General features: G+C 37.1%; 3 protein-coding genes across 3 annotated transcripts in view; 2 read left to right on the plus strand and 1 right to left on the minus strand.

Annotated features, from left to right (window-relative positions):
* The first annotated feature begins 3253 nt into the window (after positions 1 to 3253).
* Positions 3254 to 76501, plus strand: LOC131153061 (DNA repair RAD52-like protein 2, chloroplastic). Its single transcript, XM_058105091.1, has 4 exons — positions 3254 to 3832; positions 3950 to 3987; positions 28962 to 29053; positions 76254 to 76501. The coding sequence occupies exons 1-4, from the start codon at positions 3426 to 3428 to the stop codon at positions 76392 to 76394; spliced, it is 678 nt and encodes a 225-aa protein (XP_057961074.1). The 5' UTR covers positions 3254 to 3425; the 3' UTR covers positions 76395 to 76501.
* A 55922-nt stretch (positions 76502 to 132423) lies between these two features.
* LOC131153987 (WAT1-related protein At1g09380-like) lies at positions 132424 to 135521 on the plus strand. The gene is made up of 3 exons (XM_058106433.1): positions 132424 to 132627; positions 134799 to 135047; positions 135279 to 135521. The coding sequence occupies exons 1-3, from the start codon at positions 132424 to 132426 to the stop codon at positions 135519 to 135521; spliced, it is 696 nt and encodes a 231-aa protein (XP_057962416.1).
* A 50-nt stretch (positions 135522 to 135571) lies between these two features.
* The window catches only part of LOC131153988 (uncharacterized), a 23113-nt gene continuing 14505 nt past the window's right edge, over positions 135572 to 144179 (minus strand). Inside the window, exon 3 of the mRNA XM_058106434.1 lies at positions 135572 to 135685. Within this exon, the coding sequence (XP_057962417.1) occupies positions 135572 to 135685 (114 nt within the window). The remainder of the gene's footprint in view (positions 135686 to 144179) is intronic.

Here is a 144179-nt window from a genome sequence, read left to right on the forward strand (position 1 = left end):
AAATACCTTGTCTAAGCGAGTGCTCAGAAACCATTGCGGTTCAGTCGCTCCCTAGAGGTCGGCCTGGTCAAAATGGAATTTCATAAGATAATTAGGATAGACATTGTTGGTACACGTAAATAAGTATATATACATAAAATGGTGTTTTGACAAACATAATTTGTACAAATACATAATAAGATGATAATAATATAGGTATCAAATGTAGGGCCCACAAGACTATGTGGGGCCCACATGAGTCCCGGAGCCATAAGACACTGTTTATATACGTAAATAAGTATATAAAATAATGTTTTGACTGATATAATTTGTAAAAATATATGATAAAATAATAATAATATAGGTATCCTATGTGGGGCCCACATAAGTCCCGAAACCGTATGGAGGTTTACACGAATCTCAAAGCTATGTAGGATGCATAAAATCATATGAGAGTTATTTAAGTTACGTAGGATCCATTTGGGTCTCCAAGTTGTGTGGGGCCCACAAGACCATGTGGGGCCCACATGAGTTTTTAAAATTCAAAATTAATTCTTATTCAAAAAATAAAATAAAGAAATGCTAAAAATAGTTTAAAAGTAATAACAATGATAATAATGATTAAAAATAATAATAAAATAATAAAATAATTAATTAACTAATTGATTAATTAGATAAGTAATTAATTAAAAATTTATTTAATGGGAATGGTGGCAAGCACTCTCACATGACCTTCATCCCCATCCCATACTCAACTCATACCTTACCCATCCCTTACCCATTCTTTAATTTTTAAAAAATTATAATTTCACCCATCTCCCCACACTTTTATAAATTTCATTTCTTCCCCAAAATTTATCTATAAATAAGAAGCTCTCAACCTTCATTTTTCACAATAATTTTTTCAATGAAGAGAAAAATTAGTGAGTGAAATAATTTGTAGTGGAGAGAAAATTTTGAGTAAGTTCTCACTCACTCACTCTTTCCAATCTCATTTCTTAAATATAGTTATTGTGTTCGTAGCACGCGATAAAAGAAGAAGGTAAGTAAATTTTGATTATGTTAATTTTTTTTTATTTAAAATTCATACCCGAGTTTATTTTATAAGTAAATTTCAATTATGTTAATTAGTTCAACAAAATTTCCATGAGTTTATTTTTACGCGTATTTAATTATACCAGTTTTATCTTTAATATAATTGCATCTATTTTTGAGTTAATAAATGTTCTAATCCCCTTGGGTAAATTTTCAGCATTTATTTCTATTCAAAAATAAAATTATATATATTTTTAACACAAAAATTGTGTGGCATGAGTTTATTTTTACGTTACATTTTTTTATGAAAATATGAGTAAAGATGAGATTTTCACGATATTATTTTAAATTGCATAAATTATAATAAGATGATTTTAAAACCCCTTATGGTAACTAAAGTTCAAAGTTACAGATGTTCGGTACCGCAGCTTAAGTTTATACGGATCATAGTGCACCCATACTGTTTACAGAATAGTTATTTATGTTAGTAGATTTCTCCTGAGTGCACACCTGGTTCCAAACCAGGACTTAATAAGGAAAATCTCACTTAAAGTTTACGTACGTTGATTTAGTTTAGTCGGCCAGTCAGTTAAGTCAAGTTTTTGGACTGCACAACCCAGTCATGGGGGTAAACATAACTTACGGCAAATAGGCCTAAGGGTGGTTTTTACAATATATGTTTATACATATTTAATTACGTGTACAAAATTACTGATGATTTGAAAAAAAAAGTATAAGTTTACATGAAAATGATCATTTTAGTGCTTAAATGACGATTTAAAAAAAACGTATAAGGAAAAGTATATGTATATTTATCATTAAATATTAATACAGTTTTAAAGTTAAAAGTTTAATTTAACAGTTATAATATATGATTATAAAATTTTACTGTTATAGTTGATGGTAAAAGTTTTATGTAGAAAATTTTAAATTTATATTTATTTTAGAGATAGTTTTGAAGTTATAATGTTAAATATTGTTTTACGAAATTTTTAAAAAACTCATTTTTGCCACACACTAATAATAATCTTATTTACTTACTGAGCGTCGTTTCACTCCAATCATATTTTCATTTCAGATAACTCTGAAGAGCATGTTGGAAATTAGGCTTAGTAAGCATGCAGGTGGGGATAGAAAAATAAAGATTTTTTATAAATATTAGTATGATACCAGATATTTATGCTTATGCAATTTTTTTTCTTTTGAAATAAATGATTGTAATATGGATAATTAGTGCTCTAATTTAATAATAATTGAGTTTATTTGCTTCCGCTGTAAATTAATGGTAAAAAGTTAATATCTCAGGCCCCTCGGGGTTGGAGTGTTACAGAAATTGTATGTGGGAATAGTGACTAATCTTGGAATTTACAAAGAGGTTATGGGCTACTACAACGTCGTTGGGATTGTGATGATTAAGGCTATTTATAATTCGATTATTTGAACTGAACCTCCAAAAATTAAAATGAACCAATGGTTTCAGTTTGGTGTTTTGTAAACTAAAATCGACCTAAACATTTTGGTTAACCGATGGTCCGATTAACCAACGGTTCGATTTAATTTTTTAAAGAAAAAAAGATAATTTACTTGATTTTTTATTTAGTGTGTGTATTTGCATTTTATTTATATAAAATAATCGCCCAAAAAATATTTATGCATAGTATTTTGAAATTTTAACATATATTATATATTATTAAATAATATAAGTAATACATATTACAAATAAATACATATATCAGTTCGGTTCGAGTAATCATTGGTTCACGAACATAAAAATAAAACCAAATCGATAATCGAAAATCATAAAAAAAAGGAATCGAAATTGAATCAAACAAATAAGTTAATTGAAATTTTATTTCGATTCGAATTAGATTTTTCAAATTTGGAACAACTAACAACTATGTACATTCTGCAGCGGGAGGAGGCTTATAGTAATGCCCGGGGTTGCTACTGTGGTCACCCTTGCCCCCTTTTTTACCAACCAAAAAAAAAAAAAAAAAAAAAACTAAAAAGCTAAACCATTTATCATTCAAAATCATTTATAAAAAAATATTTTTTTTTAAATTATAAGATATTTTGAGATTATTTATTATAATATTTTTTAGATGCATAATTTTTAGAAAAATAAAAATTTTAAAAATATGTCTTCTTTCAAAAATAATTTTAAAAAATATTTTTAAAATAAATATTTATTTAAATATAAATAAAATACTATTTATTAACACAGCGGTTTAATATAAGTACTTTTTTCTTTTTTTTTCTTTCTTGTTAAAAGACGTTCCAGTCCCCGTCGGGCAGCGCTTTTGTGGCTGTCCCCTTATTACACGGCCAAAAAGCCACCTACACGGCCAAAAAGTCACCTAGTTAACAGAGGTCATTTTATCCGGCAGGAGTCTCGGCGGTGGTCTTGATTGATGGCCTTTCAAGACGCCAGTTTTGTGACAAAATTCGTCTCCCCGGTGACGGAGGCTCGATTGAAGACGGCCTCAGCCTCGTCGCGATCGTCGTTCTCTTTCCCTGCCCGAGTTCGACTGACGGGGACGGGATTAGGAGGAGGCGGATGTTTAGTCCTTCGCGTTCTTGCTGTTGTGGACCATAACAACGGCGGCGGCAGCGGCAGCGGCGTTGGCAGCGGCAGCAGCAGTAATGGCAATGGTAAAGATGCGAAGAAAGTGGCTGCAGTGTCCAATTCCAACTACGTGGTGCCACTGGACAAGCCCTCCTCCTGCATTACCCGCCCTCTGGCCGAGATCCTCAGAGACCTTAACAAGAGGATCCCCGATAACATCAGAAGACCTCAACATTCCACCTTTATCCCCTGGTAGTGGTGCTTCCATTCCATCTCACCCTCTTTTCCTTTAATTTATTTGATTAGAAACATATACCCACCAACACATATGCTTCATCTGATGAAAGTTTGGGTCATCTGAATGTCCAGGTACCATGCCAACCGAATGTTGAGCTTCTATGCGCCTGGTTTGATTCTTTCTCCAGTTTTTTTTTTTGTTTTCTTTTGATTTGAAGTTTGCCCCTTTCAAGTTATTTTCGACCTACAACTCATTAAAGCCACCGCAGATATTTTTGATTGAAAAAGAAGAATAAATTTTGTTTTTAAAAGATAACAAAAGAAGAGACTTCATTTATAAGAGCAGAATTTACAGAAAGGAGAAAAAGACTTCTCTCGTCAAAATTCTGCAATAATCCAGGAAAAATAAACTTATAAAACAAAGAACTAGAAAAAGGTTATTTCCAGAGCAGAAGATTCCTTCATTCTTGTTGAACCTCGTAAAGCCGACTCCTTTAAAGCAACCAAAATCAACGCACTGTAAAGAGACCAGGTAATGGAAATGGACCCTCTCCCACACCAGCTGCCAGTTCAATTTTTTCCCTGAAAATATTTGTGCATTATGCTCCGACCATAATCTCCACAACACTTCAAAAATGCCGCATTTTCAAAGTGCAACTTCTCCTTCCTTCTACCAAACCCCTCAAAAGAAATATACAACAATTCCTCCACTCACACCGGGCAAGCCCCACAGCACTGCAAAATTTCTGCATTTCCTAAGTGCAGCCCTCTCCTTCCTTCTACCAAACCCCTCAAAAGAAATAGACTAACAATTCTTCCACTCAGGTCGAGCAGACCCAAGATTCCCCATCATGCCAAATAATTTACTCTAGATTCTCTAAGCATAATCACAGTGTAAACATAGGTGGGGTGCTGTTTTAGAAAGAAGAATAATATTAATAAAGAAAGAATGTACAAGACTGAAGAACAAGAATATTCTTAGAAGCATCAAAAGGACAAAATTAAAAGCCCAAACAAATGAAAAACAGCAACACAATCACCCTGAACATCCTGGGAAGACGATCCAAATCGTAACAGCCAGAAGCAACAGTTGAAGCCAAATAATGAATCTTATGTCAAATCAAAATCAAGAAGTTTTATTTCCTTTGGAAATATGAGTGTTCCTTCTTATCCAAACAACCCACATCTGAAAAAGGCAAATCTTTCTTTACTCCTCTCAACCCTCAAAAAGTAGTGATCATATATATATCCTCCTTCAATCCCGAACAAACCCAACTTTCTCCAAAAGCACAGGAGTCCGTTCCTAATTCTCTAAGAGAAGGAACAATGCGAAAACAAATGAGAGGCATGTTCATAACTATCAAAACAAAGAACACAAACATCCAAGGAAAAAGTCGTAGAAGGCCTCCTACTTTGCAACAAACTATTAGTCTTAATTATATTAAGAACAACCAACCAAATAAAAGCCTTAATTTTAGTGGGAACTTTGGCCTTCCAAGACAACTCAAAGAAAGATTTGCAAGAAGATCTTTGGAAGGCTCGAACCTTCACTTTTGCACATCCTCCCTAGTGGAAGGATGACAACCCTCTCAACAATGATTGCAAGATTAACTGCCTCTTTATCATTCAGAGCTCTATGAAAATGAAAGATCCAAGAAAAAATTTCCCTATTAGAAATTAAAAAAGGAGAAACAACTCCATTGTGTAATGAAGAAAGACGTAAACATGTGGAAATGACACTAAAGGACCCACATGGGTCTTCCTAGGAACGAATGCAAAGAAGTCTTATATATGCATCTCTAAGGACTCTCAAAAGAACTAAACATTGGATGAGTAAATTAAAGGAGATTTGCTACTAAGCTTTTTAGGAGCGTTTGGGACCCAAGGTTCAAAGAGTGAGTAGTTTTTCCTTCTTTAGGGGTTTCAAGAGGTCATTAGTGATTTGGGATACTAGATTTTATCGTTAAAGGATTGTTTATTATGACCCTTTTCCCTGTTGGTCTTGCTAGAAATTAATGGTGTCGAGAAGTAGTCGTTTACTTTTGTGAATGGTTCCCTCTCATTCATCTCAGCGTAATATTTTTTTTAAAGAGTTGGATAGTTTGTATGGACTTTGTAATCCACACTAGGTATTGGGTGGTGATTTCAGTATTAACCATATCTTGATGGAGAGATTAGGGGTTTCTAGGGTGAATGGTAGTATGAGAAGATTCGATTTTTTATTCGCGAATGTTGTCTTGGGGATGTGCCTTTAAATAATGGCTGTTTTGCTTGGGTGGCCTTGGGGGAAAAAGCTTCATCCTATATAGATAGATTCCTCTTTATGAAAGTTTGGGAAGATTTGTTCCTTAACATTGTACAAGAGGTGTTGTTTAGGCCCATCTCCGACCATAGACCAATCCTTTTTGATTCCAATGCTGTCCAATAGGGCCTTATTCCCTTAAGGGGGCATTTGGTTCGTGGTATAAAAAATATTCCCATAGAATGACATTTCTGGGAATCTCATTCCCAGGAATAGAATGCCTACGTCATTGGAATATTTTTGTTTGATTTGTGTTGTAAGATTCTCAAGAATGCACATAAGATTCCCATGTCAATGTTTGGTTGAACATGGGAATCCTAGTAGTCATTTCAAGAAGATGACCATTGTACCCTTGACATGTGTATACCCAATATATGAAGAACACAAAAAATTTCCAGGAATATGTTTTATGCAGGGGCGGCATCAAGTTCTGTAGCCATGGGAGAATTTAGAAGAAATAGAAGAGTGGAAGGAAAGGGAAGGGAGGAGAGAGGAGATACCAAGGGGAACTCACGTTCAATTAACAATTCACATTCATTAATAACTAACTTACAACATAGCTTTCACACACTATTTATAAGAAACCCTAAACATATAAAATTATACACATACCCCTAAAACTACATGAATTACAAGCAAACCCATACTTTACATAAATATTACAAACAACCCTCAAATACACATAATCCTATTCTAATTTAATACTAAAAACACATACTAAACTACTAATTTAACCCCACAATTCCTTAACCCAACTCTTCTTAATTATTTTGCAGCAAGGTACTTCCCAAGGTCTTACTTCTTGTCCTACATCAATGTCTTTTATTAAATCCATGTCATAAAATTTCTCAACAATTATAAAATTTAAAAAATCAACACTTAAATAGTCAAATAAATAAATAATTTGTAGTATGGTGTCTAAAAGAAAAAAGAAAACAAAAAATTCACAAGGTCACAAAATAGAACTAAACGAAATTAACTAAGAAAACTGAATTCTTCAAACTTGCTAATTCCCTTTGGCCCTTCACCTTTAGGCTTTTGCCATCATCTGAATGCACTTCATGACCTCCATTATCACTTAGCTTTAATCCATTTTATCCCAAACAATTTGTGCTTCTAACTCCTTTTGGATCTCCTCCGTTGGCATAGGCAAAAATCCATCCCAACGCTATACCATATTCGTCAACCCATCATTATCAAAAATTGAAACTCTCTCCAAAACTTCCAATAGGGATGGATGAACATAAGATAAAATCCCTATTTCATCATAGGAGTTAGAAACATACCCGTATTGTTCTTAGATCTCATCCAACAATGATCCCCCATGACTATCAAAATCACTATTTTCATCTCTTTTTGAATATGAAAAATCTCCCCATTTCTTTACACCGTTGCCTTTTCCAGTCACATTAGAACCTTCGACATTCTTCTCAACTTGAGGAACTTACACAATACTAAAAATTAATATGAATAATTAAACTATATAATTATAATACAATAATAATATTGCTTTAAATTTATTAGTAAGCACAATAATAATATTACTTTAAATTTGTTAATAATTTATTGTTTTAAATGTAATAATAGTGTAATAATACTAGATTATAGGGGGGCAGGGGCATTGTTGTCTAACTCGCCAAAATAACAAGGGGAATTTGGTCCAAAAAGTAGGATTTCCATGGAAATGAGATTCCCATGAAACTAACCCATGTGAGAGGATGGGAATGAGATGCCCATGTTTTGTGGGAATCTTTCATTCCCAAGAATGTTAAGGTGCCTACTACCAAGGATTCTCATGCCCAAACAAATGTGGGAATGATGCCATGGGCATCACATTCCAAAGAATGTTGAAAGAAGTCATGAAACAAATGCCTCCTTAAGTTTGAAAAAATGTGGCTGACCTACCCTTTTTAAAATTTGGAATTGGTTGAAGGAGGGTCATATTCAAGGGTGGGAAGGCTTTTAGGTGACGAAGAAGCTAAAGTTTGTGTCTAATCTTGAGTGTGAGTCCTATCAATTAGGCAAGCATCATTGTGTTCCCTTTGCTCCCTGGGTCGACAAGCGAGTAGTTAGTCCTTTCATGCTTGTCCATTATGATATTTGGGGTCCTAGTCCTGTGATCTCAAGGTTGGGGTTTCGGTACTTTGTTTGTTGATGACTACTCTAGGATGACTTGGTCATGTTTAATGAAAGATTGTTCCGAGTTGTTTGATGTCTTTTGTGCTTTCTGTTCCCAAATTAAGACTCAATTGGATATGCTAGTTAGGTTACTTCATAGTGATAATGCTAAGGAGTACTTCATTACCCAATTCAATACTCATATGACTAACTCTGGTATGATCCATCAGTCCTTTGTGCCCACACTTCACAACAAAATGGAGTTGCAGAGCGGAAAAACAAACATATTCTTGAAGTCACTCGTACCCAATTGTATCAACTGAATGTCCCCAAAATCTTTTGGAGTGATTATGTGCTTACAACTCGCTCCTTCATTAATAAAATGCCATCCTATATTCTTGGTGATAAAATCCCATATTCAGTTATCTTTCCTAAAGCTCCTTTGTTCTCCTTTCCTCCTCATATATTTGGTTGTGTTTCCTTTGTCCATCAGTTATCTCTTGGAATGGATAAGTTTGATCCTTATGCTATAAATGTATTTTTCTAGGCTATTCCTATAATCAAATTCTTTGCTCAATTGATGTCATCTTTTCTAAGTCTACACCATGCTACTTTTATTCCTTGAGTTCTTTTGACCTTGATGAGTTCCTTCCTCAGCCTTGCCTTCCAGATCCAAACCTAGTATCTGTGCCCAATCTTCCTACATCTTCATCCAGTTTGAGTCCTTCTTGTCGTTTGAATCATCCCAATTTGCAGGTATACACACAACGACTCAAGGGGGAAGTGCCTCCTACAACTTCTACTACTATGCCTCTAGTTCCCTTGTCGGATGATCTTATTTCTCATGATGTTGATCCTCCAATAGCTGTTGGAAAAGGTAAATGCACTTGTACCCAACATCCAATCTCTAATTTGTTTGTTATGATTTCTTGTCACCCTCTTATTATTGTTTGTTAGTCCTTGGTCTTCTGTTGCTCTTCCAAGATCTAAATCTGAAGCCATATCCCATGCTTGGTGGACGACGACAATGGTTGAAGAGATGCGTGCACTACATGATAATGAAACTTGGGATTTGGTACCTCTTCCTTTAGATAAGTTGTGGTTGGTTGTTGCTGGGTTGAAAGTCAATCCTGATGGTTCTGTTGCTTGTCTGAAGGCCGACCTGGTTGCTAAGGGGTATACTTAGGTGTATGGTTTGGATTATTTAGACACATTCTCTAAGAGCATGATTTGATCGATTTAGTGTTGTAGTTTTGAGTTTGGCCTTCATCGGTGTGTAGTAGATCACTTTGTATTTTATCGTCATACTCCATAGAGTAGTATTTTGTGTATTGTATATGTGGATGACATTGTGATCATCGGTGATGATGATTGTGGCATCCAAGACCTAAAACTTTTTCTACAGAGTAAGTTTTAGACCAAAGACTTGGACCATTGAAGTATCTTGTATGGGAACTGTCTTGTCATAGTGGAAGTATGTTCTTGATCTTTTTAGATGAGACGGGATTGTTTGGATCCAAACTTGTTGATACACTCATGGATCCTAATAGTAAGTTAAGGCCAAATATGGATGATTTGTTGCCTAACCCAGGTCGGTATCGGAGACTTGTTGGAAAGTTGAATTATCTTACAGTCACTCGACTAGATATATCTTTCGCAACAAGTGTTGTGAGTCAATTTCTTGATTCCCTAAGAACAAGTCATTGGAATGCAGTAATTTGCATTTTGAGATATCTCAAAGATGCACCAGGGAGAGGTCTGGGTCGGGGTCTCACTCATATAAGGGATATACAAATGCAGATTGGGCTGAATCACCGTCTGGTCGAAGATCCATAACCGGGTATTGCATCTTTGTCGGTGCTAATTTGGTGCCTTAGAAAAGTAAGAAACAAATTGTGGTTTCCAAGTCGAGTGCTAAGTTAGAGTATAGGACTATGGCACACACTACATGTGAACTTGTTTGGCTGAAGAACATGTTGAAAGAACTAGGTTTTCCACATTCCCAGCCTATGGAGTTTATGTGTGATAATCGAGTTGCTATTTATATTGCCTCCAACCCAAGGTTTGAAATTGTGGTCGCGCGTAACGTCGCCTAACGGTTGCAGTGTTGCAGGACGTGGGAGACGCGGGTGTTACGTAATGGGAAGCAGGCATAACGGCATGAATTTGTTTCACGCATGCACAACCATGCCAAAATTGACGAATAAGCATGAAATCCATTAAGATATGATTTTTAATGAATTTTGATTGCTTTTATTCAACCTACAAATGCTTTTTAATAGGCACTATGATTTTTATATTAATTTTAGTGCGCTATTGACAAAAAAAAGTCATTTTTTTAATAGTTTGCACTACTTTAATGGGTAAAAAATGTAGAAATGTAATTAAAATGAAGAATCAATTAATTAGAGACATAGAATTGCTAAAAATGAGTCAATACTTAATATACACATACATGAATTTGAAAAATGATTGGTATCAATAGTCGAATACATGAAAACAATATTACAATATAGCACATGTCACCGCCAAAAAAGAATGATGTGGAGGGTCTTTATAATCTGCATTTCTATCTTGAGATTGAGATTGGGAATTATCTCCCCACCCTTGTGGAAATACATGGCTGAATATACCCATGTTCGTTGTTGCTCTTGAAAATTTACTGGTGGTGAAAATCCAACTGATATAGGAGGTGCATAATCTCCTCCTTGACCATATGCTGAATAATATCCATAAGTTGGGGTTGGCCGTGGGTGGTGTATAGAAGAAGACTCACTAGATCCCGACCCACTAGAATATGGATGAGACGCATAATATGGATCATAGGGTTGAGGTGGTGGATATGCTTGATGAGATCCATATGATTGTGATGATGAATGATCCAAATGAAAGTCTCCAAAACTACGAACCACACCATATGAATCTTCAGCAGAATCTCGATCTCGGTGTTGGTGACTTCTTCTAGTTTGTGCACCATGACTCCCATTAGGGCCACCACTAGTAGCACTCCTCCTCCTGAATTGTGAAGATTGGTACTCTGGAGGAATACCCAAGTCATAATTTTAGGGTATATCATGTAGTCCATAATGTCTAGGAGGATATGTATGAAGTCCTATTGGTAATAATGATCCACATAAAAGAGCTTCGTAGCCCAATATTAACATACTTACATGCATCATTAACCTAGGAGTTTATGTATCTCCTACAAATGGTGTCCCTGTGTCATAATAATCATATTCTGTACCGCTGCCACCGCCACCGCCGCCACCACCACCACCACCACCACCACCACCACCACCACCACCTCCTGCCCTAGTCCTAGCACCACTACCACCACCATCATCACTTGGCGGGCTCAAACTAAGATTATCATCACTTTGTGTACGTTCAGGACTTGAACTTGAGTAATGACAGACTCATACTCTTAACTCTTTATCTAACCAATTTGAGTTGTCCTGACCATCGAGTAATGGTGCCTCTCTCTCCTTTAACCATGGACTCAAAGGATCATCTTCTTCGAAAATATAGTCCAAATTGATAGGGTTGAAACTATCTTCAATGTCCTGTTGACTTCTTCTCATTATATATCTCAACTTTAACCTCATATTGTAATGCATGAAAACAAGTTTTTTTAGTGTCATGTATTTTAGTTTATTTCTTGTTTTCAAATGGATAAGGCTAAAGGTGCTCCAATTATGCTCAAAATGCGAAGCTAATGTGGTATGACTAAGAACTCTGATTTCTATTTTTTGTAGCTCAGAAGCACACATGCCATAATGAATCCACCATTCAACTGTATAAATAATTGACATTTTTCAATATAATGTATTTTTGAAAAGTCAAATTTGAACACAAAAATGACAAAATAGATCCATTCATCCATTATTTAGCTACATTACTAGGAATTGTTTGTTTCACTGCCCTTTGAGCCAATCGAGTTCCAAATGTCTCCTGCCTATCTCGATATAGTAACAACTAAAAAATAAGGATTGTGAAGTATAATTAATTAATTAGATATATATTATAGAAAGTACAACAGATTATTAAAATAATTCATTATTCAATAGAACCGATACTTACTTGATTAATAGTAGCCCGAATTTGAGTGTCTATATCGGGTACCAGCTTGGTTATCACTTTTTTAACCCCATCCATGACTTCTCTAGCAACTTTAGGCCCATCCATGACTTCTTTAGCAACTTTAGGAGAGGGTGGGGCATCATAAAGAAATTGGGGGTTCAAAAAATATCTTAAAATTAAATTTACAAATATATTAATCAATATTAGTGTTTTAATGCAACTATGCATAATTTAAAAGTTGAAATAATAAGAAATTGTATTTTATTTACACTTGCCAGTTGCATGTAATTCTTGGTGCAATTGAAATCTCTACTGGTTATCAATAATTTTCCAATAATCTTTGTAGAACCGACAATTTTTTTGAATGGCCAACTTCGCCCTATCAATTGCCTCCATTGTGAAACCCATGGTTGGTTTTTCATCACCATCAACCAATATAAGAACTTTCACTAAGGGTTCCTATATTTTAATTATATTGGGGGCCTTTTGCCAAAACTCTTTCCCTAAGATAATCTTCTTCGCATCATATGCTAGGCCTGATTTTGCCATCCCAAACATTGAGTTTTTTCAAGCATCAGATGTGAACATTATTTTCAATGCTTGTTTGTGCCTAACAATGGTCTCCAAGACAATAAAGTTGGTGGCAAATCGAGTGATGGTAGGACAAAAAAATTCTCTCTATTATTTGTGAATTTTTTCATGAAATTCACTGTCCATGTGTGGTTGTAAATAAAAGAGGTTATTATTTTTGCATCTTCTAAGACCTTCTTTACATTACTTTTCTTATCAATGTCTTCAAGAATAAGATCTATGCAATGAGCTGCACATGTTGTCTAGTAGAGATTGAGCTTCTTTTGCATTAATAATATCCCTCCCACCTTCATTACGGCTTCATTATTAGTCACTACTTGGGCAACATTTTCCTCTCCAGTTTTTTGAGCCACCTCATCCATTAATTTGAAATGAAATTATAGATTTAACAGTTACTATTACTTAACTTATATACAAGTCATCAAGTGACTCAAGCCAATCAAAATTAGAAAATTATTTGAAATAATATCCAGTTGTTTGGTTCGGCATATCAGAGACATCAATTGACTTGTGGAAAACAGTGCCTTTATCATGTGTTTTCTTGTGGGCTTTGACGAACCAAGGTCTTAAATTTCGATTTCGACTCAAATTTCAAAGCTCCAAAAGTATGGAAATTTCAACGGAAATTTCGATTTCGATGTCAATTTCGATTTCAATTTGAAAAAATAACGAAAATTAGTAGTAAAGCATGAAATTCTTTGTGAAACTTTAGAAATCGTTAAGAAACATAATAATATAAGTTTTTGGACTAATATATTACAAATTAAATACATCTATGTTTTGTATGAGGTGTAAAAGTTGTAAAATAGTATGTGTATCAAACATATTTGTAAGATAATGTACATTTAACATATTCAGTTAATACAAATGAAATTCATAAATCATTTAAATGTTATTTATTATACAAATAATGAAAATTTAGACATGAATGGTTAAATAAAATGTTACTCTATGTTTATTTTTTCATATAATTTCAAAAGCACTTGTAATAATATTTTGTTTCGATAAAATAAATAAAATTAATTAAGATAGAAATTTCACTTACACTCCTAAATTTCTCATTTGAATTTTGACGAAATTTCATCGTATAGTTAAAATTTCGAGATTTCGATAAATTTCGGATGATTTGTTGAGATTTCGACGAAAATTGTGTAAGACGGAAATCGATTGCCATTTCAATTTCTATGTTGACAAAAATAGGAAATTTCGACAATTTTGTGGAAATTTAAGACCATGTGACCAACCATTGCACATAATTGTTACACCTCTCTTTATCCAAATGCTAGCAAAAGAAGATATATAATTTTTCGTTTCCTGATACTCTTGCTCCAAATATATTTTTGAGACTTCATAGGGTGATGGACCTTTCCAACCTCTGCAGCAACATCAAGCATCGGCTGCATAAATGGAGAGTCAACTACATTGGTGGGGATGTGGTTATAAATTAGGAATTTGCCCACTTCTTTTCGTAATTTACTTCTTAAACCCTTCAGAATTTTGGTATTTATTTTTGGTTGATTGACACTCCTAATTCTTTCTAGAGTAGGGTCCATCGCCCTTAATCTAGCTTCAGGGGCATCAGGGTTAATCCATTGTTGTCCATTACCTCCAGCTTCTCGAGCACTTTGTGACCGAGTTCTACCAAAACCACCGGCACTGCCACTACCAGAGCCACCGCCCTTGTTCGTAATAATTATCACTTCCACCTCTTCTTGTCCTAAATCTTTACCTCTTTTCTCATTCTTGTTGTGCTCATATGCTTTCTTGTCGAGAAAATCTCATTCTTTCCTCATCTGAATCTTCTTCATCACTCAAATTTTCAAAATCTCCTCTAATTTGAGCTTCTAGTTCCTTTTGCCCTTTTTGTTTATCTCTCTTCCTCTCTGCATATTGTTGTAGATGTTTCATCAATTCTTTTCTAACCTTCGTGGTTACATTTGGACACAAAGACACCTGACCTTTTTATGTGTCAAGTGTTGTTCAATTGTGTAATTCCTCATTTAATTGTCTTCCTCGATAATTTATATAAGACAACATGTCTACTACCTTCCACTGGAGTAGAAAAATGCCAACCAATGTCTTCACTAGGTAGCTCTTCACTTCCTTTTTTATGATGTGGCATGTTGATGCTTGATTAGATGACTTCTACACTTAACAACAAAAACAACAACAACAACAACAACAACAAAACCAAGCCTTAGTCCCACTAAGTGGGGTCGGCTATATGAATCCTTTTCCGTCAATTTATGCGATCATGGACCATTTCTTTTGATAGATTCAAGGATATTAAATCCTTACTCACTATCTCCTCCCAAGTTATTTTAGGTCTTACCCTACCCCTTCTACTGCCCCCTACAGTAACTAAGTCACTCTTCCTCACAGGTGCACTATGTGGCCTACATTGTAAGTGTCCATTCCATCTGAGTCGTCCCTCCATGATCTTATCTTCTATAGGAGCTACACCTAACTTACCACGAATATGTTTATTTCTTAATTTATCTTTCAATGTTATACCACTCGTCCATCTAAGCATTCTCATCTTGGCAACTTTTACTTTTTGGATATTATGTTTATTCGTCGCCCAACATTTTGATCCATTTAACATAGCTGGTCTTAGAGCTGTCCTATAAAACTTCATTTTTAATTTTAAGGGTATTCTACGATCACATAGCACACTTGAAGCACTTCTCTATTTTATCCAACCTGCTTTAACTCTATGCATTACATCATCTTCAATTTCTCCTTCAGCTTGCATAATAGATCCAAGGTATCGAAATCTACAAGTGCTATTTATATCTTCATCATCAAGTTTAACTTTGTCTCCAATATTCCTCCTATCATTACTGAAATTACATTTCATATATTCTGTTTAATTTCTACTTATCCTAAAGCCTCTAGATTCCAAAGCTTCTCTTGATAATTCTAACTCAGCTTCTACTTCATCCCTAGTTTCGTCAATTAATACAATATCATTTGCAAACAACATACACCATGGAACTTCCTTTGAATACTCTTAGTCAATTGGTCCATCATTAAAGCAAAAAGATAAGGACTCAAAGCAGATCCTTGATGTACACTTATGGTAATTGGAAATTCTCTAGTTTCTCCATCTATAGTCCTTACGCTAGTCATTACTCCATCGTACATATCCTTAATGACATCGGTATACCTACTACATACACCCTTTTTTTCTAAAATTCCCCATTGAACTTCCCTAGGTATCCTATCATATGCTTTCTCAAGGTCAATAAATATCATATGCAAGTCCCTTTTCTTTTCCCTAAACTTTTCCATTAATCTTCTTAAAAGATAAATAGCTTCTGTGGTAGATCTCCCAGGCATAAAACCAAATTGATTTTCTGAGATCTTCATTTCTAGCCTTAATCTTTGTTCATCTACCATTTCCCATAGTTTCATCGTATGACTCATAAGTTTAATTCCACGATAGTTATTACAATTTTGAATATCTCCTTTATTTTTGTATATAGGTATTAAAGTGCTTTTCTTCCATTCATTTAGCATTTTCTTAGTTTTTACAATTTTATGAAATAAATTAGTTAACCATATTCCGTTATCACCCAATCATTTCCAAACTTCAATTGGGATGTTATCTGGTCCCATAGCTTTCCCATTTTTCATTTTTTAGTGCAAACTTAACTTTGTTAACTCTAATTTTGCGAATAAATCTTATATTTTTAGTCTTTTCCTCATTTGAAAAATCTAAGTTTAAGTCTTCTATTTGGTTTTCGTTAAACAACTTACTAAAGTAATTTCGCCATCTTTCTTTAATATCTTCATCCTTAACCAAGACAATATCATCCCCACTTTTTATACATTTTACATTTCCTAAGTCTTTGCTCTTCCTTTCTCTAGCTTTAGCAAGTTTAAATATATCTCTTTCCCCTTCTTTTGTACCTAATCTATCATACAAACTATTAAATGATCTATATTTAGCTTTACTAACGGCGCTTTTCGCATTTTTCTTGCCTCCTTATATTTTTCAAAGTTATCTCTGTTTCTACATTTTTACCACGTTTTATACCAAATTCTTTTTGTCTTTATGATTTTTCGTACATCTTTATCCCATCACCAACTCTCTTTGCTATTTGAGAATCTTCCCCTTGATTCAAGAAATTAAGAATAAAATGGCACATAATTAGCTAATTACTTAATAATATAACATAAATGATGGATTAAATTTGAGAAATATGTAGAATTATAATTTGCGGAAATTTTTATATTAATTAATAATTTTCACTTATATATTAATTCTAATTCTGTACTCTATAGATTCTATACTTTATACTACTTTTTATATTAATTAATAAATTTTACTTATATAATTATTTACAAATTTATATACATAAAATAAAATAAAAGTAATTAAATAATAAGTATAAACTTAAAACTATAAAATAAACTAAATTACTAATTTATTAGTAATTTAGTAGGCTACACTAGCACTGTATTAGGCTGGAGTAGCCTTTGCTGCTTCAAATTAAAAGAAATAATTAAAAAAAAAGAGAAGAATGAAGACTGGAGTCTGGAAGAAGGCACTACCCAAGTTTCGAAGTGGCCAAACCTATCGAATGGAGTGAGTTTGAGCTGCAAGCCTTTAAATGTTCAAATTTCTTCTTGATCTCAAGATTTCCTCGTAGAATCTACCCTAAACTTTGCCAAATAACAGCAATTTTGCCGACAAATTGTGAAATCCCCACAGATTGGAGAGCCGACTCAGCCGACCTGTGGAGCACGTCTTCAAACAACAAATCGAAGCTGATTTTTGTGGTTTCAAAGCTTTAGATTAGTAGATCTAAGCTGGACGAAGGAGATGAAGGGGGAAGAAGCAGCAACACGCGAAGAGAAACACAAAAAATGAAACAGATTCGAGGAGATAAAGTGTCGGGCCTATTGGCAGCTGTAACATAGTGTAAAGGTCATTACAGGCCGTTACGGCTGTGAATTTTCTGCTCACTGCATTAGTGGTCTGTAACAGTATCGGAGGCCTAATTTTTTGTTACGTAATGGCCGTTATTTAATACCATGCTCCAATCTTGTCTTCCATGAGCGGACAAAGCACATTGAAGTTGATTGCCACTTTATTCGAGAGAAACTTATATAGAACCTCATTACGCCCACTCATGTGAAGTCTGAGTTTCAGCTTGCTAATTTATTTCGCTAAAGCCTTGGGAGGTGCTCATGTGAAATTCATTTGTAACAAGTTAGGAGCATATGATATATACGCTCCAGCTTGAGGGGGATTGTTAATGGTTATTTAGTCTTTTAGCATTATTATTACTATATGTTAGAGTTTTGTTTGTAATAAGTGTGAGTTAGTAAGGGTATTATGGTCATTTCTGTGTACTTACATATATTATAAATAGAGGGATAGACCTATCATTAAGTTTATGTCTTCCATTTTACCCAACTACTCAACAAAGACAATCTGAAAATTATTTGTGCTGAATCCAAAAGAAAATTTGCAAGATCACTGTTGATGTCAGGTGGCGTGAGTAGGAGGTTACCTCAACATTGCTGATTGCTTTACTTTATTGCCAATCTTGATTTTAGCTTGAAAAATTCTTGCAATCCCCCATTGCTCTTCACATTCTTCGATTGATTTTGTTATTGACATTAAATTTCTAGCATTAAAGGGTACTTACTGCACATTTCAGTCGGTTGTCATTGCTTTTTATTGGGGCACCAAACTTTTGCCTCGAATTCAACCTTGCCATTTTTAGCTGCCAGTGATATGTTCTTGTTTCCTGATTGTTTTTTTTTGGGTATCTCCTCAATCGTTGGTTATTAGAGTGGATTTTAGGTCTTTGTCTAATAACCAACGATTGAGGAGAAACATGGAAACAGGGTGGGAGTCATTGTAGACAAAGACCTAAAAGATAATGTAGTAGATGTTAAAAGAATAAGGAATGGGATCATTAAAATCAAGATAGCTATAGGCTTAGAAATTGTAAATATCATTAGTGCGTATGCTCCCCAAATAATCTTAGCAGAAAATCTTAAAAGACAAATTTGGAAGATATGGATATTATTTTACAAGGGATACCTACATATGAAAAGACATTCATACGAGCTGATTTGAATGGACACATTGGAAAGGATAATATAGATTATGAGAGGATACATGGAGGACATAGATATGGAGATAAAAATGAGACCGGTGATCAAATTTTAGATTTTTCATGTTTTACGATTTACTACTATTGAATACTTTATCAAAAGAGAAGAACACTTATTAACTTTCAAAAGTGGGCAAAATATAAGTAAGATAGGTTACTTTTTGACTAGGAAGGGGGGAATTTATCTTGTAAGGATTGCAAAGTTATTCTAGGTGAAGGTTTGGCTACACAGCATAAAGTCCTAATATTAGATGTACGTACTGAGGCTTGTTTTGTTGTTGTTTTTGTTGTTAAGAGGACTAGGTAGTGGAGCTTGAAGGGAAAAAATATAGAAAAATTCAAAGATAAAATTATCAAAGAGTGTGATTGGACAATAGGAGGTAAGGTAGATGCGAATATTATTTGGAATAAAATGGCTAACTCTATCATAAAGATAGCAAAAGAGATTTTAGGGGAGTTCAAAGGAGTTTACTCTGGTAGTAAAGAAAGTTGTTGGTGGGATCAAGAAGTTCAAATAGCCGTTAGGACAAAAAGAAAATGGTATAAAATATGGCAAAGTTGTAGAAATATAGAAAACCTTGAAAAGTATAAAGAGGCAAGAAAAAATGCAAAAAAGACCATTAGTGAAATTAAACATAGAGCTTATGAAACTTTATATAATAGACTAGATACAAAAGAAGGAGAAAGAGACATTTATAAACTTGCTAGAGCTAGAGAGAAAAAAAAAATACAAAGTTTTAGATAATTTAAAATGTATAAAGGACGAGAATGATAATATCTTAACTAGAGAAGAAGATGTGAGGAAAAGAAAGTATTTTGATAAGATGTTTAATGAAAACCTAAATGAAAGATTGAACTTGGAAGTGGCAAATAAGGAAAAGTCTAGAAGTTAGGAGATATATTCGCAAAATTGGAGTCATTGAAGTTAAGACGACTTTGAAAAGATGAAAAGTAGGAAATCAATAGGACTAGATAACATGTTAAATGAAGTTTGGAAATATTTAGGGGATAAAGGAAGTATAGAGTTAACTATTCTATTCAACATTATTCTAAGAACCAAGAAAATGCTGGAGGAATGGAGGAAAACACGTTAACACCTTTATACAGCAGCAAAGGTGATATTCAAAATTGCAATAACTATTGCTGAATTAAGACTATGAGTCATATAATGAATCTTTGGGAAAGGGTAATTGAACAAGAATAAGGCTAGAAAAGAAGGTTTTAAAAAATCAATTTAGTTTTATGCTTGGGAGATTGACAATAGAAGCTATTTATCTTTCAAGAAGATTAATGGAAAATTTTAGAGAAAGAGGGACTTGCATATGGTTTTATTGACCTTGAGAAAGCATATGATGGAGTATTTAGGGACATTCTTTGGTGGGTCTTAGAAAAGCAGGGGGTATGCAGTAGATATATCGAGGTCATTAAGGATATGTATGATAGAGTAATTACTAGCATTAGGACTATAAGAAGGCCTGAAGTCTATCTTCATCGAGACAGGTGATCTAGTCGAAGCCTACTACTCAAGTCCGACGAATAGTCGAGATTAGGTATTCTAGACAATTTTCAATCACAATTAGTGTACATCAAATCTTTGGGAAAGGGTAATTGAACAAGAATAAGGCTTGAAAAGAAGGTTTTAAAGAATCGATTTAGTTTTATGCATGGGAGATTGATAATTGAAGCTATTTATCTTTCAAGAAGATTAATGGAAAATTTTAGAGAAAGAGGGGACTTGCATATGGTTTTATTGACCTTGAGAAAGCATATGATGGAGTATTTAGGGACATTCTTTGGTGGGTCTTAGAAAAGCAGGGGGTATGCAGTAGATATACTGAGGTTATTAAGGATATGTATGATAGAGTAATTACTAGCATTAGGACTGTAGGAAGGCCCGAAGTCTATCTTCATCAAGACAGGTGATCTAGTCGAAGCCTACTACTCAAGTCTGATGAATAGTTGAGATCAGGTAATCTAGACAATTTTCAATCACAATTGGTGTACATCAAGGTTTTGTTATGAGTCTTTTTTCTTTCTTTCTTTTAGTGATTGATGAACTCACTAAGAATAGCTAAAATTAGATCCCTTGGTATATGTTGTTTGTAGATGAAATTGTCGTGATTGATGAATGTAAAGTAGAGTGGAATCTAAGTTAGAACTTTGGAGAGTCGCTTTGGAGTCTGAAGGTTTTAGGACAGATTGGAAATAAGACAGAATATATGAAATGTAATTTCAGTAATGTAAGGAGTAGTGGGGAGAAGACTAAAGTTGATAATCAAGAAATTAATAACACTTATAGATTTTGATATCTTAGATCTATTATGCAAGTGAAAGAGGAAATTGAAGAGGATGTAAATACATAGAATTAAAGCAAGTTGAATAAAATAGAGGAGTGCATCAGGCGTGTTGTGTGATCATAGAATACCCTTAAAATTAAAAGAAAAGTTCTATAAGATAACTGTAAGACTAGCTATGCTCTATGGTTCAGAATGTTGGGCAACTAAGAAACATGTGTGGACATCCTATTTTGTTCGGGGTCAATTTAGCCAATATTTGGACTAATTTTAGGAGTTAGAGAGGCAATTAGGGAGTCAATTTGAGTTCAAGAACTGTTAATTAAAGTGCAACTCTCTTTCCTCGCATTTTAGTGTGCAAATATTGCATTAGAGTATTTTAGAGCCTTAATTTCATGTTTTAGGGTCCTTTTAATCAAGATAGGGTCTTATCATTGTTTTAATTTAAAGTTGGACAAGAATAGGGTAAAAAGAAGGCACACCCCTATTGGACATGTAAGGGAGTCTCTTTTGACTTCAAGGGCATTTTTGGGAAAATGCAGCACTAAAATGACAAGCCCTAGCCTTGCTCTATTTAAAGGAGCTTAAGGCTCAATTTAAAGGACACATACGTTCAAGCTAGAGGAAGAGGGAGAGAGAAAGGGAGAAAGAAAGAGAGAGGGATAAAGGAGGACTCTATTGAATCGAAGGACTGACGTTTGATTTGCTTTATGAGTTGACTACACGGGGAATACTCCTTCATGTCATATTATTGGATGCTCGATGCTCCCCCAATCGAAAGCTGCGGCAGTTGGGAGTTTCAAGAAGACCAATGATCACCCATTGATTGGGTTGGGGAGTTTACCTTTGCCTTCTTCTTTCCGATTGATCACCCGATTTCTCAAAGAATCGAAGTGCTAAAAACACAAGGTATGTCTGCCATCTTTGATGTTTATCAAATCCCTACATGTTGTATGCTCGAGATCAGCTTAATGGCTGGAATTGATACCCTAATATGCGCATGGAGGTGAGCTTACTTTGAAATTAAGTTTTTGGTCATGTTATGGATGAAACGTAAAAGTTTTTATCGCTTAAATCTATTGTTTTCTTTGCTGTGAAGTCATGGTTATGCAAGAGAGAGGAGCTTTGAGTGATTTAGAGAGAGAATGAGGGTGGACATTGGTGGTTGGAGGCCACAACCATCCAAAAAAGGAGAGGAAATAAGAAAGTTTTGAAAAATTATATTTTTACCTACGTGGAGTGTCCAAAGGGTAGAGAATGGGTAAAACAAGGCGCCTATGATCAAAGTAGATAAAAAAAAAGGTGGAGGGGCTTTGGAAAGCCCGAAATTTGGCCGTTGCCATTATTGCTGGCAATGGTTAGCCAAGGAGATAACAACCTCTTTTTTGTGCATTTGAGGTCGTGTTTTTGGTTGAAAAAGATTCCTGGGGGGTCAACAGGAGTTAAATGGTAGTGATGACGTTGAATTTGGGACGTCAAAGGAGGCTAGAACAAAATTTTTTAGTTTTATGGTTCTGACGTCTTCACCAGTGAGTCGTCGGAGAAGACAATCAAGAACAGTAACTTCGACAACCCCCCGATCTGCTGCAAGCATGCCGTGTTGAATTGAACTGAACTATTGGACCGGTTGATTGGTTTTGGCCGATTGGTCGACCGATCTATCCTATTTTTATTATTTATTTGTTTTTTTAATTTAATAATTTTTTTAAAGTTTAGAAAATCAATAAAAAGGTTTTTTAATGGCAAAAATTATGAAAGAATAGGCGGCAACCAACTAAAAATTATTTTTTATTTTGAAACCATTCTCTTATTTTATTTTATTTATTTATTTTTTATTATTTAGTATTTTTATTTAACTTGGTTATTTCTAATTGAAAAAAATGATATCTTTGAGGTTTTCACTTCGCTTACTGCTGGGTAATTTTGGGGGATCCATTTCCAATTTTAGGAATTTTTAGGATATTTTTTGTCCTTTTTAAATATTTTTTTTATAAAATTTTCTTCTATTGTCTTACATTTTTAGCCTTTATAAATTGTGAAAAAAATCATAAAAATTGTAGGAAATTCCTAAAAAATGCCAAAAATTTCTTAAGTGATTTCTAATGTGTTTTTTAGGTTTTCAAAGTATTTAGAACTTGTTTTGCATCCTAATTTGAGTGTGAGGGTCAAACATGAGCCTTGACAACACCTGGTATCTTGTTTTGTGTGCATTTATCTATTTGTAGTTGAAGGACACTCTTATGAGGTTTGTTTATAGTAGTTCATGTTAATTTGAATGGCATATATGCCCTGAATGATTGAGACTTGTGAAATGATGCTTGAGTCCTATACGAATTTGGGAATGGTTTGGATGTTCGAGGATGTTCGAAAATCTAAAAACACTAAACACTAATTAATAAATCCGACGATGGATCCTCGGAATACATTTTATTGTTCTTTGTGTCGTTCTTGAGGTGAGGGAAGCCCCACAACTCTTACGGGTTATTCGATGGTTGTAAGGTGGAACAATATTTAAAGGCATCGTAAATGAAGTCCACTAAACACTCTTAACCTTGAAACCGCATTGTATTATGTGAAACATGGATGCGTTTGTGTATGTTGAAGAAGTGAAGCAATTGTATATTTGGTGTAATTGGAGATTTACCATAATATAATACAACAACAACAACAACAATAACAACAACAAAACCAAGCCTTTGTCCCATTAGGTGGGGTCGGCTATATGAATCCTTTTCCGCCAATTTATGCGATCATGGACCATTTCTTTTGATAGATTCAAGGATATTAAATCCTTACTCAGTATCTCCTTCTAAGTTATTTTAGGACTACCCCTATCCCTTCTACTACCCCCCCCACAGTAACTAAGTCACTCTTCCTCACAGGTGCACTATGTGGTCTACGTTGCAAGTGTCCATACCATTTGAATCGTCCCTCCTTTATCTTATCTTCTATAGGAGTTACACCTAACTTACTGCGAATATGTTCATTTCTTAATTTATCTTTCAATGTTATATCACTCATCCATCTAAGCATTCTCATCTCCACAACTTTTGCTTTTTGAATATTATGTTTCTTCGTCGCCCAACATTTTGATCCATATAGCATAACTGGTCTTATAGCTGTCCTATAAAACTTCCCTTTCAATTTTACGGGTATTCTATGATCACAGAGCACACTTGAAACACTTCTCCATTTTATCCAACCTGCTTTAACTCTATGTATTGCATCATCTTCAATTTCTCCTTCAACTTGCATAATAGGTCCAAGGTATCGAAATCTACAAGTGCTATTTATATCTTCATCATCAAGTTTAACTTTGTCTCCAATATTCCTCCTATCATTACTAAAAGTACATTTCATATATTCACTCTTATTTCTACTTATCCTAAAGCCTCTAGATTCCAAAGAGTCTCTCCATAATTCTAGCTCAGCCTCTACTCCGTCCCTAGTTTCGTCAATTAATACAATATCATTTGCAAACAACATAAACCATGGAACCTATTTTTGAATACTTGGTCAATTGGTCCATCACTAAAGAAAAAAGGTAAGGACTCAAAGCAGATCCTTGATGTACACCTATAGTGATTGGAAATTTTCTAGTTTCTCCATCTATAATCCTTACACTTGTCATTACTCTATTGTACATATCCTTAATGACATCGGTATACCTATTACATACATCCTTTTTTTCTAAAACCCACCATAGAACTTCCCTAGGTATTCTATCATATGCTTTCTCTAGGTCAATAAATATTATATGCAAGTCCCTCTTCTTTTCCTTAAACTTTTTCATTAATGTTCTTAAAAGAAAAATAGCTTCTGTGGTAGATCTTCCAGGCATAAAACCAAATTGATTTTTTGAGACCTTCGTTTCTAACCTAAATCTTTGTTCAACTACCCTTTCCCATAGTTTCATCGTATGACTCATAAGTTTAATTCCACGATAGTTATTACAATTTTGAATATCTCCTTTATTAATGTATATAAGTGTTAAAATGCTTTTACTCCATTCATCTGACATTTTCTTAGTTTTTATAATTGTATTAAATAAATTAGTTAACCATATAATTCCGTTATCACCTAAGCATTTCCAAACTTCAATTGGAATGTTATCTGGTCCCATAGCTTTTCCATTTTTTATCTTTGTTAGTGCAAACTTGACTTTGTTAACTCTAATTTTGCGAATAAATCTCATATTTGTACTCTTTTCCTCATTTGACAATTCTAAGTTTAGGCCTTCTATTTGGTTTTCATTAAACAACTTACTAAAGTAACTTCACCATCTTTCTTTAATGTCTTCGTCTTTAAGCAAGGCAATATCATCCTCACTTTTTATACATTTTACATTTCCTAAGTCCTTACTCTTCCTTTCTCTAGCTCTAGCAAGTTTAAATATATCTCTTTCCCCTTCTTTTGTACCTAATCTATCATACAAGCTTTTAAATGATCTATATTTAGCTTCACTAATGACCTTTTATCCATCTTTTCTTGCCTCCTTATACTTTTCAAAGTTATCCATGTTTCTACATTTTTGCCACGTTTTATACAAAATTCTTTCTGTCCTTATGGTTTTTTGTACATCTTTATCTCATCACCTCTTTTGCTATCTTTTTAATAGAGCTAGCTAATTTACTCCAAAGAGTAATTGTATATATCCCATCCTCTATAGTCCAATCCCCATCTTTGATAATTTTATCTTTAAATTTTATTATATTTTCTCCTTTTAGGTTCCATCATCTAGTTCTCTTACACTGGTTTATTTTATCATTTTTCTTCCATTTTTTAATACATATATCTAACACTAAGACTCTATGTTGTGTGGTTAGGCTTTCACCTAGAATAACTTTACGATCCTTGCATGATAAACGATCTACCGTTCTATTTAAAAAAAAATTATTTGACTTCTATTTTGTCCACTTTTAAAGGTTCTTAAGTGTTCTTCTCTCTTCTTAAAGCAAGTATTCATTATACTAAAATCACATGACATTGCGAAGTCTAAGATCATCTCCCCAGACTCATTTTTGTTTCCATATCCTTATTCTCTATGTATTCTCTCATAAATTTTACTATCCCTTCAAACGTGTCCATTCAAATCTCCTTTTATAAATATTTTCTCAGTCCCTGATTGAATCACTTTGACAAAGTCAAAACTTTAATTAATGAATTCGATGATGGATCTTCGAAGTACATGCATTGTTTTTTGTGTGGTTCTTGAGGTGAGGGAAGCCTCACTACTTGGACGGGTTACTCGATGGTGGAACAATATTTAAAGCAGTGGTAACTTAATTTACTAAAGATTCAAAGGTCAATCTTGATTAATGTTTGAACATCCTAAACTTATCATGGTATCATTTGGAAGGAGGGGTGTGTAGGGGGTGCTAGTACCTTTCCCTTACATTACAGAACTGTCGAACACAGGTCTAAAACATAGACCATAAACTATTAGTTCCTTGGACCCTATGTTTAGCTAGAGACCATTTAATTGGTAGTAATTAGGTGAACTTGACCACACCTAGGTAAAAAAAGGTTAGTGGCGACCCCGTGAACCTATGTAGTGCAAGATAGAGGTCAATTAACAGATCTTTTAATAGCCATCCCCATTGATGCATCGGATCTCAGTCCGCATATGTTGACAACGTGCACAAAAAGTAAAAGTTGTGAAATGCAAATGTTAAGGTGGATGAGTGGTATAATAGTAAGAAATGAATTAGGGAACGTGCATATAAGCCATAATCTAGGTATAGCACTGGTCGAAATAAAAGGGGGGGGGGGGCGGTTTAGATGGTTTGGGCATTTGAAACACATGCCTAGTAGCATGCTTGGGAAGAGGAGTGAGTTATTTTTAGTTTCTGGCATGAAAAGGGATTGGGTAGGCCTAAAATAACTTGGAATGAGGTAGTGAGGAAGAATTTAATAGCTCTTAATCTAGTAGAGGAAAATGTTTTTGATCGGGTGAATAGGCTGAAAAGGATTCATGTAGCCGACCCCTCCTAGTGGGACTTCAGGCTTGTTCTTCTTGCTGTTGTTGTATTATTATGAATATAATAAAAGGGCAGCCCAGTGCACAAAGCTCCCGCGTAATATTAATGTATATTTATGGGGGCATTAATGTCTTATCGACCAAAATAGTAGGACAGTTTAGTCCGTTAATCCTTGCCATGGGGGAGCATGAAAATGAGGTGCACATGTTTGAGAATGAGATTCACATGTTTTGTGGGGATCTGAGTCCTCAGGGAATGTGAAATTCCTGCCACTTTAGATTCGGTCCCCTAAACTAATGTGCAAATGGCCATGGGACATCGCATCCCCAAGAATGTCAAAAGATGTCATGAACCAACTGCCCCTTAATGTATCTAAATAAAGGCTAAAGGCCTTCATTATCTTAAAGGAAATGCGTACTTTGAATGTTTAATAAATATTACAGGAGAAGGGGCAATCCAAATCCAAAGGCTGATATTGTTATTTGGTAGGATTCTCACATTGAGCTGGTCTACAATGTCTGGGCTGGTATTGATTTTATTTGATATATGAAGGAATGTTTGAAGAATTTTAATCTTATGTTCTTCTATGTTGGGTGTGTTTGCCTTATCTCCTAAGTGCCATTGCTCTTGAAGCCCTATGTTCAATTGCCTTGGTTTCTTTATCTTCTTCTCTCCTTTCTGTTAGCTCCCAAATGCTTCCTTAAATCCCACTGTCATCCTAACCCATTGTAATCATCCATAGCTGTACCTCTGGCAACTGTAACCCTAAACCTCCAATTATAGTGCTGCTGTAATTCGTCTGTGACACTACCTCAATATATTTACTTTTAAGCATTAATTTTTTTTTTTGTCGTTTATTTATCCTTTTGTGTTCAAATGTTGGATATCCTTAATTGTTTGTTGATCATGTCACTACACATAGAGCAATGATTTTCTCAAAATGCTTTGCAAGTAATTGAAATTGTTGCGATTTACAAGATTCAATTTCAGTCAAGTGTTTCTTTGAGTAACTTAAGAGACAAGTTAACTTGAGGATCCGATATGAATGTGTTCAATTGATGCCTTTCGTTGTCATGGTTTTTCTTGAATAATTAAAATCTTAATATTCATATGCTTAGATGCAGTAACTCTTTATTTTTCGTAGGGAAGGAATACTCAATGGCTTGGGCTGCTTGGCAATGAAATTTAGGATTCACATATTTAATTTGATGCAACCACACCCACCTACACGCACACTAAAATTTCTTTACTTTTGTCAGCTATTTTACTGAATTAGAGGATGCCATTTTTTAACAACCAAAGTTGCTAATGTGGTACAAACACACAGGCGCTAAATTGCTCAGGAAGTGGCTTCATTATATATGAATTCTGGGTGCATGGTTGAGGAAGCTATATAGTTCGTTGCTGAATGGTTTTCTCATGAAATAGCTTCATCATCTATTTTAGTGACTTAAAAGATGCAGTTTTTTAAACCAGGTTCAAATGCTACTGTGAAACTTTTAGTCTTGAACCTCTTTGGCTGCTTGTTACCTGCCCAAACTAAAGAAACTATCATATTTGCGTGGGGTATGCTTGCAGGATTACCTACCCAGTGCTCTATTTTTCAAATTTAGTGGTAGAATTTTAATACTTGTTTTGCAGGTTGGTGCGGGGAAGTACGTGATGTCATATTATCCGACACTGGGAGTGTGACTGTGGTGTATCGTGTTACTATACGAGGATCTGATGGCGAGGTGTGGTTCTTTCTTGCTGTGCATTTTGCTTGCAATTCTGTAATGTCTAACACAGTCACCTGAATGTATTAAGGCAGCTTACTGAGCCGAAAAAAAAAAAAGAGGCATCAACATTTTTAATGAGACATCTTTAACTACTATATATTGGACATGCTCGTGTCACATTAAAACAACGATAAAAATGGCCAAGAGTGGTGTTAAAGTGATTGATATGGGTTAGTGTAAGACAGTGGAGTGTACCTGCTTAGCATGTTTTGCTTTTTTTGCCTTGGAACTTGACTTACCCTTTTGCTTGCCCTTTAGGGGGCAATCCTAAAATACTGTCTTCTTGGGATCTTGTTGTTGAGAGAGTGGGAGGAGATTAGAGGGTTGGAAAAGTTTTTATTTCTCTCAAGAGGGTTAGATCACCCTTAGTAGTTAGTCTTGTTCATTCTCTTTTATTTTCCATGCTTATTAGCTCTTACCCTTTAAATATTTCCATTTATTTTTCGTCGCTTTTTCTAGTTCTTGTTATTGTAACTAAGAGGCCAGAGAGGATGATGAGAGCTTTCTTATGGTTTGGCACGAGTGATAGAGTGATCATCTTGTTAGTTGGGATGTGGTTAGTAGGCCTAACAGGGAGGGGAAGTGACATGGTAAAGTTTAATGACATTTCTCTAGTGGAAAAATGGACAAATATATTTCCTTCAACACTAGGTTATTAAGTGTATGTTATGAAGCAACGTGGAATTGTTGCCATGAGACAATTTGGAAGAGAAATTGAAACAGGTGAGGGGAAGAAGAAGAGAGGAATAAGGATGTTTTCGGTTTTTGAAAGAGAAAAAAAATTTGATTTTGAATGAGATTGATTGCTTGGATGTGTGTGAGAAGTGTGGCTTGGCTAGCAAAGAGGATAGGGCTAGAAGGGGTCAGCTTTATAATGACTTTGATGTTATCCTTTTTCGGAAGGTATAAGTTGGGGACAAAAATCTTGGAAGTAGTGGGTGGAAGAAGAGGATTGCAATACCAAATTGTTCCACAAGGTGGTGGAGATGAATAACCTGACTAAGGAGTTGGAATAGACGTGGAAAGTGTGATGTACAATTGTAAACAATTTTAGGAGGTGATTACGGATTTCCATAGGAACTTGTACACTGAGAGTCGCATGAACAGGCTGATGAATCCTATTGGTGAAGACCTCGTTAGATGGCTAGAAAGACTTTTTGACATTGAGGAGATTTATTTATTTATTTTTGGGTGGGGGGGTGGGGTGGGGTTGATGTAGGAAAAGAAGTCAAACCATGGGTTGACCCTGGTTGGAGATTAATGGGGAAGCATAGGATTGATTTGTTTAATAATTAGTTTTATTGTGTATTTAGTTTTAACTAATATAGGATTATGTGTACTTGGGGGCTTGTTTGTAATATTTTTGTAATGTAGGGGTTTGTATTTCATGCTGTTTTAGGGATATATTTGTAATTTCGTACATAGAGGCTTTCTTATGAATAGTGTGTGAGGAGCCATGTTGTAGGCAGTATAATTTGAATTGAAGTGAATATGAGTTTTCCCTTTGTATCTCCTCTCTCCTCTCTTTTGCTTCTTTCCTTCTCTGATTTCTTTGAATCTCTCCCATGACTGCAGATCCTTGATGCTGCGCCTGCATTTTGTGGGGGGGGGGGGGGTAATGGGAGGCCTGTGTTTGTAATCGAGGGGAGTCTTGCTCAAACTAGACTTTGGAAAAGCCTACAACATGATTAGTTGGAGTTTCATGGATCTAGTGCTAGCTAAGAAAGGGCTTGGTGGGGTTTGGAGGAAGTGGATTAAAGGATGTTTATCCTTAGACTATGTTATTATTGTGAATGGCCAACCTAGGAAGTGGTTTCAGGCCTCATGAGGATCAAGGCAAACAGATCCTATCTCCCCATTTCTTTTTACCGTTGTGGACATGTTGAATAGGATGATTAACGATGCTCAGTCTTAATGCCATTTAGGGATTGAAGGTAGTAGGGAGGATGTTGTAGCTTCCCTCCTCCAATATGCCGATGATGCTCTTATTTTTGTTGAGGATAGTTCCGTTAAATTTCTCTTCTCTAAAGGTAGTACTAGGAAATTTTGTATGACTCTACTTTACTGAAAAGCTTCAAAAATATTTTGGACCTCAAGATCAACGTGTCTAAGAGCTGGGGTAATAGGTATGAATTTAGGTAGGTTTGAGTGAGAAGGCTTGCTGACTTAGCTGGCAGTACCATTTTGGAGTGGCCTCCAACTTATCTGGGTCTCCCTGGGAGGCAACTTAATTACACCTTGTTTTGGACCCAATGGCGGAGAGAATGGGCAGCAGGTTGGGGGTTGGAGGAGGGCTTACTTGTCCTTTGGAGGATGCATTGCTATCATCAATGCCGTTCTTTCTACGTTCCCATTTATTCTCTTTCTCTCAAAATTTCAATAGCTTGGTGCTTAAGAGAAGTAGGTCTATTGAGATATCCAATTATAGACCTATTAGTCTAGTGTCCAACGTTTAAAATAATCACAAAAGTACTAGCCAGAAGGTTGAGTGTGGTTATTGATAAGACTATTAGTAAGGTCCAAAGTCTTTTCGTTTTTTTTGGGGGGGGGGGGGGGTGGGGAGACAAATAGTGGGTGTGATTTTGATTGCAAATGAAGTCGTTGAGGATAGAAGGAGAAGGAAGAAGAAGGGCCTTATTTTTAACTTGGATTTTGAGAAAGCCTATGACAAGGTGAGTCGGTACTTCTTGGGAAGATTTTTATGAAGAAGGGTTTTGGAGAGATGAAAAAGTTGGATGAAAGATTGTATGTCTAATGTGTTTTCGGTGTTAGTGAACAAAGAGCCTAAATCTTGGTTTAGGGCTATGAGGGGATTGTCAACGGAACAGCAAACAGCAAAGCAAAAGATTTCTTTCCTTACTTCAGCCCACATATATTTCCTTATATTTCAATTCATTCTTTTGTAGAGTTAGCATATATTTAGTTTACATGTATAGGGCTTGACAGATTATAGTTTACTTGTATAAGGCTAGAATCATGCTAGACCTTCTTTACTTTCCATGTATAGCATTCTTGTAAAGTCTATATATAATATACAGAACTCAAGGCCCCATTCACAAAATATTTGACATGGTATTAGAGCCAGCCGACTGCTAGGTTTTTTTTTCCTTCGATTTTTTTTGGTCTTCTCAGTTTCGTGGCTGTTGTGGTTTTGTTTTCTCTTCTGCAAATTTTCTCTGTTCTTTAGGTACTTCTGTGGCTGCGTGGCTATCGGCACAGCAGGTTTCTGGGTTGCCATTTATTCCTCCAGTTTATGTTCTTGTGAATCTCGGCAAGCAGGCAACAGTTTTCTAGTGCTGTTTGTGGCTTTCGGCAAGCAGGCATAGCAGGTTTCTGGTTTGCCACTTATTTCTCTGGTTTCTGTTGATGTTTGTGACTCTTGGCAAGCACGCTTGTGACTTTTGGGAAGCAGGCACAACAGGTTTCTGGTTTGCCACTTATTTCTCCAGTTTCTGTTGCTGTTTGTGACCTTTGGCAAGCAGGCAACAGCTTTCTGTTGCTGTTTTTGGCACTCGTCTTCTTGGCACAGCAGGTTTTTGGTTCAAGATCTAATTTTTAGTGCAGTTTTTTGGTTCAAGATTTAATTTCTTAGTGTAGGGAGGTTGTACTTGGTTTTTTCTTTGTACCTGCGTTGTTTATTTTGGGCTTCTAGATTTTCTGGTGGTTTGTTTGTTTCGGCACAGTTTGTTGTTTTTGGGCTTCTCGATTTTCTCCATTATTTAGCATGGACTCCGTTCCTGTGTGTGCCAAGTTTATGAGCAACAATTATTCTAAGTGGGTTTTTCAGTTTGAACTTTTCCTAAAGGGAAAAGATCTTTGGGGTCATATTGATGGCATGGATTGTGCACCCAATCTTGATAAATCCAAGGAGTCCACAACTTGTCCTTCATGGTCTGTGCTTGATGCTCGGATTATGTCTTGGCTTCTTGGCTCGGTTGAGCCACATATTGTCCCCAAATAGCGACCTTATCGCACCGCTCAATCCATGTGGACGTATTTAAAAACAGTATATCATCAAGATAACAGTGCCCCTAGTTTTCAGTTAGAGCATGCGATTGCCATGCTTCAACATGACTATTGTTCCATCCAAGACTATTATTCGGGGTTTCTGACTCTTTGGAATGAATATTCTGATTTGGTTACTGCGGATGTTCCTATGACTTCTCTTCCCATTATTCAACGTCTTCACGAGACTAGTCGTCGTGATCAGTTTCTTATGAAACTCTGCCCCGAGTATGAATTTGTTCGCTCTTCTCTGCTATATCGCTCTCCTCTTCCTTCTCTGGATGTTTGTTTTGGTGAGTTACTTCGTGAAGAACAATGACTTAGTACTCAAGTTACTTTGGCACAATCTCATGGTAGTTCCGAGTTTGTCCTTGACTTATGCTGCTCAACGACGAGGACCACCTGCGCACTCTAGCATTTTGTAGTGTTTTGGCTGCAAAGAATTTGGACATTATGTTGCTAATTGTTCCAAGAAATTTTGCTCTTATTGCAAGAAGAAGAGTTACATTATCAAAGAATGTCGTATCCACCTGCAAAATCGTCGGGCCTAGGCATTCCAGACTTTTGTTAGTGTACCCCCCACAGTGACGTTTGCAGTCCTTAGCCCTTCTTTAGGTGACTTCTCTGTTCATGCCATAGTAGTTAGAGGCACGAGGTGAGCCGAGGCGCAAAGGGTCTTTGAAGCCGAGGCATGAGGCCTGAGGTGAAGGCTTCGTGAGGCGCACCATTATTAAAATGGTGTAAAATGTCTATTTGGGGTAATTGATATATAACATATGAATATCTAGTAATATTAGAATTTAAAATGCCAAAACATTAAATAACAAAATTGGAAATTTAATAAAATTGCCAAGATGAAGCCCAAAAGCATCAACAATTCAACATAGTTCAACATCAAAAGAAAAGAGTACAATAAAAGATTTCAAAGTATAAAATCTAAAAATCCTCCTCAATCATTAGTCATCACTCATCATCAACTAAGTCCGCGAAGATATCATCATCTTCCTCTTCATCATCAGAATTGTTTTTTCCAACAACTTTTTCCTCTTCTATCTCCTTTGCACTATCCACTCCACTTGGATTTCATCCTCATCTACAAGTTCCAACATTGTGGTCCGACCCCTAGCACTGGCTGCATTGCTAGATGAAGCTTTTCCTCTTCCTCTTCCTCTAGTAGATGATGACATATTTGCACTTATTCTTGATCTAGTGTGATGCGGGGGGTTATTTAGTCTAGCTGCTCTAGCAACAGAATCCCAAGTCAAAATATCATCTTTAAACACAATTTCATCATCCTCATCGGAATCGCCATTCATCCTACCAATCACCACTCATTACTATCATCAATGTCCTTTAGGAGGATGGGATCAATGGTGTCACACTTTTCGTATCGACGCCTCAGAGTTCGATTATATTTCACAAATACCAAATCATTCAAGCATTGGTGGGATAGCTTATTTCTCCTTTTGCTATGAAGCTGCAAAAAGTTTAAAGTAATATGGTAAATAATGATTATAAAAAGCAATAGACTGGTAGTTCTTGTTCTTTAATAATTAATCCACGATATGCTAAAAACTTACATGTTGGAATATGCTCCAATTTCTTTCGCAGCTGGTAGCACAACAAACTTTTGCAAGTTTGGAGTTGTTGATCCAAATGACATCCACCATTGCGCTGTTATAAAATAAATTTTAAATGAATACCTACTGGGTAAATAGCAAAAATAATTTTAAAAAGAAAAAGGTAGTAAAAATGCCACTTTACTTGGTGCTTTTATCTTCCTTTGTCTCACTGGCATACTAATTCCAAAGACACCGCTAGCGACATTGTATTTTTCCAACTCATGTGAAAGTTTATCTTGCATTTCAAGATTTGGCAGTAACCTTGCAATACATTTGTACAAACCCGTCATAATTTCTTCATCTTGCTAAATGTTGGGGTTTGAATAGAAAAATTACGGGTTCAATTAGTGTGCAGCTGCATGCAATGGTTGATGGAGTTGGCATCCCCACCTCGTATCAATAATTGCAAATGCTTCCTTGAATTTATCCTCTCTCTCACTGAAAGCCGTAGCTATGACTTCCTTAGCCCTATCCATTGCTTTATAAATTTATCCCATTGTAGGTTTCTTTTCCCCATCAACCAAACGGAGTACACAAACAAGTGGGCCTGCCAACTTAAGAGCATAGACGATGGTACTCCAAAAGGTAGGCATTAAAACAATACTAGCTGCTCTTTTGCCAGCTGCCTCCTTTGCCCATTTAGTAGTATTCCAATCTTCAGAAGTAAACATCTTCCGCAAGTTGTTCTTTTGAAGGTGGATTGAACGAAGGGTGATGAAGGTAGTTTTAAATCTTGTAATTGTAGGCCTTAGTAACTCCTTTCTTCCAGTGAACTGTCTCATCAAGTTCACCACACCAACATGGTTATAGGTATAACCATTCAAAAAAATTGCCCATTTCAAAGTTGCATGAATTGAAGGCATCTTCCCAATATCCTCCAAAATTAAATTGAGGCAATGAGCAGCACACGGTGTCCAATATAAATGTGGCCTCTTTGCTTCCAACAATCTTCCTGTTCAAAAATCAAGGAGTGAAGCCATTAAAATATTAAAATAAACAATGTATACACTATAGAATGTAGTTCTAGAAATAAGTTCTTACCATCGCATCAAGTAATTTGTGCATTCTATTTGCATTCTTGACAAGATTGGAAGCATCAATAGACTTGATGAACATTGATCCCCTTGGAGAGTTCACGAAGAAGTTTATTTTGTCCTTATTAGCAACCAAATCTCTCCAACCATCAAGCATAATTGAGCAGCCATATTTTGCTCATTCCTCCTTATGGACCTTCAACAACTCTTTCATTCGACTAACTTCCCGCTTTAGGAAATGAACTCTCACTTCATGATAGCTAAGTGGCTTTATTACAGGACCATATTGTCCAATTGATTCAAGTGCCACTGCAAAGCTGTTCATACGTACAACATTAAATGGTATTCCAGCATCATACATCCACCTAGCAAAGTCTCCCATTGCCTTTTTTCTTAGTTCTTTCTTGCACGCCTCATTTTTTGATGTTTGCTTCATTTTCCCTTCTTTCCTAGCTTGAACCACTTTCTTTGGATCAGGAGTGAAAAAAAGGTCTGTAGGCCCCTTCTGTATTGGTTTCTTCAAATTGGATTGGTATGATCTTTTACTTCCATCACCATCAGTAAGCACTCTCTTGCCACGAGTGTCAATTTCTTGAACTTCATCTTCTTCATCTTCACCATAATGATCTATATCATCAAAGTCGGTCAATAGCTCATTTTCCTCCTTTTCTATATCTTTCTTCAACATATACTCTTTAGTCTCCTCACGTACATGAGCAGGGCACTTAGAGCATTCTTTTACATTTCGAAATCCTCCGACAATATGTTGTTTTGCCCTAAATATTCCTCCTCTTGTGACTTTGCCACAAAACTTGCATGTCAAATTATTTCTATTTTTTTTATCATCCAAATGTGCATACTTCCATGTAGGATATTTCTTTGCCGAGGCTGAGTTTTCACATCCAAAATCCATTTAAGATTTTAGACTTGGTATCCTAATTGAAAAAACAATGTATCATATATTTCAGGCAAATTAGGCAATAACTTATTTTGTATTAGTAGCTAATAGCCTAATACAGACAATAACCTATTTAAAATTTAAGACTTATATAATGCATTTCCAAACAAATTAACAAATAGTAGCTAAATTTCAGTAAAAAGAATATTATGTATTAGCTTAGTTATAAACTTATAATTTATAAACTTACATTAAACTAAATGTTTAATTAGTAATTACATATAATATTATAACAAACAGGCAGCAGGCAACAGGCAGTGGAAAGAAGAAGAAGAAGACTTACGAAGGTTTGAAGGCTCAAAGACGAGCTCGCTGCTGGTTCGAAATGTTGAAGACGACGTGGCGAACTCACATCTGGTTCAAAGGATGGAAAACAAACTTGCGAGGGCTCCTGTTGGTTCGAAACAAAGTCGCGAAGAGTCGTGCTTCTTCGAAATGTCAAAGACGAACTCATGATCCTGGTTTGAAGCTCGAAGACGAGGTCGCGAAGGCTTCTAGCTGGTTCGAAGGCTTGCAAACAAACTCACGCTGCTGGTTTGAAGGATCGTGAAGGCTCCTGTTGGTTTGAATGTGCGAGACGAACTCGTGAAGGGTCGTGGGGCTTCAAAGGGACGAAAGAGGCTAGGGCTGCTGTTTGTTCGAGTTGAATGAGGGCTACGGCTCTGGTTGTGGCTATCTATCTCATTTAAAAAACTAAAAATTTACAAGAAGCGACTCACTGCGCCCCCTCTTGCCTTGCGTCGCTTCTTGCAGGTCGCCTCACCTCGTATGGTTTGAGGCGCAAGCCTTTTTGCGTCACTGCGCCTTGTGCCTAGGTGCGCTTTTAAATACTATGGTTCCTGCACCTCCAGCGAATTACTGCACACCCGAAATCATGCAATAGATGCTAGTTTCGGCATTATCAGCAATGGGGCTCCAAGGTAACAATTCTACTAATCTCTGGTATGTGGATCGGGTGCCTCTAATCACATGATGAATAATCCCACTACCTTGTGTCATGTTCGGCCCTATGCTGGTCAATCTGCTATTCAGACTACCAGTGATAGTTCTTTGCCAATAGCTACTGTCGGAGATGCCTCTTCTAAGTTCACTAATGTGTTTCTTGCTCCTCAGCTTTCCACGAATCTTATTTTTGTTGGTCAATTAGTTGATAACAATTGTGCGGTTAATTTTTCTGATAATGGTTGTGTTGTGCAAGACTAGGAAACGGGGGAGCCGATTGTGAAGGGATCTAAAGTGGGGCGCTTGTTTCCACTACTTTTGCCTGTTCCAGCACGTTCTCCAGTTTCTTCTATTAAGTCTTTTGCTTGTAATAGTGTTTCAGATCGTTTAGGCCATCCCAATACTCAGATCTTATCTCATGTATTGAACTCTGGTTTACTTGGTAATAAAGAATGTTCTTCTTTATCTCTTGAGTGTGCCTCTTGCAAACTTGGTAAAAGCAAAACTCTTCCCTTCCCTTTGCATGCTAGTAGAGCTTCTCAATGTTTTGAGCTTATCCATAGTGATGTTTAGGGACCTTTCCCGGTTACTTCACCTGAAAAATTTAAATACTATGTGACTTTCATTGATGATCATAATAGATTTACTTGGGTCTACTTTCTTCGCTCTAAATTTGAGGTTTTTCGTACTTTCACTGAGTTTTTAGCGTAGGTTGACAATTAGTTTTCTGCTTCTCTAGCAGTGAATATGCGTCTATTGAGTTTCAGCCATTTTTGGCTTCTAAAGGCATTATTCATCAACATGTCCTACTACTCCCAACCAGAATGGAGTAGTCGAACAGAAAAATTGTCGTCTCCTAGATGTGGTCTGTACTCTCTTGCTGGAATCATCTGTTCCATCCTTGTTTTGGGTTGAGGCTCCAAAAACTGCTGCTTACTTGATTAATCGTTTACCTTCTCAAGTTCTACTCATGGAATTTCCCCATTTCGGTTTATTTGCTAAGCAACCTAGTTACGATAACCTCCGTACCTTTGGTTGTGTATGTTTTGTTCATTTACCTCCTCATGAGCGACATAAATTATCTGCTCAATCTGTTTGATGTGCATTCTTGGGATATAATGTGTGTCAAAAGGGATTTGTTTGCTATGATCCTACATTACATCGTACATGCATTTCTAGGAATGTTATTTTCTTTGAAAATCAACATTTCTTTCCTGTGTCCTCTGTACCCTCCTCTCCTACTGTGATTCTCCCCTCCTTTGAGGAGCAGTTGTCGGATCCTTATCTAGTCAGTTTTCGTTTTAAACCAGGTATTGTGTATACACGATGCCCCCACCCACAGTCTCTTCCGGTAGCTCATCCAATATCTGATCCTACGACGCTCTAGATTCACTCAGTTGCAACACCTCCAGAGCCTTTGGTACGTCGCTCTTCTCGATTGTCTATACCCCTAGACAAGTATGGGTTCCCTCTTCAAGTTTTGGTAACTCTGTTTTAGCTTTTACTGCTGCATTATCCAATTTAGACATTCCCACTTCCTACTTAAATGCTGCCAAGCATGATTGTTGGCGACTAGCTATGCAGGAATAAATTGCCTCTCTAGAAGCCAATCACACTTGGGACATTGAGCCTTGTCCTCCCACCATTGTTCCTCTGGGTTGTAAATGGGTTTATTCAATCAAGGTTCGATCTGATGGAAGTCTGGATCGTTACAAAGCTCGCCTTGTTGCACTTGGGAATAATCAGGAATATGGTGTCAATTATGAAGAGACCTTTGCTCCGGTGGCTAAGATGACTACTATTCGTACGATTCTTGCTATTGCTGCTTCCAGTGAGTGGCCACTACATCAGATGAATGTCAAGAATGCTTTTCTTCATGGGGATCTTAAAGAGTGTATTTATATGAAGCTAACCCCGGGCTTGTTTCCCTCTCCGACTTCACATGTGTGTAAGCTTTGTCGTTCTCTTTATGGTCTCAAACAAGCTCCGAGGGTTTGATTTGATAAATTCCGCACCACTTTATTCCAGTTTTCATTCAAGCAGAGTAAGTATGACACTTCATTGTTTCTTCGGAAATCAGACATGGGTATTGTTGTTCTTTTGGTTTATGTTGATGGTATTGTGATTACCGGTTTCGATTCGGCTTTACTTGCTCAGCTCAAGACTCATCTCTCAGAGTCCTTTCATATGAAAAATCTTGGGTCTCTCACATATTTTCTTGGTCTTGAGGTGAATTGTAGTCCCTCAGGTATTTCACTCAATCAACATATGTATTCTTGTGACTTTGCGGCCAGAGCTGGCCTTCAAAAGGGTACTTCTGTTGATACTCCTTTGGAATTAAATGTCAAGCTTCGCAAAGAGGAGGGTGATTTACTTGTTGATCCCAATTTATACTGGAAATTGGTGGGTAGTCTTGTCTATCTCACCATTACTAGACCAGACATTTCTTTTGTTGTACAGCAAGTCAGCTAGTTTCTTCAGACTCCTCGTCATCTTCATTTGGCTGCTGTCCTTATGATCATATGCTATGTTTAGGGCACTTCTGCCCGTGGTTTATTCTTCCTTGCAGGCAATTCTACTCGCCTTTGCTGCTTATAGCGATGCTGATTGGGCTGGTTATGCGGATACTCGTCGCTCCATCACTGGTTGGTGTGTGTTCTTAGGTGATGCATTGATTTGTTGGAAGAGTAAGAAGCAAGACAGAGTTTCTAAGTCATCGATGGAATCTGAATACCGGGCGATGTTTCTTGCTTGTTCTGAAATTATTTGGCTTCGAGGCTTGCTTGTTGAGCTAGATTTTTCTGAGACCGATCGTGCACCTCTACATGCCGATAATACGAGTTCTATCCAAATCACGAGCAATCCTGTCTATCATGAGCGCACAAAGCATATTGAAGTCGATTGTCACTCTATCCATGAAGCATTTGAAGCTCGTGTTATCACTCTTCCACACATTTCCACTGAATTACAACTTGCGGATATCTTCACCAAGGCTCTCACTCGTCACCGACATTGCTTCCTAAGTAGCAAATTGATGCTTGCGCATCAATTTGAGGGGGTTCGTCAATGGAACAACAAACAACAAAGCAAAAGATTTCTTTCCTTACTTCAGCCCTATTTATTTCCTTATGTTTCAATTCATTCTTTTGTACAGTTAGCATATATTTAGTTTACATGTATAGGGCTTGATAGATTATAGTTTACTTGTATAGGGCTATAATATTGCTAGACCTTATTTACTTTCCATGTATAGCATTCTTGTAACGTCTATATATAATATATAGAACTCAAGGCCAATTCATTCTGCCATTCACAAAATGTTTGACAGGGATTAGGCAAGGAACCCCTCTTTTCCCCTTTTTTGTTCATTTTGGTGGTAGAAGCCTTGAGTAGGATGCTTGATAGAGTTGTGGTTAGAGATTTAGGGAAAGGCCTATGAGTGGGGAGGGAGGATGTAATGGTTTTGCAACTTCAGTTTCTTGATGATACTATCTTCTTCTTAGAGGATCTAGGTCATCTTTTTTGAATATTTTGTGGCTTCTTCATATATTTGAAAAGGTTTTGAGGCTTAAGTTCAATTTGGGGAAGAGCAGTATCACCATTACTGCTTTGTTGGCGGAGCACGTTAGGGAGTTATCCTCGGAGGTAGGGCTTGTTGCTTTGGATTGGCTGTTATCTTATTTAAGAGTTCCTTTGGGGGTTAATCATAGATCTGCTAGTTTTTGGGACTCACTTGTTGAGAGAGTGTCTGAGCATTTAGATGGTTGGAAGGGAGCTTGCTTTTCTTTAGGAGGTAGGATTACTCTCATTCAAACTTGTCTTTGTAGTATCCTGGTGTATTTTATTTCTATTTTCAAAATTCTTGTGGGGGTGGCTAGTAGGATTAAGAGAATCATGAGGAGATTTCATTTGGTCAGGGGTGGGGGGTGTTAAGGATCATTTGGTGAGGTGGGAGGTTGTTTGTAGGTCTAAATGGGAGGGCAGATTGTGTCTTGGTAATTTGTTGTCTAAAAACATGGCTCCTTTGGCCTAATAGCTTTGGCGGTTCCCTTTAGAGGTTTCTTTCCTATGGCATAAAGTTTTAAAAAGCAAATTTGAACTTGGTGGGAGTGGGTGGGATACTAATTTGGTTCTTAGATGTTCTTTGGAAAGTCCATGGAAAGCCATCTCTTAGATTTATTTCCTCTTTATTCCTCATTCTAAATTTCTATTGGGTAGGGGTCCCGATACTCATTTTTGGAAAGACTTGTGGTTGGGGAATGTTGTTTTGTCCACTTCTTTTCCTCACCTATTTCGTTTCAGCTCAGGATAGGATGGATCTATTTTTTCTTTCATTGTGGAGCTAGATGGTCCTATAATTCTTGGGATTTTCACTCTAGGAGATCCTTAATTGATGGGGAGATGGAGGAGTTATCCTCCTTGCTAGTCTTGTTGAATAATTGTCAAGTTGCATTGGAAACTGATAGCCACTCTTGGTCTTTGGATCCCTCGTTGTTTTATTCCTGCAAATCTTTTTGTGAGTTCTTGACTAGCTATAGTTTTTCTTTTCCTCTCTATAATACTATTTAGAAGGCCAATCCCTCCTAAAATCAAAGCCTTTTTTTTTTAAAGTTGGTTGTGGTCAATAGGATCGACACCAATAACTTGTCACAGATTAGAAGACTAGTAAAGGCTCTCTCTCTAGATGTATGTGTGCTTTGTTTTAATTGCTTTGAAACTACATATCTTTTCTTACATTGTGACTTTGCTCAGAGGATTTGGAAAAAAGGCTATTTAATTATTTTGGGGAATGTTGAGTTTGTCCAAAGACGGTGAAGGAGTTTTTTGGCAATTCATTTTTGTAAGTTTTCGCTGGAAAAAGGAAGGTAAAGAGTTATAAAATTGTGCTCTATTTGCTCTATTTTGGGGTTTGTGGATGGAAGCGAAACGTGCGTATTTTTTCAAGGAAGAAGAATTCATTTTAAAGGTTTGGGAGAAGTATCATCATTTGGTGTCTCTTTGGTGTGTGGGTAACAAGAACTTAAGGGGGATGCGCTTTTCGGATATTCAATGTTATTGGCTTCCCTTGTTGAGTTGATAGGGCATGCTGATTTCTTTGGGTTATTTTTAGTTTTTTTTTTTTTTTTGGTTTTTCTTTTTTACGTTTTCTGGGGTAACTTAGAGGTTTTTTTGAAAGGAGATGTCTTATTTTCGCGCTTGTACATTCCTATTCTATCAATGATTTCTTTTGTTATCAAAAAATAAAAAAATTCCAATGGGGTTGTCGTCTTGGTGGAGGCTTTGGAGGGGATTGTTGTTAAAGCTTGATTACGTTGTTGGCCACAACTTAATAAGCTTTTAAATAAAGTGGTAATCTACATTAAATCAGAGCCATGGTTGCCAAGAGGTCCTAAGTTCTAGTCTTGTTGCTCGCATTTAATGTAAGTTTGTTAAAATTATTCTGTCTTGATATGTGTTATTCATTATTTTTTATCTCTTCACGTGTTGTTGGGCTGCATGTGCAGGGTAGTGCTAAGGCTTGAGATACATTGTTGGCTCATAACCTAATAGCTTAAATTTTTAGGTAAAGTGGTAAAATAACATTATGAAGGAAGAGGCTTTAGAGAGTTCTTGATTGGCAGACCCAAAGTTGTGCTGTAACTGTTCATTCTTCTATCTATTATTGCTCCTTTGGACAATCCAAAAAAAAAAAAAAATGCAGGAGAAGAAATGGCTTTTTGCACAGGAATAGTCATATGTAGGAACATCTCTCTATACATACTTTTCAAGTCTTTATTGTAAGTATTCCCTTTTTCTTTTGTATTCAAGTGGTCCTTGCATCCCCACTCTGTTATGCCAGTTGGGTTTCTTCAATCCCAGTAGCTTTATTATGAACTTTTTTGAACCACAACCCAATTTTTACTCCTCCACCTTCCTTAGAGATAGGTGCGTTCTTAACTTCATTGGGCCCTATATTGTTAGGGCCATTATGTTTAAATCTAGATCTTAACTTCCCCGCTTCTTTGACATCTAAATCCCCAACCCTTTTTCAAAATCCCCTCCCTTTACCACCATTATGCTTTACATTTGAAGAAGTTCCCTGATTTTTTACAATTGGGTACCTATGGTTGCAAACTACCTTGTCATGAGCCAAGCTTGTTCAATGCACTATGCTTGCCTTTGATCACTTGTCTTGTGCACATTGGGTCCTATCGCCGTGTAAATACTGCTATAGGGTTATTCATCGAGTAAAGTAATGCCTTAGGGAAAATGGGGATTATGTCTCCTTGATCATATTGATGTTTCCTTGTGTTAGATTAGGAATTGCAGAAAGCCCTTTGGAGGAGGGTGAGTGTCATCAATTTGTAAAACTCACTTACCAATGTAAACATGTTTAACTCCTCTCACTAAACACATTGTGTATGGTATGAATTGCTTTGAACCTCGACAACTCTCAGCAATCGATCCCTAGCTTGCCCAAACGAGCAGGCTAGTTGCGTACCATCTTCCTTGAATGATCATCTAACTCAGTCAAACTATGGCGGCTGAAGTAACACAACCTCTTATCTTCGAGAGAGGAGATGTTCCATCCTTCGTGATGCCGCCATCCTTAGCGACAACAAAAATGGCAAACTACTCTAGACATCCTTCTCCCTTGTTTTCTGGCCTAAATCTTTGTTTCTCGACTATCCCTAACATGGAATGGAATGGAATCAAATTGTAGATTCTAAGCCTTTAGAGAATTCAAAGCTTATAGCCATCAAAGAGACCTATAGTCTTCTCGTATGGCCCTTGCGATGCGTTTGGCAAGTCATCCTTGGCTTTAGGGTTCACGCAATTCCATTCGCTACAGAGAGTGATCGTTCAAATTTATCTTAGTCGATCGTTTATCCAACTAGTTGAGCGTCCTTTTACGAAGATCTATTGAGCCCTGTTTTCCTTTCTTTTTCCTTTTTTTTTTTTTTCAAAAAACCCTTCCAACTCCCTTCAAAACATCCCAAGACTCCCTTCAAGGCAAATTATCCTTGGCTTTTAAGGATTGCCCAGCTGCGAGTCTTAGTCTCAGGTTCGGTGAGGGTGGTTTTTGGCTTCTTCACGACTCAAGTTGATTAGAGGTGGTACTGTAGAATGGGTGGGACCAGTTGCTTGTTAGGTAAGAAGCTATTTGGGTGGGGAGGACATTCTTCAGTTTGGGTTGATTGCAAAATATTATGTGCTAATCGTATTGGGCCTTTAGACTTCAGAATTTGTGAGTTTGCAAGGATAAAGTTTTCTCACATTTTACTAAAGTAGGAATTCATTGAGGGGGTGATTTGAGAAGGAAATTCGAGGAGTTGACGAGCTCTCTCGAGGAGGCTTATACCTACAAGGTGAGGGATTTTGGGTCTCGATTGATTTGCGATCCAATCCCAAAGGAAGATTACTATGAGTTCAAAAGCGGATTGCAGGAGAAAATGAAGCTTTGTTTGTGCCCTTGAGAGTAAGAACAATGAACGCTCGAGGGACTTCTTCAAAGCTCTATTGCAGCTCTCATCTAAACAAGGCAAGGAGATTGTATTTAGATGTTCAGACTATGGTTTCTTGAACATAATTAACCACAAGATATTAATGAAGGAGCATAGTGGGGGTTCAAGGCAGCCGGAGAGACGATCCTTTGCATAAGTTGCCGGCGATGTGCCATTGAGGGGAAGTAGGGATTTGGAAAGGAAAGTTGGAGACTCTCGTGATATCAAGAAAGATTTTCCAAATTTCCTACCTAGAAACAATTTTAAATTTGCTTCTAAATATGAAATATGATGCTGGGCTTGGAAGAGGGAAGTTTGTGCGTGTTACTAGCATGACTTTTATAGTCACTAAATGGGTAATTAAAAGGAAAGAGAATAGTGGGCCAAGCTTTATCCAAAGGGGTGTTCGACCTATCTTAGAAGATTAGAGATTAGAGGTTAGTACCCAAGTCCAAAAGAATGATGGAAAAACTAGCAAGGAAAATAATGAGACCAACAATGTAGAAGAAAATACAAAAATCAACCTAGAGATGAAGGCTTCTAGTTAGCATACTTAGGCTAAGTTTTCCTTAAAAGGATATGACTAATCTTCCCAAAGACCTGGATATGGAATCTGGGGTGGAGAAGGTTGAAGTGGCTAAAGAGGAAGTAGAGATTATTGATGGTGTAACTAGGCAGTAGGTATGTATAAAGGATCTATTACAACAATCATCACAGAAGAAAAAGGGCAGGTTCTCTTATGATACTAACCCAAGTTGTAGCAAAGGGATGCATTCAGTTGTATATGAAGATGCTAAAATTGACGAGTGCAGTGAGGATGAGAAGAGCTTTGAAGCAAATGATGACCTAAACAACTTTTGTGATTCTAAGTCTGACCTTCTAGTCGATCAGTTGAGGAAGGAGTTAGATATGGGAGAAGATAATTGAGAAGAACTTGTTGGAGATTTGGGTTTTGATGAAATAGTGGAAGAGTTATTATTGAGTAAGAAGCAATCTCATATACCTCAACTTGCATAAGAAGAGAGTTCTTTATTGTCCTTTGATATTGGGCATGGATTAAATAGTTCTATTAAGCACAAGTCTTATCAAAAGACAACCTTGATTGACGAGGGGTATTTGTCCTTTGCTCTTGAGCTTATTCCTATCAAGAGGGACGTTGGTGTTAGTCATTCAGGTGTGGGGAGGGCAAAGGATGAGGAGATAGTTGCTCCAGTGGGCGATTCAAATTCTTCGAACCTGGAAAAGGTATTCTTCCTACTCCTATTTAGTCATTTTCTAATGATTCTTTATACCACAATTAGGGAAGTAATGGGGGGAGTGACTTTGGAAATGGCAGAGGGGTTAGTGAGAGGGACTATAGAGACCCGAACAAGCTCTTAAATGTTAAGGGGTTGAAGTTTGTGAGTCGTATAGGAGTTGAAGTTAAATTGGGGGCGAGTCCAAAAGCTTACGAGAGGAAGAAAAAAAGGTGGTTGAGAAATTTAAAAAAAAATTGATTTCTGCCATCAGTTATGGGAGAGGGAAAAGGACAACGGAAAGGGGTAAGCACATTAGACTATGAAGATTATTAGTTGGAATGTTAGGGGTTTGGGGGATATTAGGAAAAGTAGTCTGGTTAGGGAGGTTTTGTTACGGAATTCCCGTGATATTGTCTTAATTCGGGAGACTAAGCTTGAGTTAATAAATGGGGAGGTAGTTAGAGGAATTCGGGAAGAGCGGTAAGGGTTGGGACTTTGTACCTTCTCGAGGCAAGAGTGAAATTTGTGTGTACTAATGTGCAAAGTTGTTATAAAGAAAAAATTAGGATTGAATGTTTTCAAATAAAAAAAAGTTAGAAGGTGCTTGAAAATGTTAAATGACAAGTGGAGGTCTTTTTAGGAAACATTATTAATGTGAGGATAATTGTGTAATATTTGAAAAAAAAAAAATAGGTTACTTGTGGAATAAAATAATTTGTTGAAAAAATAATTTTAAAAAATTTTAAAAAGCGGGTGGCATTCTAGTGTTGTGGGACACTAGGTCTATTACTAGAGTGGCCAGTTTAGTGGGTTTTTTCTCTCTTTCTGTCTTGCTTGATATTAGAGATAGGGGTCAATGGTGGATTTCCTCTGTGTACGGTCCTTCTAGACCTGCTCTTATGGGGAAATTTTTGGGATGAGCTATTTTTTTTTGGCTCATGCTTGCCTTGGTGGTCAGTGGTGGGAGGTGATTTTAACGCAGTTAGGTTCCCTCAGGAAAAAAAGGGATGGTAAGGCTAACGTCTCTTTGCAGAAGTTTGATTTGGTTATGAGGGAGTGTGTTGAGGGATCTTCCTTTGGGCAATGCTAATTTACATGGTTAGTGGGTGGGGATAGGGAGGTCGCCAGCAGAATCGGTAGGTTCTTGTTTTCCATTGACTAGGAGGAGTTTCCTAATCTTTCTCAAGTGGTGCTACCTAGACCCACTTCTTATCATTTTCCTATCTTGTTGGAATCCAAGAAAGTGCCTTGGGGTCCCACCCCGTTTAGGTTTGAGAATATGAGCATGGCTCCTTTTAGACCTTGGTTAGGGACTTGTGGAGTGAGGAAGTGGAAAGGGGCTGGGTGGGGTTTAGATTTATGAAGAAGTTGAAAGAAAATTTGGAAGTGTGGATTAGGGAGGTGTTTGGAGACATTAGAATTAACAATTCTATTATTCTAGGAGACTTGGAAGAGTTAGAAAGGAAGGAGTGATCCTTTCTAGGGAGGAAGAGGTTAAAAAGGTTTCTTAGAAGAACTAATTGGAAGAGCTAATTTTTAAGGATATGAGAAGTTGGAGGCAAAATACAAAGCTTAAAGGGGTTAGAGATGGTGACTATAGTTGTAAATTTTTTCATAGGATAGCCAATTGAAGAATGAGGAAGAATTTTATTAGGGAATTGGAGTTGGAGAGAGGGGTTATAATCTCGGATCCTAATGTAATTGCGCCTATGAGATCATTGATTTCATTGTAATTTGTGTACTGAAGAGGGTGAGAGTAGACCGATGGTGGAAGGATTAGAATGGGATCCTTTGCTTGTTGATAAGACAACTTGGTTAGAGAGACCTTTTGTGGAAGAGGAAGTTAGGGCTACAATTTTTGGGATGGAGAGGGATAAAGCTCCTGGGCTGGATGGTTTTAATTTACCTTTTTATCAAGATTGTTGGGTGGTGGTGAAGAATGGCTTGATGAAGATTTTCAATGAATTCTGTTGGAATGGGGTTTTAAGTAAGGGTATTAATTCTTTGTTTATAACTTGGGTGCCTAAGAAAAGCAAGTCTATGAAGTTCTTTGACTATAGACTGATTAGTCTAGTTTCGAATGTTTATAAAATAATCACCAAAGTGCTAGCTAAGAGGTCAACTTTGGTGCTTGGTAAGATAAATTCTAAGGCCCATAGTGCTTTTGTAGGAGGTAGACAAATTGTGGATGCAATCTTGGTTGCGAATGAAACCGTTGCGGATATAAGGTGGAGGAAGAAGAAAGGACCTGTTTTTAAGTTGGACTTCGAAAAAGCTTATGATAGAGTGAGTTGGAACTTTATGGATAAAATATTTGTGAGGAAGGGATTTGGAGAGAGATGTCATAGATGGATGAAAGGTTGTATGTCTAATGTGAATTTTGCGGTGGTAGTGAATGATGAGCCCAAATCTTGGTTTAGGGCCACAAGGGGGGTTAGACAAGGAGATCCTCTTTCCCCGTTCTTGTTTGTGCTAGTGTCTGATGTTTTGAGTAGAATGGTAGAAAGGGCTGTGGATAGATGTTTAGTGAAAAGCCTTAAAGCCGGTAGGGAGGAGATCACGGTGTCACACCTTTAGTTTGCGGGTGATACAATTTTTTTTTGGAGGATCAGAAGATTTTTGTCATTAATATTTTGGGGCTCTTTAAAGTCTTTGAAAGGGTTTTGAGGCTTAATATTAACTTGGGTAAGAGTGGTATTGCAGATATTAATGTGCCTGCAGAGCATGTTAGGGATTTACCGTGGAAGTTGGATGTGATGAGCTGGGTTGGCCATTGTCCTATCTAAGGGTTCCTTTGGGAGGTAATCCTAGATCATCTAGTTTTTAGGATTCTGTGGTGGAGAGTGTCCAAGCATTTAGATGGGTGGAAGGGAGAGTTTTATTTGGTCAGGGGTAGCAGGTTTTAGGGATCATTTGGTGAGTTGGGAGGTGGTTGGTTGGACTATGAGGGAGGGTGGTTTGAGTCTTGGAAATTTGGTGTCTAGAAACACGACTCTTTTGGCTAAGTGGCTGTGGTAGTTCGTGCTAGAGGTTTCTTCATTGTGGCACAGATTTATCAAAAGTAAATTTGGACTTCATGGGAATGGATGGGATACTAATTTGGGTTTTAGATGCTCTTCAGAAAGTCCGTGGAAAGCTATATCTCAGATGTACCCTCTCGTTATTCCCCATATTAAATTTGTTTTTGGTAAGGGTTGTAATATCCGTTTTTGGAAAAACCTATGGATGGGGAATGTTGTTTTGTCCACCTCCTATCCTTGCCTTTTTCTATTGAGCTCAGGGCAAAATGATCCCATTTCTTTGTTTAATGTCGACTTGGTTAGTCCTTTACCCTTTTGGAATTTCCATTTCAGGAGTGCCTTGAATGATAGGGAAACTATTGAGTTATCTTCTTTATTGATTATGTTGAATAATTATAGGGTATCCTCTGAAAATGACGGCAGATATTGGTTGTTGGATTCATCGGGAGTCTATTCTTATAAATCCTTCTTTGAATTCTTGGTTCAGACAAATTCCTCTTTTCCTCTTTACAAGGTTGTATGGATGGTCAAATTCCCCCTAAAATCAAAGCATTCCTTTGGTTGGTTGTGCTTAATAGGATATATGCTGATGACTTGTCGCAGATGAGAGGAGACCTTTAAAGGCTCTTCCTGATATTTGTATGCTGTGCTTTAATTGTTCAGAGTCTGTTTCACACCTTTTCCTGCACTGCGATTATGCGTGGCAGGTTTGGAACAAGTTATTCATTTACTTTGAAGAAAGCTGTTTTTGTCCTAGAACAGTGGAGGAGTTCTTGGAAATTTATTTTGTGGGGTTTGGGAGGAAGTAGGAAGGAATTGCATTATGGGATTGCGCTATATTTGCATTCTTTTGGCTTGTGGAAGGAACGTAATGCGTGTATGTTTGCAGGGAAGAAGTTACCATATTGGTTGGTGTGGGAAAATATTCTGTTTATGGCTTTTTTTATAGTGTATGGGCTATAGAAATTTCAAGGGAATGTGTGTTTTAGAAGTTACAGCGCAATTGGTAGTCTCTCCTAAGGGCATGTTGAATTTTTTGTCATTGTTTAATTTTGAAATTTTCTTTTTGGTTTTCCTAAGGATTATCAGACTTTGTTAAGGAGATAACCTCTCTCCTGCTTGTAAATTCTATCTTTATCTAATGAATTTCTTTTTCTATAAATAAAAAAGAATGAATTGCTTTGCTTTATGGTTTATTGCTTGTGTGATGTTCACATCGTGTTTGCTTGATGCATCTGTTGAATTTGTATTTGATGCTTGTGAACTTTTTCATGCAGTGAAATTGCAATTTACTTTCAGTTTCAGTTGACTAGTGAAGCTTTTGTGGTACAACTAGTGCTGCATGATCCTTCACATAATGTGAAGTGTTCGGCTTGTGACACACCCCCTCGCCAGACTAATTCCCTTTGCTGGAGCTGATTGAAGAGATTGGTCTTTTCAGTGCCATAAACACTCCTCTTGGTCCTAGATTTATGCACCCATAATCAGCACAACAAAGGACAGTTCCTTCACCTTTAAATTTTTCCCATCTCAACCAATAATAACCTTTGAAGTACGAAAGACTTTCCACTATCTAGCAGCTTTGAACCCTTCTAGGAAATGAACGAGCTGCCTCGACCTCCCTCTTTGTACCTTTCCAAGCACAAAAATCTTCCCCACTTGAGAAATAAACCACCAATATTCTGATGCAACCCACAAATCTGTGACTAAAAAGTCGTATTATGAATGACCCACTAAAATTGTTCATTTCTTAGCACCAAAAAAAAGGACATTTGCCTTCCCACAAAATTGGTTATACGAATCAAGTCATTCTCCAATCTGTCAAAGTTAAAATTTTTTTCTTTTTGCCTTTAAAAAATGGTGAAATCCCATGAGAAACTCAGCTTGTTGTAATATGATCCCTGTTTTTTGAAATTGGATAGAAGAAATTTGCGATGCCAATGAGGAGCGAAAAAGAATCATTTCACTCAACCCTTCATTGGCGCCAATTATTTTGTTGGGTATATAAATAGCATATGGCTAAGCAAGCAAAGATGAAGAACATTTAAATCATTGCTAGTTTCAAGCATACATTCAATTTTTTAAGTATACAAAATCATCATTGTAAATAAGTACAATGCCATAAATCATTCAGCATTAATACCACAATAAGTCATGGGTTGGCGCAAAATCATCTCCTTTGTCACTATTATATGGATTTTGTTGGTTGTGCATATCCATGTGGTTGCCTAGTTTGTTCATGTTTATAAGTTTAGACTATTTGTCGACAATCATTGGCTTGTGGTTGCCTACTCATAGCATATTGTTGTCACGTTTCTATTTTTGGCATGTAATGAACCGTGACTCCATCCAAAAATTTGATGGAGCCACTTGGCCTAGGAAAGAAATAGTTATGCAAAAATCATCATTTCAATACAAGTGTAAAATAGTTTTGCAGAATGTTGGGCGACTAGGAAGCAACATATCCAAGAAGTAAGATTGGTAGAAATGTGGATGCTAAGGTGGATGAGTTGTGTAACTTCAAAGGATAAATTAAGGAGCGAACATATTGGTAATAAGTTAGACATAGCTCTAGTAAAAGATAAGATAAGAGACGGGTGACTTAGATGGTTTGGGCATTTGAAGCGTAGGCCAAGTAGTGCTGCAGTGAGGAGTGAGTTAGTTATTGTTAGTGGTTGTAGAAGGGGTAGAGGTAGACTTAAAATAACCTGGAACAAGGTAGTGAGAAAGAATCTTATAGCCCTTAAGATGGTGGAGGTAAGTGCCCTTGATTGGGTGAATTGGCAGAAAAGGATTCATTAGCTAGTCCCGCCTAGTGGGACTTAAAGCTTCTTGTTGTTGTCATATCATTTCAATACAAGTAGTAATTCAGAAAAGAAAGAGCATTTGCTAGAACACAAGATACATATATTTCGTAATTCAAACAAAAAAGGTTTTACTTTACATTGGGCTTTAATTTATGTTAAATCTTGATATGCATTTGTTATCCCACAAACTAATAGCTTAAGCTTTTAGGTAAAGTGGTAATCTAGCATGCTATCAAAGCTGGTTACCAGGAGGTCTCTGGTTCTAGCTTTGCTGCCCGTGTTTATTGTGTGGTATTTAAAAACCTGTTGTATTCCCTGTAATGGGTGTTATTATTGTGTGTTTATCTCTCCAAGTGCTATTGCACTGCACATGTGGGGGAGTGTTAAAGATTGATATACATTGTTGGCCCACAACCTAACAACTTAAGCTTGTAGGTAAAGTGGTAATTTAACAATTTATATACCCCGTTTTCCACATGTCAAACAATTAGTTCACCAATGAAAAGCATGGTTTATGCCGTTCTACCGACGTTTAGTACATGTCAGAAGGTATCAGTTTCTTGGAAACTGAGCAAGTGGGGCTTTCCCAATTCAACATGAAAGTGTTAGGGAAGAAAGGTACCACGAGCATAGTGGACAATGGACATTCTTAATCCCCCTTATTTGTACGAGGATTTCATCATGTTAAGATGTACCTTTTATATGCATGCAAATACACTGTTGTCATGACATATCCCTTATTCTAAGAAATCTTTTTATCTAGAGTTACCATGACAAGACATCAAAATAACATGCATTTCAATATCATGTAAACATAGCATGCCATCCCAAACAAGTGCCCTGCTTGGCTAACCACTCATTAAACCAAAATGCTTAGGGCCTTTTATTTAAAGGAGACACAATCCCTACTTGCTCAAATTTCACAATACCATAGGCACATCCACTACACATCTAGGCACATCACACAATAGGAATTCAATATATGCACATACATGCTATGTCGTAACAAGCAAATACTATCATTCTTATGAGGCCAATAGCCATAGCAAATAGATTTACCATCTACTTTAAAATAATATGTGGCTATGAAAATCCTAGACAACTTACATATCCTTTCCTATTAGGATTCAATTACATACCTGTTTCTATCCTTTGAGAAATTTCACTTTTACCTAGAACTTCAACTTGTAGCCCGAACCACTCACAAGGACCTGCCCCCTTAATGCTGTCCCCAAATAACTTCTTACTTCACCTTTCCCCAAGTTGATTTTCATCCTTAGATTGCTTCAAAGAAGAGAATGCACGTTAAATTGAGGATTTGCTGAAGTTCTGCCTTGCAGAGGACCATATTGCCATCAGCAAAGAGAAGTTGGCAATGGGATACTTCCATTTCTATACCATTCCTCCCAAAGCCAAGACCTTTCAAAATACCCCACTTTGGTGGCTTTTTGCGGCAGTAGACTCAAAAATTCCATCACCATGATAAACAATAAGGGAGAGAGGGGCCATGATAAACAATTTTAGAGGGGCGGCTGCCTTGCCTTAACCCTCTAGAGGATTGGAGTTTGGAAATAATTGGAAGTGCAGCCATTGATGAGTACAAGAGATGCTGTGGTGATAATGAATTCATGGATCCATTTACACCAAAGATCTCCAAGGGCCATTCTTTTAAGAATGTAAAGGATAAAATCCCAACTAATATGGTCAAAGGATTTTTCCATATATAGTTTGTGAATGACTCATTTTTTTTTTTTTCTAGCCTTGGAGTAGGCATCTGTCGATGCCATATTGTGTTTGGGGGGCGACGAAGATGGCATGCTGCTCCCAAACAAGTATAATTGAAGAAAAATACAAAACAAGCGAAACAAAAAACAAAGGAGTCGCTGCTATTTTTTTAAAGGAAAAACAAAGAAAAAACTCTGAAGTCTAGGAGAAGCAGAGAATGTGTTTGGAGTGCATTTGTGCATAGAGAAGGTGGTTGAGTAACCATCTTAAGGATTGTTACTCAACCAACATACTTTAGCCACGTGCTCAAAGAACTATAATCATTGTTCTGTATGTGTACCTTAAACAAGATAGAAAGCAAAGAATTAGAAACAAAACCCCTTGGTCGCTTGGTGAGGTCATCACAGTCAAGGAGTGCGCAAAACATGGCACATGGCATCCAATGCCTTCGATTTTACTCTTATCAGTGTTGTGGCCTTAGGAACCCTTAACTTTTGAAATCTTAGAAAGATGGAAGAAAATAAAAATAAAAGGGCCAATTGGGCAGTTCTAGCATGTTTATTTCATAGGATGTAAAGGGTGAAGATCTTAGGTGTGTGAATTAGATCAGCAGAAATTTGTTCTCATAATGGATGACCCTCGAAATAATATGTTGATATGCAATGTTGATCTGAAGGATTGATGGAAGCCCTTTCTCAAAAGCAAACAAAAGAAAAAAAAAGAAGAGAAAATGCCATTAAGGTGTGAAATTCCGCAAGTGTTTCTTCCTTGGATTCATCTCAAGTCATGCTAGGCATGCCAATGTGTCATGAGCTAAGCTTGTTCAGGGCATTATGCTTGCCTGTGACCGCTTATCTCATGTGCTTGGGATGGGTTTCCATCATGTAAATACTAGTGTAGAGTTATTTTCTGCTAGTAGAGTCTTTGTAAGCCAAATAAGGCAGTATGACTCCTCGGTCACTTTGATGTTTCCTAGTGCCAGGATGATAATTACATAAAAACCTCTTTAGGGGAGGGTGAGTGTTCATCAGTCATTGTAAAACTCACTAGCAATTGTCAACGTGCTTAGCCTACTTGCCTCCCTCGCTAAGTACAACATGTCAATGGAGGATTTGTTAATGAATTACGTTTGCTTCAATGTTACTGCTTGCTTGCCACGACTTTCATGAATTGATTATTGTTTCCGCTGCTATCTCATTGAATGTTAATGAAAGTGCTTTGTGGATGAATGTTGGTAAACGATAGGCTGGCTAGTTAAGCAAGAGTGCTTTAGCTAGCGCCGCACGGCTCCTTCACAACGGTGTGAAAAGAGGCGGACCGTGACATTTGGTATCAGAGCCAAGTCGGTGACACTTGGTGAGAGCCCAAGGTTGAGTTGCTACGTGAATTCAATTGCCTTCGTTGTTGGATTTGGGAAGTTTTGGTAAGTGACCATGGCACCAAACACTGCTGAGAGGATCAGCGTGCTGGAAGCACAGGTTGAGGAAACAACCAACACTATGGCCGCGAAGGTGGACTAGATGAGAGAACTTGTTGATGAAGTGATGGGATCACAAAAACATCAAGCAGGTTTGATAGGCGACATGTCGGAGGACTTTCGCCACACTGTGGAAACTTTGCAAGCCCGGATGGTAGATCTGGATGCAAAGGTAAATGTGATGGTTCTTGCTATGGGGAACTCCAACACTCCGGGAGTTAGCAAGACCAAGGTGCCAGAACCCAGGACGTATGGGGGTGCCCGAGATGCCAAGGAGTTAGAGAACTTCTTGTTTGATGTGGAGCAGTACTTTCGCGTTGTGAGGATGGCCTCAGAACAGGCAAAGGTGGATACTGCGACCATGTACTTGGTTGGTGATGCCAAACTGTGGTGGCGTACCAAGTACAGAGAAATTGAAAATGGAAATTGTGTAATTGATAGTTGGGCAGACTTGAGGAGAGAGCTCAAGGCCCAATTCTTTCCTGAAAATGTTGAGTATAATGCAAGGAGAAAACTGAGAGATCTCAAGCATACGGGGTCGATCGGCGAATATGTGAAACAATTTTCTACTTCAATGTTGGATATTCGGGATATGTCGGAGAAGGACAAGTTGTTCTATTTTCTTGAGGGGATGAAACCATGGGCAAGAACTGAACTTCATAGGCAAAGGGTTCAAGACTTGTCAACTGTACAAGCGGCTGCAGAACGCTTGATTGACTATGCTGGTGATGATACCGCTTCGTCCAAACGGTTTGGCGGAGAGGGAAATAGTGGAAAGTCTTTCAAGAATGGCAAACCCAAGAGTGGGGGAGTTGACTCTAAATCATCAACCTCACAGGAAGCTTCGTCGTCTCAAGGGTTCAACACACCCAATGGAAAGGGGAAGAGTAAAATTGAGTGTTTCTTGTGTCGAGGTCCTCATAGAGTTTTTGAGTGCCCTCACAAAGCATCACTTTATGCCTTGCAGGCTTCCATTGTAGAACAGGCAGTGGAAGACGATGGGGAAGAGGATGAAGCCCCGAGGGTGGGTTCAGTGCGGTTGGTGAACGCATTGGAAAAGCAGGCAAAAACACCGAAAGTTACACGAGCAAAAGGGTTAATGTTTGTGGACTTGAGGATAAATGGGAAGAGTACTCGCGCTATGGTGGATACGGGAGCTACTCATAATTTTGTTTCGCAGGTGGAAGCATGGAAACTCAACTTATCCTTAGAGAAGGATACAGGACGCATGAAAGCAGTTAACTCTGTAGCCCAGCCTACTCTGGGAGTAGCCAAGCAAGTGGCTATAAAGCTTGGACAGTGGGAAGGTCATGCGAATTTCACAGCGGTACCATTGGATGACTATCCAGTCATCCTAGGAATGGAGTTCCTAATGGGGACGAGGGCAGTGCTGATGCCTTCGACTGGTTCCCTGTGTCTGATGGGAGATCACTCGTGCATGGTGCAAGTCGTTGCAACGAAAGGAGACGACGGGAAGTCCCTTTCAGCCATACAACTCAATGAAGGATTGGGTCAGGGTGAGCAGACACGTCTAGCCACGGTGGTGGTAGACAAAGAAGTAGGCCAAGAGCTGGAGCCTACGACCATCCAAGCGGTGTTGGATGAGGATAAGGAGGTGTTGCCGGATAAGCTGCCTCACAATTTGCCTTCACGACGGACTGTGGAGCAAGAGATCGAGTTGTTATCAGGAGTGAAACCACCTGCTAAAGGGCCATGTCGGATTGCGCCTCTTGAGATAGTAGAGTTGGGGAAACAGCTTGATGAAGTGGAAGCGGGATGTGTTCGCCCTTCCAAAACACTGTTGGGAGCATCGGTGTCGTTTCAGAGGAAACATGAAGAGCATCTACGGAAGGTGTTCGACAGGTTGAGGGGAAACAGTCTGAATGTGAAGAAGGAGAATTTCTCTTTCGCTCGACGAAGCAACAAATTCCTTGGTCAAGTCGTTGAACAAGGTCGTATCCGGAGGGGTATGGAGAAGGTAAGGATGATTCAAGAATGGAAGATCCCCACGACAGTGAAGGAGTTGCGTTCCTTTCTTGGCCTTACTGGATACTACAGGGAGTTCGTTGAGGGGTATTCGCGGAGAATGACTCCAATGAAAGGACTACTGGGGAGGTATTATTGGCCGCACACGCGGGATGATGTGGTTGATTATACCAAAACTTGTCTCACTTACCAACAAGACAAGGGGGAGCGGAAGAAGTATGGTACTTTCATGGCTGCACCAAAGTACCGTTCGGGAGAGGAGACGACACAATTGTTCCTTGTGACTATTGTGAAACATTGGGGTGTTCCCCAAGTTATTACTTGTGACCAAGATTTAATGTTCACTGACAACTTCTTAACAGAGTTTTTCAGGATATTCAGGTCACACCTTGACATCTCTTCGAGTTATCATCGACAGATAGACGGACAGATAAAGAGATTCAAATAGTTGCTAGATGAGTACTTGTGCCATTTTGTCAATGACAACCAGAAGAATGGCGTACAACTACTTGATGTGGCTCCGTTCTGTGGCAACGCCCAAAGGCGCTCAACAACCAACAAGAGCCCTTTTAAGCTTGTTACAGGCCAGCTGCCATTGTTACCTCACACAGTGGGCGAGCCGTACAGACGAAAGAGTCCCAGGGCGTACATATTCACCAGTGAAGGGAGACAGAATGCAAAGTTTGCCCAAGCCTATCAAGCAGATGAAGAAGTGGGTAGATCAGGAGAGAAGACCGCAGTTTCATGTCAACTGCCTCAAGCCATTCAACGCCAACACCAACAACTTAAGCAGAAGTCAGTCAAACAGCGCAGAGTTGAAGACAGTGCGACGTGACAGACATGATGTTGAAGAGATCCTTGTAGATAGAAAGTTCGTATCCTTAAGGAAGAAGCGGCAGAAGTTCCTAGTGAAGTGGAAGTGCCTAGATGACAAAGAAATTTGCTGGATTTCTGCGGAAGATTTGAAGTCATTCGTGGACAAAGTTGAAGTGTACCTACCGCCAAAAGTCTACGAGGCCGTCGACCGCATAAGTGGGGGAGAATGTCACGAGCTAAGCTTGTTTAGGGCATTATGCTTGCCTGTGACTGCTTATCTCGTGTGCTTGGGATGAGTTTCCATCATGTAAATACTAGTGTAGGGTTATTTTCTGCTAGTAGAGTCTTTGTAAGCCAAATAAGGCAGTATGACTCCTCGGTCACTTTGATGTTTCCTAGTGCCAGGATGATAATTACATAAAAACCTCTTTAGGGGAGGGTGAGTGTTCATCAGTCATTGTAAAACTCACTAGCAATTGTCAACGTGCTTAGCCTACTTGCCTCCCTCGCTAAGTACAACATGTTAACAGAGGATTTGTTAATGAATTATGTTTGCTTCAATGTTACTGCTTGCTTGCCACGACTTTCATGAATTGATTATTGTTTCCGCTGCTATCTGATTGAATGTTAATGAAAGTGCTTCGTGGATGGATGTTGGTAAACGATAGGCTGGCTAGTTAAGCAAGAGTGCTTTAGCTAGCGCCGCACGGCCCCTTCACAACAATGTGAAAAGAGGTGGACCGTGACGCTCACATGCAACGCACATGAAAGGAGCATTATTTTCATCCTTGAACTAAGGTTTCTAAACCCTAATGGCAACACTTGGCCTCTTGGTCTACGAACAATCACCAGGGGATTGTCGGCCTCCGAGCTCCGGCCTTCGTTGCTTGGTGTCGCAGGCTGAATATTTCACACCTTTGTGAAGGACTGTGCGGCGCTAGCCAAAGCACTCTTGTTTTATCATATTGACCTAAAGTTTACCACAATTTACCAATAGAACACTTTCATAGTCATTCAAAGAAGTATAAGTAGAGTCATTAAGCAACTTATGAAAACAATGACATGCAAGCAATTAGCATTGAAGGAACGTAATTCATTAATCAACACCTCCGTTAACAATGTGTGTCTAGCGAGGGAGGCAAGTAGGCTAAACACAATTACAATGACTTGTGAGTTTTACAAGTTGATGAACACTCACTGTCCCCTTAAGAGCTTTCTATGCAATTCTTACTCTAGCACCACGAAACATCAATATGATCGAGGAGACATACTCCCTTTTTTAAGCCTATGGAAAAACTATCTCTGAAAAATAACCCTACACTTGTATTTACGTGATAGAAACCCATCCCAAGCACATGAGACAAGCAATTACAGGCAAGCCTAATGCCCTGAACAAGCTTGACTTTTGATGGCAATGCCTGCGGCAGCCTTGGTCATTGGAAAATTGGTAAGGCCAGGTCTCTTTTCCCTCTCTCTCTCTCTCTCTCTCTCTCTCACACACACACACACACACACACACACACTCTTCACACACGCGAATATGTGAACAACCAATGGCTGTCGCTTCCTTGTCCAGCCATGGCTCTGGCCAAGCATTTGCCTTGGCAGCAGCCCCACTCCTTTTTTTCCAAAAATAGCTGCAGGCCTCATTCTTCTGGACTTCCTCCTGCCCTCTTTTTGTCTCTCTAACCCAAATAGACTTTCTTTCTATTCTATTTTCTCTCTCTAAACTCTCATTTTTCTTTCTTTAAACATGCACACTTCTTTATATTTTCTATCTTTGAACTCTCTCTACTTAAACATGCTTACACCACCCATAAACATGAAAAACCAAGAATTATGAAAAAGAATCAAGAAATAGAGAAGAGGGAGGAGGAGAAGAAGATGATAGCTTTTTTGTGAGCCTAGGAAATGATCTATGTAACCCCAAGAACATGCAATAAACATATCCTCTAAAATGCAATTTCCACATTATTAACACAAGATATCATCAATGGAAAAGCGTGAGAAAGCAAACCTTGCAATGGAGGCAAGGAAAGTACGAAGAATACCTTCTCCTACAATTCTGCAAGCACGACTGCTTCAAGCCATCTTGCTTTCATTTGAGCCTCTTCTCTCCTAATGCTGCAGTTTTACCCTAGCATAGATCCCTCCTATCCTTTTTTATAGAGGGCTAAGGCTAGGGTTTTGCCCTAGTACACATTTTTTTCCCAAAATACCCTTAAAGACGAAGGAGCTTGTCTCTCATGTCCAAGGGGTGTATTAGGACACAACCCTTGTCCAAATTCAAATAAGAAAGTCCAAATGGGCCAGGGTTGCTCTCCAAATCCAAAAAAGGATGATCCTAAATCCTAAATATTGAAATTAGAAATTTTGGAGCTAGTACGAACTCAAGATATGCTCACCATATGTTAAGAAAAGACAATGGAACCCTGCTTTAAGAAAAATGGGACTAATTAGAATGTGTTTGGTCAAAATGTCCATCGGCAACATCCACAACTTTAGGGGTAATAAGGGCACCCATGGCCTATCTGCTTGCTACAAAGAGTGTTGGGTCAAGGCTATGTGGGGTTGATGTCTTGAGTAGTTCGGTTAGTCATGCTTAGGGCGTAGATGTGATTAATGGAAAAATTTCGGAATGCACATGTTACCCCAGACATTTCTCCCAAGAGATTAGCTAGGTTAGTGGGACAGATTTTGGTTTAGCTTCAACCTCGTGAGAGGTGATTGCACTAGTAGCAAAAGAGATCTCAGGATTGGCTTAGGACAGATTGAGAGGAGGTGGGATCCACTAGAGTATCAACTCATGTAGAGCCCAACGTACTATTCTCATATTAGCAAGTTCAAGTTGTATTTTTAAGAGAGAGAGAGAGGGAGGAGTGGGCACATATTGAGATATGTTGGAGTATCAACTTGTCTAGCTCCAACAAACTAGTCTCATTTAAGCAAGTTTAGGTTATATTGATAGTTAGGATAATAGGATATCTAAGGTCCAACATCCATTGACAACTTCACGTTAAGATCCATCGGTGCATCAATTTCTTTAGCTCCAAACATGCCAATCTCATCTAGTATGTTATGAGTTATATTTTTGTTGAGACAAGTTTCGGGCTTTTTTACCTCGTGCGATCTTATACCCTTAGAAAATAACAAACAGTGGCCATGTCTTTGATATGAGATTCTTTTGTAAGGATCAAGATGTATGAGGTTGAGCATCCCTCCACTTCACAATAGGGATTCATAGGAGTGTTAACTGGTTTAGCTCCCAACATACCAGTCTCATTTAGCAAGTTCCAGTTATAATTTTTATAAGACAAGTTTAAACTTTTTTTACTTTGTACAATGTTTACCCTCAGAAAATAATGAAGAGTGCCCAAGTCTTTGATATTGAATTCTTTTTGAAGCCAACACTTTTAACGTATGCAATCCTATTAAGGTCATTGATTGTGATGATGATACGAACATAAACACTAGAATTATCACACAACTCCTTTTTGTGGACAAAAAAAAAAAAAACAGAATGATGAGAGTAGCAACTATAAAGCCAAAACCAAAACCAAAATTATCAAATTAGGCTCTAGGAAACTCTATAGGTCATAGTGGGAGGTTGATGAGCTTACCACTTTGCTCAACACTCTAGATCATTTTGTTTTGTCCAATAGCGGAGACTAGAGAGTAGGGTAATTTGTTAGGTCTCTTTTCCCCCAAATCTTTCTTCCTTCACCTCCTCAAATCTCCTTCCTCTAGTTTCTTCCCTTGGAGCTGCATTGTTTGCAAGCCAAATATTCCTTTCAAGATTGAAAATTTTATCTTGAGTGTAACTTTGAGAAGGATTAACACGCATGGCTTCTATAGGTTAGAAGGCCCTACATAGCTCTCAATCTTGGCATGTGCGTGACACGTGCGAGCCCCATGAAATAAAAGCTCATTAGTTCTTGCATTGCAGGGTTGCAAAGTACCTTTGGGGTGCCTCCTTTTTTCTTGTTTTGGTGATGCTTGTTTGCCTTCACAGGTGATGGGTGATTTTGCGTGTGTGATATTGGGGTTTTGAGAAGAGAAGGATGGGAGAAGTGTCGAAGGACTGTCTATATCATTTAGGTTGCCCATTGGCTTATTTATTTTAGGTGTAGATTTTGGAAACTAGTATCAAACTTTTATTTGCATTGTGTAATTTCCTGTTATGTTGGTTTTTTTTTTTTGTAAATGTTTTTATGTGTTTTAGCTACTTGTATGTGCAGTACTTTGCTTGTAAGTTGTTTGAGATAGTTATCATCCCTCTCTGTTTTGTATAGATTCTCCTTCTTAGTCCTCCTTCCTCTTCCTCTTCCTCTTCCCTTTTCTTCTCTATTCTGCATCTATTTCTCACTGTTTATTATTTTCTTGTTCTATTTGTGTTTTATTCTCTGTTTTGTCATGTTGTCTCTCCTTTATCCTCTCTTCTTCTTCTTCTCTTCCTCCTCCTCCTCTTCTATTTCTCCCGTAATTATGTATGTTAAAGCTTGATATACATTGTTGTCCCATAATCGAACAACTTAATTTTTTAGGTAAAGCGGCATTCTGACACTATATATCACTTTGTTACAAATTTTATGTTCCTGACCTACATCAAAAAGCGTTATGGCGTAGCGGTTTTTGCTATTTTCTGGACCTTATAGATCGAGAGGAGTGCATGAACCTTCAAGGATCACTCAATTTCTCCTTGTGTGCTTGGTATGGAGTAGTGTTTTGGCTTTTTTTTTTGGCTCATTCCTCTGGCTTTGCAAGGGTTTACTACTGCCTGATCTTGTGAGGGATTGGAAGGCAACACTATTTGTAATACATTTTTTGAATAATTGGGTAAAATTGAACACCTTACTTTAATGATAGGTCTCTCCCTTTATAATATATGTCAAGTACAGTGCCAATGACCAGAATACCCTTACTAACTCACACTTACTAATATAACTCTTAACTCATAATAACAATTCTAAATGACAAATAATCTTTAACACTCCCCCTCAAGCTGGAGCATATATATCAGATGCTTCTAGCTTGTTACGAATGAATTGCACATGAGTACCTCCCAAAGCTTTTGTGAACAAATCAATTGGCTGAAACTCAGACTTCACATGAGTGGTTATAATGAGCTTTTGTACAAGTTTCTCCCAAACAAAGTGGCAATCAACATCAATGTGCTTTGTTCGCATGGAAGATCGTGTTGGAGACAATATTAGTAGTAGCTTGATTATCTCACTTCAACTCCATTTGGTGAGAATGTGGGAAACCTAGTTCTTTCACTATGCTCTTCAACCAAACGAGCTCGCATTTAGTGTGCACCATAACCCTACACTTTGACTCAGCAATTGACTTGGCCATGATAGTTTGTTTCTAGCTTTTCCAAGACACCAAATTACCATTGACAAAGATACAGTACACGATTGTGGATCTCCAATCGGAAGTGACTCAACCCAATCTTCATCTGTATATCACTGAATATTAGTGTGACTTTGATCCTGATATAAGAGACCTCTCCCTGGTGCACCTTTGAGATATCTCAAAATGCAAATTACTAAATCCTAGTGACTTGTTCTCGAGGAATCAAGAAACTGATTCCTAACACTTGTTGCGAAGGATATGGTCATTGGCTGTGATATAATTCAACTTTCCAACAAATCTTTGGTACCTAGGTTGTGCAACAAATCACCATATCCGACACTAACTTTCCATTGGGATCTTTGGGTGTATCAACAAGTTTGGATTCCAAAAGCCCTATCTCATCTAAAAGATCAAGAACATACTTCCTCAGTGACAACACAGTTCTCGTACAAAATCTTGCTACTTCTATACCTAATAAGTACTTCAATGATCCCAAGGGCTTGGTCTAAAACTTACTTTGCAAGAAAAGCTTTAGGTACTAAATGCCTTGATCAATCGTCATCACTAGCGATCACTATGTCATCCACAACACAATTAGCAAATAAAGTATGATGATAAAATAGAGTATATCACCCCTGCCAAATAGAGTATGATGATAAAACACAGAGTGATCTATTGTACACCGTCGGAAGCCAAACTCAAGTACTACAACACTAAATCAGCCAAACCATGCTCTAGGAGATTGTTTTAATCCGTATAATGATTTCTTAAGCCAATACACCAAGCCTGATTCTCTCTGAGCAACAAACCCAAGTGATTGCTCCATAAAGACCTCCTTATGAAATCACCATCTAGGAAAGAATTCTTCATATCTAACTAATGTAGAGGCCAATGACAAGTAGTGGCTAAAGAGATGAACAAACATACTGAGACAAGTTTAGTGATCAGAGAGAATGTGTCAAAATAATCCAAACAGTACACTTGAGTAAATCCCTTAGCAACAAGACGGGCCTTCAAACGAGCCACAGAATCATCAGGATTGACTTTCATGTTGTATACTCAACGACAACCAACTATAGACTTACCAAGAGGAAGAGGTACCAAAACCCAAGTATCATTATCATATGGCACACACTTCTCTTCAACCATTGCAGTCCTCCACCTTGAACGGGATAGGGCTTTGGAACTAGATTTTGGAAGAGCAACAAAAGATAGAGAACTAACAAAACGGTAGCATGAGGGTGACAAGAAATCATAATAAACAAAATTAGAGATTGGATGTTGGGTACAAATGCGTTTACCTTTTCAAAAAGCTATAGGAGGATCAATATCATGGGAAATAAGATCATTTGACAAGGGAACTACAAGTGCAGTAGTAGATGCTGGAGGAGGCTCTCCTCCCTTGAGTCGCTGTTTGTATACTTGCAAATTGGGATGATCCAAGCAACAAGGACTCAAATTGGATGAAGATGTAGGAAGATTGGGCATAGAGAAGATGTTGGGATCGCAAGGCAGAGAAAGGGACATCAAGGTCAACATAACTCATGGAATTAGAGTAGTATGGTGTAGACTCAAAAATGGTGACATCAGTAAAGACAAAGAATCGATGCAAAGTAGGAATAGCCTAGAAAAATTTTCTTGGACTGAAGTAGGCAAAATTCCATCCTTAACCTTATATTTATCTTTAGTAACCTCATCTTCAAACATATTAATTCCCTCTAAGCCTTCTAAGGGAGGAGGCAGCACATAAGATAAATCCCCGATGTGATCAGTAAAAGAATTGGAGGAAAATCCATGCTAATCCCATGTATGATCCAAAAGTAAACCTTTTTTGGCATTCAAAATCACCACTCTCGACACTATCCTCATCCGAAATATCTCCCCATCTCTTTCTATCCTTGCTCAAATTGGCTCCCATACCGATGGGCTGCTCCATTATACTTAGAACACCTTTGGAATCTCTTTCATTAATTTTATGTGTTTCCACACCTGATAAATCTTGCTTATCTTCATTAATTTTCCTCCCTTCAAAACCCATTTTGACTTCCTTATGGTAGACATAAACCTTTCCACTTCTCGAGTTATCCTCATTGACTCCCTTACTAGCTAGATTCCCAACCGACCCAAAAATGAAGTCTTGGTTTTCAAACTATCAAAAATTAAGATTCTTAGAAATAGAGCTTGCCTTTTCGTCCATAAAAGTTCCCATATTATCGTTGTTCTCCTTAGGGGTGTGCAAACGGTCGGTTCGGTGAAATTTGGTTAATTAACCGAATTAACTAAAAATTTCGGTTAACCATTTCCATTAATCAAACCGACCAAATAAGAGGTATCAACCGAACCTCGACTGACTGAATTAAATGTTTGGGTAATTTGGTTAACCGAATTTGATCGAAATTATTTAAAATTAATTATTAAAAACAGAATATAATTATAAATTTTTTACTCTGCAGCTTATTTATTAATTTTGTTTAAAAAAAAAAACATAAAAAAAAAAACATTTGAAGGGCTTTCTACATAAGTTGTCTTAGTTTTCTTGGCTTTTTTCCTTGTTTTAGTTCTCAGGACTTCTTGCCTTTAGTTTATGTTACCTCCTTTCTCTCTTAATAATTTTACTGTGCTATCAAAACAAAAAATAGGCACCTTCAAGTCTTCAACTGAAAAGTATTACTCACAGGTCATTCCTGTCCTCTGGAAGGGAATTTTCTAGCTCAGACTGAAGGCCGAAGGGTCATCAATTCGGACTGGAGGCCAGAAATCTGCTGAACAATTCCTAATACTGATACATTTGTTGAAGAGGGATTTGGGACAGCCGGACAGGTGAAGCTGCGAAGAGGGAGAACTGAGAGGGATTTGGGAATGGGGACCTTAGGCGAGCCGAAGGGAATGGAAGCGAGAACTGAAGAGGAGAACTGGAGAACTGCTGAACTGAGAAGTGGAGATGGAGAAGCCATCAAGCCGAGAACTCGAGAAGGACCGAAGGAGAAGTCGAGACTTGAGAGTGGAGAGGAGTCGAGGACAGTAGCTGCGGAGTGCGGAGGGGGCAGCTAAACACTAACAGTAAACCCTAGTTAATTTATGCTTGAAATTTAAGTAATTACTAAATCGGTTAATCGGTTAATTGGTTAACCGAATTTATAATTCCTATTCACCGAACCAAAAACCGATTCACCAAAATTTGGTGAACCCCAACCGAACCGACCGAACCAATTTTTTTACTCGAACCGAACCGACCAATTTCGGTCAGTTAAATTGGTTAATTCAGGTTTCCCCGAATTATGCTTACCCCTAGTTCTCCTACCAAGGAGAAGCATAATGATTTCCTACTTCCCTTGCCTACTCTTTACTGTTTTCAAAGCATCCCTCCTTATGACCGCCAAGAATGTTGTTCGAAGAGGAACACAACTTAGTGCCTTGTTTGAAGATGAAAGCAGTTCATCTTGCTTCTGCTCTGAAGAACTTTGAACTCCTATAACCTCCCCAGATTTGGGTGGAAGGCTTCCTAATGGTTAGGGACCTAAGGACTTTCAGGCTAGCCCATTTAATTGACTGTCTGCGCTTTCTCAATACCCAAGCCTAGTGTTTTCATAAGATTGTTCTGGGGCCTCCTAACCAGCAAGCCCAGGAAAGAGTTTAAAAGAGTTATATTATTTTCAAACAGCCGGCCCAAGTCTATATTAATTGACAATAAGCCAAGCGCAGCCCACTCAATCTTTGTCAACCCACTATCCCTGCAAGAAACCCAAGTTGCCTTCGATCGCCGTTGCTCAGTTGGAAGCAATGCCCTTGCTGCTGTTGATTTTTCATGCATACTTGATTGAATGAACTTCTCTTGCATTCTTTCCCCACAAGAAGCACAAACCACCTCCTGTACACTCTTAGAGATCGATTGACCTCCACCATCACCTATGCTTCCTGAAACGATCCGAATCGATGAACTATTTTCATACTTCTTGTTATTTGCTGCCTTATAGCTTGATTGACTCGAGCTCTCCTAAGCAACGAAAGCATCCCCAAATTGAGACCATAAATCTGCTTTCAGCCCTTTAGGGACAAAAATTTTACTCGTCCATCCATGCACTATTTCCATGAACTTCCCTACCTTAGTTGCATGAATCCCTATCCAGTAATCGACATATCCCACTTGGAAACTTTGAAAGCCCTTGCTTAACCTAACAGCAGAAGAAGAGAACCCCTGTGAAAACCATGAAGCTGCAACTGAAGAGAGTCATATCCACATTTGTAATAAACTAGGTATAGCACCGGTAGAAGATAAGATAAGGGAGGGCGCGACTTAGATGGTTTGAGCATTTGAAATGCAAGCCAAGCAGTGTATCTGTGAGGAGAAAGTTAGTTAAAATAACAGGGAATTAGATAGTGAGGAAGGACTTCATGGCTCTTAAGCTAGTCGAGGGAAATGGACTTCATTGGGTGAATTGGTGGAAAATAATTCATGTAGCTGACCTCACCTAGTGGGACTTGGGGGTTATTGCTGTTGTAATAGCACTAAACACTTGGATTTTGTGTAAGTAACCATAAAAAGCAGTAAGTTGGTCAACTTCCCAATAAAAAACATTTCTAATCAAGGGAAAATTCCAGAAAATTCCTTGGTAAAAAAGTTGAAGATGATTACAAATAAGGGCATCCTTGTGGCTAGCTCAAATTGAAATTTGAAGGATATTCAATGCTAAGGGGAGAATGCCCGCACCACATATCATGCCAATATTATCTCGATTCCCCACCTGGAAGCTAATGGGGAGAAGAAATCATCTCAACTTTTCCTAATGGCTTTCAGAACTCCAACACCATGTTCTCTTCTCCCAACTTTAATGTCCAACCGTTATGCTGTATTTTGAAGTGACGATTCCCCTCCAAAGTTGATCCTTCTCCATAAATCACTAAAGCCATTTCCCTAGGAGGGCTTGGTGGAAGTAAAGAGAGATTTGATTCCTAAACCCATCTGATAGAAGTTTAACAACCCCCCATTTGACAAGATACTTGAAATCCTTCCCTGAACTCCCTAAAAGGTATTTTCTTTGAATTCCCTCTTTTTAGTGATTGAGCAAGGGATAGGGAAGAGGGACTTATAAAAAATTGGGAGATTTGTTAGGGCGCTTTTGATAAGGACAAGTCTCCCACCGTTTAGATGACTAATTCCTCTTCCAGCCTGTCAACTTCCATTCAAATCTTCTAATGATGGGATCCTGAACTCCCTTGTCTTTGAATTAGCTCAAAGAGGGAAACCAAAATAGAGAAATTAGAAAAGCCCCCAGCTTGCAGGCCAAAATGCCTGCAAGGGAAAGCCCCTGAGCACCGTGCCAGACTGGAATGAGTTCACCTTTTCCTAATTTCACTTTTATGCCTGAAATTGCTTCCAACAAGGATGCATCTAAGATTGAGGAGTTGCTGAGGATCCTATTCATAGGAAATGATGGTGTCATCTGCAATAGGGAACCTCCATTTGCTCCCACTCATTCCAATGCTAAGACCTTTGAGGAGGAGGTCTCCTTGGGAAGCTTTTCTCAACAAGAGACTCTTCACCTTAATGACCAAAATAAACAATGAGGGGGGAGAGGGGATCACCCTAGCATAGACATCTGGAAGTGCTAAAAAAGCCTCTTGGGCAGCCATTGATAAGCAGTGGGAGAGTTGGGGTTAAAATGCATTGTTGGTCCCAGCTACACCAACGGTCTTCAAAATCCTTTCTCTTGACGATGTGAAGGAGAAACTTCCAGTTTACATGATCAAAAGCCTTCTCCATGTCAAGCTTACAAGGCACCAAACACACAAGCACCACCCACCCCCCCCCCCCCCCCCCCCCCCCCCCCCCCCAATCTCTCATCTTTTTCCTACATTTGCCATCCCACAACTTCACTTGCAATAAGGGCTGCATCCATGATCTGCCCTGCTACAAAAGCAAGCTGGTGCTGGACAATAACTTCTGGAATTGCTTGCTTCATCCTTGCAGTGAGAACCTTGAATAGGATCTTATAGATTCCATGCGTCAGACTCACAGGGGTGGAAGTCTTTAGTGTTGCAAGCCCTGATTTTCTTGGGAATCCGGGGAAGAAAAATGGAGTTTATGCTGCTAACAAATTTGCCCATTCTGAAAAAATCATAAAAAATGCTGACAGCATCTTGCTTAAGAAGACATTTGCTTTTGGAAGCTAAAGCAAAACCATTTGAGCCAGGTGCTTTATTTCCATTAGTCCTTAATGGCCTGAAGAATTTCCTCCTCATCAAAGAGGCTTTCAAGCCACTGCCCTGTGGCAGAGAGAGCTGAAAGTGATCCCCTCCACAGTTTGTGTCCAAGTCTTTGGTTCAGTGTATAGATCTTTGCAGAAGAAATCACATATGCCATTTTTCAACATCCTATTCAACTAAAAGTCCCCTCCTCCCCACCTTCACGGCCCAATCATAATTCTGCTCAGAGTGTTAAATTTGTCATGAGCATTTGATGGTCTGTGGAAGAATCTAGTTTTCTGATGCCATTCTTAAGGCATAAAGCTTTGGATTTTTATCCCCAAGTGATTTCTCCCATATTGATAACATCATGATGCAAGTATGCAATCTTTATTTAAATTTCTGTTTATATCAAGTTTTGTTATTTGTGGGTGCTAGGAGCATTTTTGTAATTTATAATTTTAGGGTTTATTTTGGTCAAATTAGATTTTTGGGATCATTTGTAATATTTAATGGGGGTACATTGGTGAGAGGAGTTATTTTTTGTGTGGCTTTAGAAGATAAGTGGTATTTAGAGTGAGTTATGTGCAAAATGGGAGTTGGCTTCTCTTGGAAGCTTTGGGGTTGGTATAAGTAGGAGCTTTCTAGAAGGTTTTTTGGCATTTTCTTTGAGAGGATTACTCTGCTGGCTCAACTCTAGCAGCAAGGGTTATGAAAATTTGGAGGCTTGGGTTTTGAGGATTCAACCTTGCGATGCCTACCAGTTCTTCCATCGCTGCTAAAGGTGTGAGTAACTGCAGAAAGCCGCTGTTACTGAACTGAAAGTAGTGCCAGAACTGAAAATTGTTCAAATCTAGTGTGGATTTGAGGTGTTTGCACTTTTAACTCAAAATAGAGCTTGATTTAGCCTCGGGCTTGATATTTCTTGACTGTTTTCATAATTCTCTGTGAAGTATTGTCTTATATTGGGCATTGATCTAATGACAAAGTAGTTTTGGGCCTACAAATTGCCATATTTGCAGGACTGAAATTCACAGCAGTAATCCCTTTATTATTTTAAGGATTATTAGTTATTTGAGTTGAAGAAGGTTGTCAAAATGCTATTTTGAAATTTCAGGCTTTATTTTTGAATTTTCTTCTATTTTACACCTGTTTGCATCACATCAGCAAGCTCTTTTTTGAGTGAATATGTTCTTGCCTTACTGTTGGCATTGAGGCCATGTACAGATCCCATATCTCCTTCTTGGAGAATAATCAAGAAGAGTTTGGTCAAGGAATTGTTGGGTTTAGTTAATAGTTTATTATGTGTTAAGTTTAATTAGTAGAGTATTATGTGTATTTGGGGGCTTGCTTGTAGTATTTGTGTATTCTACGGATATGTTTGCAATGTAATGTAGTTTTTGGGATTTATATGTAATTTCATGTGAAGAAAAAAAAAACAAAAAAGTAGCCCGGTGCACAGAGCTCCCGCGTTTGTGGGGTTCGGGGAAGGAGCGGATCACAATGGATCTATAGTACACATCCTTATCTTGCATTTTTGCAAGAGACTGTTTCCATGCCTTTTTGCAAGAGACTGTTTCCATGCCTCAAACCCTTGACCTCTAAGTCACACGGCGACAACCTTACCGTTGCGCCTAAGATTCCCTTATAATTTCATGTGAAGAAGCTTTATTGTAAGTAGTGTGAGAGCAATCATGTGAAGAGGCTTCCTTATGAATAGGTGCGAAAGCAATGTTGTAGGCAGTGGTGATTGAATTTAAATTTGAAGTGAACGTGAGCCTCCCCCTTGTATCACCTTTCTCCTACTTTCCCCTTCATTTCTTCAATTTCTTCTAATCTCTCCCATTGCTGCAGATTCTTGATGCTGCCCCTACATCATTTGGTATCAGAACCCAATATCGATCTCTGTTCTTCCATTTCAATCCCCCATCTCATCCTCTTACACTCCTCAAAATTTTTGGTCTTGTTCCCAAACCTTCAAACGCTCCACCTTTTCATCCTCTTCCAAAATTATAGTCATGTTCTCCTCCTAAATTCCGTTCGTGTCTCCAAATCTTCGAACACTACTTTCCAGCAACCATTTTGCACCACCCCCACCACCACCATCTGAAACAAACCCCACTAGAACTCGTTTCCCCTAAATTTTTATTGTAGTCTGGCTATTCTCCAAAATTCCAATCGTGTATCGAAATCTTTGAACACTACTTTCAACGACCATCTTGCAACACCACCACCATAAAAAACAAACACCATCGAAACCCCTTCCCCTAAATTTTTATTGCGGTCCAAGCGTCCAACCATTAGATGGTCCCCACATGCCTCCCTCCAAAATTTCTGTCGTGTCCCCAAATCTTCGAACACCACTTTCTAACGATCATCTTGCAACACCGCCACCACCACCATTAGAAAGAGAAACCACCAAAACCCTTTCCCCTAATTTTTTATTGCGATTCGACCATTGGAGTGCCCCTCACGCCGACCAAACCTTCCCCGAATGTTGGCTTTCTAGAAACCCCACCTGTACTTACAACACCACGGCCACTGTATTCCCCACCTATTGATCTAGCTTCTCCTAAAAAATCATAGTTGGAGGACCCTCACTAGAGGTACATGCCACATGCCAATGACGCACGTAAGGAAGTCTCCCAGTATTTTGCAATTTCATGTCTTGCAAGAAGTTGTCCTAGCCATGAGTTTTTGGGTTTGCCCCATAATATTTTGACCTACAAGGAGATATTTTGATTGTGGATACGGTACATTGTAAGCAAACGTGATAAATTGGCACGAAATGTTGGAAGTTGTCTCTTCTAGCTTTGGAAATCTGCATTTGTGAGTTTTCTAAGTGAATTCATTTCATTTCTACATGATATTCAACATTAATGGTGAGTCGGTGACTTGAAGATAGTTATTGAAAATTAAAAATCAAACTGTGTTAAAGATGAGAATTGTTGCCGAAATTGTGTTTAAGGGCTTTTGGTAATACATAGTTGTAGTGGGTATGTATAAATCTAGCAATATGGAGACAAATTATTGGATAAAGAATTGTCATTTATCATACCTTGGTCACAAATTCAAGCTTTTTCACACCTTTCTCAAGTGTGGAGGAAATGTCTGCAAAATCATCATTGACGGACAATGCCCTATGAATTTGGTTTCTACAAGTGGAGTAACTTGTTTGCAACTTTATCCAAAACCTCACCCAAAGCCTTATAAGATGCCTTGGATTGACAACACTACGTTACATGTTTATGAAAGATATTTGGTTCCAAACCAAATGGGTGCTTACTTTGATAATGTTTGGTGTGATATCATACCTATGAAGATAGGCCATGTACTCCTTGGTTGGGATGTGGATGTGACTCAAGGATGTGAGAACACATATGTCTTCCACTATAATGGGAAGAAAATCATTTTGATGTCTGCTCTACCAATCAACCAACACAAAGAATTAGTTGCAATTGCTCAACTTGAAGATACTACAAGGAAGCAATGAATGCGTTTGAAGACATGCAAAGTCTTCCAAACATTCGTATTATTGAGTTTGTCATTCCCCATGTGTTTATTGATGCTAACTCTCAATTCAAGTGTGTGAAGCTGCCAAAGGATCGTGGTTTCTTGTATCACTCAAGCACTACCTTTCAAAGAGTCCAAGTTTTCTTCTTACTTCTAATCCTCCAACATTTCAAAATTCGAGGCCTAATTTTTGCTAGTAGGACAAGAAGCAAGGCCTTGGGAAGATCCTTGCTGGAGAATAATTAAGGTGAGTTTGGTCAAGGAATGGTTGGGTTTAGATAATAGTTTATTATGTGTTTAGTTTAATTAGTAGAGTATTATGTGTATTTGGGGCCTTGATTGTAGTATTGTGTATTCTAGGGGTATGTTTGTATTATAATGTAAATTTAGGGGTTGATGTGTAATTTCATGTGAAGAGGCTTTCTTATCAATAGTGTGTGAAAGATATGTTGCAGGCTGTGGTTGTTGAATTTGAATTGAATGTGGCTTTACCCCTTTTATCTTCCCTTTCGCTTCTTTCTTCTCTTCGGCTTGGTTTTCTCCGCATGGCTGCAGATCCTTGATGCTGCTCCTACATCATGGAGAGAAGACCACAATTGTTTAACCAGATCATCAAAACCATCATGTTTGAGCCACATGTTTTCTAACCAGAAGGAGTTGGTCCCCACTTGATGGCTTCCGTATCAAGGTGGATGGGGGAAGTGGTCTACAAAAGGCCTTGGGAGAAGATTTTGAGAGATGTCAGTGAAATGTTCTTTCCAACCTGTGGAGATCAATTCTAGAAGAAGAGGGAGTCTCCTGGAATTTGACCATGTGAAGGAGTCACCAATGAGGGAATCAATGAGAGCCAGCACATTGATGAAATTGATGAATTCTCTTGTGTTCGTGGTACCCGACATGCTTCAACTTCTTTCGTGTGGGTACAAGGCCAAATTGAAGTCTCCCACATAATCCAAGTGGCATCCCAGGTTTTTTTAACCTCCATGAGCTCATTCTGCAAGAGCAGCTTAGAGGGTCCTTCACCTGGACAATAGAAACTGGTGAGAATCAATTTGAAGTTGCTTTCCAGATCCCTGACCAGGCAGGAAACTGAGAAAGATTTAATTGAGTGATCCAGCATCTCCATCACTTTCCATGAAGTAAGAATTCCTCCTGCATTTCCGGCAGCTCAAATCGAGCTGGAATTGTTTACCAGAAAATAATTTACAGATCAGTTTTAATTTCCTTCCTCTCCACTGTTCAAGAAAAGACTTAGTCAAAGCTCTCTTTGGACTATCATTTAGGCCCCTCATGTTCCTCGAGATAATTTTCCTCAACATTGGCAATTTGAAGTGTCCTGACTGCTGCCAGCCTCCACTGAATCTGAGATCTCTCTGATCTTGTCCCTATCTTTGAAGCTTTCAAGAGACACTCCAATGGTTTTGCTAACCACCCTCCTTTCCAAAGCACCCAATCAGAAACGTGTTCTTTTACACGTTCGCTACCGGTGTAAAATCCCTCAACTCCTCAAACCTGGGGATGGGGAGCTGTCTGGTGAGTTGTCAAGGCCAGAAATGGGGTCTCAAAGCTGGGACTTTTAAGGGAATTGGAGTTGGTACTGTTGGCTATTTAGAAATTGAAAAAGAAACGAAAGCATCAGGCTGACATGGGGCCTGGAGGTGAGGTCTAAGAAGATGGGAGGCCAAAGAAAAATTTACAAGCCTCGTTTGTGGCGTAGCCCAAGATCCATTTCTAGATCCTTGAAACTTGAAAGAAGTTTGGGCGTAAGTGGGCATGGCCCAGTCGTTTGGGGTCAGTTCCCTGCTGTTCTGCCTAACAGCAGGCACGAAGGAGTGCTGATCTCCCAAGATCCCTTGTGATTAGGCATGAACCACAGAGTGAGTCTCTGAGTTGCTGCAGCAGGAGCAGGAGCAGGAGCACTCCACCCAAGAAGGGTTGCTCTATGTATACTTCTTGCAGATCCCCATACAAGAAGGTATTATTGACGTGTAAGTGGTATGAGGGTCAATGAAAGTAAATTTTAAAACCCAAACAGAATTCAACCAAGCAACTGGAAAGGTCTCAAAATAATTAATGCCAATACCCTTATCCACATATTGAGGTTCAAGTCTTTTCAATAGAACTGTGGTTTGTTGCTTTTCAAGGAGTTTGTGAAGTAGTAGTGTCAGCAGGGTGAGTGAGAAATGTAACTCCCTTCCACCATTGAGTTTCTAGAATCTATTTGTTAGAAGTCCATTCTGTTCTGGCTAGTGAAAAAAAGGATAAAGTACTTCCTAGTGTGATTTCTTGCTTGCTCGGTTGCCTTGTCAAGGGGATTTGCTGAAGGTATTTTATCTTGGTTTTCTTTTGCTTTTCCTTTCTGTCTCTTCAGCTTTTGTAGAAAAAGAAAACAGTTTCCTGTGCATGATAAACTATGCCATGCAATTGTTAAGCTTTTTCCCTGCAAGATAGCTTCCACTTTTTCCCCCTAAAATAAGGTTCCAAAGAAAAGACAACAAAAATCAGTTGTGCATGTGCTCAGTCATTAGGTTTTTCTATATGCACATCTTAGGTTAAATGGATTTCAACGGCTGGATGCAACCAAGTGAAAGAAACAACTTCTCAAAAAGAAGTTATCCTATGAATGATGCATAAAGACTTAGTGTTGGCTTTTCAGTTGCGTTTCCAGTGATAGCTCTGAATGCATTTATGACCTTTGGCCAGTATATCTTGTCCAAGACACTGTTGAGGCATTGATAAAAAGCTGAATTGTTTTTATGATATTCTTCTGATTTGGAGCTTTTAGACATGAGACAAAACACCATTTTTTAAAATTTAGCTTCTAATGATTTTATTCTCATTTGCTTTTTGCTTCATTTCAAATGTGTGCACACTGCAAGCTATCCTACTATTTCATAATTCGTGAGCTGAGTTTTCCATTGAGCAGCATGCATGAATTTAACACGGTATTTACATTCTTGTGCGCTTTTGATTCTGCGATACTATTATAGGCACACCGTGAGTCCAGTGGGACAATATCATCCAGTGATGCCCAACATATCGTGGATCCAGTGGCTGCTGCGGAGGAAATAGCTTTCTGCAGAGCATGTGCTCGGTTCGGCCTTGGATTATATCTATACCACAAAGAATAGATGTTATACACGATGTTAAGTTATGCATGCATGTCAAGTTGCTGCTCTACTTGGTGCGAATAAAACGTACCCGACATAATCCTTTCAATTGATGTATATATTTAATAGACGAGTGTTTTACTTTGGATAATAAATTTGACATTTCTGGCACCGAACTTCAAGTGATATATATTGCTTGCATCAATTGAAAAGAAGCTGAGACTGGTTGAATCACTTAAAAAATTTATCCACGTTCTTGTACTCATCTCTCTCTCTCAACCAACCCTCGCCCCCAATCCAACATTCACCCACTAACTATTATTAGTTTAGAATAGTAGTTTGGATCGCCTCTCTAAGAACGTGGACCTGCAGTGTGTGTACGGGTAGCAGGACACTCATAATTCCTGTAATAAAGGTTCATAACCAAAGCGATGGAATCGGAGCAGCATACACTGAGAAATAACTTTATGTTAAAATGATACGACGATGCCTGTATTTTGCCAAAAAAATAAATAAAGATGCGAACTATTCGGTTCTATTACATAGTCCAGCCGCATTGATTTGTCAATGCATTCCCTGCAAAAAAATAAAGCCATGCAAGCATTGAATCACAGTTTTTTTTTTTTTTTTTTTTCAGTTTTCTCTGGATTTATTTGGATGAAAATTTTTTTTGGGAAAGAAAATGAAAGGAAAATGTGGAATCTTATTTTCACTTATATTTTCTTTCTATATAAAATACTTTCAAAAATGAAAGTTTGTTTTAATGACTAAAAATTAGAAAATATTAAATATCAATGATGTGTAAAATAAAATTTTTGTTCATAGACTTGGTTTATTTTTTATATTCTTTCTCACTTTTCTTGAAAATCAAAAATAAAAATATGGATTCTTTCATATTTTCTTTTTCTTTACTTAATATTTTCTAAGTTCTAATTTGGGCTTTAATGATGTGTCTTCTTAGGTTTTTTAAAATTATTTTTACCAAAATAAGAAATTATTATGTTATGAAAAGGAAAAGAAGAATTCGGAATGAATGGAGCTATAGGTATCACAGTTTTTATCTCAATTAAACAAGAAATCTATGAGGATCCTTTGCAACTAATTGACAAATGCTTCTTTTTTGAAGTACTGATAATAAATGTTGAAATGAAAAAAAATAATGAGAGTTGTAATTTATGTTTTCTTGAAATATTTTTTAAAAATATATGATTTTATGGATTTTTCAAAGTCTTCTTATTTTCTAAAGCATTTAATGTTATATGGGTTTGTTCCACATTGAAAAAAGTGGAAAAGGAAAGGTCATTAATAAATAATAAGGTGGAATAATCTCTTAAAATTAGTTAAGAGGTAGTGTTAGTACGTATTCTAGTGTACTCTAGGACGGTATGACCGTCCACACAAACGCGCACGCGCGCGGTGTGCTTTGTAGGACACTAGTGGCGCACAACCACTTAATATGCTTGTATCGTTACGAGATCATGACCGTTGATCATGATCAGACGGTTAAAAATTAATCTTATAATTTTTAAGATTAAGTGATGCGACTAGGAGGTGCGACCAGAAGACCAAGTGTGACCTGGCTAACGGTACCATCAACTGAACATGAAATCCCAAGAGGCTCTATAACGACCTAAAAATAATAACATTATATATATAACACATATATTCCCATAATAGCTCCGATACCAAGATATAACAACCTGACACTTGAAGTGGGTTGAAGGTACTTCTGTCCATAATTCTTCCCACACACAACACAATAGAATACAAATGTACAAACTCCAAATACAATACTAGAGCTCTACTGTTTCCTGAAATGCATACATATTTTCTTAAAAGTCCATAATTACATCCCTTAAGTATACCTATTTACAAAACCATGTCTCACAAAAGAAAACTTACCCTAAACAAACTCTAATCAGCCCTGCCCTGGAGCGCTCTAAGCTTGATTTTTGAGATTTCCTGAAATGTTAGGAATTATAGGGGAGACACATCTCAGTAAGACGGAATAGATTATTATCAGTGTGTGGTAACATGAGTTTTAGTATTCAGAAACACATCAATTAAATAATTAGCTTCAATTGATAAAACATGTAAAGTTGTACTCGTATCTACATATATATACTTGGAAAATACATACTTTTCATCATAGCCTACTTATCGTAATAAATTACTCTATATTTAGATGTCATCTATTATATATATACATACATAAAACTTTCCCTGAGACATTCATACATCTCGTTATGTAATAATCCCACATGACTGGGTTGTGCGGCCCAAAGGCGGGACTTAGCCATGGCTGACCTACCACTAGGTTAAGTCAAATTTAAAGCGTCTGTAGTATGATTTGCCTACCGCAGCCTGGTCCGGACACAGGGGTGGTCAACATCTCTTTGCAGGTCAAATCGACTTCCATTACCAACACTTCGCAGTATAGTGTGGTTGCGCTAACACATCATACTAGCAACGGTACCGTACTCTCAATCTGAACCAGTCCATCCGGGTTCTACTACCATATAATACATTTTATATTGTCAAACTATAACATTATCACATTTCCATAAATTTGTATATAATTTGATATAATCACAATTCTCTATAAAATCTGTCATTTCCTAACTTTTTATAATACAATTATTTCATAACTCGAAACACAACCATCTATGATCGGCACACAACCATCTGTACTCAACACACAAGCGTCTATACTCATAACATAATTCCATAATTTTTTGCAACATTTTCTAAAATCAGTATATACTCATGCCACACAATTTGAGTTAATATTTCATAATATAGTGATCATAAAAATCTCAACATGCTTATTTATGCCTCAAATAAATTAAACTCATGCCATACAATTTATATAATAATTAAAGTGTCATAAATTACTTGAAAAATTCTTATAAATATGTACTCCATAAATTCTAAAATAAAATGCGGATATTATCTACTTCCCATGTTTAAATTTAATTTTTAACATATTTAAAAATACAAATATAATCAAATCCCCGCAGTTTAATCTAATTCCAAAATATCCCCAAATCCAGGAATATAATTAAATTCATATATTCATATTTAATCGGGAATATTTTAAAATATGCTTGACATAACCTATTTCCTTACCTTATTGCAGGAGTGGTGCCTATGATGCGCAAACCACAAAATCTCCCCGATTAAAACGTTGGTGGCCGAAATTGGAACCTAGAGATATTTTCCTGTAATGACCTGCTTAACTTATCACATAATAAACATAAATAATAATAATATCAACCCGAACCCATGGGAAGCGGGGATAGCCTAACATAAACAGTGGAAACCTAAGCAGCAGTAAAAATAATTTACATCGATCAAACTATTAATTACATAATACCAGAGTCTACTACATTCCCAAAATACAGTATTTGAATACAATCTCCAAAACATCAAAATAGATCTAGAATCTGACAACAAAAATCTCTTGATCCTAGATCAAAGTTTACCCTTCTAGTAGGAAAGCTCAACTCATTCAACAGCGGTCACGACCCGTCGGTCTCTCAGGGTCTCCTGAAAAATTAATTAAGTTCGGGAGTCAGACACATCTCAGTAAGGGAAGATAAACTAAATACAACTGTGTGACAACATAAATATTTAATGCAGTTATACATATACAATACATTTTATATATACCTCTAAACATTCATCATAACATACTGAATCATCATATACTTTCATATTTTTCTAGTAACTCATATCATTCATAAATTGTCTGTTATATCTGATAATACTAAAAACATACCTTGGATGAATAGCTAGCTGATGTCATGTATTACCCCCCATGACGGGTTGTGCAGCCCGAAGGTGGGGCTCGACAATAGCTGGTCCACCACTGCTGAGTCAAAAATGTTTGAAAGTATGATGGACCCGCCACACCCTGGTCCAGACTGCCAGGTGGACGTCCACACTCTACTGAAAGCCACATCGACTATTCATCTCTTACCCCCTCGTGGGGTGGTTAGTACCAATCTGATCATAAATATCTTATCTATAAGTTATGGTACCGTGCTCCTGAACTGAACTAAACTAACATCCAGGTTCTGATAACATATAATACATGATATTATAGCATATTTCATAATTTCATAAATATGGCCTCGCACCGAACATTTCATAAATATGGCTTTGTGCCGATCGTTTCATAAATACGGCGTTGCGCCGAAATCATACATAAATACGGAATCGCGCCAAAGTCATACATATAAGTATATCATTCTGAAAATAATCAATTTATCATATATTTTCAACATCATAATGTATTGTATTCTTTTATAATTTCTCAAAACATATTTCATTCGTATCATTGTCATATCATGATATTCTTCCATGTAAAATAATATTCATGCCACACATTTGCTATATAAAACCATACATTGTATTCTAAAAATCATAATTTCTGGCATCTCATACATATATATATATATATATATATATATATATATATATATACATTTTAACATAGTAGTAGTATTTTTCCAAACGTGCATTTCCTTCATAACATACAAATATAATACATGCTTTCCTAAAAATAACTTTTCTCATAAATAATAATAATTTGCATGAAAATAACTGTTTTAATTTATTCCCTTACCTAATTACTGAGAAAGCCCCTAAAAATCTTGGTCTAACACCCATAGGGTTTCCTAATCAATACCCTGAAAATGAAAACTTTTAGTACTAAAGTTCAGTATTTTCACATGTATAACATTTTCTATAACTACCGTAAGACCAAATTTGGCGTAAAAAGCCTTACCTCAATTCAGGGATGAATTTCAACGGAGTTCCACCGATGATCCGCTCCGACAGATACGCAGAGAACTTCTCCAGGAGCGTCGTGGTGGCCTCAGATCATTGATTCGACAAGCGACGGAGCCAGAATCGAAGAGAGAGGAGAGAGAAACCGAAGGGGGAGAGAGAGTGTGTGAGGATTTCTTAATTTTCACGTTTAATTTCGGATTTCTACTATTTATAGGGCCAGATTCGTCAACGAGACACGTCACCTCGTCGACGAGTCCTGTAGAAATTTCGTCGACGACCCTGCACCTCCGTCGACGAATTTTAGTTTTCTCAAAAACCCTCTCTCGGTATCTTCTCGTCGATGAAACTGGGCTTCGTCGACGAGGTCCTCTTATACCTTCGTCGACGAATCCCCTGTGTTCGTCGATGAGGCCTTGATAATTTCCCTTGGTTATTATTCCCAAAATGCATTGTCGCGTTTGTCGACGAAGTCTGCTGCCTCTTGCTGTTTTTGTTTCCATTTCCTTTCCTCTCTATTATTTAAATCCCATTATTATTCGGGTTGTCACATTTCCGTTCTTCAATCGACGCACATTTCGTCGAAAAATCGAGGAGAGAGAGAGAGAGAGTTTGAGGAGGGAGAGAGAGAGAGAGAAGCAGAGAGGGCGCTTGAGAGAGCTGAGAGATATGAGGGGGGGTTTATAATCTCAGGATGAAATTGAAATCACCTTTCCTGAAGAATCTAAAAAGGTAGTGTATATATATATTATAATATTATATATTAATATATTATTATATTATATTATATTATTAATTAATAATTATTAAAAATTAATTATTGAATTGAATTTAATTTTTTATTTTATTTTTTTAAGATCGCTACATCCTCCCCTCCTTATATAAATTTCGTCCTCGAAATTTGCTAACCGTTACTTATTGCAATCTCCACTAGAAATCACTGAATTGTTTATCCAACTCTAGAAAGAGTCGGCGGCCACCTACATAGCGGCCCCGTTTCAAATTTATTAATAACCCTCACTTATGGCGGAGGAATACCGTGGTTACATGAATGACCCAGAGATTACAATTAGCCAAACAAAACTCCCTAATAAACCAATCATAATTTGAAACTAGCAACAACTGAGTTAAACTAACTATCCTACACTATACAAGTCAATAGCTAAAACAGTTATTTACTAGAACTATCACCTTTAACTAACTAATGCTGAGCCTCACTAAATAAGTATGGGTATCTTTGGCGCATTTTATCATCTAGGTCCCATGAAACTTCCTCAACATGATCTTTTTGGTGCGCAGTTCCCGTTCCTTCCAATCCAAAATCTGAACCGACACTTCTTCATATGACAGGGTATCTTTAAGCTCTAATGACTCATAACTGATCACGTGTGAAGGATCTGAGACGTATTTTCTCAACATAGACACATGAAACACATCATGGATCCTAGATAGAGCTGGAGGTAATGCCACCTTGTAGGCAACTTGGACCAATTCTTTCCAGTATCTCAAATGACCCTGTAACGCCTCGAACCCTTAAACTCGGGTCCGGTGTGTTATACTTAATAAAATCCTGATAATTCATAATCTATATCATACGCAGCGGAAAACATAAATATAATCTCCATATAACAATATACCAGAGTTTACTAACCCTATCTAAATTTCACAATATCCATCCAACACCTGCATTTCCATAAGTACACAAATCTCCAAAACATTTCAGTATGTTCACAACCATTCCATTCTTAACAGACTTAAAACACAAAGACATAAAACATAAATATTTACATTCCCTCAAAGTGTATGAAAATATACCCTTTCTCTTTATACATTCCTCAGAAGGTTAAAAACCCGACCTCGAGGATGTCCTGAAAAAGATAAATTCATATTTGGGTGAGACACATCTTAGTAAGGGAAGAAACAATATATTAAACATAGCGTGTGGCTAACATGAGGTATATAGATATCATTTTAAATACATTTGCAACTCTTCATATAACATTGAAATCGTTTTCTAAACCTAAACAATCACATGCAGAGATTTACTCACAAGATTACCCAAGGATAGGGGTGATTACCCGCCCATACAAGTAGCACTCTTCTGCTCTGATACTTAGGTAACCCTAAGGTCACAATTAAAACATACCAGAGCACTCACCTTACTCAGTAAGCCCTCAAGTGTTAGATTAATCTCGTACTCACACAATTCAAAATTAGTTTACCGGCAAAGGCCCTAAGGATAGGGAAATCTACCCGCCCATACAAGTAAGTTCCCTCTGCCCTAGTACATATGCGGCTACTGCCACATCTGAAACTAATAGTGCACTCGCCTTACTCAACAAGCCCTCAGGCGAAAGGTATGCCTCGCCCAATCGTAACATGTTCTACGTACATACATACTTCTAATATCACAATACATCATTCTTTCTATCATTATTCAATCATCCACATTCTTTCATGTTCATAACTTAACATTTCCTTGTATTTCACTTTAAGTGACTCTTTCCCATTTGTATCATTCACATTTCACATTTCATTTCATTGCATTGTCATTCCTTGTCATTTCATTTCATAACATTTTCATTTCATTTCATTCCTTTGTACTACAGCCGCTCTTAGCCGTCATCAGTTAGTCCACATAGAAATGCGCTAGAATCTGCTACAGTTAGTCCACATAGAAATGCACTAGAATCTGCCAGCTGTCATACCTTTACATGATTGCAATTAACATACACAAGCAACATTGTTTATATAATATTTTATTCTCATTGCTTTACTTACATAGCTTGCATCTCATACATTTAACATATAATTTGCACAGATTCTCTTGCCACACAATTTAGTAGTAAAATTCATACATATTTCTCATAAAATAAGCCAACCCATATTTAACATTTATATGCTCAAAATACATTTCATTTCTTATTTAATTCATCAGAAAATTCTTTTCACTTTCATTTATTCACTTTCACATATACATAACTATATCGACAATCCTAAGCTCAGAAAACATAAATTTCATGGCTGACATTTTAAACTCACATAAAAACATATATACATAAATAATACATAATCATTTTTAATTCATGAAAAACCTGATTTAATATAGAAATTTCCCCCTTACCTGATTTCTTGAATTACGCTAACAGGGACTCTGAAAAATACCTGCAGCGCTTACCCGGACCTTGAATTAAAAACTCTAATTCCATTTAAATTATTCCTAAATAATATACTATTTAAATATTTTCTAGGGTCATAATTTTTAAATTAATAGTTATACCCGCAAATTTAACTAATTTGCCAAAATTTCCAAATCCCACTCTTGCTTTGGAGTGGGGCCTAGAAAACCTCAATTGGAAAATTACCTACGCCAAAATGACGATAACCGTGATTAAGACCACGTGGTGGTACCCGATCGTCGATTTAACAACATATTTAAAGTGAAATTAAGAAAATGGGGGAAAAAGTTACCTTTCCCCAAGAGCAGTGCCTAAGTCGTTCTCATGAAAAATCTGCTCCCGTAGAAATGTCTGCAGCGGAACCAGGAATCCAATGGCACCTTCCGTTTCCCGATCCACCGCAAACTCGTCGAGAAATTGAGAGAGAGAGAGAGACGGAGACGAACAGGCAGGAAATAAAATTCAAGGGGGGCGTGCCTCTGTACCTCATCTTCTTTTTCTTCTTCTTCTTTCTTTATTCTTCAGTTAACTTTACATATATATATATATATATATATATATATATATATATTTCTCTTATTTCAATTAGTTTTTTTTTTAAAATCCAATGTAATAATGTTTAATTTAATAACTAATTATTTAATTATTTAATTTATCTCAATTTAATTTAATTTTTTTAATTTTATTTTTAATTTTTTTCTTTTTCCCACGCCATTCCTTTTATTTATTTATTTGTTATTTTATCTATATATTTTTTTATTATTTCAATCATTTTAATTTTTCGAGTCTTTACATTCTCCCCTCCTTAAGAAATTTCTTCCTCGAAATTTGTTATTCGGTCTTTCATTTCCATAATTCTACAATTTACTATATCCCACACCATAATCTCAACAACGATTATATACTTTAAATCCAATACACATCCAAGTTCTCCATATAAGGACTAGTCCCACAGCTAAAAAACATTACCATCGATGGATTTACTGTGGTTTTTTGAAACTGTCGACTAAATCAGAAAATCACAGAAGTCCGCCAAGGGATTTCTGCCTCCAAGTTATAAGACAAAATCCTATACTTCCCTACACCAAACCTACTCCTCAACACCTAACTCGACCTATCCATCTAGCATCCTTATCCTAACTGTTTCCTATACTCTGGTATAAATCATTCCTAACCTAATACTCTAATATTTCCTTATCGAGGCGATGTGAATCTAATCACACTTCTGGCTGGACATTGCTCTGATACCATAATGTAACGCCCCGAACCCTTAAACCCGGGTCTAGTGCGTTATACCTGGTAAAATCCTTATAATCCATAATCCATATCATACGCAGCGGAAAACATAAATATAATCTCCATATAACAATATACCAGAGTTTACTAACCCTATCTAAATTTCACAATATCCATCCAACACCTGCATTTCCATAAGTACACAAATCTCCAAAACATTTCAGTATGTTCACAACCATTCCATTCTCAACAGACGTAAAACATAAAGACATAAAATATAAATATTTACATTCCCCCAAAGTGTATGAAAATATACCCTTTCTCTTTATACATTCCTCAGAAGGCTAAAAACCCGACCTTGAGGATGTCCTGAAAAAGATAAATTCATATTCGGGTGAGACACATCTTAGTAAGGGAAGAAACAATATATTAAACACAACATGTGGCTAACATGAGGTATATAGATATCATTTTAAATACATTTGCAAATCTTCATATAGCATTGAAATCGTTTTCTAAACCTAAACAATCACATGCAGAGATTTACCCATAAGATTACCCAAGGATAGGAGTGATTACCCGCTCATACAAGTAGCACTCCTCTACTCTGATACTTAGGTAACCCTAAGGTCACAATTAAAACATACCAGAGCACTCACCTTACTCAGTAAGCCCTCAAGTGTTAGATTAATCTCGTACTCACACAATTCAACAATAGTTTACCAGCAAAGGCCCTAAGGATAGGGAAATCTACCCGCCCATATAAGTAGGTTCCCTCTGCCCTAGTACATAAGCGGCTACTGCCACATCTGAAGCTACTAGTGCACTCGCCTTACTCAGCAAACCCTCAGGAGAAAGGTATGCCTTGCCCAATCGTAACATGTTCTACGTACATATATACTTCTAATATCACAATACATCATTCTTTCTATCATTATTCAATCATTCACATTCTTCATGTTCATAACTTAACATTTCCTTGTATTTCACTTTAAGTGACTCTTTCCCATTTGTATCATTCACATTTCACATTTCACATTTCATTTTATTGCATTGTCATTCCTTGTCATTTCATTTCATAACATTTTCATTTCATTCCTTTGTACTACAGCCGCTCTTTAGCCGTCATTAGTTAGTCCACATAGAAATGCGTTAGAATTTGCTACAGTTAGTGCACATAGAAATGCCCTAGAATCTGCTAACTCGGCTTTCAGCTATCGTACCTTTACATGATTGCAATTAACATACACAGGCAACATTGTCCATATCATATTTTATTCTCATTGCTTTACTTACTTAACTTGCATCTTATACATTTAATATATAATTTGCACAAATTCTCATGCCACACAATTTAATAGTAAAATTCATACATATTTCTCATAAAATAAGCCAACCCACATTTAACATTTATATGCTCAAAATACATTCCATTTGTTATTTAATTCATCAGAAAATTCTTTTTACTTTCATTCGTTCACTTTCACATATACATAACTATATCGACAATCCTAGGCTCAGAAAACGTAAATTTCATGGCTGGCATTATAAACCCATATAAAAACATATATACATAAATAACACATAATCATTTTTAATTCATGAAAAACCTGATTTAATATATAAATTTCCCCCTTATCTAATTTCTTGAACTACGTCAACAGGGACTCTGAAAAATACCTGCGGCGCTCACCCGAACCCTGAATCAAAAACCCTAATTTCATTTAAATTATTCCTAAATAAAATACTATTTAAATATTTTCTAGGGTCATAATTTTAAATTAACAGTTATACCCCCAAATTTAACTAATTTGCCAAATTTCCCAAATCCCACTTGCTTTGGAGTGGGGTTTAGAAAACCCCAATTGAAAAATTAGCTACGCCAAAATGACGATAACCGTAATTAGGACCACGTGGTGGTACCCGATAGTCGATTTAACAGCATATTTAAAACGAAATTGAGAAAATAGGGAAAAATTACCTTTCCCGAGAAGCAGTGCCTAAGTCATTCCCATGAAAATTCTGCTCCAGTAGAAATGTTGGCAGCAGAACTGGGAATCCAACGACACCTTCTATTTCCCGATCCTCCGCAAACTCGTCAAGAAATTGAGAGAGAGAGAGAGACGTAGACGAACACGCAGGAAATAAAATTCTGAGGGGGCGTGCCTCTGTACCTCATCTTCTTCTTCTTCTTCTTCTTCTTTCTTTATTCTTTAGTTAACTTTACACACACACACACAGATATATATATAAAACTTTAACTTATACTTATTATATATATATATATATATATATATATATATCTATTTCTCTTATTCCAATTAGTTTTTTTTTTAATCCAATGTAATAATATTTAATTTAATAACTATTTATTTAATTTTTTAATTTATCTTAATTTAATTTAATTTCTTTAATTTTAATTTTAATTTTTTTCTTTTTCCCACGCCATTCCTTTTATTTATTTATTTGTTATTTTATCTATATATTTTTTTATTATTTCAATCATTTTAATTTTTCGGGTCTTTACAAACCCAATATACCTAGGGCTCAGCTTACCCTTCTTCCCAAATCTCATCACTCCTTTCATTGGTGCAATTCTCAAGAATACATGATCCCCCACACCAAACTCCAGTTCTCGTCGGCAGGTGTTAACATAACTTTTCTGTCGACTCTAGGCTATTTTGATCATTTCTTGGATGAGTTTGATTTTATCATAAGTTTGCTACACAATCTCTGGCACCAAAATCTGTCTTTCACCAATCTAGTCCTAATATAATGGAGATCGGCACCTTCGACCATATAACGCTTTATACGGTGCCATTCCGATGCTAACTTGATAGCTGTTGTTATATGTAAACTCAACCAGTGACAAATACTGGACCCAACTACCTTCAAAGTTCAGCACACAGGCCCGCAACATATCCTCTAGTATCTGTATGGTTCTCTTTGTCTATCCATCAGTCTGAGGATGAAACGCTGTACTGTATGTCAGCTGAGAACCCAAGGCTCCTTGCAAACTCTTCCAGAACTGAGATGTGAACCATGGGTCCCGATCCGACAAGATGGACATTGGTACACCATGCAATCTAACTATCTCCTGTATATACAATTCTGACAATCTACTCATGGAGTAGTTAACTTTGATTGGAAGAAAATGGGCAGTCTTCGCCAATCGGTCAACGACTACCCAGATAGCATCTTGTCTATGAAATGCCGGTGGTAATCCTATAACGAAATCCATAGAAATATGCTCCCACTTCCACTTAAGAATGTGAAGTTGTTGCAACAGTCCCACTGGTCTCTGATGCTCAGCCTTCACCTGCAGGCATATCAAGCACTGATCTACATATCGAGCAATTTCTTTCTTTATATTACTCCACCAAAAAGATTCCCGTAGATCCTTATACATTTTAGTGCTTCCTGGATGCACTGTATAAAGGGAACGATGTGCTTCCTCAAGAATAGTTCTTTTAATCTCAGTATCGTTAGGTACACATAATTTGGTACAGAACCTCAACACTCCACCATCTAAAATATTAAAATCTGGCTTCAGCCCACTCTGCCCTTTATCCACAATTTTTACCAACTCCGTATCTTTCATCTAAGCGACCTTAATCCTTTTCTGCAAGGTGGGTTGGATTATCATATTAGCGATGAGTGCTTGGTGATTTCCCTCTATTAATTCCACACTAAATCTTTCTAAATCCATCCAGATCTGATGTTGAGTTACTATTGCTGATACTGATGCACTTCCTGACTTACGACTCAATGCATCAGCTACCATATTAGCTTTCCTTGGGTGGTAACTAGTGGTATAGTCATAATCCTAAATCAACTTAAGCTATCTTCTCTGTCTCATATTTAGTTCCTTCTGCGGGAAGAAATACTTAAGGCTTTTGTGGTCTGTAAAAAGCTCGCACTTTCCACTGTACAGGTAGTGCTTCCAGATTTTTAATGCAAAAACCACCACTACCAACTCTAAGTCGTGTGTAGGATAATTCTTCTCGTACTCCTTGAGCTGCCGAGGAACATAAGTTACAACTTTCCCCTGTTGCATCAACACACATCCGAGCCCTTTCTGAGATGCATCACTACAAATCACAAAATCATCATTTTCTGATTAAATAGTCAGTACTGGTGCCGTGATGAGTCACTGCTTTAATTCCTGAAAACTTTGTTCATATTCATTTGTCCAAACAAACTTTATATTTTACCTTATCAATCATGTCAAAGGACCTGACAGTTTGGAAAATCCTTCCACAAACTGGCGATAGTACCCTGCCAATCTTAGGAAACTTCTTACCTCCTGAACATTCTTCGGTTTCGCCCAGTCCACTATCGTCTCTATCTTACCCGGATCTATGAAAACACCATCCTCGGATATCATGTGTCCGAGGAATGTAACCTTCTCCACTTAGAATTCACATTTTCTGAATTTAGCATAAAACTTCTTTTCCCTTAGTAACTGAAGTACCAGCCTTAAATGATTTTTGTGCTCCTTGGGACTCTTCGAGTAAACCAAAATATCATCCATAAATACTATTACAAATTGGTTCAGATATTCATGGAAAACCCTATTCATCAGGTCCATAAATACCGCAGGAGCGTTAGTCAATTCGAAAGGCATAACCAGGAACTCATAGTGGCCATACTTGGTTTGGAAAGCTGTCTTTGGAGCATCCTCTGATTTAATTCTCACCTAATGGTACCCAAATCGAAGATCAATCTTAGAGAAAACCTATGTTCCCTGGAGATGGTCAAACATGTCATCAATTCGGGGTAGTGTGTATTTATTCCTAATTGTCACCTTGTTGATTTCCCGATAGTCAATGCACATTCTCATCGACCCATCTTTCTTTTTAACAAACAACACTGGTGCGCCCCACGGGGACACACTAGGTCTGATGAACCCCTTATCCAACAACTCCTATAATTGATCTTTTAATTCTTTCAACTCTACTTGAGCCATTTTGTTTGGGGCCTTAGAGATTTGTGCTGTTCCCGGAGATAGGTCGATAGCAAACTTGACTTCATAATTAGGAGTTAACCCCGAAAAATCCTCCAAAAACACGTCAGGAAAATCCTTTACTATCAGGATATCTTCCAACTTTAATTCCCCTCTGCCACTACCTTCACACAAGCTAAATACTTCTGGAATCCCTGGTGAAGTAGCCTCCTCGCCTAAATAGCTCACAATATATGAGGCGAGAAGCGCACGCACAACCTAGTAAACCTGTACTCCTGCTCCTCAGGAGGTCTGAACACTTCTTCTTGTAGCAGTCAATACTGACATAACTGGAAGCTAGCCAATCCATCCCCAGAATCACCTCAAATCCATGCATGTCGAGGACCACTAAATTAGCGGGTAGTGACCTCCCCTGAATATTGATTGGACAATATTTAAGTACTCTCCTACACACCACCACGTTTCTCGTCGGTGTAGCCACTGATAAATCAACACCTAGTGGCTGAACTTCTATCCCACATAACTTGATAAACTCCAGCGCTATGAATGAATGAGTCGCCCATGAATCAAACAACACAATAACTTTATATGACAGAATAAAAATGGTACCTATCACCACGTCATTCGCATTATCCGGATCTCCTAGTGTAAGCGCATACACCCACGCTTAGGCAGTGTTCCTCTGATGATCACCTCGGGGTGCCTGATTGTTTCCCTGGAATTTTCTAGGCACTACAAAAAATAAGGTTATTAGTGAAGGATCAAAATTGTCACTAAAAATCACAAAATCGTCACTAATAGTATTAGTGATAGTTTTACAAGTATTAGTGACAGTTTTACAAGTATTAGTGATGATTTTGAAATAGTCACCATAACTTCGGTTACTAATAATTATTAGTGATGAATTTTAAAAGCATCACTAATAATAAAGTAGCAGTGATGGATTATAATCGTCACTAAAACCTTAACGCCGTTACTATAAATTGCTGCATTGGTTCCGCTCAAAATCGTCACTAATAGTAGAATATTAGTGATGATTTTGATACCGTCACTAATACTAGAGTAGTAGTGACGATTTTCAAAACTGTCACTACTAGCAACTATTAGTGATGAATTTCAAACGCGTCACTTAAGTAGAGTAGTAGTGACGAGTTTCAAAACTGTCACTAATAATACGCTATTAGTGACGGTTTCAAAATCGTCACCAATACTTAGGCTTTAGTGACGCTTTTGAAATTCGTCACTAATAGTTGCTAGTAGTGATGATTTTGAAATTCGTCACTACTACTCTAGTATTAGTGATGGTTTTGAAACCGTCACTAATAATTTAAAATAATAATAATTATTTTTTAATCATTAATTCCTAAAAAAATTTGTAATTACATTTTCGCATACATAACATTAAACCATAATTACAAAAAAATTCATAAATTATTGAAAATTCTAATTCAAATTCGAAATTCAAATACAAATACAAATAAATTATAGAAATTCAATTAAAATACATAAATTCCATCTGTCCAGATAACAAAAAAAAAAATTCAAAATTCAAATTTAAATACGAATACATTATACAAATTCAAATTCAAATACAGAAATTCCATCTGTTCAGATAACAAAAAACATACAAAAAAAAAAAAATAGATCAAAAGTTGCATCCGACTGTAGTGCATGACATCGTGCTGATGTTGTGACAGCCACAAACCCTACAAATTAAGAATTATAAAAAAATTAGTATATGCTTTTTGAACATATATGTATACGTACTATAAGAATCAATGATTTGATAGCAAAATAATTGGACATTCGGACATAGTTAAAAAAAATGATACAATTTTAAATAGCTAAGTTTTATTAGTTTAGAAAAATTTTGGCAACATTTCGTCTGTAAATAGGACATTTTCCATAGAAATATTGTAGAGACCCAAAAAATTATAGTAATTAAATAATAAAGAAAGGAGAGAAAAAGGAATCTTTAAAAGGGGATTTCAGCAGGGTCTCATTGACGAGTGTAGAAGTGCTCGTCGATAAGTAGGGCTTTTGGGCTCTTCGACGAGAACAAGTGTCTCATCTACAAGAAATTACCAGAAGGACTATTCTAGAACCTGAAACTCGTCGACGAGGAGAAGGTGTTTGTCGACAAGCTTCCTTCATTGACTCGTCGATGAGTCCACGTGGATAAGCTTTCTATATATAAAGCCGAAAATCATTTTTTCTGCGAGAATTTCAGACAGAATTTCCTCTCTCTCTCTCTCTCTCTCTCTCTCTCTCTCTAAAATACGGTTTCTCTCACTTTTCTCTAGGTTTTCGGCTCCGTCTCTCCTCGGTTCGACGATCAGAAGCTATTACGGTGATCCTGAGGAGATTCTCTACAACATAACCAGAGCAAAATGTTGATTTAAGAAGTTTGAGAGCCATCCCAAAACTAGGGTAAGTAGAGTATTTGGATATTGTTAGTATTACCAAGTTAATTTGAGCCTAAATTTTGTATTATATAAGAATATACTAGAGTTTTGTTAACACTACAAAAAAATAGATTTTTAGTGACGAAAGTATTAGTGACGGTTTAGAACCGTTACTAATACTTTCATCACTAAAAACTGTGCGGTAAACAATTTTCGCGCGAAATTTTTTTTGAAAAAATATTAGCGACGATTCTATGGTATTAGTGACGGACTAAATTCGTCACTAAAAGTCACTTATTAGTAACGATTAATAAACCGTCACTACTAATAGTTATGAATATAAAAAAAAAATTTAGTTAAGAGTGTTAGTGACGGATTAGGATATCCGTCATTAATAATGGTGTATTAGTGATGATTTTGAAACCGTCACTACTAATGTTTTTATTTAAAAAGATATTAAAAAAATTAAGTTAAGGGTATTTGTGACGGATTGGGAGAACTGTCACTAATAAGAGGATATTAGTGAAGGTTTTGAAACCGTCATTACTAATAGGATATTAGTGACAGATTTGACAATCGTCACTACTAAAAAAATTTAAGTTCAAAGTATTTTTGACGAATTTGAAGATTCGTCACTATTGACCCCTTATTAGTGACGGATCGACAACCATCACTAATACTACCTGTTTTAAAAAAATTAAAAATTTTAAGTTCAAAGTATTAGTTGTGAATTTATGAATTCGTCACTATTTGTCCCTTATTAGTGACGTATTTGAGAATCGTCACTAATAATTCCTTTTTTTAAAACAAATAAAAAAAATTCCAATTCAGAGTATTAGTGACGATATTGTATATTCGTCACTAATAAGGAACTAATAGTGATGAATTTTTAGATTCGTCACTAATACTTCCTTTTTAAAAAAAAAAATATAAAAAAATTTAAGTTCAGAATATTAGTGATGAATTTATAAAATCGTCACCATTGGGGTCTTATTAGTGACGAATTTCTATATTCGTCACTACTAGGCCATTATTAGTGACGAATTTTGGACCGTCACTAATGCTTTGTTATTTATAAAAAAAAATAGATGTAGAGTAGTAGTGACGGTTTTGAAATCGTCACTAATGCCCAAAAACCCTTATTGCTTTCTGCGGAATATTTTCCCACGCTGCTTTCCCCTCCTTCATCTCCAGCTGACCTCTTCCCCTTCCCCTCCACTTGCTTCCGCGAACCTCTCTAGCTCCCAATCGATCGATCTCCCGTTGCTCTCGGCCGCAAGCCACCGAGCCAACTCCTCCTCCTCCCCTCCTGCTTCGACGATCCTCTCTCCCAGTCTCCCCCTGCTTTCAGCCGCAAGCCACCGTTCAAGCTCCTCCTCTTCCCCTCCTACTCCGGCGATCCTCTCTCCTAGCCTCCCCCTACTCTCAGCCGCAAGCCATCGCCTGCGAGTCCCCGTGGCCGTCACTCGATTCCCCTCTGCTGCAAGAGACCATCTGCGAGTCGCCAGAGGTCATTGCCCAATTCCCCTCCATCACAAGTTGTCACCCAACTCCCCTCTGCCGCAAACTAGTGCCTGTGAACTGCAAGCCACCGCCAGCAAGTTGTTGGAGTCCGTTACTCTTCTCTGTAAGCTTCTCTTTCTTTGTATCTGTGCATTTGTCAATTTCTGGAATTTTATCAATTTTTGGAGTTTATATCATCAAATGTATTTATTTCATTCAATTAGATTTGATGTTTATAAAAAATTCAAATAAAAAGCATATTATAAGAATGTGTAATAATGTTATATGGTGGGACATTAATGTTTAGTTGACCATTACTGAAATATATAAAAGAGTACCTATCACAATATACATACATACATACATATATATATATATATATATATATATATAGATATATTGTCTTAATTGCCTGAAGGACATTACCTTTGGAACAATATATATTATTTTTGTAACAGGTGAAACCAAAGAGATTTATTAATATATATTATTGATTAGTAATGCATATATGCATGAATGTGCCTACTAATGACTGCAACGTTTTACCTACCCTAGCAATCTAGCTACTATAAATATCCTTCATCATGCCATTTAAACTCCCTCAACACATATATGATTGGCATATATATATTTCTTAAACTATTTCACACCTTAAGACTTGTGAGAAAAATCAAATATGAATGCTTTAATGGTCTATAATTGTATATGTGTGTGTGTGTGGTTGTGAGTTTTAACTATCTTTATACACAAATATCTCCATTTTAACATAATTACATCCCGTAAAACTATACAAAAATTAAATCTCTGTCTATACATACCACCTATATAAATTTAAACCACTAGCCTGGCTCCTCTAGCCTGCTAGACCCGATCCCTAGGATTTCCCGAAAAGATAGTTTGTAAAGTAAGGGTGAGGCACAACTTAGTAAGTGAAAGACTAACTTAATGTCAGTGTGTGGCCAGCATGCATTTCGTGTACAGAAAATAAAGAGTTCACTAAGTAGATAAACACATTTATGAAATCATTCTTATTTTACACTCACACACACAATTAACCGAGGATAAGCAAGATTACCCGCCCATACAAATCATACAAATAGCTTTCCTCTGCTCTAATACCATTACTGCTACTAGGGCACTCACCTTTCTCAGCAAGCCCTCGAAGTTATCTTATTAATTATCCGTATTCACATAAATTAACAGATATGCATATAAGACACTCCCTATGACAAACACGCCATTTACTTCCCCCATGGTATGAGTTGTGCGGCCCGAAGGTTGGACTAATGTCTTAGGGGATCCACCTAGACAATAGTTATCTTTATTCTCTGCTAACATACTCCGCAGGTATATGCAGCTCCAGCTGCTGGTTCGATTGCCCTTATCCAGGGGGTACATTCACCTCACGTAGACAAATCGGACAAGGCCACCCTACACCTCTCAGCACAAGTGTGGGTGCACACGGCCACATAACAAATCATTAGCAACGGTATCGTGCTCACAATACATTGGTCCCCATGATTCCTAAAACATATCATGCAATGTAGATAATAGAAATCACCATTTAAAACATCAATTCACATATATTTCTTGTTATTCCAAAAAACCTAGCCCCTGGCTATAAATACAATCCGGCGTATAACTGTCAATTAAAACTCAGCCCTCAGCTGTCAAATAACAATCCTGGCTCTTGGCCAATCAAAAAAATACCCGGCCACTGGCCGTTATTTCAAACTTCTGCATTTCATAAACAGTTCCAGTATTTTCGCAAGCATTTCCAGTATTTCTCAAACAATTTAGTATTTTATAATTTCCAACCCATTCAGATCATCTGCCACAATTTCACATTTAAATGCACTCATATATATAGATTCAACTGTCCACTGTTCATTTTATACAAAATTACATATCATATATCCTAATTTTGTAAAATGAATTAATCTGAACGAGCTTTTCAAAAATAACCTCCAAATTCTCAATTTAAGTTATATATGTAAACATAACAATTAAATTGATTCAAATTCCATAAAATTACTAACTTAACTTAATCCCCTTACTTGGTTCCCTGAAACTACACTAGTAGGGACCCCAAAACGATGCTTGTGGCGCTCACCCGAACCTTGATTCAATAATCCTAATTTAATCAAATCAACCCTAAATAAAATATTATTTTAATATTTCCTAGGCCCATAAATTTCAAATAACAATTGAACCCACAAAAACAACCAATTTTCTTAATTCCCTAAATCCCACTCTCACTTTGGAGTGGTGCCTAGGACCCCCAAATTGAAAATTCGCTCCAGTCAAAATGACGACGATCGAGACTAGGATCCCATGGTGGAGCTCGATCGTCGATTTAGCGGAAGATTAAAGGAAAAATTAAGGAAAGAGAGGGAGTATACCTTTCCCTAGGAGTGGGGCCCACGTCGCCCCCATGACAAATCCGTTCTGGTAGGAATATTGTTGGCGAAGATAGGAACCCAACGGTTTCTTCGATTTTTCGATCGGCCGAATATTGACCTAGAAAATGAGAAGAGAGAGGAGGGGGAAATGGAGGAGACGAGGAGAGAAGGGGGGGGGGGGCTGCTCTCTGCAGGAAATGAAATTTCTTGAAGGAAAAGATCCTTTAGGATCTTTCTTTTCTTTAACTTATATTGTTTATATATATATATATATATATATAAATATAAATAATAAATTTTAACATATATAATAATAATATATTATATTATATTAATATTTTAATATATTATATTATATAATTTAATTAATAATTATTATTTAATTATTTATTTAATTTAATTATTATTATTATTATTATTATTATTATTATTATTATTATTATTATTATTATTATTTACATAACATATCATTTCCTGGGGCATTACACATGTGGCCCTAGGTTAGGATTAGAAACTCCTCCACCTTAGCATCCTTAACAGAGGTGGGGAAGTACTGATTGAAGAAGATCTCTTTAAAAACGGCCCTAGGTCAGTGCTATGGGTACTGGCCTCTGTTCCTCCAATAGCTTCAATGTTAACCACCATCGCTCGGCCTCACTCGTCAGCTTGAATGTCGCATAGAGAACCTTCTGTTCGTTAGTGCAGCACGGTACTGCCAGAATCTTCTCAATCTCCTGCACCCAATTCTCTGCAATAATTGGGTCGACACTTCTTGGAAAAATAGGCGGATTTATTCGAGTGAACTGCTCTATGGTGCACCCTTGGTCAACTGGTGCACAACCCTGTTCCTTGGAATTTTGTGCTATTTCCCTCATGACCTGTTGAGCAATGTTATGCAGCACTTGATCAGAATCGTTGCCACCCATATGGGAGGCCCCCACATGGCTACTATCTTCAGCATTCACGTTATTACTTCCAGGGTCCATCCTAAAAATAGAACAAGATAGTCTTAGAATCTCAATATTTTAACGTGACTAGTACAACTATCTAACTAAGAAACTATAAAATGCACTCTATCCTCATACTAAAATACTTAGGCTTTCCCCTTAGGAACTTCCCTCACACCAACAAACAATTTGACATCCAAGTTTCCCCTTTCAAGTTCCAGTTTCACTGATCAGAAACAAAAATCGTCAATACTTTGCCATATTTTTCCTGAAACTGTCGTCTTAAGAAAATCACAGAAGACCGTCAATGGAATTCTGCCTCTAGGCTATGAGACGAAACCTTAAATTCCTATCTTATTGTCTAATAAAATCTTACTAGAATCCTGATCTACCCATTTCCTACCCTCATCAAGATCCATACCTATACTTTGGTATTGTTATTCGCTAAAGTTTGTAGAACCTAACAACTTAGGCTCTGATACCACAATTGTAATGACCCTAAAAATAATAACATTATAAATATAACACATATATTCCCATAATAGCTCCGATACCAAGATAAAAGAACTTGACACCCAAAGTGGGCCGCAGGTACTCCTGTCCATAATTCTTCTCACACACAACACAGTGGAATACAAATATACAAACTCCAAATACAATACCAAAGCTTTACTGTTCCCCGAAATACATACATATTTTCCTTCAAGTCCATAATTACATCCCTCAAGACACTAAGTATACCCATTTATAGATTTGTGTCTGATAAAAGAAAACTTACCCTGAACAAACTCTAATCAGCCTTGCCCTAGAGCTTTAAGCTTGATTTCTGGGATTTCCTGAAATGTTAGGAATTATAGGAGTGAGACATATCTTAGTAAGAAGAAATAGATTATTATCAGTGTGTGGTAACATGAGTTTTAGTATTCCAAAAACACATCCATTAAATAATTAACTTTAACTGATAAAACATGTAAAGTTGTACTCGTATCTACATATATATACTTGGAAAGTACATACTTTTCATCATAGCATACTCATCGTAATAAATTACTCTATATTTAGATGTCATCTGTTATATATATACACACATAAAACTTTCCCTAGGATATTCATACATCTCGTCATGTAATAACCCTATATGACTAGGTTGTGCGGCCTGAAGGCGGGACTTAGCCATAGCTGGCCTACCACCAGGTCAAATCAAATTTAATGAGTCTGTAGTACGATATGCCTACCACAGCCTGGTCCGGACCCATGGGCGGTCAACATCTCTTCACAGGCCAAATCGACTTCCATTACCAACACTTCGTAGTACAGTGTGGTTACACTAACACATCATACTGGCAACGGTACCGTGCTCTTAATCTGAACCAGTTCATTAGGGTTTTACTACCATATAATACATTTCATATAGTCAAACTGTAACATTATCACATTTCCATAAATTTGTATATAATTTGATATAATTACAATTCTGTATAAAATCTATCATTTCCTAACTCCTTATAATACCATTATTTCATAACTCGGCACACAACCATCTATGATCGGCACACAACCATTTGTGATCGACACATAACCATCTATAATCGGCACACAACCATCGTTACTCAGTACACAGTTGTCTATACTCATAATATAATTTCATAATTTTTACAACATTTTCTAAAATCAGTATATACTCATGCCACACAATTTGAGTTAATATTTCATAATATAGTAATCATAAAAATCCCAACATGCTTATTTATGCTTTGAATAAATTAAACTTATGCTATACAATTTATATAATAATTAAAATTTCATAAGTTACCTAAAAAATTCTTATAAATATATACTCGATAAATTCTAAAAAAAAAAAAAAACGTGGGTATGATCTACTTCCCATGTTTAAATTTAATTTCTATCATATTTAAAAACACAAATATAATCAAATCCCCGCAATTTAATCTAATTCCAAAAATATCCCTAAACCCAAGAATATATTTAAATTCATATATTTAGATTTAATCGGGAATATTTTAAAATATGCCTGACATAACTTATTCTCCTTACCTTATCCCAAGAGTGGTGCCTACGACGCCCAAACCATGAAATTTCCTCGATTAAAACATTGGTGGCCGAAATTAGAACCCAAGGATATTTTTCGTTCTTCAATTAGTGCATGTTTTGCCAAAAAATCAAGGGGAGAGAGAGAGAGAGAGAGAGAGAAACAGAAAGGGGGCCTGAGAGAGCTGAGAGATGTGAGGGGGGTTTGTAATCTCAAGATGAAATTGAAATCACCTTTCTTGAAGAATCAGGAAAGGCATAGTATATATATATATATTATAATATTATAATATTATAATATTATTTATTATTATATTAATATATTATTATATTATATTATTTAATTAATAATTAATAATTAATAATTAATTAATTAATTAATTTAATTTTTTTAATTTAATTTAATTTAATTTTTAGGATCACTATAGGCTCGACCAGGGCTTGACTAGGTCAACGCCGGGTGTTGACCTTTTGAGTCCGTCTCCTATTTTGATTATGACAAATCATAGTATCTCATCTGTATGTTAAGTGTATGAACATGTTTACTTTTCTAAGCATGGATGACAGATGAGAAATGGAAGTCGAGAAGCACTAAAACGAGCACATCATTCGGCGCAATTCCATGAAATTGTAGAGGAGTAGAGCATGAAGTTTCTGTTTATTTCAAGTTGTATTGTATTGCATCTTCTTATTTTGAGTCCGTAATAATAATTTAAGGTCTGTAATAATTAATGCATGGTAGGAATATAAGCTCAAATGACCATAGGAAAATCAATGACCATAGAAAAGACTTTGGTCGACTGATGTCAGGTTTTTAGCCTAAATTAAAAAGCTTTAACCGTAGACTGACCCTAGGTCCCTACACGTAACCATACTAAAAAAATAGGACCTAAATCTTAAGTGTGAAAGGGTTTCAATCGACCGAATTCAGCGCGTTAAAAACGCCTCGGTAGACCGAACTGACCAGAAGTTAACTTGTTGACTTCATTCGGTCGACTATATATTTTTGAACGTGTCTCCCTTAGTCGACCAAACTCGCACGTGCCTGACACCCAACATTTTAGCTGACCGAAATTCCAATTCATTTATGATTGAGTCGATTGAATCGGACGAATAGTATACCGAATTCAAATATAGCCAACTGAACGTCGAAGGGTTCGTAAATCGCCCTGATTCAGCCGACTATATTCTATAGTTCAAAAGTGGCTCGATTGACCGAACTTATAAATATAGTCAACCGAACTTAAAATATAGTCAACCGAAACTCTCAGGTTGCTATATTTTTAACCGCGGTAAAACAAGGTTAATTTTATTAATATTTTCTAAAAAGACTCCCATGTCTCTCAATGGTTATAATTTTGAGTATGTCTATATATACTACTTCATTTAGAAAGATTAAGCATGGATTAACAAATCATTAGCCAAAACTCTTTGAAATTCAAAACCCTTATTTTCTCATATACAAGCCAAAAATCCATCTCTTACTTATCCTACTTGCTAAAATCCTTTGGCAAGAGTTTTATTGAGATTTCATATCAGCTCACACTTTCATTGTAGTAGATTTTATTGAAAGTGAGCTTGAATGTTCTCTTGTGATTTAATTCATAAGTCTTTAGTGGGAATACTCTGTAGAGCTTGTGAATCTTGCATTATTGTTGTAAGTATTCACAGGCTTGTTTTTGTGCTTTGTGAAATATTTTTCAAACAAGCTTGATTTCAAATATCTCCTATACTTTATACTTAATATTTGTTCTAGAGATATTTGGGTGTGTTCTTGAGTTCTTTGTGGTTATTGTTGGTGATTAATATACACATTTTTAACACAAAGATAAACTCACACCACTTTCACATATTGCTTGATAATATTGACATTATCTTGAGAGTAGTCACATTTAGACTTCACTGAGCTTATACTTTCATATCATACAGAAGTGTAATTTGTACTTGAATTGAGCAAATTGTGATGCATATATGCTTGTGTAGAAGCATTTGAATTGTACACATCTTGTATTGTTCATTGATTGTATTCCAGGAATGGCCTGAGGGGGCGTTGATCTAGCCCGTAAGGATTGGTTGTTAGGGCCTTCTCCACCCCGTAAGGAGAGCGTGTAAAGGTTGAGGTCAGCCCTGCTTTAGTTTGACCTGGTTGTAACCGGTGCCGCTTCACCCGTTAAGTGAGCAATAGTGGTAATCCTCGGGCTTGCGAGCTGAGGCAGGGACATAGGCACAGTTGGCCAAACCCCAATAACATATCGTTTGTGCATTTTAAATTTCTGCAATTTATATTCCTGCACATGTATGTTATTTTGTGAATGTTGCGCATGATTTTATTTTCGTACATTTTATTTATCTGCACATTTGGGATTCCATAGATAGACCCAAGGTTGTGTATTACTGCTTGTGGAATTGAAATCAACTTAGGAAGTTTTAAATACCCAATTCACCCCTCTCTTGGGAATACACCAATTCCAACACCGGGTGCGACCAAGTCGAATTTGCTTCGCGATTTGGACAGATGCAACCTTTCAGAAAAGATATAATTTTGTGTAAAAATAGACATAATTAACTCTGTGAAATATACACAAAATTCATCATTCTCTTTTTCTCTTTTTTACATAAACCTTCCACAAATTATATCTTTTTCAAACTTAGATTCTATTTTTTGTAGGAATAGAATACCAGAAAATTTGTTCAGATTATTCTAAGGGTGTTTGTGATTAGTTTCTATTTGTGTACAATGTAAACTGATATCAGATTATATTTTGGGCTTCATTGTATCCTAGAAACGTATTTTTTGACTCTATAGACACCAATTTGGCGGGAGCAAATAACGTTTTAATGAAAACGACCTTGTAACGTGCCTTGAAGCATTTTTAGTTCTCCAGCATTTTCCTTATCTTATTATTCTTACAATCTTAAAACGTTATTTCCGAAATGGCTGGTTCTTCAACTTTAAGGGAATTCATTGCAGATTTTTTCAAACTTGAACAATTCGATGGAATAAATTTTTGGCAATAGTAGAAAAAGATGCACTTTCTTCTTGCGGCTCTCGAAGTGGTGTATGCTATGACCACCCCAAACCTGCTGTGAATGAGAATGAATCTTTGGTTGAAGGACGTGCGAGGCTTAAAATGGAACAAGATGATTATATATGCAAATGCCACATTTTCAATTCAATGTTAGTCCATCTGTTCGATCTGTATCAGAATATAGCTACTGCAAAGAAGTTCTGGGATGCACTTGATCGAGGCTAAGTATTTCACAAATTATGCGACTAGTAAGAAATTTCTAACTGGAAAAATTTTCAATTATACCATGGTTGATAATAGGTCTGTTGAAGAGTAGTTTCATGAAATTATGCATATCCTTAACTAGTTTGATCAACATAATATGAAAATGGATGAATGTATTTCTGTTTCATCTATTATTGATAAGTGACCTCCATCCTGGAAAGATGTTAGAAAATATTTGAAGCACAGGAAGGATGATATGTGTGATACCCCATGGATGAAAGACTTAAAATATTAGATGTTACTACCCATATCAACAAGGTGCACCTTTCTTTTCGAGAGCTTTCCCATAAGAACTCCATAGTTAAGCGTGCTTGTCTTGGAGCAATCTTGGGATGGGTGACCACCTAGGAAGTTTTCTCAGGAAGTGTGTGAGTGAGGACAAAACACACTGAAAAGGACACGTGTTGGTTTGTGGGGCCAGTCATTAGTCTGATAAGGCCCGCCCCCTGTTGTCTGGTCTAGGTGGAGGAGGAGAGACGCAGTGCTCCTTGACAGACTCAGGTTGGGGTGTTACAAATGGTATTAGAGCCAACACCCAGCCGGAAGTGTGATGAGATTCACATCGCCTGAGTTTGGAAATGTGGGTTTGCAACGAGGACGTTGCGTTCTATAAGTGGGGGAGAATGTGATACCTCATGGATGAAAGACTTAAAATATTAGATGTTACTACCCATATCAACAAGGTGCACCTTTCTTTTCAGGAACTTTCCTATAAGAACTCCATAGTTAAGTTTGCTTGGCTTGGAGCAATCTTGGGATGGGCGACCACCTGGGAAGTTTTCTTAGGAAGTGTGTGAGTGAGCATAAAACACATTGAAAAGGACACATGTTGGTTTGTGGGGCCAGTCATTAGTCTAATAAGGCCCACCCCCTGTTGTCTGGTCAAAGTGGAGGAGGAGAGATGCAGTGCTCCCTGATAGACCCAGGTTGGGGCATTACAATATGTCTTTTGAACAATTGGGCCAACATTTCCAAGTTGAGGAAGTGTTCAGGTAGAACCAAAAAGGTGCAGAAGAGCATACACTCAAAGTACATATGATGGAAGAAGGAGGTAGTTCTAAACAACCCCAACATCCCAAAAAAGGGAATTTGAAGAGGAAGTACAATTTTGTCAAGAATCAAAATAAGAAAAAGAAAGGTTCATGCTTCTATTTTGGAAAACTTGGACACTAAAAAAGTGAATGTCATCTTCTCAAGAAAAAGCAAGATGAAACAAATTCTAACAAGTTTGTCGCAATGATTTCTGAAATCAATGTTGTTAAAGATGATTGTGCATGGTGGATTGATTCAGGTGCAACAAGACATGTCTGTAAAGACAAGAGTTCATTCTTAAAGCATGAACCAGTGGAAAATGGCAATGTTCTCTACATAGGAAATTCGTCCACTACTGTAGTCAAAGGCAAAGGATATGTCACTTTTGAATCTACTTCTGGAAAAAGTTCTACTCTCACTAATGCATGCCATGTACCAGAAATTAGGAAGAATCTAGTTTTTGAAAGCCTACTTAATAAGTTTAGCTTTAAGTTAGTGTTTGAATTCTACAAATTTGTACCCTCTAAGGGTGGAGTCTTTGTGGGAAAAGGCTATATGTATGAGGGTATGTTTAAGATTAATATCAATCAAGTGAATGTTTTGTTTGTATTGTTGATTCACTTTCTTTATGGCAAGTTTAGGACATATTACAAAATTGCATGATATGGCTAAACTTAGTAGATATACTAGTAATCCTAGTGATATTCATTGGCAGGCTATATATAGAGTGTTAAAGTATTTGAAAAATACTATGGATTATGGCATATATTATGAAGGATAACCTACTGTTTTAGAAGGATTCATAGATGCCAGTTGGATCACTGATCGTAATGATCATGTAGTAACCCGAACCAAGAAAATAGGATAAATAAATAAAAGAGAAGAGAAAGAAAAAGAAAAGGAAGAAAATAGTCCGGGAAAGGACCAAACTGTTGACGGTTTGAGGAGTCCTAGGAAAAATCATCAATGGTTTTCCTGCAGGTCCAAACTACCGAGAGCAATGCATGGGGGATTTAGGTTTAGCACAGGACAAATCGTCGACGGTTTAAGGGAAACCGTCGATGGTTTCGTGTGGGACAACAATCTATAAATAGAGGTGAGCTAATTTTTTTTTTTAATAAAATAGATTTCCTCTCTCTCTAAAAAGCTAGGGTTTCGAATTTTTGGCTTTCTTCTTCATGTCTTTCTCTCCTAAGCCTCCCAGATCACTCTCACATGCTCTCTGATCCTCTATCCCTCCTCCTGGCGCAAAGGTTCCCGTTCCTCAGCGAGTTTTGAAAAGCTAGGGTTTTGCTTTCCTATTCATTTCGAGCCGTTTTCGGGAAAACATGTAAAGGGAATAAATTATGCCAGTTTTTTAATTAAATTTGAACTAATTAAATTGGAATTTATGATTTTATAAAAGTTATGCTAGTTGCATTTTCAAAATCCAATCGATTGAAACTGAGTATTATGTGATATAATTTCTCTGGTCAAATTATTAAGGTATGATATGACATTCAAACCGTGTGGCAAGTGATTAATTCTTTATAATAAATTGGTTGTGAATACTATGATAAATAAATTGATATGTTTGGGTGATTTGTTTTGTATGGTTATTCAGGTATTTCACAATATAACGTTGGCAGGCTTGAGAAGTTTGTTATATTACCTTGGATATAAATCAGAATATAACGTTGGCAAGCTTGAAGAGTTCGTTATAATGTCATTTATATAAATGGGGGTAAAACATTGGAAGGCCTGAGGAGTTTGTTTTACTGAATTACTATGAATAGGTCATTGTGGAAGTGTAACAGTGGATGTCCGTTGTAAAATACATGCTGGGAACAATGGGGAGGGATGCCTTGAGAACCATGAAAAGTGAAGTACTTGTCCACTATCCTGTGTGGATGTGAATGAAATGTATTGTAAATGTAGAAGTGTTGTGTTGTATGTGTATGCAGATTCTATGGTATGATTGATGTTGAATGTGTGTGAGCACATGTATGGGAATTAAAATGCATTAATGATTATGGCGAAGTAAAACTCTCTACTCGAGGGCTTACCAAGTAAGGTGAGTGCCCTGATAAGTATAAGTTGTAGCCTTACCCAAATTAAAAAGGGCAATGTTACATGCGATATCAGAGCAAAGGGGCTTTACATGTATGGGCGTGTAATCTCCCCAATAGTCGGGAACTCTCGTTTATAATTGCTTACGTATGTGTGAGTACAATCTGCATATGTCTTTTCAGTTGATATTGATTAACAAACGACTATATTTTGTATACACTAAAACTAATCTGCTACATACTAATATAATTTATTCCATCCTTACTGAAAAGTGTCTCACTCTAGTGATTTATTAAATTTTCAGGTCCTTCTGGAGATTGGGCTTAAAAGCCTAGGTAGGGTTTAGTTATTGTGATTGTGAGTGAATGTAAGATACTGGAACATATAAGTTTTTGTTTTAAATGCTGGTTATGCAATATGGACAGATGGAAACTCTTTTTGGTTGTACAATATAGTATTCTATTATTTTATTTGAGGTAGTTTAATAATTTTCCGCTACATGAATGATATTTATGGTATCAGAGATAGGTGAATGGAACACATAACACCTCGGGCCCCACTTGGCGGGTTTGGGGCGTTACAAATCATACATAAACCAGTGGGTGGATATTCACCCTTGGTGGAGGAGCTATCTCCTGGGGTTCAAAGAAGCAAAGCCTTATAACAAATTCCACTATAACATCAGAATTTGTGGCTTTAGCTTCTTGTAGCAAAGAGGCAGAATGACTTAGGAATTTGCTATTAGAAATTCCAATTTGGCCAAAGCCTATGCCACCTATATCTTTGCATTGTGATAGTGAGATAACTTTTTCACGAACATATAGTAATATATATAACGGTAAATCTAGACATATTGACCTAAGACATAGCTATGTGAGGTAGTTAATTACTGATGGTGTAATTACCATAGATTTTGTGAAATCAAGCTAAAATTTGGCTGATCCATTAACAAAAAGACTTGCAAGAGAAATGGTATGGAAAACATCAAAGGGGATGAGACTTAAATCCATAACCCATAGTCACCAATGATGGAAACTCAACTCAACACTTGAAAATTTCAAACTCTTGAGTTCAATGAGCAAAGTACATCATATGTAGTGACTGAAAAACACTAAAATGTAAATGTGTCACATAATCCATACCAAGGAAAATAGTTCTTTGTATGTGTAATGTGAAAAGGTGAAGGTTGAGCTTAATCTCTTAATAGGTTTAGAACAGGTTCTGTGAGGTGCTTTAATTATAGGGGTACCTTTGATAAACCTACCTATATGAGTGTCGGAAGTGGTGCCGCTTACTATGAGAAATGGATTTATCTCTAGAGCACCCATCAAACTGGGATATAAACGCAAGGCCAATCCACACATCGGCTTTTGGTAACACCCAAAGATCTAATAATTTGTGTGTCATATGCATCCGGTTAATCAAAAGCGGATTGCTAGTTCAAAGTTCATCTACTATGTATCCTGATTAACTTTGATATGTATTCATTAAGTGAATGTTCAAGTTCTAAAAACACCTTCATTTATGCATAAATTATCTCTTATATGAATAAATTGTTTTTCATTTATATTTTGAAAATGGTGGGGGACTTTTGAAATATTTTCTAAAATATATAATTTTATGGGTTTTTCAAAGACTTCTTTTGATGAATTTTATAAAGCATTTAATGTTATGTGAGTTTGTCCCACATTGGAAAAAGTGAAAAAGGAAAGGTCATTAATAAATGACAAGGTGGAATAATCTCTTAAAATTTGTTAAGAGATAGTGCAAAGCTGTAGAGACCCGGAAAATTGGAATAATAAGAAAATCAAGGGACAAGGGAGAAACAGTTTGGTGAAGGACCAAACTGTCGTTAGTTTTGTGGGAGCTCAGAAAACCGTCGACAGTTTTGTGTAACTGCAACCCAATAACGGTAAAAAATTGAAAAACAGAAGGGCTAAAACCCAAACCGTCGACGACTTCGTCTGTCAGAGGCTTATATGTTCAGTCTTACAACTTATTTTTCTTAAGGAAAATTTAATTCTTCTCTTTCTCTCTCTCTTAGGGTTGCTGCTCTCTTTCCTTCTCTCTTTAATTTCTTATCCAATTTTAGCCCAAATTAGTTGATAAACGTGATTTGGGGATCTAGGTGGTGATTCTCCGTAGTTTAACTAGAGTAATTTCGAGAATTCGATAGTTCAGGCACCACTCCAATATTAGGATAAGGAGGTTGTTTTCGAGTTTTGTTGATTATTTAAGGAATATGGGTTAAGGAATATTAAAATAGAGTGTTCTGGGGTTGAGTTGACTGGTTTTAGGTTTATGAATACAGGGATTTTTGCTTGTATGCCGCAGGCACGGATTAGGGTCCCTGTAGGCTTATCTTTAGGAATCAGGTAAGGGGATAGATTAAGACCGGTATTTTCAGTAAATTAATCATTTAATATACATTATTTGATTTAGAAAGGCATATATATGAATTAGTATAGTTTTTGGGAATACTGATGTTGAACTAAGGAAACTTTGAAAACAAATTTAATATTTTTTTGTCAGCAAAATATGTTTTCCGAGGCTAGATAATATATTGTAGAGCAGTACTCACTTGTGTGTGGCATGAGTATAAATTTTACTGTAAATAATGGTATGTCAGAATATTTTATGAATTCAAAGTACAAGCATGAAGTGGCTATAGTTTTTAGAAAAATTATAAACAATACAGAAGTTATATTTTCAGTATATTATGATATTCAGCTGGCACTGTTGTCGTGATATTCAACTAGCGCAGATGCCGTGATGTTCAGTCGGCGTAGATGCCGTGATATTCAGCCGGTGTAGATGCCGTGATATTCAGCAGGCACAGATGCCGTGATTAGATATATTTATAACAGATATTCAAAATTATTATTATTATGACAGATTTTGCATAGAATCATCAAATAGTATTATTATAGTTTAATGAAATATACTATACTTTAGTAGAACCTTGATGGACTAATTATGTTATGAGCACGGTACCGTAGCTAGCTAGCTAGATCAGATAGTGTAATCCCTGTATGCCGACTTGAGAAGTGTTGCGGAGAGTAGGATGGGTAGACCAAATTGGATTTAGTCGACAGTGCAACCACACTATTCAAAAAGTGTTAGGTTGGAGGCTGATTAGCTCCAAAGTGTTGCGGAGAGCAGGATACCCACTGTGCGCCGACCCGAGAAGTGTTGTGGAGAGTAGGATGGGCAGACTAGGTTGGGTGGGCTATCGTGCATAGTTATGTCATGTTTGACTTAGCCTAGTAGGCGAGCCATGGTTAAGTTTAGCCGTTGGGTCGCACAACCCGATCATGCGGAGTTAATTCATGATATAACCTTCCATCCAGGGTATAATTTTAGTAATATATAGATATAGTAGATGAGTTATATGTGTACATAAATTTAGTATGACACAATATATTATGTTGATTTGCGATTTATTCAGATTTATACAGAATAGTTTTACCTGACTTGTCAAATGCAGTTAGACCTATGTACATATTTTCCGTACTTATTAGATACAATTTATCATGAATAGTATATGTTTATAACACAATAATACTCATGTTGCCAGCCATTGATATTAGTCTATCTCCCTTACTGAGAGGTGTCTCACCCAAGAAATACAAACTTTTAAGGAAACTCGAATAGACGAGCCGAGCGAGCTTCGACATAGAGGAAGCTGATAGTGCTACCCTGGCTGAAGGGTAAGTAGTTGAGTTGAGTTCAAGGTGGATTTTGTGTAATCCCTAGGATATTATGATCCTTTTTGGGGATGTATATGTGTATATATGGCCATGGTAGAACTCTGGTAATGTATATAAGGTTAAGTATATCATGATTTCCGTTGTATAGTTGGTATGTATGTATGGACAGGTTTATCCCCGATACCCCTTTGAGCCTAGGTTGACTTTGATTATGTTTTATGGTATCAGAGTAGAATTATTATTATTATAGAAAAAAACATTAATATATATATAGCAGAATTTTTGGGCCGTGACAATTGTGGTATCAAAGCCTAAGTTGCTAGGTTCTGTAGACTTTAGTGCACAACGAAAAAAATACCAAAGTATAGGAATAGATCTTGGAGAGGATAGTCAATAAGGTAGATCAGGATTTTATTGAGTCAATTTTGGGAAGTTAAGATGAGAATTCAGGGTTTTGTTCTGCAGTCTGGAAGCAAGATTTTCGTAGTGATTTCTGTGTCTTTCCTAGGGTAACGATTTCAGGAAAGCCATAGTAAACTATTTTCGGGTTGTGTTTCTAAATTGCAGGAATGAATCTTAAATTGAGAATAAGGACGTTAGGTTAATTGATGATATGAGATTTTAGTTAGATAAATATATTAGTTATGTTATGAAGATAGGGTCCTCAAACTATGTTTATTTTCTTTTCAGGATGGATCCTGGGGGTAGTAGTGCTCATGCCAGTGGTGATGATGGTGCAGGGCCCTCTAGTATGTGTGGTGGTGATTCAGATGCAGTCCTGTACAATGTAGTTCAGCAGGTTATGGACGAGATTGCATGGAGCTCTAGGGAGTAGGGAGGCCCATCAGTAGACCATGGCTGCACTATAAAGTAGTTCACCAAAATGAAGCCTCTGACTTTTTTAGGGAATACAGACCCAATTGCGGAAGAGAACTGGGTGCAGGAATTGGAAAAGATATAGATTGTACTTCGATGCACTGATGAGCAGAGAGTATTATATGCCACCTTCAGACTGACAAGGGAGGTTAAATGTTGGTGGTTTGATGTGAAACTTCTGGAGGAGCAGAGACGGGTACCTGTAGCCATGACTTGGAGCTGGTTTAAAGAGATTTTCTTTCATCGATATTTTCCTGCCACCATTAGAGAAGAAAAAGTGGAGGAATTTTTGAATTTGACCCAGGGGTATCTGACAGTTCAGCAGTATGCCACGAAATTTATTGAATTGTGCCGCTTTGCCTCGTACATCGTTCCCGATGAGGTAAAGAAGGCAATAAAATTTGAGAGAGGCTTAAGGTAGGAAATTTATGAATAGATGGTAGTTTTGAAGGTGCAGGATTTCACCGAACTGGTGGACAAGGCCGCCATGGCGGAAGTGAGCAGGCAGAGGGGTGCTGAGGTGTAGGGCCAGAGGAAGAGAACCACACCTCCTAGATCTCAGGCGGTTTCTAGCCAAGGACCATGGAGGAGAGGTGGATACAGAGGAGGACAGAGGTAGTAGAGGAGGAGTCATGAGATGCAGAGCGAGCAAACTTATCCTGTTTGTCCTAGTTGCGGTAAGAGACACATGGGAGAGTGTCGAGTGGAGAGAAATGTTTGGTACCAGTGTGGTAGACTGGGTCACTTGGTACGAGACTGTCATGCACAATAATACCTAAATTCAAAACTAGTAACTTATCGACGAACACAAGGCTTTGACGACAAAATAACTAAAGAGCTCGTCGACGAAGACGAGACCTCGTCGACGAATGTCGGGCTACAGACCTCATTTAATGCACCAGAACGGCTAGTTTTCACCTTGTCTCATATCAATAAATGCCTAACGGTTCTCTAGAACCCAGCTCGCCCCTTTGGTGTTTAAAATAGGTCTTTTGCATTAACTTAAAAGTAGTGAAGCTCATTAGTTGTTGAAATCATTCATTGTGCATTTACTTTAGGGTTTCATTGTGCAACCACTTGCCCTCTTGCTCTTGCTTTTGCTTACACTCCATTGAAAAAGAGGATATAGTGTGAGGATTACATTGTGATATTCAACTCAAGAGGAGCATTTAAGATTGTATCTACCTCTCTTCAAATACTTGTATTATAAGACTCTTAGTGAGCCATTGTAAGGTGTCTCTAGGTGAGTACCATTGTAAGAGCTCTTTGTGAGCAGCTTTTTGTATAGGCTTCTCTGCCGGAAGAAGGATCGTATAGTGGATTTGGGGAATCCTTGAGTTGGTCTCAAGCTGTGGACGTACTGTGCTAAACTTCTCTTCTCTCTTCTCTCTTGTGTTGCTCATCCATTGCCATTTGTTTTATTTTTATATTGTGATATAATACTCTTGTTCTTGGCAAGATTTTTTTTGTGTTTGTAGAAAATTTGCATATCCGTAAAAAACGTCTATTCACTCCCCTCTAAACGCTTATCCGGGCCAAAAAAACTAATATCAGTGTGTGGCAACATGAGTATTTTCGTGTTATATGTATAACAATACATAAATCATACTTGATTAAACTGTCTGTATCATATCTGGGAAAAGCATAATTTATCATAACATGGTAGAACATACTAAATTTCTATACATATAAATCATCTCATATAACTGTACATGAAAAATACCTTGGCTGGATAGCTGGCTGATGTCATGTCTTACCCCCACATAACTGGGTTGTGCGGCCCGAAGGTGAGACTTAACAATGGCTGGCCGACCACGCTAGATCAACATAAGTCTGTAAGTACCATGGGTCTGCCCTTCCTAGTTCAGACACTAGAGGGACGCCTACACTACTATAAAACCACATCGACTACCGATCTCCCACTGCCCCTTACGACAAGTGGTAGTACTAACACATGAATGATCGTGATCATATAGCTACGGTACCGTGCTTCATGAAAGCTTAAACCAAGCCAACCAGGTTCTGATAACATATACTATATTTCTAAATAATGATACATGACTATTTCATAATAATATCTGTCATGTTAATATTTTCATAAAACCTTGCATAACATATCATATAAAATTCACGGCCCTTATGCCACCATAGCATATCATATAAAACCATGGCCCTTACGCCGACATATCATATAAAATCCTCGGCCCTTACGCCGACATATCACATAAAATCCTTAGTTTGGAAATCCCTGTATCATTTTAATATTTCCCTGAAAATAGTAATAGCATACTTATTTTGTAAACATAATATTTCATCATCATAATTTCCATGGTAAATGTTACTCATGCCACACAAAAGGGGTAATATTCAGAAAATAAAATCTATTCTAAAATCATATTTTTGATATTATACATGAAAACCGTATTTATGATCAACAACATTATTTCCAACATAATCCTACAATATACATATTTACCTGAAATTAAATGCTGTAAAATAGTAAATACATTTTCATAAGAAACCCGACTTAGTTTATCCCCTTACCTGACTTATGAAAAAGCTTACGAATTACTCCAAAATCACACCTATGTGGTCCCCAGCTCAACATCCTGAAATTGATATTTTCTCAACAAAATCTCAGTATTATCTTACCTAGCATATTAGTCTCAGTCCAGAAACACCAAAAACCAAATAAAATTGAAATTAGCTAATTTACCCAAATTTTGGGATGGTTCCCAAGTAGGCCTAATCAACGATCCACTCCAATAGATATGAAGAGAATCTTCCCAAGAGTAGCGTGGCAGCTTCAGATTGTTGAACCGGCGAAAAACCGGCCCAAACACTTAGAGAGAAGGGGTGAGGGACAAAGAGAGAGAAAGAGGAGGGTTTGCACGTAGGTTTTCTCGCTGAAAACCTGATTTTGAGCCATTTAAACCACTGACTTCATCAACAAGACATGTCATTTCGTCGATGAGGCCAAAAAGGGAGTTCGTCAACGAACTCATAACCTTTGTCGACGAATTTCAGACCCTCAAATTGCTCTCTTGGTAAATCCTCATCGACGAGACACGTGTCCCCGTTGACGATCCCAAGAAGTCGTTTCGTCTACGAACGCGAAGCGTTCGTCAACGAGGACCTGCTGAGACTCCCTTTAAATTTCCTTTTCCTCTTATTTCCTTTATTATTTAATTGTTATAACTCACTGGGTCTCTACACATATAATATCCAATCTTCTTATATTTACTTGTGTAATATTTTGCAGACATGGCGCTAGGAGGTCGTTGAGGCCGACTTCAGTCCAGTCTTTCGACTAGATCATCACCGGTGGATGATCCAACATCCTCGAGACCGGCGGAGGACGTCGATCCTCATATGGTACCCCCACCATCTCAGCCCTTGGGACCCCAGCCAAACATGGATCCATCAGTTGGGGGATCAAACCCAGGGTGAGTTGCACACTATAATGAGCAGCGTTGGTAAGGTTACGAGTAATTGATTTAGAATAAAACTATTGATGGTTGTTCAAGTGTATGAATAAAATATTATTTTTTAAATCTTCTTTCAACATCGACCTCTACAGCACATATGACAAGGTCAGGTCGTGGTGTAGCAAAGAACACTGAGCTACATAGGATTGGGGAGCGGATACAGATTGACATTCCTCTAAGCTTTATGGCCTTGCGTGGCGACATTGGTGCAAAGCTTGGACCCAGGAGCTCGGCATTATATGTCGACAATATGCTCCAGTCACCACATTCAGCAGGCCGTAGGTGATAGAGGCTCAGCGCATGGTGCTGTACAGGCCCATATTGGTAAGAAATTCCAAATTTTTTTTTCTACTTTTAATATACTAGCCAAATAATTGTCTAACATTCTAACTGCATTTCATATGCAGGATGTAATGACCCCGACTCGCCACGTGGGTCCGAGGTGCTACTTTAGTGACGTATGTGTACCTGATACCGTATTCATCATATATGAAACACATATATGCAACGAAAATAAAATACAAAATCCTAAAATTACATTACCAGAGTTCTAACTATATTTATACACAAATATCTCAATTTTAACATAATTATATCCCATAAAACTATACAAAAATAAAATCTCTTTCCATACACACCACCTACATAAATTTAAACCACTAGGCTAACTCCTTTTGCCTACTAGACCTGATCCCTAGGATTTCTTGAAAAGATAGTTTGTAAAGTAGGGGTGAGGCATAGTTGAGTAAGGGAAACACTAAGTTAATGTTAGTGTGTGGCCAGCATGCATTTAGTGTATATAAAATAACCAATTCACTAAGTAGATAAACACATTTATGAAATCATTCTTATGTTACACTCACACACACAATTAGCCGAGGATATGGAAGTTTACCCGCCTATACAAGTAGCTTCTCTCTGCTCTAATACCATTACTGCTATTAGGGCACTCACCTTTCTCAGCAAGCCCTCGAAGTTATCTTATTAATTATCCGTATTCACATAAATTAACAGATTTACATAAAGACAATTCCCTAGGACTAATCGCCATGTATAAACCCCCGTGGTCAGGGTTGTGCGGCTCGAAGGCTGGAATAATGTCCTTGGGGATCCACCAAGACAATAGTCATTTGTAATCTTTGCTAACATACTCCGTAGGTATATGCAACTCCAACTGCTGGTTCGATTGCCCTTACCCAGGAGGGTACATTCACCTCACGTAGGCAAATCGGACAAGGCCACCCCACACCTCTCAGCACAAGTGTAGGTGCACACAACCACATGATAAATCCCTAGCAATGGTACCATGCCTACAACTCACTGGTCCTTAGAGTTCTTAGAGCGTATCATGTAATTTAGATAATAGAAATTACAATTTAAAACATCAATTCACATATATTTCCTGTTATTCCAAAAACCTAGCTCTCGGCCACAAAATACAACCCGGTGTATAGTCGTCAATTAAAACTCCGCCCTCGGACGTCAAATAGTAATCCTGACCCTTGGCCATTCAAACAATACCCGGCCACTGGCCGTTATTTCAAACTCTTGCATTTCATAAACAGTTCCAGTATTTTCGTAAGCATTTCCAGTATTTCTCAAACAATTCAATATTTTATAATTTCCAACACATTCAGATCATCTGCCATACAATTTCTCACTTACATGCACACACACACACACACACACACACACACACACACATATATATTCAACTGTCCACCGTTCATTTTATACAAAATTACATATCATATATCCTAATTTTGTAAAAATGAATCAATTCGAACGGGGGATTTCGAAAATAACCTCTGAATTCTCAAATCAAGTTATATATATAAACATAACTATTAAATTGATTCAAATTCCATAAAATTACTGACTTAACTTAATCCCCTTACCTGGTTTTCTGAAACTACACCAACAAGGACCCCAAAACGATGCCTGGGACACTCACCCGAACCCTGATTAAATAACCCTAATTTAATCAAATCAATCCTAAATAAAATATTACTTTAACATTTCCTAGGCCCATAAATTTCAAATAACAATTAAACCCCCCGAAAACAACCAATTTCTTTGATTTCCTAAATCTCACTCTCGCTTTGGAGTGGTACCTAGAACCCCCAAATTGAAAAATTGCTCCTACCAAAATGACGACGATCGAGACTAGGACCCCGTGGTGGTATCCGATCATCGATTTAGTTGAATATTAAAGAAGAAATTAAGGAAAGAGAGGGGGTATACCTTTCCCCAGGAGTAGTGCCTACGCCGCTTTTATGATAAATTTGCTCCAATAGGAATTTCGGTGGCGGAGATAGGAACCTAGCAGTATCTTCGGTTTTCCAATCGGTCGAGAAAATGAGAAGAGATAAAAGAGGGAAACAGAGGGAACGTGAAGAGAGAAAGGGGGGGGGGGGGCGCCTCTGTATTTGCTTCCTTCAGGTTGTAAAATATATATGTATAATATATTTTATTATAATATAATATTATTATTGTATTACATTATTTAATTAATAATAACTATTATTTAATATTAAAAATTAATTAAATTATATTTTAATTTAAAATTTAAAATTTAATTAAATTAAATTTATTTATTTATTTTAATATATATATATATATATATATTTTACATTTCCATGCATACAATTTTTGAGGTCATTACATTCTTCCCTCACAAAAATTTCATCCTCAAAATTTGTTAACTATTACCGATCACATCCTTAACTCACGATCCCTATCTACAGAAGAGTCGGTAGCTACCCACATATCGGCTTGGTCCCAAGTTTATTAACTACCCTCACTTATGGTGGAGGAATACCGTGGTTACATGCAATGTCTTAGGAGATTACAATAACCATAACAAGTCTCTTCCCAAAATCTCTATATAACCTATACTCAAAACCATACACCTACCTACCTAGTGCTAAGCCTTACTAAAAAACTGTGGGTACTTTTGGCGTACTTTCGTTTCTAACTCCCAAAAGCCTCCTTAACTGCATGATTTTGCCACAACACCTTCACTAACGGCATATCCTTAGTACGCAGTTTCTATATTTTTTGATCCAAAATCTGAACTAGTACCTCCTCGTATGCTAAAGCATCCTCGATCTCCAATGACTTATAACTGATCACATGTGAGGGGTTTGGAACCTACCTCTTCAACATGGACATGTGGAACATATCATGTATCCTAGACAGCGCTGGGGGTAATGTTATCCTATACACTACCGAATCAATCCTCTCCAAAATCTCGAACGGTCCAATGTATTTAGGGCTTAGCTTGCCCGTATTTCCATACCTCATCACCCCCTTCATCGAAGTAATCCTCAAGAATATCATATCACCTATCTCAAATTCTAGCTCCCGTCGACGAGTATTCATATAACTCTTTTGCCGACTCTGGGCTGCTTTAATCCTTTCCCTGATAAACTCGACCTTTGCAGAGGCCTGCTGAACAAGTTTTGGCCCCAAAATCTGCTATTTGCCTACTTCATCCTAGTGCAACAGAGATCAGCCCCAGAGACTATACAAAGCCTCATATGGTGCCATTCCAATGCTGATTTGGTGACTGTTATTGTATGCATACTCAACCAATGATAGACATCGGATCCAATTGCCCCCAAAATCTAACACACATGCCCGTAGCACATCCTCGAGAATCTGAATGGTTCATTCGGAATGTCCATCCGTTTGAAAGTGAAATGCAATACTGAAAGTGAGTTGAAAACCCAACACTCCCTGCAAACACTTCCAAAACCAAGAAGTGAACCGCGGATCCTGATCTGAAATGATGGACACGGGCACGCCATGTATTCTGACTATCTCTTGACATAAAGTTCAACCAGCTTATCCATGGAGTAACTGGTTCTAATCTGAATGAAATGGGCAGTCTTCGTCAATATGTCAACAGCTACCCATATGGAATTCTACCCATGCCCCGCTGAAGGCAATCCCGATACAAAGTCTATCAAGATATGCTCCCACTTCCACATAGGGACGTCCAATGGTTGAAGTGGTCCTGCTGGGCTCTGGTGTTCTGCCTTCACCTTCTGACATGTCAAGCATTGTCCCATAAATCTGGCAATCTCTCTCTTCATGTTATTCCATCATAACGATTCTCGCAAGTCTCTATACATCTTCGTGCTACTCGGGTGAACAATATAGAGAGAAGGGTCCCCCAGAATCGTCCTCTTTATTTCTACGTCGTTTGGCGCACACAATCGAGTGTGAAATTTGAGAACTTCATCCTTAGAAACATTTTAGTCTGTGTGCTGTTCATCTTGTATTTTCTCTACAATCTTCATCAACTTTGCATCTTTCAGCTGAGCTGTTTTGATTCTCTCCCGTAAAGTTTGTTGAACCACTATACTAGAAATGAACGCCTGATGATTCCCTTCTACCAACTCTACATCCAATCTCTCCAGATCCATCATGATCTGTTGCGAAGCCATAACTGCAAAGGCTGACGTACCCCTAGATTTCCAACTCAATGCATTGGCTACCACATTCGCCTTTCTTAGGTGATAGCTAATAGTGTGGTCATAATCCTTTATCAACTTGAGCCATCTGCGCTGCCTCATATTCAACTCCTTCTGGGTGAAAAAGTACGTGAGACTTTTATGGTCAGTAAAAATCTCACACCTTACACCATAAAGGTAGTGTTGCGAGATCTTTAACGCAAACACAAGTGTTGCCAGCTCCAAGTCGTGTGCAGGATAGTTCTTTTTGTACGCTTTCAATTGGCGAGACACATACCCAATAAATTTCCCTTACTGCATTAGAACATAATCAAGTCCCTTCTGCGATGCGTCTGTAAATTACAAATCCATCCTCACTTGCTGGAAGGGTCAACACTGGGGTAGTGACTAGACGCTACTTCAACCACTAGAAGCTCTGCTCGCATTCGTCGGTCCAGTCAAACTTCACATTCTTCCTCGTGAGTCATGTTAAAGGCCCTGATAATCTAGAGAACCCCTCAACAAACCGGCGGTAGTATCCGATAAGACCTAGGAAACTTCTGATTTCTTGCATGTTCTTCGACCTTGCCCAGCCAACTACAACCTCTACTTTGCTTGGGTCCACCGAAATCCCTTCCTCGGATACCACATGACCCAAAAATGCAACCTGCTCTAGCCAGAATTCACATTTCTTAAGTTTAGCAAATAACATCTTTTCCCTAAGCACCTTAAGTACTAGTTTCAGATGAGCTTCATGCTCCTCAGGGCTCCTCGAGTAGACCAGAATATCATATATGAATAAAATAACAAATTGGTCTAAGTACTCATGGAATACCATGTTCATTAGATTCATGAATACCGCTGGAGCATTTGTTAACCTGAACGACATAACCAAGAACTCGTAATGGCTATACCGAGTTCGAAAAGCAGTTTTTGATACATCATCTGATCTAACCTTCACTTGATGATATTCAAATTGCAGATCAATTTTAGAGAAAATCTGCGTACCTTGAAGCTAATTAAATAGGTCATCAATTCGGGATAATGGATACTTGTTCTTCACCGTTACTTTATTGATCTCTCGGTAGTCGATGCATATCCTCATCTACTCGTCCTTCTTTGTTAGCTTTGGTATATTCCCAAAAGGGGGGTGAATTGGAATTTTAAACTTTCTTCCTAGGTTAAATTAGATAACAGTAGTATATCCACAACCTAGGGTCTGTCTATCCAGTTCCAAATGCGCAGATGAACATAACGTGCGAAAATTAAATCATGCGCGTCATTCACACTATAACAGACATGTGCAGGAATATAAATTGCGAAAATATAAACAGTGCACATACAATATGTTATCAGGGTTTAGCCAACACTGCCTACGTCCCCGCCTCTAGCTTGCAAGCCCGAGAATTCCACTAATGCTCACTTAACGGGTGGAGTGACACCGGTTATAACCAGGTCAATTAACGGGGCTGACCTCAACCTACAACCGCACCTTACCAGGATGGTGCATCTAACTTTCCTAACCGGGTCTATGCCAATTCGAGACTATTTAACAAGGCTAGTCTCCCTTTTCAAGCCCGAGCCTAGAATACAATCAATCGATATAAATTTGATGTACAAGAAAATGCTTCTTACATAAGCAGATATGTACCACTGCGCGCAGTATGATCAATGCACCTCAAATAGATAGGAACTATAAGCTCAATGGTGTATGTGCAACCAACACTCAGAATAATGATTATCTCAAACAAGCACACAAGTGTTTCTACATGCTAATCTTTGAAACTAAGCAATGATAAAATCACAATCTTAGTTTAGGGTTTCAAAGATTTGTACCAATAGAAATTTAGAATATCTCAAACAATTATTCTCTTAAAGTACAAAGGAACAAAGGGATATTCAAATCAGAGCTTGTAAAAATATTTTGCACACCAAAAATACAAGCCCAAATGAGTTTTCCAATAACAATGCAAAAACCCACTTAGCTATAAGATTTTTCCCACACAAGATTTATCAAATTAAATCGGTGGAAAAATCTTTGCTTAACTTTTAATATGAAAATCAAATTTCAATCAAATGTAATGAGAGTTTTTAGCAATGTAGACAATATATAAACATTCACAAGGTTTGGTTTAGTAAAGGAATGATAATATGAGAGCGTATGTGAGTTGAATGAACAAATAGGGCTTAGGAAATTTGAGAGGATTTTTAGTTAATCCTATTTGCTAATCACCACTAATCCAAGAAAATGAGACCCTATATATAGAAGAAGGGTAAATTATGATTGTTGGGGACATATAGTGTGATACCCCATAAAAAGATTAGATGTTACTATTCATATCAACAAGGTGTACCTTTCTTTTCGGAAGTTTTCCCATAAGAACTCCATATTTAAGCGTGCTTGACTTGGAGCAATCTTGGGATGGGTGACCACTTGGGAAGTTTTCTCAAGAAGTGTGTGAGTGAGGACAAAACACACTGAAAAGGACACGTATTAGTTTGTGGGGCCAGTCATTAGTCGGATAAGGCCCGCCCCCTATTGTCTGGTCCAGGTGGAGGAGGAGAGACGCAGTGCTCCCTGGTAGACCCAGGTTGGGGCGTTTCAGATGGTATCAGAGCCAACACCCAGCCAGAAGTGTGATGAGATTCACATCGCCTGGGTTTGGAAATGTGGGTTCGCAACGAGGAAGTTGCGTTCTATGAGTGGGGGAGAATGTGATACCCCATGGATGAAAGACTTAAAAATATTAGATGTTACTACCCATATCAACAAGGTGCACATTTCTTTTCGGGAGCTTTCCTATAAGAACTCCATAGTTAAGCGTGCTTGGCTTGGAGCAATCTTGGGATGGGTGACCACCTGGGAAGTTTTCTCAGGAAGTGTGTGAGTGAGGACAAAACACATTGAAAAGGACACGTGTTGGTTTGTGGGGCTAGTCATTAGTCTGATAAGGCCCGCCCCCTATTGTCTGGTCCAGGTGGAGGAGGAGAGATGCAGTGCTTCCTGACAGACCCAGGTTGGGGCATTTCACATAGGCTATTCTTAAATTTTTTAAAAAATGTTTAGGAAAATTAACCATATTTAACCCCTTTTAATCGCGGTGAAAAATGAAACAACCCGAGAGTTTTTGGCGCTTGATCCACGGTTTGGTCGCTCGAACAGACATAGTGAAAAAAAGTTTATTTTGAAGTTCGGGTGTTCGAATCAAGGTTCAATTTGCTGAATTGAGGCGATTTCCAAAAGGTCTGCGATTCGGTCACCTGGTGTCAAGTTCAGTAGCCCGGGGCATATTTGAACGTGAAGTTCGGGCTGCCGAGTTGTTGGGAAAAGTCATAGTTGACGTTCGGTCGCTCGAGGACACTATGGTCATTTTTGGTTCGGTCACCAGAAACCAAGTCAACATTTTGACTTTCCAACTGTTTGGTCGATTGAGGAAAAATTTACTGCCAAGTTTGGTCACCCAAATCCAAGGGATTTTGCTTATTTAAATTCAATTTCAAAACATAAGATTCCCCAGATAAGGGAAAGTGGGGACTTCCCTAAGTGCAAGTGCTGGGACCTAGGGTCTTTCTAAGGTCATTTTACTTGCCGAAAAAATCCGTCATTGGTCGACCTCCCTAAGGTCTTTCTAAGGTCTTGAGCTTATAGTCCTACATGCATGATATGTAGATTATTGCAGACCTTTTTGAAATGAGATTGTTACAAACCCAGTAATATTAAAACAAATAATAAATGTGTTGGAGTCTTCATATTTTTTCAAGTCCATGTGCATCATATGATACTGCTAAGTTATCCTACTCATAAACTAGATCACACATAAGATCCTTGCGTTTCGTTAGCATCAAAATTAAAGATCAGACTCAAAAAGTCAACATTCTTCTTCACAAACAACACCGGTGCACCCCAGGATGATACACTCGGTTTAATAAACCCCCTGTCTAGAAGCTTCTGTAGTTGCTCCTCTAACTCCTTTAATTCAGTTGGAGCCATTCTGTATAGGGCTTTAAAGATTGGTGCTGTCCCTGGAATCAACTCTATTGTAAATTCCACCTCCCAATCAGGAGGCAACCCCGGTAAATCCTTTGGAAAAACATCAGAGAACTCCATTATCACCGGGATATCTTCCAACTTGAGCTCCTCCTTCGGTGCTTCCTTCACAATTGCAAGGTAACCCTGGCATCCCCTCAAAAGTAAACACTTCGACTGGATAACAGAAAGGATCCATGGTGCTAAACGCACACACGACCCAACAAATACAAATTCCTGCTCCCCAGGAGGTCTGAATACCACCTCCTTCCTATGATAGTCAATGCTCGCGTAGCTGGATTCTAGCTAGTCCATACCCAGAATAATGTCAAAACCATGCATATCAAGTACTATCAAGTTAGCAGGCAGTACTCTCTCCTGAATCTTTACTAGATAATCCCTGATCACCTTACTACATATTAACACTAACCTTGTCAGTGTGCCCACTACTAACTCAGTCTCTAACAATTGAGCCTCTAACCTACATAGTTTAACAAATCCCTGAGACACAAGCGAGTGGGTTGCACCTGAATCAAATAATACAATGACACTATCTAATAGTATGGAAATAGCACCTGTCACCACATCACCGACGTTCTCCGCATCACCCGGCATAAGTGAGTATACTCGCGCCTGAGTTGTACCCCGCTAGTGACCACCTCGAGGTGCCTGTAAACCTCCTCGATACTGCGGCTGCGATGGCACCTAGTTCAACACCGCACGACAATCTCGCATATGTTCTCCACATCGAAAACAAACAGCTGATCCTACTCTGCACTTGCCCCAATGCCTGTGATGGCATCTAGGACAAATGGGTCATTGCTAACCCCCCTGATGGCCTCGATACCTCGTCTCTTGCCTCTGGCCTAAGAAGCTACTAGGCCTCCTCCATGCACTCTGATTGGTGCTGGTATGAAATCCCTAAGGTAAGGGCCTCTTCTTCTAACTCGCTGCCTTATCCTCCTCCTAGATACTGGCCTCAACTACCATGGCCTGATCCACCAACTCAGAAAAACTTTGAGTGAACAATGCCACCATATGCGAGCGTATGCTCTATCTCAGTCCCCTTTCAAACATCTGTGCCTTCAGCAGCTCATTCGGGACCATGTGTAGAGCAAAGCGGGATAGCTCCCCAAACTTGGTCACATAGTGCTACACAGTTATGGGCCCCTAAGTCAGACGCAGGAATTCCTCTACCTTAGTTGTTTGGGTAGCAACGAGGAAATACCTGTCGAAGAAAACTTCCCTAAACCGGCTCCAAGTGAGAGCCACTGGCTTTGGGCGCTACTCCTCCACTAGTTTCGCCAATTGCCACCATCTCTTTGCTTCCCCCACTAGTTTGTAAGTGGAATACTTCACCTTTTGCTCCTTAGTGCACTCCAATACTCCCAGCAGCTCCTCTATTTCTTGAACCCAATCTTCAGCTGCGATCGGGTTCGGTCCACCTACAAACGCCGGTGGTTTCGCCTGGGTGAACTACTGAAATGTGCAACCCCTATCAGCCACTGGTTGATCTTGCTCTTTAAAGTCCCTCTTGTTCTCCTTTCTAGACTGCCGCGCTATATTTCGCAGCACTGCTGAAGCATCAGCATCATCCTCACTAGAGGTATCCCCTCCAATCACAATATCTTTTCCCCCGGAATCCATCTTGTAAATAAGATATAACTCGACTTAGAAATTTCACATTTAACATAATTAATGCAAATACGGAATAATGAAATTGATATATTATATAGGTTCTAATTTAATAACTCATATTCCAATTCTATCACAAAACCATTGAGGTAGAAATCTCCATGCTAATATTAGCTTCACACACATACCCACTCATCCCAACATTCCAACCTAAATTTTTTGAGTTCCAGTCCCTCAACTCAGAAACGAAACCATCGATGGATTTACCATGGTTTTTTGAAACTCGTGACTAATTCAAAAAATCACATAAGTCCGTCAAAAGATTTATGCCTCCAAGCTTCCAGACCAAAACTCATCTTAACCTACCCACTCCTATCCCTATCTTATCTCAACCTATACTCTGGTAATTATCAATCCTCAAAGTATGCAGAACCTAGCAAACCTAGGCTCTGATACCACCTATAACGACCCCAACCCGCCACGTGGGCACGGGGTGCTACTTTAGTGACGTCTGTGTACCTGATACCTTATTCATCATATATGAAACACATATACGCAATGGAAATAAAATAAAAAATCCTCAAATTACATTGCTAGAGTTCTAACTATCTTTATACACAAATATCTCCATTTTCGCATAATTACATCCCATTAAATTATACAAAAATAAAATCTCTGTCCATACACACCACCTACATATATTTAAACCACTAGCCTAGCTCCTCTAGCCTGCTAGACACCAAAGGCAATTAGGGGAGTGGTGCCAGGGTGCGCAGAGCAAACATCAATACAAAAAACTGGTTTTTAGTGATGAAACTATTAGTGACGGATTCAATTCCAACACTAAAAGTGGGTATTAGTGACAGTTTTATCAACCGTCACTAATACGACACTATTAGTGATGGATTTAAAACCGTCACTAATATTTTTGTCACTAAAATCAGGAAAAAATTGTGGAAAAATATTTTTCGTGCAAAAATTATCTCGAAAAAATATTAGCGACAACTTCTGCGGTATTAGTGACGAATTAAATCTGCCACTAAAAGATTCTTATTAGTGACGATTAAATAACCGTCACTACTATAAAAATTTATTTTAGAGTATTAGTGACGAATTTGAAGATTCGTCCCTATCAAGCCCTTATTAGTGACGAATTTGGGAACCATTTCTAATACGTCTTTTATTTAAAAAAAATAAATAAAAATTTATTTCAAAGTATTAATGACGAATTTAAAGATCTGTCACTATTAGCCCCTTATTAATGACAGATTTGGGAACCGTTACTAATACCTCTTTTATTTAAAACAAATAAAAAAAATTATTTTAGAGTATTAGTGAGGAATTTGAAGATCCGTCACTATTAGCCTCTTATTAGTGATGGATTTGGGAACTGTCACTAATACCTCTTTTATTTTAAAAAAAATTATTTCAGAGTATTAGTGATGAATTTGAAGATTCGTCACTATTAGCCCCTTATTAGTGACGGATTTGGAAACTGTCACTAATACTTCTTTTATTTAAAAAAAATAAAAAAAATTTATTTTAGAGTATTAGTGACGAATTTGAAGATCTGTCACTATTAGTCCCTTATTAATGACGAATTTGGGAATCGTCACTAATACCTCTTTTATTTAAAAAAATTAAAAAAAAATTTATTTTAGAGTATTAGTGATGAATTTGAAGATCTGTCACTATTAGCCTCTTATTAGTGACTTATTAGTGACGGATTTGGGAACTGTCACTAATACTTTTTTTTTCCCCTGTTTCCCCCAATCTATCAATCATTTCCCTCCTTTCCCTAATCTTTTTCCCTCCTCCCCTCCTCTCGCCCTTTGGCGTTCGCTCCTCCTGCCGCCACCGCTGGCTCCTCCTAGGTCTTCATCATCATCATCTTCTTCTTCTTCTTCTTCTTCTTCTTCTTGATCTTCTTCTGCAAAACAGTGTGTGTGTTGTGTGCGTTTGTGCGTGTGCTGTTCGCCTGTCATTGTTTGCTCCTCCCACCGCTCCTGTTGTAAAGCGAACGAACATGTTTTATTCTTCTTATTCTTCTTCTTCTTTGTGCTGTTCACCTGTCATCGTTTGCTCCTCCCACTGCTGCTGTTGTAAAGCGAATGAGCATGTTTTATTCTTCTTCTTCTTCTTCTTCTTCTTCTTCTTCTTCTTCTTCTTCTTCTTCTTCTTCTTCTTCTTCTTCTTGTGTGCGAGTGTGACTGTGTGCGTGTGTGTGCGCATGTGACTGTGTGCGTGTGTGTTACATTCACATATTTTTGTATTGATTGTGGATCAGAACTTTGTGGAAAGTGTCTTGTATCTTTAGCAAGAAAAATGATAGAATACTCGTAGATAAATCCATTGCAAATTTAGAGGCTGCAAATCTTCACAAACCTTCTACTTTTATCATCAGTGATGCATGTCCTTGAGGGACTGCATTGGGATTAATCATAGTACTTTTATCTTAGATACTAATTGCACAAATCTAACTGTATATGTGATGCGTACAATGTGTTAATTAATCGATTATGCATACTCTTAATAAGCTAGAATTTCCAAACATATGCCAAACAACCTAGGTTTTCCAATTAATATCTTCTTGGTGGATTGTGGAATCATGAGTGTTTTGTTTCTTTGATTGATTTGGGAAATAAATTAAATTGAGAATGGTCAAATAATTAAGAAGGCTCATCTCAGGTTGCTCTTAACATTGGGTAAATTGAGCTGTAATTAGTAGCATTCTCTTAATAGTTTTGTTTATTTTATTTAGGCATCATCTGGTACAAGATAAAATTGATCGGGATAATTATTAAGAATGTAATCTTTTATGAGAATAACTTTTTTATTAGTAGTCTATTAGCATTATTTCATCATGGAAGGAAATGTAGAAAAGTAAAACAATCCAAGGGATGCAGTTATTGCTGTGATTATTTTGATTGTGGCAATGGCTTTTTGATTTCACCTGCCATAATTCATAGTTGAAAGCTTCATTTTTTCCTGATAGATTGGGTTGATATGTGCAATGTGTTTGTTAACTATTATTGCCCTATATGGTCTGACAAAAAAATTTAGCCGAACAAATTTTTCATTTTTTCAGATCTAAATCTTAATTTATTGAAAATAAAGTGTTTAAACATATTTTATTTAATTTAAATTAAAGAAAGTTCTATCTTATCTCATTCTTAAAAAGTTATATATATATATATATATATATATATATATATATTCACAAAATAATTTATTCTAGTCACATATTTTACACATCATACCAATTTTTTTTTTAAATCTAGTTTATATGCATTGAATTTGATATTTGATTTTTTGTAATCTCATCATCATCATTGGGCAATTCCCAACAAGTGGCCTGTAAAACCACCCATCACTCAGTCCAAACAAGTGGCCTATAAATATATATTTTACACATCATACCAATGTGTTTATATTCGTAGTTTGTGATCCTTCTTTAATTTTGATATGTTCCATTTGTCCATGGATTGGTTAGATAGTCTATGGATAGCTTACCCTTTTTCAGAAAATGACTCGAATAGAATCCTCTTATTTTATATGCAGGAAATTACATTTTAGAGTCCTTCAAGAAAATTTATTTAATTGAGAATTTGGATTTTGATTTTTTGTACTTTTTAGACAGTTTCACTGCTTTCTGTCAACATTTTTTTTGGGCAATTAATTTGAGCCAATAATTTTTGACGGTTTAAAAGGTGCTGTTTTTGTATATGTTATTTTTTTTATCGGTTGGCATTCAGTACCCTGCTTTACTTTAGAATGGTAGTCCCAAATCCGTTCTCTAGTTCTCCTGTTTTGTCAAACTAGCAATGTGTTGTTTGTAGGCATTAATGCACCTCGTTGGATAGTTTGGATAATAATGCATCAATAAACATTGCACCTTATCTTAGAAAGCATATTTTAGGATTTTTTTTTCGTGCAAATGATGCAGGGGCAACATCAAAGATCTGAGGCCTTGATATATTTGATTGTTTGTAATTTGAGTTTATTTCATTATTTGAATGTATATTCCTTTCTTATTAGTGTAATTTTTTTTACCATATGAGTGTTGTGTTAAGAATTTCTGATCTTATTGAAATTATATTGCATCTCTTGTGAAATACTGGATTGAGTTGCCATACTGGTTGTGAATATGCCTTGTGCATGGCTGATGCAGATTTGTATATTGCATGCTGGTAGTAAATCTAAGTTCTCTCATGCTCTTATATATAAACTCTTTTTCAGGTAAAATTTTTTTGGAAATGTTTACTTTACAGTTGGTATGCTACCGAAATTTTGTTAAAATTTTTTCCAAAATATGAGATAATAGATGTTGAAGTATATAATTGTATAAGCACCAAATGAGATCAGAAATGTTCTTGGAACCACAAATAGCATGTCTATGTTTGAGCTGACCATAGTTGATCACTTGACCATATCCACTCGTGTCTCCAAAAGTATGAAAGGGGTGAGTTATATATGTCTGCTTATTAATTGAATATTTTCTCGTAATGTTATTATTAGGTAAGATTATAATCAAGTCAGTCCAAATCGAGTCAAATTTTAACATACTTTATTTATTTAGTAAATGAGTTTTAAATTTAAATTTATGTTGAACTTTTTAATAAGTAGGGGTGAATATTTTCTCGTAATGTTATTGTTAAGTATGCCCTTCTGAAAAAAATTTTGTTTTCAACATAAATCTTAGGGTTTTGTCTTTCCTGGTCAATGCCTCCGCGAACAAAGCCTTGGGCTACCTCAAAGCACGACCACTTGCCACGATGCGCTGCCAAGTGGCAGAGGGACCAGGACCCGCCAAAGGGAGAGTCTTCTTCTAGGCGCCGAGCGGCCCTGAGTGAGCACAAATGGATTTCGGATGAGATGAGAGCACCGAGGGTGACTTTTGAGGATGTGTAGTTGCCCTCAGCACGTTCTGCTGCACCACCATATGAAATGATTTATTTGCTGAAAACAACCAGATTTGAGGTGCAAGTTTTATGGGAAAATGTCCAATTTACAGACGTTGGCTCCTCCTTGCAACAATAAGGTGCTTCTTCTTGTACATTATGATGTTAGGATCTAAGTTCAACTGATCTGACAAAATGCTTTGTGTTTTGTTTTAGAAATTAGTGGAGCTAGTAAAAATTCAACATTGGGGTGTTGTGAACTTCTCAGCTCGACGTGATATCCATGGTCTTGTGAGAGATCTAATCAAATGTGAAGACACTGAGTCTCAGACGGAGGAGATGGTTTAGCGGATGCATACGATGGAAATGGAGAACCAGCAATTGAAAGACATAGTGTCTAACATCACAGTGGAAAACCAGAGTCTGAAAGACAAGGTGTCCAACTTTGAAGCTAGGCTCGCAGCAATTCTGAACAGGAAATTAGGCTTGCAGCAATTCTGAGCAGGCAATTAAGCACAGTTCGAAAAAATGATGCCCCAATCTCGACCAGATGATGTAGGTGGCTCCTTTCATTAGAAGGTATGTAAAACGTAGTTTGAACTGCATGCTAGTAGTTCTGTTGCTTGTTTAATTATATTCATATGTTGAATTGTGAATTGTTGGAGATATTGAAACTATATTGCTTGTTCTGTTAGGACTTGATTTATCTTTTCTGCAATTTCATATATGCGTAGACAGACCCTAGGTTGTGTACTACTGTTACTGGCTTAGCTAAACCTAGGAAGAACTTTTGTGACTTGCAGGTTTGGGGATGTTCTATTTACAGACGGCATGTTGCCAAAAATTTGTTAAATTCCAACGCTTTTTGTAACCTCCCAAATAAATCTTCCAAACATTATAGCCTACAAGTAATACAGGAGCCTCTCAACTCCTTAAGTAAGTGAAAGCCACTTATGAACATTAAAACCTATCAAAGAATCATAACTTGAAACCTCTTATATATTGAAAACTTTTATAGTCAAACTCAAGCTAGAAAATTAAATCCTATGGACCAAAGACAAGCTCAAAAACCTCCAACAAAGCAAAGACAGTCTTTAAACCTTCTGAACCAGGATTCCGCCACTATCACTGAATAGAAGAAAAACAAACCATGATCCATTTCCTCAATCTATAACCAAAACTTTTTATATCCATAACTGAATCCAAGAAATCCCAACTCAATCTATCACAAGCCTTCTCACAATTTAAGTAACAACTTCATGCACAACCCAAGCTGCATCAAGAATGCTTGAGAAACAACCTTCTGGACAAAACTAAAAAACCTTAATTGAATTGTGTTTTAATGGTTTCCTGGTAATATTTTCTTCATAGATGGTATTATATTATATGAATTGTATATTGAACTACTAGAATACATGCTTGTGTTGAACGCCAACTGCATAGCTGATGCAGTACATTGTGAATTGCATGCGGGTAGTGGATTTAGGTTATCGTATGCTCAAACTCACTGGTATCCGCATGATGCGTATTATTGTGATTTGTTTGCTTGAATCTATCAAGTTTTAGTGTAGGATTTTTTTAGGAAATGTCCAATTTACAGACGGCATGCAGCCGAAATTCCGTTAAAATTTTTCAAAAAAAAAAAAAAAAAAAACCACGTATAAAGATAATTATGATAAAATGAATGTTAAAATATTTTTGAAAGGATGAGTGAAAGTTAAATGAAAAGTCATTTTATTAATTCCTAAATTCACATCTATTAATATACATGGCATATCATTTGCTTTTAATTATGGATAAGCATTATCATTTGTCCACCACTAGTGATACTTTGTTTTGAGAACGAGTTAAAGTGTTTACATGCATGGTTTGATACATGCAATTGTATATATTCATAGGTACGCCATTCACATTCATTTCAACTATTCGTTTAGGGTTGAAAATTATTGTACGATGCACTTTCCATATTTTTATTCTTGATTATACTGAGTGCCAACTCTCCATTCTGTTCTCCATTTGTATACTAATTTTTTTTTATGATTTTTAATTTATAGGGTTTGCGGCAGTCATAACATCAGTACGATGCCATGCATGCACTACAGTCGTCGGATGCAACTTTTGATTATTTATTTGTAATTTTTATTGTTATTTGAACAAATGGAATTTCTGTAGTTTAATTTGAATTTGTATAATGTATTTGTATTTGAATTTTTTGATTTTTTTTTTCTTATCTGAACAGATGTTATTTTTTTTTATTTTAATTGAATTTGTATTTGAATTTGAAATTTTGAATAATTTATGAATTTTGTAGTAATTATGGTTTCAGGTTATGTATGCGAAAATGTAATTACAGATTTTTACAGGAATTGATGATTCAAAAAAATTAGTATTAAAAATATTTTTAATTTCTTAATTATTAGTAAATGATTCAAATTTGTCATTAATAGTAGGGTATTAGTGACGAATTAAAAATTCGTCACTAACAGTACAGTATTACTGAAGGATTCAAATTCATTACTAATAGTAGGATATTAGTGACGAATTTGAATCCTTCACTAATAGTGTACTATTAGTGATGAATTTGAGCTGAACTGATGTAGAATTTATAATGATTGTATTAGGGTTTTAGTGACGGTTATAATCCGTTACTAATACTCCATTATTAATGACAAATTTTAAATTCGACACTAATAGTTAGTAGTAACAGTAGATATATCAACTAATTTAGAGCTGTCACTAATATCCAGATTTTTTGTAGTGCATGTAAGTCAAATCTATTATTTAGTTCGTTATTTTATTCAAAACATCGAAGTTGTATTCTTATTTCTTCATTTTATCATTTTCATGACTGAAAATAGGCAAAGATGCTCGAGCTGAGGGATGCACCCGCTCTAGAGGGGAGTCAGCAATTGACGAACTACGAGATCTCCACTCAGGTGCTTGGGGAACGAGCGGGGGGCTGGGTGAAAGGTCTTGGGAGTAGATACATCGCCCTAACAGCATAATCTTCTACAAGTGTGGTGCCTTGTGCTAAGTTTGAACGAGCGTGTCGAGCTGCCGAGTCTCGAGCGGATCAAATGGTTCACTGAATGCAGACGATGGAAATGGAGAACATGCAATTGAAAGATACGGTGTCCAACTATGGCCTGGAGAACCAGCAGCTGAAAGAGACGATGTCCAACTATGGCCTGGAGAACCAACAGCTAAAAGAAAAGGTGTCCAACTTTGAAGCCAAGCTAGAGTTCCTTATGAACAGGCAAACGCAGCTCGAACAAATGATGCACCAATCTCGTCCAGATTATGTAGGTGGCTCCTCCTCTCATTAGAAGGTATGTAAAAGGTAGTTTGATTCTGCAACATATTTGCCATTATGGGGTTTCGTAGTAATAATATGAAATCAATACATTGTGTATTATGAATTTTATATTACTTGGTATAATTAACATTTATGTGGGTCTTGGAAAGTATGAGCTTATGAGGGAAAGATGAAGCTCAAAACACTAACAATGCAAATCAATTTTTGAAAAATTTAAGTCTTTTTGAGCCTCTTTATATTCCTTGCTCCTTTTGAAATCCAAGCAGACTTATAATTTACAGTTTACAACCTTATGCATGTGAAGAAGATAACACATTAAAAAAGAAATGAATGGTTCATAATATGGAATTGCCTAGGCATCTTTGAAATTTTAACCGGAGTGCACAAGGTATGAGTAACTTTGATACATTCTGCAATAAGTGTTTGTTGTAATACATGTCTTATACCCTTGTTTCTATTTTTTGACTGTTGGGTTATGTTATGGGTGTTTTCTTTATTGTAAGATCGAAATAAGCAAATATGAAAACGTTCCAACTTATAACTTTTCTTGGTGCAATTTTTTCAAGTTAATATAGTTTATAACTATGTTTTGAATCAAATGATGGCAGAAATTGTGACTAATGTTCTTCATACTATAATTAATATGCAGGAGTTGATTCATTTCAAGTTCTTGGAATTCTTTAACCGGAAAGAAATTATAAACCCAAGTTCCCAAAATTCTCTCCGCTGGTTAAGTTTCATTTTTCACCAAGAAATGAGAATCTTGAACCTTCTTTTTTTCCATTTTTTGATTACATTTGACAAAGGTAATATCGAATTAAATTACGAAAAAAAGGATTCATTTAACCAAGCTGGAGAACGAAAAAATCAGCAAATTGAATCAAATCAAATGATGATAACCCTTATGTTTTTGAGTCCTAGGTAAGTCCTGGAGCCCTCAAAATATAGAACTGTTTGGGCCTAGTGAACAGAGCAGAGTTAGCATAAACTCTCTTTTGTTTTTTTCTCAGAAGAGAATATCCTATTTTTTTGTAACTTGAGAGAAATGTCTGGGAAAATCAATTCTAGGAAAACTTGTTCGACTTGATTTGGGATTTTCCACTTTTGTTCACACACTCAATCTACAAGGCAGATGAGATGAGTGTTCCGAACTATCCTTTTTTATTGGCATCATTTGGTTCTCCTTTGTTTTCCTCAAGTTTTTTTTGTTTTACAGGTTTTTGTCATCACATGTATTTTGGTTTTGGTTTGTGTTTGTTGAGTTTTGTTTTAGTTTGATTTTTGGATCGTGTAAGGTTTGTTTTGGTCATGTTGTCTCCGATGGTTTAATTAGTTGATTTGTAAATCCCTTGTGACTTGTTTGTAACCATGGTTTTCCTCTACCATAAGTGAGAGCTATCAATAAATTTGGATTTTTTGAAAAAAAAAAAAAAAAATCTACCAGGCAGAGGTTGCTTCTAGAGTTCTTGGAAAAATATCTCACGACAAATTAACTCTGTGTGTTATTAAATGTTTTATTTAAATAAGATGAGCTGGAAGCATAGAATCTATGCATACCATCTCATTTTTTGGACCTTCTCGGATGAAATTTATACTCTGATTTGTCAGAAAATAGAAAAAATTATATATATATATATATATATATATATATGCGTGTGTGTGTGTGTGTGTGAATACACTATCATTTTTCAGTAAAATTTCTTTTGGATTTGCTTATATTTTTTGTATCTGCTGCATAGTTTCTCCAAGCCAAGTCTGATATAATTTTCCCTATCTGTTTGCAGAAAAACGAGACCGAAGATCACCAAGTCTATTCTGTTATAAATTTTCTTATGTTCCATTTTGGGGCAAGTTCTTAATTCGTCACATTTTGTTCTCTCTGTCTATTTTTGTGTCGCAAACAGATTTCAATGCTTTCGGGTACTTTTCTATGTGCAGGGCAACCGCGAACAAGATATTTTACTTCATTGGGCTAAATAATTCCACCCTGACGATTGCTTGTGCACTGAGCAACACACTCTCTACAGTAACTTTCATCCTCGCCGTCCCTTTCAGGCACTGCGTGAATTCGTGTTCTGTTTCCTTCTCTCTCTCTTTTTTTGTTTTCATTTCCAACTCTTGAATTTTCTCTGCAAATGCCCATGTTTGGCAAACAAGTTGGAAACTGCAAGACTAAATAGCAGGGTAGGGCAAGCTAAGGTGTTTGGGACAGTAGTTTGCGTAGGCGGTGCAATGCTACTATCATTTTACCATGGAGGAACCATTGGCATAGGTGAATCCCACATTCACTGGAAACTAGCTGATGGAATCAGTAAAGCGAGTGCCAGCAAAGAAGGAAATTTCATCTTGGGTCCATTTCTGGTGATCACTAGTTGTGTTGCTTGGGCAGGTTGGTTCATAATCCAGGTAAAGTGCATTCTACGTAATCAAGATCGCTCAAACTTTTCTTCACTTTTTCTTAAAAAAAGTCCTATCTGAAAAGATATTGAGATACCCATTTGATTTGCAAGATGTAATCGAATGAAAATTTGAACTGGGCCTGACAAAATCAAGTGATAAATTCAATTTCATTCTTGTGTACTAAATGTGTAGTTGCATTCATAGTTTCCTACTTATGAATGTGAATGGTAATTCCAGGCAAGGGTGAGTGAGAAGTTTACAACTCCTTACACTAGCTCAACAATTATGTGTTTCATGGCCAGCATACGGTTCTTGGTCGTCGGCGCCTACACGGAATGCGACTTGTCTGCTTGGTCACTGAGCTCCGGCATCAGACTCGTTGCTTCTCTTTATGCGGTAAGCCTCGCAAAAACAAAAATGCAAAGAAGATTTCCATTTTTCCCACCCACTGGGAATCAATGTATCAGGTCTCACTTATAGAAGAATTAATCACATTTACTAAATGGTTTCAGGCCCTTGTGGGTTCTGCACTAGCATTTTGCCTCATGAGTTGGTGCATACAAAGCAAAGGCCCCCTCTATGTCTCTGTGTTCAGCCCTTTGTTGCTTGTGATTGTGGCCATTCTCAGCTGGGAGCCTGGCCTTCTGCATACCCAATTGAATTATTTCCTCGTTATGTGCAGAAAAAATGACAGAATTAACTTTCTGTGGAAACTAACAGGCCGCCTGGACTTAAACTTTTCCCCATATGAAAAGAAATCAATGCCGGCGGAGAGAGATCAAAAGACTCAAAACATTAAACATTAAAACGAAAATGAAATTCAACTAAAAAACCCATGCAGACGTTCTGTACATGTAACAAGATTTGATGAACGGCCACACACATACATACATCACACATAAGTACATGACCACATGCCATGCATGCATGCATACATACATACATTTATGTATGGATGGATGGATGGTATGTGAATTTGTTACCTTTCCAAGAAATGAGCCAAGGGGACGATGGCAACAGTGGCGAACAGCTAGCGGTAAGCGACGAGGACAAAAGGGTTCATGCCGGAATCCATGGCCAGCTTGGAAATTATGTTCATTCCGGCGAACCCCACCTGCACAAGAACCATGGCCAAGAACGGCAAGAAATCTCTACCTCCACCTCCGCCGCCGGCCATAGTTCTTGTGTCTAATTAATATGTAAGTAGTACTAGTACTACTGCTCTACTACTGAACTTGAAATCTGAGAAAGAGAGAGATAGAGAGAGGGAAATGAAGAGAGAATGAAAGCGATGACCATACTTACAGGCGAGAGAGCAAGAACCCCTTAAGACAAGAAAGTGAAAAAAAATATATTATATTCATCCAAATATTTCGTAAAGGAATAACTATATAATTAATTATTATTATATATATTATAAGAACAAAAATATAAATAAAAACTGAGCAATTAATTATCCAAATATTTATTCTAAACATTTTATAATGGTAGACCTAGTGTGAAGCTTTAATGAACAGAAAAAATCAAGAATACCTAACCTAATCATTAGTTTACATATGAGTATTAATTTTCGCGAATAATAAGGTTAAGGTAACTAATAAAGTCGGAGAATTGTTGTAAACTAATGTATACTAAACAACAATGTAAACTAATGTATACTAAACAACAAAGTCAAAGAATTTTTGTACACATTTGATATGTGTGGGTTTATTCACTCTTGTGAGAAAACATGCGTTTATTATACATTCATCATTAGTGTGTATACATATGCGTAGTTCAGCAGATAATAAAGTAAACAATAAAGTCGGAAAATCCTGTACAGTGTACACGAGTGTGCTAAACAACAAAGTCAGAGAATTTCTGTATGCGGGTGTGTACATGTGTACGTTTACTCTCTTACGAGCAAGCTTACAATAGTACATATTATACTATGTATATGGTATAAACTTATAAATTAATAGTAAATAAAAGTGTGATATTTGAGTGATAATTAAGTGTAATACTATTTTTTTATTCGAACAATTACACATTAAGTAATTATTACCAAAAAGAATTTTAAAATTTTTAAAATTCATTAAAATTCACCATGACCGAAACTACACAATACAAGATATAACTCATTTCTAAGTCTTAATATATTCAAACTCGAAACCTTTAAACTTTATCAAATAAAGCATCCCTTAGTTTTTATTTTATGCATTCAAATAATTAAGGGCACATCCATATATATAGAAATCCTAATTTGCCTAATTGGTAGTTAATAAAATTAATAATTGCCTACACGTTTAGCATAAAGGAATAGAATGGAATCAAGTAGAAAGGGATCAAATTTATTATTTGATATTGTCATGTTTTCCACTCAAATTTTCATTCCTTTCTATTCTCACCTCATTCCACTCCGCAAACCAAACATGAACCTATGTACTGTAGTAGGTTTCTAATTTAGAAGAATAACTACCTTAGAAATAAATGTTGCAATCTTTCTGATTTTGAGAGATTTAATTGAAAACAAATTTTGATTCTTATTTGGTTACTATTAAAGATCTTGGCAGCCTACTAATTCATGAAACACACCCCTTTGAAATAGCCAGCTGCACGATACTAAAGGAAGCCAAATAATGAATTCTATCCAACAGCAAAAAATGGAGACTAATCTTGCCATAAAAACATGTCCATTACATTCCAACCAAATACCCTACAAAACTATTCAATTTCCACATCTCCATATGACTGAGCCATCTGTAAACAACCAAAACCTGTAAAACAAATAGCCAACATCTCCACATTTCCCAACAAAACCAATCTTCTAACAAACCGAATAACTCATTTCCACACCCTACAAGTAGGATCTGAATGATAAATTTGAACTCTTAAAATTTATGCAGAATTAAACTTAGATATGCTACTAATATTTTTCACATTAATAGCATTCCTTATTCTGGCTTGCCTTTTTTTTTTTTTTTAATATTCTGGCCTGCCTTACTAGTATGTGAATGATAACTCTGAACTTTCACAAAATATCTTCTTCTTTTACCGTAAAAACAAACTAGTAGGGTGTCAAAATCTTTAATAGTAACCAAATAAGAATCAAAATTTGTTCCCAATTAAATCTCTCAACAATCAAAAGATTGCAACATTTATTTCTAAGCCAACTATTCTTCCAAATTAAAAACCTACTGCAGTAGATAGGACTCATTTCATGTTTGGGTTACGGAATGGAATGAGTGAGAATGGAAAGGAATGAAAATTTGAGTGGAGAATAGGACAAAATCGAATAATAAATTCTATCCATTTATACTCGATTCCATTATATTCCTTTATGCTAAATGTTTAGGCAATTATTAATCCTATTAACTAGCAATTAGGCAAATTAGGATTTCTATATATATGGTTGTGCCCTTAATTATTTTTATGCATAAAATAAAAATTAAGGGATGCTTTATTTGATAAAGTTTAAAGGTTTCAAGTTTGAATATATTAAGACTTAGAAATGAGTTATATCTCGTATTGTGTAGTTCTGTTCGAGGTGAATTTTAATGAATTTTAAAAATTTTAAATTTCTTTTTGGTAAGAATTATTTAATATGTAATTGAACGAATAAAAGAAATAGTATTACACTGATTAATTATTGCTTAGATATCACACTTTTATTTACTATTACTTTATAAGTTTATTCCATATACATAGTATAATATGTACGAAATATCTGTTTACAAAACGACAATTTAGTATGTAAGATTGCTCGTAAAAGAGTAAACGTACACATGTACACACCCACATAAAGAAATTCTCCAACAGTGAATGTATAATAAACGCATGTTTTCTCGTAAGAGTGAGTAAACCCACACACATATAAAGCCTGTACAAAATTTCTTCGACTTTGTTGTTTATTACACATTCGTTTACAACAATTCTCCGACTTTATTTGTTACAGACCCATGTCGTGCTGTAATTATTGCGATTTGGTCGACCGTGGGCTTTACCGGGCGACTGAAACCACAAACTTTATATAGTTTTAGATGCGGGATAGCTTCATTTTTTTTCTTTCCTTGAGAGCAAACTGAAGTTACTCCTTGTTTGTGTTCCCTTCACATTCCTCACCTTTGATCATCTAAAAATCCTACCCCAATCCATCATTTACAATGTTAGGAGCCGAAAGACGGATTGAGTCTAGAGCTGCTCCCATAGATTGGTTCGTTTCTCCCGAGAAGAAGATTAGGTATGAGAGGGATTTCAAAACAAAAGATCCCATCTTTGGTAAGATCCTTGACATTCCATTCATGCAATCTCATTTCAATAATATTTTGGAGATGTTTAAGTATCAAGGATGGTACTCTTTCATAGCTGATCAGCCGAGGGGAATGTACTCGATTCTTGTAAGGTTATTCTATGCAAATCTGAGGCAAGTTGATCGGGGGTACTACTCTAGGGTCATGGACATGGATATTAGATTTGATGAGGATTACCTTGCTGAGACTTTCAATGTCGTGCGAGGTGAAGTTATTTGTCCTAATATGAAGTCCTCTTGGATCAATGAACAGGAGTTCTCAGTGGAAAGGTTTATAGGTCTGGTGATGTCTAATTTTGTGGTCAATGAAAATCATCCTCTAGATTATAGGACGACTTTCAATCTCGAGGCCAAAATAGTCCATCACCTTATCACATTTAACATCCTATCAAAATCTGGCTCTAAAGACCACATATTCTTTCTAGACTGCTTCATTATGTGGTGCCTATTCATGAGAAAGAAGCTGGATTTGCCCTCCTTGGTTATCAAATGGATGTTTATGAAGACTTGTGGAAAAAGGACAGTACTGCCATATGGGAGCATTCAAAATAATGTCTTCCTACGATTAGGGGTTACCAAATCTCATTATTCACTGCTGAAAAAGAAGAAAAACTCCGACTTGTTCTCCTCCACTACTATGAAACTAATGGGCTACGAGCTTGTAGGAAACATGCGGTTGCCTACCATCCCAGAGAGAATAGGAGCCCCTCCAGTGGCACCACAAAAGCAGCCTCCTCAGTCCTTCATTACAGACATCATGACTGCCCTCACAGGTCTGGCATCCTCCTTCGCTGAGTTCAAGGAGTCCCAAATTCAGTCCATTGAATCTATTTAGAGAGAGTTGAGGGAACTGGTCACCACATTAGAAAACCGACACACTGCCCTTTGCAACAGAATCAGTGAGCTTGATTCCATAGTGAAGGCAAATTTTCATTTGCTTGATGATCACCTCAGAGAGATGAATGATGAGAATGAAAAGGGGAATCAAATGGTGGTCAGTGAAGAAGAGGAAGGCACTATTGGGGAGTTGAGGGACAGACATAGAGGGAACCCCTCAGAATCAGCTGCTTATTAGTTTCTTTTTTCTTATATACACTTTTTATGGGTCTGTAACTTTATACAATTTTTATTTTGTTTTTGCATTGCATATGCACCCACACACACACACACACACACACACACTTTTGATTATTGCTTTTACTCTATGGTGGTTGATTTGATTTCTAATCACACGATGGCATGAACTTTTTAATTTTTTTGAATATTCTATCTGGTTGTTGATGCCTCCAGTATGACTGATGCAGTGATGTGATTACTAGTAATTGGTATCTGCAAGATGCAAATATGTTATGAATGGATGGTTATTGTGTGACTTGCAGGTATGGGATATGTTGAATTTACAGATGGCATGTTGCCGAATTTTTATTAGAAATCCCATGCACAAAATCACACACCATTTGCTGAATAATAAAATCATTTTTGAAAGGTTGAGTGATTTTCAAATGATATATGATCTTAATCTCTAAATCCATTTTTGATTTTACTATGTGTGCTTTCTATTCACTTTGGACTCACGTGTTTTATTGGATCATTGTCATTGTGGTCGAGTCTTTAGGAAGCCTTAGTATGTAATGACCTGGAAAGTTAAAATAATTAGGAAATACAATAAATAAAATGGATTAATGGGTAATAAGGAAAAAGGAAAGAAATTAGAAAAGGAACAGAAGGCCTCATCGATGAATGTCCTGTCCTCGTCGACGAGTGTCCTTCTAAAGCTCATCGACGAATCCAGTTCCTCGTCGGCGAAGGAATCTCGAGAGAGTATATTTTGAAACTCTAAATTTCAGCGACAAATGTATCTTCTCATTGACAAAGTCTCTACAGTGCCTCATCAACGAATCCACGTGTCTTATCGACGAAGCCCAGTCTATAAATAGGTTATTCTTCATTTTTCAATGTAATTCATGAACCTTCTTCACTCTCTTTCTCTATAAACGGTTTTCCTACCTTCTCTCTTCGATTTCGGGCCGAATTTGACTCGGTTTGATGATCTGGAACTGCCACGAGGTTCGTAGGATCATTCTCTGCAAGGATGTAGGAGTTGATCGTTGGTTTGAGAGGTTTGGGAAACATCCCAAAATCATGGTAAGTGAATTATTTTGGGATTTCCTTAATGAATAATATTGTATGGAGCCTAGGAAATAGTAAATAAGTGTTTTCCTTGAGATTTGAGTTAGTTGGAATTTATTTTAATTAAGTTAGGATTTTTGATTCAGGATCCAAGTGAATGCTGCTAGCGTAGTTTGAAAGTCAGGTAAGGGGGAAATTTATATATTAAATCAGGTTTTTTATGAATTAAAATGGATTATGTGTTATTTATATATATGTTTTTATGTGGGTTTAAAATGCCAACCATGAAATTTATGTTTTCTGAGTCTAAGAATGTTTATATAGCTATGTATATGTGAAAGTAAATTGATGAAAGTGAAAAGGAATTTTTTGAGGAATTTATGTGAGAAATGAAATGTATTTTCAGCATATAAATGTTAAATGTGGGTTCGCCTATTTTACAGGATTATGTATGAAATTACTATTAAATTGTGTGGCATGAGATTTTTTGCGAATATATGCTAAATGTATGAGATGCAGGCTAAGCAAGTAAAATATTGAGAATAAAATATGATATGGACAATGTTGCATGTGTATGTTAAATGCAACCATGTAAATGTAAGACAACTGAAAGACAGTCATGTTAACATATTCTAGCGCATTTCTATGTGGACTAACTGTAGCAGATTTTAGTGCATTTTTATGCGGACTAACTGATGATGGCTAAAGACCAGCTGTAGTACGGAGGAATGAAATGAAAACGTTATGCAATGAAATGACAATGGAATGACCATGGAATGAAATGACAAATGTGAATGATGTATAATGGGAAAGTGTCACTTAAAGTGAAGCGAAATGCAATGGTCAAGCTATGAATATGAACAGATGTGTATGAATGAATAATGATAGAAAGGAATAAAGTATTATGATATTAGAAGTATCTATGTATGTAGAACATGTTACGATTGAGTGAGGCAAACTCTTCGCCTGAGGGCTTGCTGAGAAAGGCAAGTGCACTAGTAGCTTCAGATGTGGCAGTAGCTGCATAACATACTAGGGCAGAGGGAACCTACTTATATGAGCGGGTAGATTTCTCTATCCTTAGGGCATTTGCCGGTAAACTATTGTTGAATGCGTGAGTACGAAATCAAGTTAAGACTTAAGGGCTTACTGAGTTAGGTGAGTGCTCTGATATGCTTTAGTTGTGGCCTTACGGTTACCTAAGTATCAGAGCAAATGTGTGCTACTTGTATGGGTGGGTAATCACCCCTATCCTATCTCGTGGGTTAAATCTCTATATGTGTTTGAATAGGATCATAAAATAATTTCAGAGTTATGTTAATGGTTTGCAAATGTATAAAAATGATTTCTATATACCTCATGTTAGCCATTCGCTATTTTAATATGTGTATTTATTCCTTAACTGAGATGTGTCTCACCCGAATATAAATGTTTCTTTTTCAGGACATCCTCGAGGTCGGGCTTAGGAGCTTGAGGGTTTATATAGCCTTTTGAGGGTTGTAAGAGAAAAGGGTATATTTTTTATATGCTGGGGAGTTGTATAAAGTTTAAGTTTAAGTTTAAGTTTATGTTTTATGTCTTTATGTTTTAAGTCTGTTGAGAAATGAATGATTGTGAAAATACTGAAATATTTTGGAGATGTATGTATCCATAGAAATGCAGGTGATGGATGAATATTATGGAATATAGATAGGAATAGTAAACTCTGGTATTACGTTATTGTGGTATTAATGTATTATGGATTATGGAGATTATGTTTATGTTTTCCACTACGTATGTATGGAATTATGGATTATTAGGGTTTTATCAGGTATAATGCACCAAACCCGAGTTTATGGGTTCAGGGCGTTACATTATGGTATTAGAGCAATGATTTTGGGATTTTGAAAATTTAGGAAATGATTTACACCAGAGTATAGGAATAAGTTAGGATGAAAATAGGAGATGAATAGGTTAGGTACTAAGAAATATGTTTGGTGTAGGGAAGCATAGGATTTTGTTTTGTGATTTAGAGGCAAAAATACGTCGACCATTTCCTGTGATTTTTTTGAAGCAGTCGACAACCTCAGAAAAGCATAGGATTTTGTTTTGTTTCTAAATTGAGAGACTAGTCCTTATATGGAGATTTTGATTTTTATTGGATTTAATCTAATGATTATGTTGTTTGAGGTTATAATATAAAATTCTTATCTTTTCTTTATCCTAATTTCAGGATGGATTCTGGAGATGAGAATGTAGAGGTTGAGGGAAGAGAGGATTCAATGACTTCTAGTGAAGAAGAAATAGATACCTCTAAGGTGCTGCGAGGTATCGTCCGTCAAGTTAAAGCAGAAATGAAGAAGGATCAAAAGAAATAGAACTGTCCACCTGTAGGACAAAACTGCAGCATAAAAGAGTTTATGAGGATGAACCCTCCAGCCTTTACATGAGAACCTGATCCTGTGGTTGTAGAGAACTAGGTACAGAAGATAGAGGAGATTATGGTTATACTCAACTGCACGGACAAACAGAAGGTCTGCTATACCACTTTCAAGATGATAGGAGAGGCGAAGCGCAGGTGGCTTTCTGCGAAGCTTCTAGAGGATCATAGGGTGGTAAAGGTAGCTCTTACCTGGGAGAGATTCAAGGAACTGTTCTTTGATAGGTATTTTCCTTCATCTATTAGAGAGGAAAAGATTGAAGAGTTTACTAATCTGACCCAGGGGGATATGACGGTTGCG

The sequence above is a fragment of the Malania oleifera genome, chromosome 4 (genome assembly GCF_029873635.1).
Source record: "Malania oleifera isolate guangnan ecotype guangnan chromosome 4, ASM2987363v1, whole genome shotgun sequence".
Classification (NCBI taxonomy): domain Eukaryota; kingdom Viridiplantae; phylum Streptophyta; class Magnoliopsida; order Santalales; family Ximeniaceae; genus Malania; species Malania oleifera.

Coding starts and splice junctions, on each gene's coding strand:
- LOC131153061 (XM_058105091.1), top strand. CDS start 3,426: ATGGCCTTTCAAGACGCCAGTTTTGTGACAAAATTCGTCTCCCCGGTG. Junction 3,833..3,949: donor CATTCCACCTTTATCCCCTG/GTAGTGGTGCTT, acceptor CTGAATGTCCAG/GTACCATGCCAACCGAATGT. Junction 29,054..76,253: donor TACGAGGATCTGATGGCGAG/GTGTGGTTCTTT, acceptor ATACTATTATAG/GCACACCGTGAGTCCAGTGG.
- LOC131153987 (XM_058106433.1), top strand. CDS start 132,424: ATGGAAATGGAGAACATGCAATTGAAAGATACGGTGTCCAACTATGGC. Junction 132,628..134,798: donor ACCAATCTCGTCCAGATTAT/GTAGGTGGCTCC, acceptor TTGGCAAACAAG/TTGGAAACTGCAAGACTAAA. Junction 135,048..135,278: donor CAGGTTGGTTCATAATCCAG/GTAAAGTGCATT, acceptor TGGTAATTCCAG/GCAAGGGTGAGTGAGAAGTT.